The sequence below is a fragment of the Balaenoptera borealis genome, assembly GCF_965194805.1.
Source record: "Balaenoptera borealis genome assembly, chromosome: X".
NCBI classification, from domain to species: Eukaryota; Metazoa; Chordata; class Mammalia; order Artiodactyla; family Balaenopteridae; genus Balaenoptera; species Balaenoptera borealis.
The window spans coordinates 112572384-112680164 of NC_138881.1; the positions used below are offsets into that span (position 1 = coordinate 112572384).

At 43.9% G+C, this 107781-nt stretch overlaps 1 protein-coding gene and 1 long non-coding RNA gene across 10 annotated transcripts; one reads left to right on the forward strand and one right to left on the reverse strand.

Moving 5' to 3' along the window:
• Nucleotides 1-10297: 10297 nt before the first annotated feature.
• PLAC1 (placenta enriched 1) lies at nucleotides 10298-95039 on the reverse strand. Of its 7 annotated transcripts, XM_082377991.1 has the most exons (4): nucleotides 95029-95039; nucleotides 55567-55688; nucleotides 43572-43643; nucleotides 10298-14970 (listed from the first exon to the last, which is right to left on the reverse strand). In XM_082377991.1, exon 4 carries the CDS (start codon nucleotides 14910-14912, stop codon nucleotides 14274-14276), a length of 639 nt encoding a protein of 212 aa, XP_082234117.1. In that variant the 5' UTR covers nucleotides 14913-14970; nucleotides 43572-43643; nucleotides 55567-55688; nucleotides 95029-95039; the 3' UTR covers nucleotides 10298-14273. The 7 variants fall into 7 exon arrangements, with proteins under 7 accessions (XP_082234117.1, XP_082234118.1, XP_082234116.1 ...); XM_082377992.1 differs by lacking the exon at nucleotides 43572-43643; XM_082377990.1 differs by lacking the exon at nucleotides 95029-95039 and having other exon boundaries at nucleotides 55567-57808.
• On the forward strand, nucleotides 59296-63912 carry LOC309621056. Of its 3 annotated transcripts, none has more exons than XR_014239744.1 (3): nucleotides 59296-59965; nucleotides 60928-61858; nucleotides 62653-63912. It is a non-coding gene; the product is annotated as an uncharacterized lncRNA (long non-coding RNA). The 3 variants fall into 3 exon arrangements; XR_014239745.1 differs by having other exon boundaries at nucleotides 60928-61562; nucleotides 61702-63912; XR_014239743.1 differs by having other exon boundaries at nucleotides 60928-63912.
• Nucleotides 95040-107781: the final 12742 nt, after the last annotated feature.

The window sequence follows — 107781 nt, forward strand, 5'->3', positions numbered from 1 at the left end:
TCTATCCACTCGAAAATGGCGCCGAAATCGAAGAACTTCTTAAATTTCATTGTCAGCTTTTTGCAAAGGTTTCTGGGATTTTCCTGCGAAGCTGCTTCGCCGCGTCTGAGAGCTAGCGAACGAGCAAGCAAGCAAAAGACAGAGGGGGGAATGTGCGGGTGCGGAGGGGTGAGACAGACAGCGAGAGAGCGGGGCCCGGGCGGGGAGCAGAGCAAGGGCTTGGGGGACGGCGAGGGCGCGGGGCGTGAGGGGCCGGGCACCGAGCCACAGGGACTGAGAGCCGGGCGCGGAGAGCCGGGAGCCGGGAGCCGGGAGCCGGGAGCCGGGGATCGGGGTGGCGGCACGGAGGGCGCGCTCCCGCGCTGGCTGCAGCCGAAGCTCGGGGAGCGGCGTGGCGGAGGCGGAGCAGAGCCTGGGTCCGGAGCCGTGCGCACCCGGGGAGGCGAGCTGGGCGGCCGGCGGAGAGCCTCCTGCAGCTGCTCTAGAAAAAGCCGGCTCCGGGGGCGTGGCCACGTGGTGCCCACGCCCCCCCTTCCCCGCGCCGCTCCCGGCCCGGGGGCGGAAAGGGGGAGGGAAAGGGGGAGCGGGGGAGCGGGGAGCGGTGGGGGTTGAGGGGGTGCAGGCGCTCGACGCCACGACCTTGGCCCGCAGCCGGGAAGGGCCAAAAAGGGCACAGGGCGCCCAGTATAGCCGGTACAGAGCCGAAGAGCGGGGGTTCAGGGAGAAAAAAAGAGAAAATGGGAAATGGCAAAGCCACGGGCACAGGGTAGCGCAGAGCGCACCCAGACGCGTAGGACGGACGCCACCCCGCACCCACCGGTCCCCCCGCGGTGCCCTCTGAGCTGCCCGGAGGGAGCAAGGGGGCTGCGCAAAGCCCCTGGCGCGGTGCTTGCTGGGGGTGCCTGATTTGGTTGGGGGAGGAAAAGGGGGGCCTCGGACCGCAGGAGCTTAGCGCTCTTCCCACGCGTTTGAGGCCAGCCTCGTCGGGACTCCCCTGCCCTCTCCACCCTGCCAAGCCCTCAGGGAGAGAGGCCCCGGGGCAGGCCCCGTACGTGCAGGCCGTCCGCTGGGGGGACAGAGCGCGGAGGGAGGGAACAACTGTCTGCACACGTCCCAGTCCAAGAAGGGAAACTGATTTTAAGACTGACCGGGGCAACAGGAGGGAAACGAGCCCTTACTGGGAATGCTACAGGCTGTTAGGGACGGAGAGTTCATTTTCTTAGGTGTGAGAATGGTATTGAAGGTAAGTAGGAGGATGCCCTTATTCTCAGAAGATGCAGGCTGGAGTGGCGAGGTGAAATGTCACCGCGTCTGCAGTTTTCAAATGATACAGCTAACACAGGCACACACTGTGCCAGAGAGAGGAAGCAAGTGTTGCAGTGTTGCAGTGTGTTGTTACATCCAGGTGGGGGGTAAACGGACGTTCGTTGTGCTGTTCTTTCAACTTTCCTGTCTATTGGCAAAATTTCATAATAAAAATTTTGTGAGAACCCCCCCCCCCTTAAAAAAACAGCGCCTGAACGCTGTCTAAGAAAATGAGCGCGACTTCTTTCTCTCTCCCTGTCCCGGGTGGGACAAATCTGCGAGCACGCAGGGCTCAGACCGAACGGGTTCTGGACGGGAAGGGCAATGGGTAGTGCGGGCCGGCAGCGGCCAGAGCCCCGGGCACGGGACGCAGGCCCGAAGAGGCCCCGGGGGTCTCGGGGCAGGTGGGCTGCCAGGCGCACGGCGAGGCGGAGGAGCTGCCGAGCGCGCCGGCCGGGGCAGGGGGCTCCGCGGGCGGCTCTCAGCCACCCCGGGTCCGACTCCGAATAGCTCGGCTCAGCGCTGCAGGGCCGCCCGCGCCGCTGACGGGTGAGGAAACCAACGGGCCGCGGGAAGCGGAGCCGCGCGCCTGACGTTGCCGCCGCCGCCCGGGTTCCCCGAGCTCCCCGAGGGAGGCCGAGGCTGTCGCGGCCTGTCCCCTGCGCCCTGCGCGCGGGGTGGTGGGGAATCGCGCGCGGCACTGGAAAAAAAAAAAATCAGGTGCCGAAAGAAAATAGCAACACACACACGAAATCAGTATACAGAAAGAAAGCCGTGGATTCCGCCGTGCTCGGCGCTCGAGTTTCTTGAGCTACTTAACTCTCGCATGCATTTCACTGTGATGTTTCTGGAGCGCTGATGGAAACTCTTAATTTCTTTGCAAGGGCGATCTCGCAGACCCAAGGCGCTGCAAGTGCTGCGCGGCCTGTCGCTGGCCTCTGTGGCTGTTTTCTCTTTCTTTCTGTTCTTTCTTTCTTTTCTTTCTTTCCTTCTCTCTTTCTTTCTTCCTTTCTTTTTTCTTCTTTCTTTCTTTCTTTTTTTTAGAGGTGGGGGGAGGGAGAGTAGAGTCTTCCAGGGTCTGCAAAAATGTTTTAAAAAATTAACCAGAAAGATTTTACAGACCAAGATTTGATTTTCAGGAAAGGTTTTAAGGCTGCAGTGACTTGTACGGCTTCCGTGGGCGGTAAAAAGTTATTTCTAAATGACAATTTCCCTCTGAAAGTCTTCAAAACGCTTCGTGGACAGGGCTGAAAGTTTGTCAGGCTGTCAGACGTGACGGAACAAGCTTCTAAATCCTCAGATAGATCATTTATAAAGCTCCAGTGTCCTTGGGGTGAAAGACTTTTCTGGGCTTTTAAAGCTCGGCTTCGTGGGTAAATTTGCTTGGGTTGATCTAGCTGCGCGCAAGCGTGCATTTCCCTCCCTGGATTAGCAGAAGGGCAGAAGATTCCAGTACTATAAGATAAAAGTCGAGTCTGTGGCACGTCCTCTAAAGAAAAAAAAATGCAACAGCTTCCTTTATTAAACTCTTTTTGCTACATCAGCGAATTAGAGAGCCAGTTGAATATTGATGAATGCTTTGAGGGTGAGTAATATGGCTACAGGCCGCAGAAAGTGAGGGCGGGCAGGCTAAGTATTTACTCAAGTGAACAGTCTTCAAATATTTTTCAAATATGATGTCTCAAGGATTTCCTTAGGTTTTCTTAGGACTTCTGAAGCAAACCCTGATTCTGCAAATGGCTTCTCCTTTTAGTAGGCCCTTCCCAACCTGACAAAACAGCAATTGCCCTAAGAAGAGCTTAGAAACTCAGCCTGGCATTAGAACCGGGCCACAGCCCACCAGCCCTGGTGCCAGGGAGCTAACGTCTCCCTGGGCAACCGGGGAACCCCAAATGAAGTGGACACCATTCACTGTTTTTGTCATTTCTGAAGTTCTGTTTCAAAGCGGGTATTTTCAGGAAAATAGCACATATTTTTTTCCTCCATGAAACATTCAGAAATTACCTTGATAAGAAATAATTATAGTCAGACGTGGGAGGAGAGTGTAGCAAAAGCTTTGAAGGCTCTGAAGGCGCAGCTGAGAAAAATAAATTAGCCCTAGACTGGAGATATTCAGCAAGGAAGTTACCCATAACGAGGTACTGTATTTGGAATAATTTTTGGAAAGTGTTTTCTGAAAAGCAATTGTGAATAAATCTTTGGAACTAGATACTAGGAAAAGGAGTTGAATTGAAAATTCTTTTTTACATTGTAAACAAAATTTCTAGAACTTAGCATTTTCATTTTAACTAGAAACGTCTTTTATGATTATGTTTTTCACAAAGGCCTAGAGTTAGGGAAACAAGACTTTCCTTACGTTGTAAATATCCAGAAGTCTTCAGAGAGATAAAATCAGGATAGAGTTACAGATTTAACAGAAAGAAAACAACTGGAATTGTGTTATGCAGCTTCTACTGTGTTATTTGTAAAAGCTTTTTTTTTTTTTTCAGGGTTCAAGCAAAGGCTAGTAGTGAGCAGTAATAATAGACTAATACTTGCCCTACTGTCCGATTAAACAAAAAAGGTAGTGCCCTTTGGTAATTTTTATTTTACTTTATGAAATTAGTTACGATAAAAATAGTTCTTTGCAAAACTTAGAACTTTGGGAAAAAACGTCAAATCTTAACTTCTCCCACCCCCATGATCTCACCAGGAAAAAGTAGAATGAATTAGTAAATTTTTCCTTTCTGCCAAAGAGGAGCTTAGTAAGTCCTTGATGGCTGTTGCTTTTGATTTCCAAGTCTCCTTTCAAAGACACAGAATCACTGCCTTCAATGCTGTTGGGATTTCTTCTTTAAACACGGCATGTTTTTCTTGTTGGGTGTGCACTATTATTGTCTTAATTGTTCCTGGATTTTTGCCCATGAAATCAAAGAATCTCTCAGATGACAGAAATGATTGGATCGTTGCACATAGGAAGGCCACAATGAAGGGGCATAGGGTGACTTCAGTCTCTACACCGTGCTGGCCCTACACGGTTCTCATCCTATAAGTGAGCATGACTCTCCTTTGCACCAGTGTGAACTGACAGCACAGTGTAATGACAGGGGCATGGGGACGGAAAGCCCATCTCCTGTGTACGAGATTTGGTCACTTGCTTTCACCATAACCATTATGATCATCAATTTCTAACCTTACACTTCTAGCACTTTCCTTGAGCCTTATTACCTAATTATACAAAAGAAAGAAGAAATAAAAACAAAAACCCAGTATAGAATAATGTCAACACATCAAATGTAACTGTATTCAGGGAGGCTGAAGTGCATTTGGACAGTTGGTTGCTCCTTTTATATCAAAAAATTAAAAAAAAAAAAAAGCCCCAAAGTGGCCAGCACCAAGGAGGTGCTGTAAAAAGCACAGAACTCTGCCAGCTCAGAATGACATCACTTTTAGGATCTTGCTACGCAAAGGGAAAACGCTCCTGGGGGCAAATAATATCTTGCTGGGTAGAGACAGGAGGAGGGAACAGGAAACTGAAGGTTGCTAAGGGGTGCTATCTTTGTTTAAAACCAAGATGTGTTTTCCAAGCCATGAAGTGCTTTGTTGAAAAAGGAAAGGAGGGAAAGTCAATATGTATAATTGAAGCGTTAACATTAAAGCTGTTAACACCAAAATATCCATAACTCACTTGCTGCTCTCCTTCTTGTCTCCATAACATAACTGTTTGCATTTTAAAAAATAAGATTTAACAGGTAGAGTTTCTAGGACTCGTAGAAGATGTCGTTTCTTTTACCTCCTGTCTCTTAAAATAATTTTTGGGTTTGAAATCAGGTGGGATTCTGCAGTAGTTAATGACCAGGGTGACCCCCATCCTTTGGCAGGAAACGGAGCTGGAGATCTGGACCCAGTTTTCCATTTTAGCATTTGCCCAAAACCCAGGGCTCAGCAGCTTCCTTAGCTCGGTGTCCCCAGGGAATGCCTAGGCCTCAGGCAAGGAAACAGGAGGGAGACAGAGAGGGTGGGCAAGGACAAAAGAGAGGAAGAAAGAAGGTGAAAGAAGAAAAAGAAAACCAAGTCCTTCCCCCCATTCCTACTATCCATCTTCTAATTCAAACTCTTAATTTGCCACCACTAGGTCACCAAGGTAACCTTCTCAGGCTCCCCCTCATCTCCCAGCTGAGTTTGGCCCCTCTTGCTGTGGTCCCCTAAGTTCTGCTCTAAAAACACAGTTCTTATCATATTAATCCTTGGCACAAAAATCACACGATGAAAAGTGTAACATCACACAATGAAAAGTGTAACCCTCTCCAACCCGGCTCCGATCCGCTCCTCCAGCCACACCTTCTTCTTCATGCTTCCACGCAGGAGATGTTTGTTCTTCTCATTTCCTCACCCCTCAAGGCCCAGTCCAAATGCCGTCTCCTCCCTGAAGCCTTCTGAGATGACCTCAGGTTGGAGTTAACTGCCTCTGGCCTGCCCTGCCACAGCACATTAATAAAGCTGGCCATTCTGAGTCTCTTCCTAGCAGACAGTAAGCTCCTAGAGGGTAGGGACATGCCCGTCTATGGATATCTTCTCAGTGCTTCGCACAATTACTTGTAACAGTGGGTGTCCAATACATATTTGTCGAATAAATGCATACCTGAGAAGGGAAAGGAGGAAATGGAGGGAGTGAGGAGAATGTCAAGTTGTGTTGGTGGTGAAGCTTATGGCCAATATCCTCATCAGTTGGCTTAGGTGCCCTTTGGTGCCCTTGGTGCCCAGGGTTGTCTAACCCAAAGCCAACATGGTGGCTTAACAAGTTGGTCTGGGATTGACATTTGGAATGCATCCCCTTTAATGATATGGAATTAATTTACTTTTAAATTAGCTGCTCAGTACTAGAAACCCTCCTCTGAAAAACTACCACCATCATTTTATACTTTTAAGTTTCAAGCTGGTCCTTGAAGGGAAGGTGAAATTTGGATGGAATGGGGGAAGCAGTGTGTTCAGAGACCTGGAGATAGAGAAGAGTTAAAAGGAGATAGACTCAGCTAGACAGAGGCTGTCTATTGGGGAATTAGTTGGAGACTGAGCTGGACAAATAAGGTCCATCCACTCTAGGACAAATAGATTATGGGGGGCATGGAAGTAGGTAGAGGAGTCTTGATTTTAGTTACAGCACTGTGAGGAGTCTTTGAAGGGCCCTGAGGAGGGGTGTGATGTAATGAAAACAGTGTTTGCAACAGATTCACTTGGCTTACCTGGTAACTGCAAACTAAAACTATGATAAACCTACAATGATCTGAACCATTGGAATATCCTATTCTTACTAGGGAAGAGAACGGATGGAAAAATACTGCTTCATATATGCCTACTGTGTATCAGGCAATGTGCTAGACTTTTTTTCCCCAGCAGCTTTTCTCTTTCTCCCTCTCCCCACCAGTCTCTCCCCCTTTCCTTCCTCTCTCACACACCTACACAGGCCGCCACCAAAATATCCCCCTGACTCGGACTTGACTGGCCTTTAAGGATAATCAATTTCCTGTGACATTACTCATAACAAATATGTTTTAAAGTACCGGTAAATATCAGGCAAAAAGTTCATGGAAAGAATCCAGAAATTTAACATCATGCGCTGATTTGATGGAACAGAGGAATGGAAATACACATCTTCTGGACTGAGGGTAACCGTTTTGGGGTGGTGGCAGAGCTTCAAACTGGAGAATGTTATTTTTCATGGGCAGTTTAAAAAAATTGTCATTAAATATTTTCAAGAAGTTAAAACGACATTGAAAGCAACTTGGGCAACTTAAATATTCGCTGTAGTTGCTGTAACCCAAATATCCCAACATATTTAGAGCTTAGGTGCCTCTGAATATAGTCAGAAGAGTGTGATTTCTCTATGTACCTTAGTGGGGCAGAAATTAAGCAGATGAAATATGAAATGAACACGAGCATTAATTTGTAGTTTGGATCATAAAAGCCAGATTTTTGAAGAGATTATTTTAGTTTGATTGCAAACTATAAATTATTACAGGGAGTTGGTGTAGAATGACACTGAGGCTTACTTTTGGGTCAATATGTTCCAACTTGACCTACCCTTGGTAGTGGGGAGGACTGGGGTTTCTCTAACCCCAAAGAAACCAGTCTCACTACGGCTTTAGGACTTGTCTCTCCTCTCCTCACACTGGCGTTCTTTCAGTAAGTTGTCATGTAAATGCACTTTAGAAAACAGAATAAATATCCTATGGGCATCACTTGGAAAATAAACTTTTAAAGATGTGTGTGTATTTAAGTTGTAGACTTACAACTCAAAAGAATTCTTGATAGAAAGAAATAGGTATTTGGCTGAAAGTCAAAAATTTTGAAGTAACTTTAAAAGGTGAATAATTTACATTAGCATGGTGTTTATATAATAGGGTGTGTGTGACAAAGTTAAAATAACATTGAAAATAACTTGAGTCATTTAAATATTCCTCCTGGTAACTGTAGAATATAAGTGCCTTCAAAGGGGGGAATGGTAAGTTTCTAGACAGCTGGCAGGGATTTTTTTTTAATGTTCATTTACATTTGAAAACTGGTATTAGCATTCATTTCTCTGACCCAGAGCAATTCCCCCTCACCTGTCAGAGAACATCAACACATGAACGCTGACAGAGTCAGGCAGGGAAGGGCACGCCTGTCATTTCACTTCCGGAAACCTGTTTATGAAGCCTCCTGCAATCCACTACCTGCTCAGACCCTGTTAGCCCCCTCAGCTCCTGCTGTTTAATAATTCTGGGAGCTACTTTGATTTCATGCATTACCCTTCAGGTAAGTTACAGGAACTTCACCAATGGCCAAGCCAGATGGTTGTGGATTGCATAAGAACAAAGCAAAAAAAACGGAAGTAGTGAGTGATGGGAAGCATTGTGTTAGTATTAATATATATAAATCAATGAGCAAAGCCCCCTGCCCCTCGATTTTGAAGCTGGATAATAATGCCATATATATTATTTATATATATATAAATGTATATGCATATACACACATATGACACAGATTACCCCCCACCCTTACTCTGAGTTACATTAGGAGATGGTTGGTCCGATCTGAATTACAGTCCATTAGAGGATTGTTGAAAGAGTTTATATGATCACGAATACAGGTAACATTAGAACCTCTACCCAGTATCATCTTTTATATTATTTGATTTACCTTTTACACTTTCTCCCCTTGGCTTTAAATGTCTTCAGCAATGTCCTCTTAGAAAAAATAAATAGAAGCTTCCTCTGGAACACTTTTCACCAGTCAGTCAGTCCTGTAATTTGCAGCTGGTAGGACTTATTTTCCCCAGAGAAGGAAAATAGAGCAGACAGAGGCAAGGGTATGGCAGTGACATAGCATTCATTTTTCCAACCAGTCCGTGTCCTGCCACTGATTGTATTTACACAGATAAATTGAAGAATGTCGCATTTGTGGAGTTTGCCAGTATGATCAGATGGAAGGTCATCACTAGGATGGTCCCCAGTGATCCCACCTCCTGGCGCTCCCACCCTTGTGTAATCCCCTCTCCTCGCGTGGGAGCTCTACCTCCAGACTCGCTTCTCTAACAAATAGAACATGGCAGAAGTGGTGAGATGTCACTTCTGAGTTTGGGATACAAAAAGCCTGTGGCTTCTAACTTGGACTCTGTCCCTTCCTTCCTTCCCTTCCCCCCTCCCCTCTTCCTATCTTCATCGTCATCACCATCTTCCTTACCATGAGGACACTCAGGCAGCCTATGAAGAGGCCCACAGAGAGGAACTGAGGCCTCCTGCTGACAGCCCCTTGAGTGAGCCTAGAAGCGGGGTCTCCAACCCCAGCTGGGTCTTGAGACGACACCTTGATGGCACCTCCTCAGAGACCCCAAGCCAGAGGCACCCGGCAACATCGTGCCCAGGTTCCCGACCCACAGAAACCATCAGAGAATAACTGGTTGTTGTTTTCGGGTAATTTTTTTTTTTTTTTTTTGGCCATACCGCGTGACACGCGGGATCTTAGTTCCCTGACCAGGGATCAAACCCCCCGCAGTAGAAGCACAGAGTCTTAACCACTGGACCACCAAGGAAGTCCTGTTTGGGGGCTAATTTGTTGTTCAGCAATAGATAGCTAATACAGAAAGTCTTGTAATTGTATAACCAACGTAAATTTATAAGCTGAAATCTGACCAAATCATTTGTTTTCTTCTGAAAAAGTTGTAGAAAATCGCAAGACTGAAAGCCCTCCCCCTCTGTCTCTGTCTCTCTCCCTCTCTTTCTTTTATGGGAATAAACAACTATAATTACAATTTAAACAGGATATCATAGAGATCAATCATAGGGATTAATACTAATTAGATTTAAAGAAAAGAGAAAAAGAATTAAAGGATGTTACTGTGTAGGTTAGCCTTCCCTTTATAATAAACACTTGTTCCTTGATAATGTATTTCTTATAAACATAGTGTGTGTGCCTGTGTGTGTGTGAGAGAGAGAGAGAACACACTGTGTTTAGTTTAATGGTTGACCAGGCTTTCATTATTGGTGGAGGAATGGAGGGATGGGGGTACTTACATGTATCTCCAAAATGGGCTATTGGTGAAAACTAGGGATAAAAGGCTTTTTGCCCTTGACATTTATATATACTTTACACAGTTTTTTTAAACCTGGTTTGCTGTTTTCAGGGTATAGGAATAAAAATTTTAATGTTACTTTGAGTCTCCTTTTATCAGTGAAAAATCACATTATGGCTCTAATTTTTAAATATTTGACAAGCAGTTATCATAACAAATGGTTTCAGACATTTTTGGCTTTCCCAGAGATTGAAAGAAAGGTGAAAATGCTCGTTTCTTTTGAGGGCAATAAAGCATTTCTTATTATCACAAATATAATTGACACTACGTGGTAGATTTTTATAAACCACGTCACTTTAAAAATGGCATGAACATTACCACAATAAAGGGGGAAAATACTCTTTCAGAGTGGCATTCCAAAAGGTAAATAAATTAACCAACTCAAAATATAGTTTTCTCTTAATGCATTTTTATCTTCCCATCTTTTGAATGGTTCCTATGCTTATGAACTCCCAGGCCCTTTCTCAGTACCAATCAGTCGACTGGCTTGAGCACCTACGGAATACCTTCACCAAGTACTATATAAGAGAAAGGCAACACAAAGGAACAAACAAATAGGAGAGGGTCTCCCATGCTCAGGAAGCACACGATCAAGTGGAGAAGATCAAACATGGAAGTGAAATGGTTGAAGTACACTTTTACTGAGTAATGACACGTCCAAGTCAAGTGCGGATTACTCTGGAATTCTGAAAAAAATTTTTGCCTAACTATACTGAGACGTCTACCCAGGCAAAATAGGATTCTCGACCACAATATTGCTTTGCATCTTTGTTCTTGCTGATTCCTTTGCCTAGAATGCCCTTGCCCTTCATCTTCATCTGATGAAATTCTCTCTCTTATTTAAGGTCTAGTTCAAAGGCCCCCAATTCCATGATGCCTAGGCCTACTCCATCTTGACTTATCTGTTGCACTGGAAAATCTAGCCCACCCAGCTCTCCCCCCACTAGAATCCCACGAGTCATACTTCTTCCATCTCTTGATCGCTTCTCTTCTGTCTCCTTTGATGTCTCTTCTTTTTTTCATAAGCGTGCCTTGAAGATTGAATGTTAGGGAATTTTGATTCTCTGGTTCTAATTGCCTGGATTCATGTCATATTTCCAAGGCTTTATCTCCCAGTAATTGTCTCTTACACCCCTTACTTGAGCTCCAGCTCAAGGAAGTTCAATTTCTTAAGCTAATTCCTGGACATATTCACTTGGATGACACTATCAGCTCCAACTCAACATGTCCAACCTGGACTCATCTTCACCCCTATCCTCTACCCTCATTGCAGTTTCCTTACTTAAAGCCAGAACTGACCATGTGTTCTGAGCTTCTAGGGCTCTAAATGGTGACAACTTCTTTGATTCAATCTCTTCTTTTTCACCTATATCCCGTCAGACAGATCAGGACTTAGCTCCAGTCTCATGCCCTCCATGAAGCCTGTCCTCTCTGCTCTAGGGTCTGGAGTCTTTCACACTCCCAATTTGCTTGCACGACTCAGTTTATCTCTTGACCAGGAATGGGGTTTCTATAGACATTTAACAATTTTATAGGCTGAAATGAATGAAGTCTTGTTGTTCTTCACTTGAAATCATTCTCATTTTCATCTCTTCCTACACTTCTATGCCTTCCCCCATCTGCTCTTCTCATCTCCTCTCACCTAGCTTAGAGCACTAACCCCCTAGGTGTCCTCCCATCAACAGTGCACTTCCACGCCCTGTGCCAGTACTTACGCTCACAGAGGATGCCCTTCTTCCTCTTCTCTGCTTAGCCAGCTCCTCCTCATCTTCTAAGAGTGAGATCACTGCCCCCCTCTACCAGGAAATCTTCCTGGATCTTCCAACCCAAATGGAAGCTTCTCTTCTCTGGGAGGGAGTGTTGAATGTAGGGGAGGAAAGTGCATTTTGGAGCTAGTCCAACCTGGGTTTGAATCCCAGTGATGTTACGTATTAACTGTCTGGCCTCAATTTCTCTGAGCCTCAGGTTCCTCATCTATAAAACAGAGAAAATAATTTCTATCTTGCAGAGCTGTTGTGAGAATTAAATAAAGTCATGTATGTAATGTGTCTGGCACGTGGTAACAACTATCATTACCATGTAGGTTTTGAGTCTCCTTTAAGGCTGATACGTTGCACAACCCCAGGGTGGTGTCTCCATGAATACTGCCCCTTGCAGTTGTCAAGTGCACAACTTGCACGTGGTAGTCCAGGTCTATTATGTCTAGTATTGATTGTTTGCTAAGTTATTTATATGTGTTTTAGTGTTTAATAATCCATAAGCTTCTGAAGAGAAGATGGGGAAGGGCAGTGCTCGTTCTCTTGTACAGTCTTGTTTACTGCTACTTCTCTAGCCCCATCTCTCACCACTGTCAACTGCCCCCCACCCCAATTGTATTGGATTAAACTACTTGTGGTTTCTCTGATGGCCGCAGCCCCAGTCCTCAGGTCTCTGAACAGACCCATTCTCTGGGCTAGAATAGCCTCTAGCTCCCTAGGCTTGTTTACTTGTCTCTTCCTGATTAGACCATGTTAGTCTTGTTCACCATTGCATGCTCAGCATCTAACATAATGCCTGGAACATAGGATGAGTGCAATAAATGTTTGTTGAATGAATACATTGTTTTCAGGGATTATTACCTAGTTTTCCTCAAGAAGGGGCATGAGATTTTTAAATGAACAGCTGTGCTTCTTCAACTATCATGACTGCAATAGACTGGATGTTTGTGCCCCTCCCCCCAATTTCTATGTTGAAATCCTAACCGCCCAATGTGGTAGTATTAGGAGGTGTGGCCCTTGGGAGGTGATTAGGTCATGAAGGTGGAGCCCTCATGAATGGGATCAGTGCCCTTATAAAAGAGGCCCCAGAGACCTCTTTTGCTTTCTATCCATCATGTGAGGACACATGTAGTCTACAACTTGGAAGAGGGCTCTCACCATAACCTGACCATACTGGCTCCCTGATCTCGAATTTCTAGCTCCCAGAATCATGAGAAATAAATTTCTGTTGTTTATAAGCCACCTAGTCTCTGATACTTTGTTATAGCAGCCCAAACAGACTAACACAATGACTAAATTACTAATGTCTACTGTAATCCTTTGTGTATATTATCATGTACATTGTGCTAACATTGTCTGCTTCTTAATAAATGTGTGACCTTGGGCAAGTTTCTTAATCATTCTGTGACTCAGTTTCCTTATTTGTAAAATGGATATAGTAAGAGTATTTCTCTCAGGGCTGTAGTGAGGATTCAATGAGATGCGTCTACTATTTGGAATGGTCTCCCTCAGATCATCCCAGGGCTGGCTCCTTTTTCACATTCAAGATGCAGTTCAAATGGCAAATTCTCAGCAGCTTTCCCTGACCACTCTGACTCCTTCTCCAATTTCTCTCATATCGCTTTGTTTTAAGTTCGTCATGGCATTCATCGCTGTCTGATTTTCTCTTTGTGTACTTATTTATTTGTTTACTAGCTGTGTGACCTTGATTTCTCTGAGCCTCAGTTTCTATTCACTGCCATATCCTCAGTACCTAGAATATAGTAGCGCCCAGTGAATATTTGTTGAATGAACTGACTTACCTTCCCTTTCCGAGTCTTTGAGAACAGTAATGGATAGCTAGACTTGGGTGAAAATTTTCTGATCACATAAGTCGGGGGACAAAACTCTTTTCAGAGTGCTATCAGTCTGTGGCTAAGTATAAGATCTAGCCCCTGGCCTCAGGAGCTTACCATCTAGTTGGTGGGATGTGAGTTGAGTGATTCCTAGAACCACTGGTGGATTATAAATCACTAGTGCAAATTCTGCCTTCCGTGGACAAAAAGTGATACAGAAAAGTGATGGATCAAACTAAGAAGTTATGTGGCTAAGTGCTAAGTTGAGTGGTGTAGAGTCTCAGGGATATGGGTAGACAGATGGAGGGATTCAGCTGGGGGACCTTAAAGGAGAGAGAAGTCATCCTAAAGAAGGGACCAGACACTAATGTTTGTAAAGCACTTAGAAGAGTGTCTGGCCCATAGTAAAAGCTATGTGTGTGTTTATGAAATAAAAACGCCCAACTGATATTTTTATGCCATCAGGATTTTATTTTTTCTCTTAATAAAGATACAGGACTTCCCTGGCAGTCCAGTGGTTAAGACTTCGAGCTTCCACTGCAGGGGGCGCGGGTTCGATCCCTGGTCGGGGAACTAAGATCCCACATGCCGGGTGGCATGGCCAAAAATGGGGGAAAAAAAAAAGATACAAAAATAGAAAAAAACTTTGTTCATGAAATTACCACGGGCTGCTCTTTCTCAAAAGCACGCATAAGAGGGCCACAAGAGCACTTATTTGTCTGATATTAGTAAATATTATATACCAATTTTAGAAAGAGCATCAACTGGAGACCCCAAACCTAGGGATCACATGGACGCAATCTGATCATCCAGGCGAAGAGACCAGTTCTCAGAAGTATTAACAAAGGAAGAAAACTGCACGGGATGGGCCTCCTGAGCCTCTGCTTGGTGATATGGGCCCCGGGTCTGCCCTTCTTCGTTGAAGACACAAGGCGGACAGTCACAGTTGGGCCTTCGGCTGGACTGTGACGAGGTGAACACCTCATAGCACGTCTCACCATCCCGGGTTGTGATGGCTCCCTCGCTGGCTGCTTTCCTGGCGCAGGGCATCGTGGGCCACGGGGAACGTTGCGGGGCAGTGCAGGACACCGGGATCACGTACTTAGACGACCTATGCTTGGAAGCATAGTGCAGCTCGGTGTTGTAGAGAACCATGTCCTGAGAGACAGCCTTGGCCCTGATGCCACATTCCGTCACACGGTAGGTGAACTGGTAGGCATGGGGCTGAACATGGTTGGCAGGGCAACCCAGTCCCAAGTGCAACTCATGAAAGTGCACATATACGTCATTGTTCAACATGAAGGGGTGTACGGTGACTATGAACCAGTCTATGGAGCACAGAACAGTCATCGGATTTTGTCCGGAACAGGCCGAAAACACAGAGGTGAGGAAGACTAGCCCTCCTATCAACTTGAAAACTTTCATCCCGGTAGCGGATCAGGTAATGACTCTCAGGAAACAGGAAGCTGTCTGGTGAGGAGTTCTAGAGCACAAAGAAACACAAAAGGAAAATCGTCTTATTTCCTATTGAAAGTTCAAACACGATCATTTTCTAAAAACAAAAGACCATTCCTAAAGCATTAAAAAAAAAAAAAGAAGAAGCTAAGAGAGTAGAACTTAAATGTTCTCACTAAAAAGAAAAAAGGTAAACACGAGAAGTGAGGGATGTGTTAATTAACTTGATGGGGGAAATTTTTTCACAATGTAAACGTATGTCAAATCAGCACGTTGTATACTTTAAATCCCTTCCAATTTTACTTGTCAATTATACCTCAATAAAACTGAAGAAAAAAAAAGAATAAAAAGCAAAGGAAAAGATCCCTGTGAGAGAGAACTGAATTTTGATGTCATTGTTGGAATTCATGTGTTTCTAGATGACTACAATCGCTTCTTTAAGTGACTTTACCATATTGTTTTGGTATAAAACACAAATCCCTCACATACAGAATGAGAGTCTACGCCGATAGGAGTAGCATTCCTTTGTGTGCAACCCCAGCCAAAAAGAAAACAAAACAGTTTTCATGCCAAACATTAAATAAGGTGACAGGAGATAACAGTTTAATTCAAGCTGACAGCACTTTCCTCCTGAAGGCCCCAGTGTCCTCCCATAGACCATACTAATGAACTCTTCTCTATTGCCTTCTTTTTTTGGTTAGCAACAGATTTAATTAAATGAAAACCTAACAAGAAATTGTGGTTTATTCCCGACATCCAAATATTGAAATTTTGCCAACTGGCTCACTTAAAATGATCAAATGAATGCTTCATAAATGCCAGCGGTAGCATCATAAGCCATTATGACCAACAGCCATTACGACCTTGCAAAATAGCGAAATTGCAGAGTGACAGGCAGAGCAGTATGAGAAGAAAAGAGTCATGCTAAGAACAAGTGTCTAAAACAGTTTCAGAAGGGGTACGCACAAAGGAAGAAGGAACAGGGATATCATCAACTACTGTTCTCAGTTTTCATTTTAAAAGTGAAAATGAAATAAATCAAATAGAAAAGTGCCTAAAAATTCAAAGGAAATGTCTATGCAGGGTTTTACTCTTGTTCCCTGCTGAATTAAGTAATCCTTGCGTAAATGAATTCATTCTTTGACTAATACTTATTGAGCATCTACTATGTGCCCAGCACTGTGCTAAATAAAAAGCATCCCAAGACAGTTCTTTCCTCCCCTCTTCCTCAGTTGCAAAAATGTAGCTCTTTCTCTTCCTTTGATACTGATGAATTTGCTGCATTCTTTAATGGAAACCATGGTGGAGGAGCCCACTAGCCAGGTGCAGTGGCCTGGATGAAGTGCTTTGTTTTCACATCAGCCCTTGATCTGGTTGGTACCCCTGTCTCTCCCTCTCTCCTTACTGACTCCTCATTCTCTTGGGGATGGTGAGGTGTAAAGAGAAGCCTAAGAGGTCTACCCGGCTCCTTCCTTGCCTCTTTGTTCTGAAATGGCTCTCTTAGGACTGCTTTTTTGTTTTTCACGAAGCAAAAAAAAAACAAGAAACAAAAAAAAGTAACAGAAAAACAGCAGCAGCAGCAACAAACCGAAAAACCCAGCCCTCTTACCCCTCCAAAAAACCAAACAAACAAAATACGACGATGACGACAACAACAACAAAAACCGAGTTAATTCGGATGCCAGCTGGTCTTGGATAATGACTCAACAGTTAAATAAACAAACCACTTGCTCTGGAATGATGCATATTTGCTGAGGTTCCTTCTGGAAGCTGAGATCATCACTCCATCACTGCTGCACTACTGCCTTGGTCTCAGGAAGACCACCCTGCCCTGAGCTTGCTTTAGGAGTGCCTTTCTCTCCCTCTCTCTCCCTCTTTCCTCCTTCCTTCACATGACCTCACAGCCTGGACCTATTTGCCCTGAACAAAAACCTCCCCTTTAGGTAGTTCCTGGAATAGGTCAGGGAAACAATCCTTCCACTCCAATTTTGTTGTTCAAACCCCAGAACTGACACCAAGTTTAAGGGTGTGCTCCTGTGCAGGGAGTTAGCCATCTACTTCCTCTGTATCCCTCGGGCATCTTTCCTATTGTCCCTCCTCCTCCTTCTCATGGTTAATCCAAAGAGAATTATAAAAAGCCCAAATTCTCTGAGAAACATTACAGTTGTCACCCAACGAATCATTTTAGACTACCTCACTCCCACCCCCAAAGCCACTTTTTGAATTACACTGCACTGAATCAGTCTTGAAGGAAGGGCTTGAGTAACATCACTGAGTTTGGGGGTTTATTTAGCACAAATCTCCAAACTCAGACAGTACAGAATCGGTTTCCTCTGATTTTCTTGTAGTCAGGGAGAGATTGCCACAAGATTGGAGCAATAATTGTGTGTGACATCATACCTTTGAGCTCAGATAAAACTGAAAAATGAAGTCAGTGGGACCCATGTTTAAGACTGCATCTCTAAGGTGAGAGGGAGGAGTTGGGAGATCAGGGGAGAGCAGAATGCACTTGCTAATAAGCTTGCTAACTCCTAGCTCAACGCCACTCTTGGGGAGTTGCTCCCTTTTGCTGAGCACAGGTCGTCAGAACTGGGCAGCCTCCCTTCCCTGCTGCCTGGCAATTCCCAGGGAAAGGTAGAGGGTGTGTGTGGGTGTGTGTGTGTGGGTGTGTGTTGAGGGATGGTTATAAGTCATTCACAACACGGTGTAAATTCATCAAATCAGTTGGCTTTGCTAACATCCAGCTGAGATGTGTTGGCAGAATAGGACCTTGGACTTGGATGGGGAGGGAGAGGGTTGGCTCTGAGAAAGAGGGCTGAGGGGCTAGAGATGGGAAGGGGGCGCCAGAAGAGAGGGTTGTGCAGTTTGCGCCAAACGGGAGGTATTTTTAGCCATAGTTGGGGCTGAGCCCAGCATCCCGGGAGCTGAGGGAGTTGAGGACTGGGGAAGAAATAACTGCAGAGAAGGGAGCGCTCACCCTGGGACTACTGTCGGGCTCCCCAGAGGCAGCTGGGCTGTTAGAAAGCAGGTCCCAGGGTTTGCATTACCATAGCCCCATTTTGGCTTGATTGCAAATTATCCTTGCGAAGCTCATAACTTCGATGCCTTTGTATAGCCAAGCAGGGCTCAGCTCTTGGTACCTACAGTCCTGAACTGAGCTATAGGGAAGCCGGCGAAACCAGAGCTGCTAATGACACCTGGATGCAAAACGTTTGCTTTCCTTGCAGCTACAGAGTACAGTAGCTTTCTGTTTTTCTAAATGTGGTTTATGCATATACATTTTCCATTAGTTTTTTAAAAAGTTTTCCTCCTTCCCCTTAAAAAAAAAATTCCCTAATAAGCCTAATTCTTAATACATCCTTTACGTTTTAAAAAAAAAAAAACATGAAACGTTTCATTCTGGGAATATGAACTCTATTTCTTAATGTCTTACAAGAAAGAGATTGAATATTGGTCTAAACACAGAGCATTTTTAATCTCAGGAAAAAAAAAGATACTTTTTAAGAGAGAAGTAAATTAGTTTTGTGATGTTGGTGAGTGAATTGAGACGCGTAACACAAATCTCCTTGAAAGCAGACAGATTGTTGCCTCCTCATCCCCTCTGATGTCGTTAGAGACACATACGAACTCTTTGCGTGGGGAATGGGGAGGGGATTAGCTAAACATTTCCACATCTGGTTTGAGAACAGTTTGGAAAAAGAATTCACTCTATAGACTCCTGGAAGCTTTTGGGGTCGACAGTTATTTATTTTTAAAATTCAGTATACTCATGACAGCATAGCTATCATTTGTATATTGTTTTCCCAGAATCTTGTTGTCAAAACAAAAGGAAACAGAGGGGAAAAGGAAACTCCAAAGCAGTACGCAATTATCTCAGGGAAATATAACTGTCAGGGCATTGATTTGCAGCAAAGTTTGTTCACTCTCTTGCAGCTGATTTGAAGAAAAATGAATCTGAGTTGGAATAAAGATTCCTTTACAAAATAAGAACAGAAGAAAGAATCCTAACACTCTGTGGACCCTTTAGTTTAGAAATTCAAATAGTCACATGTTGACTTTGCCCAGCCAACTATCTCAAGGTTTGGGAGCCTTTTAAAATCGAGGCCCAGTTTTAAAGAATTAGTTGGTTCGCTGCTCTCAAAGAAAGTGAGGACTGTGATTATACTAATGATGTCGAAGGGACATTAAAGTGAGTTAGAAAATTAAATTACTGCTTTTGTAGAATTTACATTCATTCTAAAGAAATCTGGGCCGGGTTTCGTTTTCCAACATAGTGAAACACGGTGTTAAAGTAACCACACGTTATTCATCGTTTGGCGAGGAAGAAGAATTATGAACTGCTAATGCTTAACAAAGTCCATTCTCTCAACTGAGGAAAACACCTTGACTCAACCCTAGGAAAGATTTCATTCAAATTAAACTAAAAAGTAATCATTAAAAGTGTTTTTTTCTGTTTTTTTCCCTGCTTTTCAGTAGAAAAATTGTAGGAAAAAACTGTAGAAAAATTGGGAGATATAGAAAAGAAAAAAAGAAGAAAACATTCTTCAATCTCAGAATAATCACTATTAAATTTTTGGTTTATATACTTTTAGTTTTGCGGGGGAGGGGGAAAAGTCTATATACATATATATGATCCAAAGTCATTTCAGGAAAAAAAAAAAAAGGGTAAGGCTTTTTGAAAGCTGTTTTTAATTTTTGACATTGAATTTGAAAGCAATCAAAGCATTATTTTTGTTTGGGCCATCTGGTTTTGTTCTTATAATCTGTTAAGCTATCAAGCATAGTTTAAATGTCATGGTTCATCTCCTGCACAAATAAAGGTTGCGAAATAAATAAGAATCCAAGCTCCTTGTAAGAGAGAGAAGTTTTCGCTGGGTCATTAATTTGGTTACTAAAAGGTGAAGAGTCTGATGTGAAATCAAACCATAATCAGGCTACGCAACAAGGGTAAACCATACCCTGACTGAACATAAGTATTTCCAAATAAATACAGAAAGCTGTACTTTAGTGGAAATGGCAAATATCAGGTCATGGGAACTCCTTCCCTTTCATGCAGAGAAGCTGAATTAGTTTAATTTTTAAAGTTGAACGAAGGGATGTATTTCATAATTTCCATAAAATGTAAGGAAAATCCCCAATGTGTGCCCCTAATCCAGTTTATGTTTTAATTTAATAATTTATTTGAGTTTGATTTTTCAGAAAACGACACCCTTTGCCACAAAGCCCCAGAGTCCCTCCTCATTTTAAAAGACAAGGTAAGTTTGTGTCTGTGCAGAGCTCGCAAATCTGCAGCAGCGCAGCCGCCTTTTTAACCCATTAGTCGTCTCCAGAGGGCTGCCCAAACCAGAGAAAGGCCCCTTCGCCCGAGATGATTTCCGGGTGTTACCACCAGAAGGCAGAGGACTGAATCAGACACTCCTTCAAGGGCTTCACCACCTCTTTGACACACCTGTGTCAATAAATGAGGGCTCAAGACGGCTTTCGAAAATGGTCAGGCATATTCTTCTCTCCCTTTCAAAATTGGGATTTGGGGGTACAGGTTTTCTTAAAGTGAGGTGCATATATACAGCCCCAGCTGAAGGATGGCTTAAGTCCAAATCAAGCCACAGTTGACTTTACAGCCTGTTTGGCTGATTTTTACCTGACTTGACCAATCTGTGGCTCTCCCAAGCCCAAAGCTACCTTGTGTATGCCCCACCCAGAATGTGGCCACTTGGTGCGTGGGTGTACACCCTGAGTGAGGCCATTCACCATATCTTGGCTCCTGAGGGGGAGAAAAGGTTTAGAAAAGGTTCCTTTGATAGGAAGGCTGTTGGTCGTTGTTAGGGAACTTACAATTTGGGAGGCTTGCCTGCATATTGCAATAGGTAAAGAGGCATTGTTCTGAGGCCAGGACATTGTGGGAAGAGCAAATCGTTCTCTCTCTCTCTCTCTCTCTCACACACACACACACAGATGGACAGATGGACGAGTAGATAGACACACACACTAAGAAGAAAGGAAAGCCCAAATCTATTTCCTGCTGTTGCCCTGATCCTTACTATTTTTCCCCATCCCTTAATCCTTGGACTGTAAATTCCTCAGGGGGCTGAGTCTTGATCTACCATAGTGTCTGGTACATGGTAAGTACTCAGTAAATATTTATTGAATAAAAGGATGAAGGAACCACTAGAAATTGCCACCTTCCACTGTTCTTGTCCAGTCCCTAAGGGCCTGAGTCTAGTTACTGGCTAAATCTCTCCTCCACTCCTTCCCCAAACTCCCAGTTGAAGGCCTGCGGTAGCAGTGAAAATTTTCTTGGTAGAAAGTGTAGGGCCCCTGTCAAGAGTCCTGCCCACTTACCCACCTGCCTGCCTACTGACCTCACTGATGCCAAGGGCTGTATGTCGGCCCAGCCCAATGGTACCCACTGCCCTCTCAATTAGCTCCTAGCCAGTCACCCCAAATGGAGCCAGCCCTCCTTGCGCTAACTCCCCAACCCTGGTCACTATCCTCCTTCCTTCTATCAAGCAACCAAGCACAACCAGTGTCAGCACACCTGGATTTAGCGGTAGATTCACAGGCTACCCCAGCTCTGATGGTCTCAGGTAACTGAACGAAGTCAACCTCTAGACAGCAGACAAGGTGCCACTCTCCTCTGGTCTGGCTTTACATGGGAGGAGAGAAGAAATTCTTAAGCCCACGCGGCCCAAGCCCAGGCAACTGAGAGACACAGCATCATGAGAACCGGAAGTCTCAGGTCCACAAGGTACTGAAGAGTCATGGGTGCCTAGAAGGGGCTTGCTGGAATCACTGGCTTGACTGAGGCAAATGGATACAGCCCCCTGAAGTCGCCCTGGATTCCCTTAGCTACAAGGAGGAACCAGACCGCGGGCTGGATGTCTGTTCCTCCTCAGAGCACATCTACACGTCCACTACCAGTTCCAAGCACAGAGGCACAAATCAGAAAACGCCAGAGGTTCCTGGGAAATCGGAGGCAAGATGGGTTAAGTCTCCCCCAGTGCAAATTGACCCTTGGCTCACCCTGGGCCAGGCTTGCCCAATCCACTCTGCCAACTCCAGACTGAGAGAGATCCAGGCCAACTTCAGGTTTTGTTTCAGCATCCCCCAGCCTGAGTGCTCCCCAAAGTGCTTCTAAGTTGACCCCATCTCCACGTATGCTATTGTATTTCACTGGCAGATATCACTCTCCATTTCTGCCATCTGTACCTTTTATATAACAAAAGTTTGACTTTGGGTGTGATAGGTCCTTATCTTAGCAATATCAAAATACTTGGGGCAGAGCATTGGCTTGGTACCTTCTCCATGCAATTATTATTTTGTTAAAATAGATACATAATAGGTTGAACATGAGTTCATCATCTGCCTATTATAATGTATATATGTTTAAAAGTAAATATATAGCATATAAATAATGTTAAAAATAAATATAAAAGGCTGACCTATTATTATATCTGATAATATATACATATGTGATATATAATACTATTAAAATATATATTAACAACAAAAAGAGGAGGGCCTCTCCTCCCTGGCAATCTATCTTCCCCTTAACAAAGAATAAAGGACTCTTTTCTGAAATTGTATTCAAGGGTCGAGCCTCTAATCCAATATGACTGATGCCCTTACTAAAAGGAGAAATTTGGACACAGAGGGAAGACAATGTGAAGTCACAGGGAGAAGACAACCATGTGACTGGAGTGATGCATTTACAAGCCAAAGAACGCTAAGGATTTTCAGCAAACACCAGAAACTAGAAGAGGCAAAGAAGGATCCTCTCCTAGAGCCGTCAGAGAGAGAGCATGTCTCTGCTGACACTTTGATCTTGGACTTCTAGCTTCCAGAACTGTGAGAGAATACATTTCTGTTATTCTCAGAATAACCACCCAGTTTGTGGTCCTTTGTACAGCAGCCCTAGGAAACTAATAAATATGTTTTTCCAACAACTTGAACAGACACACATGCCTCCTTCCCGAGATAAGAGCTTGAAACGATGAATGTTCTGTCTTGCTACAACATTAAATCCATTTGGGATTAGGAAGATGATGACTAACCAGGAATGGAGACAGGAAGTTAGAAAGAAAGAAGCCTGTCTAAAGGGGTGCTGGTGCTGGTACTGGACGCCTGCAGGAGAATGGAGTTAGGGAGGGAGATTATAACATAACATTTGGAAGATTTTCCTAACTTTAAAAGTTGTCCAAAAATGAACGGAGAAGTCCGGTGTAGAACTAAGCGTCTTCGGTTCTCTGCAGGCCTTCCGGTAGCGTCTGGGTGGTCACTTGTCAGGATGGCTGGAGAGGGAATTCCTGTCCTATGTGGGAGGCTACATTAGAGAGTCTTGAAGGCTCTGATTATCAGTGAATGCTGTGTGTGTGTTCCCATGCATGTGTTCATAATATATTATCACAATTCATAATGTGGTCATAATTGTGTATCATAATGTGGTCATAATGAGCTCATATATTATGAACACAGGCAGGAGAGAACACACACACACACACACACACACACACACACACACACACACCCCATGCAGCTATGTATATAGGTCTTCCTGACATATACGAGACAACACAATACTGCCTCACAGGGACCTGAGCCCTAAGCCAGGTTTTTGTTGTGATTGGCGCTTACTGATATTCATGGCAATGACAAGGGCAAGGTGCCAGGGGAGAAGGGGGGGTGAGTCACCATATAGACATAAATACTCAGAATGGGGCTTACCGTCCAGCTGTAAGTGATGGGGGGCTGACATGGCCTTTCCAAGCAGCATGATCTCTGAAAGCCCCGCACTAGGGATCCTCTTTACAAACCTCCTGCACTGAATGCAAAGGCTGGGGCTCTGCTCCTGGGAACTAGCACCACAGCTATAGGGCAAGTGCTCAAAAGTGTAAATATTCTCTATTTAACCTAGAAAGGGCTGGTAGGAACAACTTTTCTTCTCTGTTTATGCTTCTTTGCCACGTTCTAAGCAATTGCAGAATCCCAGGATTTTTGAAAGTTTGTTTCAACATATATGAGTCACGTATGGCAATAAATCTCAAATTTTTTCTTTAATTTGGATATCTATTCTTTGTATAGAGACACCCCTCCCATAGAGTGTGTTCTCTCCTGTTATCTCCCTTGATCCTTTCAGCAATCCTGTAAGGTCCTCAAAGACAGACATCACATGTTAAAGCTGTGGAAATGGGGGCCCAGAAGGGTGGAGAGACTTTGGGCCTCAGGCCTTCCCAGCAGTCTGCCTGGCTTCTCTTCCCCCTTTACACCAGATACAAAATTGTAAGATATTATGGTGAGCAAATCATTGTGGAAAGGAAGGGAAAGCCCTGAAGTGGTTTGACCTATGGACTAGAGGGGGCAGAATTGATTCTCAAACTCAGCCAAGGGAGCTGAGCAAACCAAAAGTACAGGGGGGCTCTGGGAGCAGCTTCCCACAGCTGCAAAAAGCCGAGAGTAGCTCTAAGGTGGCAAATGGCAGTGAGGGGCAGGGACGGAACCTTCCAGAATAGCCCAAGATTTGAAAAAGACAAGAGGAAGGACGGAGTATTCACGGGCTGGAGAGGGCAGACCCAGTTAGACAGCAGCTGAGCGTGTCATTTGTGCTTCCCCTGTCACTTTTTAAAATTTTCTTTCTACTCCTAAGTTATGGGAACCAAGACAGAAACCGACTCCACCCATTAGACTAAGGCTGCGCATCAGAGGCAGCTGCCTGGTGTAGAAACTGAAATTCCTCTTAAGAAGGAAGGAAGGAAACAAACATTTATCGAGACGTTGGGCTAAGCGGCTTTACTTGCAGCATCTCACTGAATCCTCACAGCGACCCTGTGTGGGAGGTACTCGTAGTAATAGCCACGTTTTACAGAAGAAGAAATTGAGTATCAGATAGGTTAGGAAACTCACTGAAGACACAAAGCTAGTAAGCGGCAAAGATAGGATTGGAAGCATCTGCCGTGCTCATGGAGCTTCCATCGTTTTCTTTCTAGTATCTGCCAACGCTAGGAAAGTAACACAGGGAAGGTGTTTAACAAAGAGGACATTAAAAAAAGAGGCACAGATTGTTTATGGGGATCAGAGTCTAGGACGATGGGAAGGTAAGGAAATTAATAGCTTTTTAAGCAGGAAGAATGGAGAAAAAAAGGCAGTAAGTGAGAGACAGAAATTCAGATGCACTCAGAGAAGATAATTCCAGATCACTCATCACTCCTTGTACCTTAGACTTCTTAAGAGCAAGCAGTCAGTCCTGATTTCGACGGAATACGTTTCTTCCATGAGCTGCAGGCTGACCCAGAGCATAGAGCACCTCAGGACATGCTGTGTACTCAGGCCTTCCCCATCTGTTTTGACAAGGGAAGTGTGTATGGTTTCTGTACAAAGCCACCAAATATGGCAACCTCAGACTATGAAGAATGGCCCGCAAGCTCACCCATAAAATCTCTATGACTGGAAAAAAGGGACCACATATTCTCAAACTGTTACATTTGTTACAGAAGTGGAGAATCACATGTTCCTAATTCCACCCCAAGGACAGAGATTGTGTCTCTTTCTGATTTCATCATGTCTTTAAAAGGAATGCTGGGCTTCTTTTACCAGGCCTGGATGTTTGTGAAGCTCCACGCAGGGCTTGGATGGGAGGGGGGAGGGAGCAGACATCCGAAAAGGACTTCACATTAGTTCCATGTTCTAAACAACTATTGCTGGGCCGCCCCGGTGCCCTGACAAAGTTGGGTTTTCACAAACATTTCAGTACTCACTTTAAAAGAAGCCCACGTGGTGAGTATAAAGAAATCAGCGGGGCTGGGGTGCCCTTGGTTCCTGGTCGAAGCCACTAGCTCGGGATGCTGGAGAAAGGAACTGAGCTGGTTTCCCCCAATAATACCATCTGGCATGCCCTCAGACCCCTCATGAAGAATCTTATAGTGTTTGAGCCATGCACTGGCTCATAATAAGAGTTGAACAACTGTGGCCCTCACCTGTTAGAAATCAAGACTGGGTTATGAAATCCAGCAGGGCTGACCCATCAGAAGGGCCTGACCATTTTGTGTGGAAGGCGAACCTCTCCTAAACCCGGGGATTAGCGTGTTCACATTGGGACAGTCACTGAAGCAGGTGCTCATTCTCCGGGGGGTTCAGAGTCATTTTTTCTGACTGCCTAGAGGTAGAGGCTGAAATAGAACAAGTCCTCAAAGGGCATGACCTCGTACAGGGGACTGGGAGATAAGGGAGACAATCCTTGTTCTTTGCTTCCTTGGAAAATGGAAAGAGAAACTCTCGGCCCAAAATGGCAGCTGCCCTGGCGTTTGTGCTACAGAACGAGGGGGAAGGAGCTGATTAAAGAAATATGAAGGATTGTCCTTCTCAAGGGATATGGTCATTTGGGACACATCCCTCACTAGGAATGTATGTTTAAATTCTGAGTCTCTAATTAAGCAACACTTTCAAAAGGGCCACCTTATCACTGTTTATAAAATAAACTGATTTTCAGGAAGGAGGATTTTTCCCTTCCTTTGAGAGATCTTGCTGGTGGGAGATTGTCAACCTGGGAGGCATTTTTTTTTTCAAAAAAATCAAGTTTTAAGTAGCATTTGTTATCTCTAAATACAAGAATTTATGGTTTTACTTTGTCTTCTTAAGATTCCACAAGCCTATAAAGGTGACTAGAAATTTGGTGCCAGTAATCTTCTGGTTATGACTCCCCCGATATGGACACGTCCTTGGGATTTCTAGGCTAATTGGATATTGGGGATAATAAGTGGTCTTGGGGAGGAGATTACGGAGGAGACAGTGACTTAGCTCATCTTACAGGACAGAAATGGGTGAGGTTTATATGGAGACACTTATATGGACAGAAAAAGGGTGAGAAGAAAGTCTGAGGAAAGACTCTTCAAAATAAGACCATGGAGGGCTTAAGGCAGGATAGTCTAGTGGCTGAGTGGCTTTGATGTGTCAGAGAGACCTGGAATAAAACTGTACTCTGTTTTTACGTGCTGCGTAACCCTGGGCATGTCACTTTCTAAGCATTGCTTTCCTCATTTATAAAATAAGGAAAGTAACAACAACAACAATAATAATACTTCGTAGGGTTGTTGTGAGGATTAAATGAGACCATGAATGTAAAACTGTTTAGTATAGTTCCTGACATGTAAGTGCTCAGTAAATGGTAGCTATTATTAAAACCATTATTCTTTTTTTTTTTTTGGCCGCACCGTGCAGGGATCTTAGTTCCCTGAGCAGGGATCGAACTGGCACCCACAGCAGTGAAAGCCCTGGGTCTTAACCACTGGACCGCCAGGGAATTCCCTAACATCATGATTCTTGAACACAGCAACTCAAACTGTGCAGAAACTCAATTAAACAGGGCTCATAGCACCTTTTAGAAGCTCCTAATCTATGTTCATACTGATGTCTAAACCACATTCTGAGTTTTTTAAATGCCTGGGCATTGGAGATAGACCTAAACTTGAACTGGGGCTCTGTCGCTTCCTAGCTGGGTGACTCTGGGCAAGTCACTTCCCCCTCCTGGCCTCAGTTTCCTCATAAAAAAAAAAAACAGGGCCAGGTATAGTAACTACCTCTTGGGTTGGAGGGTTGAATGAGGTATGAGAAATGGCACATCCAGGGCACGGCACAGAGCAAGTGCCTGATAAATGGGACCTATAGGCTAGGCTTGGGCAGACAGCCTGGCTGCGGGCTCCTTTCCCCTCCCACCTCCCTCCATCCCCACCTCCCTCCACCCCCCTGTGAGTCCCAACTAGACTCCCATCAATCTGCCACTCTCCCCGGGGGGTTGCCGGAAATTCCTGGCGCGGATGTCTCCTACAGGGATGAATTTTGGATATTCCTCCATCCACCCTGTTACCACTGAATTATGGGGAGAGAGAGAAGGAGAGAAGACCCATTGAGAGGGAGAGGAGAAAACAAGCGTCTTCTGTATACTCCTGCCCTGGCTAGCCCAGGCTTATGCCTGAAATAGGTGTTCGGTAAATACTGGAGGAATGTATGTACAAATGAATGAAAAAAGAGAGGCGGCGGGCAGGCATCCGGGAAGGCAGAGACAGAAATGAGAGTCGTGGCAAGCTTTTTCTGACGATGCACCCGCAACAGTTCTCTATCACGGGGCCTCCCCAGGCCGGAGACCGTGGCCAGCCCCAATCCTCTCCTTCTTGGTGCACACGTTATGTGCAACACCTGTCACGCCCCCTCCAAGACACCCAGACAGAAGCTTGGGGGTGGATCGGGGCTCCCCACTTTGGGTTCAGAGCACCTGAATCTCTCAGCTGTGGGCAGAAAACAGCTTCATTCCAATGCTGGTCTCAGGAAGCTCCTCCAGGGATGTCCAGATAGAATCCCATCCATCATTCTGAGATTCCCTTCTTGTCCTGAGGCTGAGCAGGTGGGGGGCCAGAGGACAGATCCCCTAGCCACTTCCGATTCTCATTTCACACATGCAAGCAATATAACTACCAGGTTTTGCCGTGAGCGATGTGCAAATGAGTGAGGACACCTGTACACACAGGTGGATCAACGCGAGCGCGGAACATGAGTGCCGAACCGTGGAAGGCACTGAGGCGGAGGATTATGCTTTTTACAGGCAACGCCTTAAAACCTCCTGTGCCATGGTTTCTCAGTGCCTTTCATAAGCTCAACTTCTGTTCTGACATGTGTTTCAAATAAGGTTTCCCTCCATAAAAATACCACTTAAGGACACACATGCAGGAATGTGCATTTGGCTTTTCCTGGGTGTGAAATATTTTATTTGATGTGCTGATTTTCAAACTACATTGCTGGAAAATTAATATACACTTAATTGCCTGGGTGACAACCTCTCACCACAGAAGCAACAGTGGTTCAGATCCTGAATCCTTGATTCTTGACCTCTTGCTCCCTGTGAGTCCCAACCTCAATGTCACACCCAGTCTCCTATCGCCCACACATTCTGCCAATGACCCATAAAAACAGGCCCAACATCTCAAACAAAACAAAGAACAAAAAACAAAAAAACCCCGCCACCAACTGGAAAAAGAGTGTGAAGATTCTACCCTACATGATGTGATTGAAAATTAAAAAAATGTTTTAAAGAGAACCATTAAGCCAGGCCTTTCTAACCCATGAAACTTTTGATTGGTTCCACATTCACATCATCTCTGGCTCAGTTTGGTTCTTGGGGCCTGACTCAGCAAGCTTTTGTATTATCTCATTCCAAACATGCTGAGGGTGAGGGGTATCACTAAGTTACCCTTTTATCGTTAAAAAAAAAAATATTGGTGAAAACCAGAACTGACTTCCAATGTGGGCAATTCCAGCGAATGGGGCAGCATATGAGCCCCAGGGAGTGTGTGGAGGGGACCCCGAGGTGGAGGTAATTTTGGCCTGATGGCAGCTGGCCGGGCAGCTGGGAGAGAGCAGCTGCAGGGGGGGACTGCTTCCACGGAGGGTAGATTTCAAGTTGGACTTCTGTGCAGAACTGTTCAAGTTGACCTGACTCTGGGTCAAATTCTATCCCTCGGTGTATGTTACTGGCTTATGCTTTGACATGAGACGCACGGCAGTGGGGAAGTGAGCCAGGGCCGTAACAAGGACCCTTGCCTACTTCCGGAGTCGCAGCGTTATTGGGGAGATTTCAGGACCCAAAGGTGGCAATTCTTATGTGACCTCTTTCCCCTCAACGCGATGTTTGGATGGAACTTAGTGTTGAGAATGTACCGTCAACAGGGCTCTCATTTAAAGTTTAAAATGTCCTTTCATAACTGTTGGAAAGGAGGTTTGTATACATAGAGAGTATCTAGGATTTGCCCATTTCTGTAAAAAAAAAAAAATCCTTCCTGACTGTAAATCCTGCACTCTGTAAATAATTTTTGGGTCCAAGAAGACCAACGACTCACATTTTCATACCCCACTGCCCGCCCTGCTTCTGGAGCCCACAGGAGGCGGGGAGGCATCTGCCAGGGAGGGGATGACAAATGGATGCGAACAGACGTATTTATTTGGTAAACAACTCATTATCTTCTAAATTTTAAAATTCACCGTAAGCAAATATAAGCGCAGGCTCCCTTTGAAAAAATGTACAGCGTTTCCCTTAAAGCGATTCGGTAACTGCAGGAAGGCGAGAGCGACGTTCCACCCAGGTGTGCAGGACGGCAGACCTGAGTTTGGGAACAAAGTCTCAGCTGTTCAACCTGAGGGGCCACGAAGCAAGCTTTGAGTTGGGCTGGAAAGGCAGAGTGGCAGGGCAAGGAGAGAGACACCAGCTGCCAGGCCCCTTCTTTCCAGTAGAATCCAAGGTCATCTGACCACTGGCTCTGTCTCCGTTTCTCTCTCCTCCTCAGCACCCCTAACATTTACTCAGCGCTAACGATATGCCCGGCACCACACTTAGGGCTCTCTGAGCCTTCCCAAGTTTCCTTTCTCTCTCACTTCATTCATGTGCTACTTACGATGGCCTCTGCCTGGCATGCCAGCTTATTTAGGAGACCAGCTAGGTTTCAAGGTGGCAGGCGGGGTGGGGAAGGGGACAGACATTAGCATCAATGTGGTTGTCCTTCCCTTTCCCCTTCTTAACCTCCAGGCTAGAAAAAGAAGCAAGTTTCATGCAGAGTAAATCAACTGCCAACACATTTCTTGGTTTTATGAACTGGTACCGTTTTCCCCTGCTTAAAAAATGGGGTCAAGCCTAGAAAAAAGCCCAATGTATGAGGTTCTGGTACTTGTATCCTCAGAGAACTTTGAATAAGGTTCGTATACAAAAAGTATGCTCCTAGGAAAGTGTTGTAAAATGCACTTGAGCAGATTTTCATGGATTATGATTGGATTAGCCATTCCCAGTTTGAGCTGTTTTGCTGAAAACGACTCTCATTGGAAAACTCGGTAATATTTGTATCTTGCCTGTTTTTTTCTATAACTATCTCCCTCGTTCTGTGTGTACTGGAATTAGACCCTCTTTGCAGTGAAGACCGAGGTGATCTCAGGAGCCTGTGGGTGTTTGGTGATTGCCAGTTGCTGGTGGGTAAAGGACCACTCCTGAAACCAAACAAGAGCGGAGTGGACATGGGCCTGGGCCAGGTGTTGCGGGAGGCCATTGTGAGAAAATGGTCTGACTAGAGTATGATGGGCAAGGGGAGAATACTCAGGACGCAGAAAGCTCAGGTTGGAGAAAGGGAGGAGAAACTCGGGATGAATTCAATGAAGAGCAGTAGAAAGCAGAAGGGCACCTTGGGAAAAAGTTGACTTACTCGGGGGCCCAGGGAACCAAGATAATTCCAGCCCTGCAGGCGTGGGAACGAGGGAGGGTTGAGCAACCGCTCTGGTGTCAAGTGGCCATGAGGAGCGCAGTATTCATTGTAACTTGGGAATTGCATGTGGAACTCAGCCAGCAAGGACCTTGTTTCCCCTAAGGGGCTGGGGGTTGGGGGGAGCCTGGGTGGCCTGGGGCTGGATCATGGTATATTGAGAAGAAGAGGCAAGCTTATGTGTTAAAGGCTAAACAGGTTGGACTTGTCCCTGAAATGTACTGACATGGAACATCTGCACCCCCTTCCAATTCCTCCCACTGGAAAAATCTGGCTTCCTTGCTGACTGGTGGGGAGGGGGGTCCCATGTGAGTGACAGGGAATGGAAAACATGGAGAAGCATGGGAAACAGTATTTGGGCTCTAAGGTCAGAGTCTAAAGGAGACTCTTTTCTCAAATCTTTTGTGCTCGCTCAACTCAACTCAGTTATTCCTGTGGGGGAAATAAATAAAGGTAATAGAAGTCATAATTTTTGATCCCTGCCTGTCCTTATTTAGCCTGGGCAGGCACTCTAACCTAGCACATGGTTCCATCAACCCCTGGGCTCTACTGGGTGATTTGGAGGGATCCTTGGTGAGTGGAAAGAAACCCCCTAGAGATGGACACATTTTCATACATAGCACGTACAGGGCCTGGATTCCATGAAAAGAATGTACAATGGGCCCCCCAAACTCAATGGGTAGGAAGCCAGTGCTTTATTACCATTAGCCAATGGACTTGAACAAGTGCTCTTTATCCCAGAGTATCTCCATATCCATTCAGTCTTATCCAATGTGATAAGTGGGATAAGTAATGTTTTTCCTATTTTCATAATAGAGAAAATAAATATAAATCAAAATTTATTTTCCTCAATATGATTTTCAGTAACTATGTTTAATTCAGTCAGGATCTTGCTACCTTCCCCCTTCCATTTATCCAACAAATATCTACCGAGCACCTTCTTTGGACCAGCAGTGTGTTAGATGCTTGGCAATATACGAAAGTGAACTAAGACAGGGTTCCTACCTTCATAGAGTTTACAGTCCCAAGTGGGAGACATGTTAAATAGATAAACTCATGCATCATTATTTAACATTCAATAGTTAATCTCAAAAACGTGTAGTTAAAATTGTGATAAAAACGATACCAAGGTCAGATTCAAGTGCTGTGAGAGTGTATAACACAAGGATCTAACCTAGTCTTGGGGTCTGGCTTAAGGCCTCCGTGAAGAAGGTCCATTTCCACACCAGTTCTCAGACTCTGAACTGGGGCTGCAGATGGGGAGATAGTGAGCACGTGTCAACAGAATGGCCAAGACCAAAGCTACAGAACTGCAGCACAGGTCAGCACAAGCCTCTCCCTGCAACTCTTATCAGGTTTATCTTCCTCTCTTCCCTGCTACTCTTTCCCCTACGCTGCCACCAGCCATCACCTTCTCCCCTCATCTGAGTACAGCTCAGGTGGGTCTCTATCTTTCATCTTTGAAAATGAGTCAATAGAGGCCGGAATCCCATAGCATGAAAAGCCCGACATCTGGGATATGTGTGTGTGTGCTCAAGTGTGTGTGTCTTGTAGATGTGGGATAGTAATGATAATATTTAAGAAACATTGCTTTAGAGACTGCCACTCCTCATACACTGCCACAAAATTGAAATCACCTGTGGTGCTTTTTGTCAATTTGTCTTTCGAATCCTAGGGAACTGAACCTAGAATGTTTGCAATTAGGGGTGGTGGGGTAGGGGGACTGGGGAGCGAGGGGTGGAGATCTTGGTGCAAACAATTTTTGCCACTCAGGATAATACCCTTGAGGTCCATCCAAGCTGTTGTCCCTTCCTTTTCATCACACCCACAGTTTGTTTCACTATTCACCTATAGAGGGACGTTTTGGTTGTTTTCGATTTGGGGCTATTGCAAGTAAAGCTGCTATAAACATTCATGTACAAAATACATTCATGTACAAAGTACATTCATGTACTTTGTAGGGGACATTAGTTTTCATTTCTCTGGGATAAATACCCAGGAGTGATTGCTGGGTCCTATGGTAATTGCATGTTTAGTTTTATAAGAAACTGCCAAACTGTTTTCCAGAGTGGCCGCAGCATTTCATATTCCCACCCGCAATGTCTGCGAGTTCTGGTTTTTCCACATTCTCGCCAGCGTTTGGTATTGTCACTATTTTTTATTTCAACTGTTCTAATAGGTGTGTAGTAACATCTCATTGTGGTCTAAGTTTGCATTTCCCTAATGGTTAATGATGGTGAACATCCTTTTGTGTATTTACCATCTGTATTTCCTCCTTGGTGAAATGTATCTTTATGTCCTTTACCCATTTTCTGATTGGATTGTCTGTTTTCTTAACTGTTTTAAAAAAGTTCTTCATATATCCTAGATGTGAGTCGTTTGGCAGATGTGTGGTTTGCAAATATTTTCTCCCACTTTGTAGGTTGTCTTTTCATCCTCTTAACAGCGCCTTGCATAGAGCAAAAGTTTAACATTTTGATCAGGTTCAATTTATCGATTTTTCCTTTTCTGTATTGTGCTTTTGGTGTCAAGCCTAAGAACTTTTTCCCTAGTCCTAGGTCCTGAAGATTTTCTCCTATTTTTAAAATTTTTATAGTTTTAAGTCCATGATCCATTTTAAAAAAAATTTTTATTTATTTATTATTTATTTATTATGTTTATTTTCGGCTGTGTTGGGTCTTCGTTTCTGTGTGAGGGCTTTCTCCAGTTGCGGCGAGTGGGGGCCACTCTTCATCGCGGTGCACGGGCCTCTCACTATCGCGGCCTCTCTTGTTGCGGAGCACAGGCTCCAGACGCGCAGGCTCAGTAGTTGTGGCTCACGGGCCCAGTTGCTCCGCGGCATGTGGGATCTTCCCAGACCAGGGCTCGAACCCGTGTCCCTTGCATTGGCAGGCAGATTCTCAACCACTGCGCCACCAGGGAAGCCCCATGATCCATTCTGACTTAATTTTTGTATAAGTTATGAGACTTCAGATGAGGTTTGTGATGATTAATTTTATGTGTCAACTTGGCTAGGCCATGGTGCCCAGATATTTGATGAAACACAGCTGAATGTTGCTGTGAAGGTATTTTTTATTTTTAGAGAAGATTAACATTTAATTCAGTAGACTTTAAGGCAGATTACCCTCCATAATATAGGTGGGCCTCATGCAATCAGTTGAAGGCCTTAAGAGAAAGATTAACCTCCTCCAAGGAAGAGGGAGTTTTCTAGAAGACTACCTTCAGATTAGAGTTGCAATATCAACCCTTCCCTGGGTCTCCAGCCTGCTGGCCTGACTTGTAGATTTGGACTTGCCAGCATCCACAATCACATGAGCCAATTTCTTAAAATAAACATCTCTCTTTCTCTCTGTATATATTTAAAATACAAATGGAATTCAAAGAAGGAAAGGTGGATAGCCTTTTCAATAAATGGTGCTGGAGAAATTGGATATATGTATACACACACACACACACACACATATATACATATATATATACACACACATTCTTTCTATATACACACTGTCTCTCTACACACACACACTCTATTGGTTATGTTTCTTTGAAGAATTCTAATACAAGGTTCTTTTTTTGCCTATGGATGTCCAATTTCTCCGGCACCATTTGTTGAAAAGGCCATCTTTCCTTCATTGAATTGCATTTATACTTTAAAAAAATCAGTTGAGTATATTTATGTGAGTGTATTCTGGATTCTATTCAGTTCTATTGGTCTATCTGCCTATCCTTCTGCCAATACCACAGTCTTTTTTTTTTCTATTTTGGCCGCACTGCGTGGCATGCAGAACTTCCCTGACCAGGGATCAAACCCGTGCCCCCTGCACTGGAAGCGCAGAGTCTTAACCACTGGACCGCCAGGGAAGTCCTTTTATTTTTTTCTTTCTTTCTTTTTTTTTCTTTTCCCACAGTCTTGATTAGTGTAGATACATAGTAAGGCCAACTGATTCCTCCCACTTTATTATTTTTCAAAACTGTTTTAGCTATTCTAGTTCCTTTGACTTTGTGTATAAAGTTTAGATAAAATTCTACAAAAGTCTTGCTGGGACTTTGATTAGGAACTATCAACCTGTATAACAATTTAAAGAGTATTGACATCCTTACTATGTTGTGTCTTCATAACCAGGAACATGGTATGTCTTTCCATTTATTTAGATCTTCTTTGACTTTTTTTAAAAAAAAAAATTTTTTTTTGGCCATGCTGTGCAGCTTGTGGGATCTTAGTTCCCTGACTAGGGATCGAACCCGGGCCCTTGGCAGTGAAAGCATGGAGTCCTAACCACTGGACTGCCAGGGAATTCCCCTCTTCTTTGATTTCTTTCATTAGCATTTTGTAGTTTTCAGCATACAAGTTTTATGCATATTTTGTTAGATATACATCTAAGTCTTTTTTTTGAGCAATTATAAATGGTATTGTATTTTTGATTTTGGTGTCCATGTATTCATTGTTAGTATATAGAAATACAATAGATTTTTTATGCTTATTCTGTGACCTTGCTGAACTCACTTATTAGTTTTAAGAGTTTAAAAAATAGATTCCTAAAATATGACACAAAGGAACTTATCTACAAAACAGACTCACAGACATAGAGAACAGACTTGTGGTTGCCAAGGGGAAGGAGGGAGGGGGAGGGATGGATTGGGAGTTTGGGATTAGCAGATGCAAACTATTATATAGAGAATGAATAAACAACAAGGTCCTACGGTATAGCACAGGGAACTATATTCAGTATCCTGTGATAAGTGGAAAAGAATATGAAAAATAATGTATATATATGTATAACTGAATCACTTTGCTGTACAGCAGAAATTAACACAGCATTGTAAATCAACTATACTTGAATAAAATGAATTAAAAAAATAAACATAGATTCCTTGGGATTATCTATCTAGATCATCATGCCATCTGCAAATAGAAAAAGTGTCATTTCTTCCTTTCTAATCTATATGTTTTTTCTTTTCTGTCTTTATTCTACTGACTAGAACTTCTAGCACTATGATGAATAAGAATGGTGGAAATGGACATCCTTGCCTTCTACCTGATCTCAGGGTGAAAGCATTCAGTTTTTCACCCTTGAATATAATATTAGTTGTAGAGTTTTTTGGTAGATACCCTTTAGCAAGTTAAGGAAGTTTCCTTCTATTCCTTGCTTGCTGAGAGATTTTGTCATGAATGGATGTTGAATTTTGTCAAATACCTTTTCTGTATCAATTGATATGCTAATGTGATTTTTTTCCTTCAGCCTGTTAATATGGTGGGTTACATTGGTTGGTTTTTAATACTGAACCAGACTTGTATACTTGGAATGAACCCCACTTGGTCATGGTGTATAATTCTTTTATATTGCTGAATTCTACTTGCTAATATTTCATTAAGGACTTTTGCATCTATATTTATGAGGAATATTGGTCTGTAGTTTTCTTGTACTGTCTCTATCTGGCTTTGGTATCAGGGTAATACGAGCTTCATAAAATGAATGGGGAAATGTTCCTGCTACTTCCATTTTCTGGAAGGGATTATGTAGAATTGGTGCTACTTTTTCTTTAAGTATTTGGTAAAATTATCCAGTAAAACCATCTGGAACTAGAGATTTCTTTTTTGGGAGTTTTAAAATTATGGAGTTAATTTCCTTAATGGTTATAGGGCTGTGAACTCCATTTATATTGGGTGAGTTGTGGTAGTTTGTGTTTTTCAAGGAATTGGTCCATTTCATCTAAATTTTTAAATTTATGTGTTTCGAGTTGTTCATGGTATTCCCTTATTAGCCTTTTGATATCTGCAGGATCTGTAGTGATATCTCCTGTTTTGTTCCTGATATTGGTAATTTGCTTCCTCCCTTTTTCTTTTGTCTGTCTTGCTAGAGATCTGTCAAGTCTATGGATCTTTACAAAAGAACAGCTTTTGTTTCATTGATTTTCTTTATTGTTTTCCTCTTTTCAATTTCATTGATTTCTGCTCGTTATGATTTCCTTCCTTCTGCTTGCTTTGTGTTTATTCTGCTCTTCTTTTTCTAGGTTCTTTATGTGGGAGCTTAGATGACTGATTCAAGACATTTCCTCTTTTCTAATGTATGTAACTTAGTGTGATAAATTTCCCCCTCAGCATGGCTTTTGCTGTGTCTCACAAATTTTTAAATGTTGTATTTTAATTTTCAATTTAGCTCAATGTATTTTTTAATTTCTCTTGAGAGTTCCTCTTTGATGTATGGATTATTTAGAAGTATGTTGTTTAGTTTCCAAGTGTTTGGAAAATTTCCTGTTATCTTTCTGTTATGGATTTCTAATTTGATTCCATTATGGCTAGAGAACACACTGTGTATGGTTTTAATTCTTCTAACTTTGTTGAGGTTTGTTTTATGGCTCAGAATACGGTCTATCTTGGCATATGTGCCTTGGGTGCTTGAAAAGAATTTGTATTCTGCTGGTGTTGGGCGGAGTCTTCTGTAAATGTTGAATAGATCCTGTTGGTTGATGGTGATGTTGAGTTCTTCTATATCTTTGCTGGGTTCTATCAATTGTTGAAGGAAGGGTATTGAAATCTCCAACTATACTTGTGGATTTGTCTATTTCTCCCTTCAGTTCTATTAGTTTCTGCTTCACATGTTTTGCTTCAAAAACAGCTCAGTTGTTTGGCCCATACACATTTAGGATTGCTATGTCTTTTTGGTGGATTGACCCTTTTATCATTATGTTACTATCATATATCATAATGTCCCTCTCTGCCTCTGGTAATTTTCTTTGCTCTGAAGCTTATCTGATATTAATATAGACACTCATGCTTTCTTTTTATTAATGTTTGCATGATATATCTCTTTACATCCTTTTACTTTCAACCTCCCTATATCATTATATTTGAAGTGAGTGTCTTGTAGAATGCATATAATTGGGTCATATTTTTCTTATCCACTCCACCAATCTTTGTCTTCTAATTGATGTGCTTAGACCACTTACATTTAATGTAATTTTCAATAAATTAGGATCTAAGTCTGCCATTTTATTTTTTGCTTTCTGCTTTTCAGTCCTTAGCTTTCTTTTTCCTGCCTTCCTGTGGGTTACTTGAATATTTTTCAGAAGATCATTTTGATATATTTGTCATGGTTTTGAGTGTATATCTTTGTACAGATTTTAGTGGTTCCTTTAGGTATTATATTTATATATATACATAACTTATCATACTCAGTGATGGTGTTATTTTACCATTTCAGGTGAAGTAGAAACCTTGCCTCCATTTATGTCCATTTACCTTCCTCAGTTTATAATATTATTACAGTATCTTAAATATTTCCTTTACATACATACATCTAGAACCATATCAGATAGTGTTATAATTTTTGCTTCAGCCATCAAACATAATTTTGAAGAGTTAAGAGGGGAAGGAAAGTCTACTAGATTTATTAATGGTTTTGCTTATTGTGTTCTTTCTTCCTGATGTTCCAAGATTTCTTCTTTTATTATTTCCTTTCTGTCTGGAGAAATTCTTCTAGCTATTCTTTTAGGATAAGTGTGATGGTGACAAATTCTCTTACTTTTTCTTCATCTGAGAACTTCTTGATTTCCCTTTCGTTCCTGATGGATATTTTTGAGGGATACAGGATTCTGGTTTGGCAGTTCTTTTCTTTTAGCGCTTAAAAAATGTGCCAATTCCTTATTCAAAACATTGTTTCCCTGTAAGTAATATCTTCTCTCTTCTGTCTGCTTTCAAGATTTTTTTCTTTGTCTTTAGTTTTCAGAAGTTTGACTATGATGGGTCTTAGTGTGAATTTCTTTGGGTCTACCCTGTTTGGGTTCTTTCAGCTCTTTGAATATGTAGGTTTATATCTTTACCCAGATTTGGAAACTTTAAGCCATTATTTTTTCAAATGCTTTTCAGCCCCATTCTCTTTCTTCCCTTTTCCTGAGACTCCAGTGATATGAATGTTATATCTTTTGTTATAGTCCCACAGGTCCCTGAGACTCTTTTCATTCTTTGTATTTCTCTCTGTGTAATTTCTGTTGTTATATCTTCAAGTTCGTTAAGCCTTTCATTTGTCCCCTCTACTCTGTTGAGCTCATCCACTGAGATTTTCAGTTCTAAAATTTCCATTTAGTTCTTAGTTGTATATTCTTATTTGTTTGCTGAGCTGTTATTTTTCTTTGCTGAGACTTTCTATTCTTTTCCTTTGTTTGAAGCATGTTTGTAATTGCTCATTGAAGCATTTTTATGACAGCTACTTCAAAATCTTTGTCAGATAATTCTCACATCTCTGTTATCCTGGTTTGGGCATCTATTGATTCTTTTTTTCATTCAATTTAAGATTTTCCTGGGTTTTGGTATGATGAATGATTTTCAGTTGAATACTGTTCATTTTGGGTATCATGTAATGAGACTCTGGATCTTATTTAAACCTTCTGTTTTAGCTGTTTGTTTTTTTTTTTTTTTTCTGTCACTGCTCTGGCAGGGGAAAGAGGGTTGCTGCCTTGTTACTGCCAGATTGGGGTAGAAGGTCAGGCTCCCCATTCGTCATTTGTTGGCATGGGTGGGTGTGGGAGTCACAGTGTTTCCTGTGGTGTTTGGCTACAGTAGAACAGTACTAGTCTAAAAGTGTTCTACCTTGCTAGGCTGCCCCTTTCCTGGTCCTTTGGCTAGAGAGAGCAGGACTTTTTTTGTTTGTTTGCTCCCATTTGGTGTTTTCTGAACTGCTGGTGTTTCCAGCAGCTAGTCTGGAATCTATGAAGCAAAAAGAAAATCCAGGGAACTCACCACCATGTCATTCTTTGGTTGCTGAGGTCCTTAGCCACTCCACCCTTTTCTCTCCACCTTTCTTGGTCTTCTTATAACTGTTTTATATATAATGTCCAGGGTTTTTAACTGTACTTAGTGAGAGAAATAGGGAAGAGTACATCTACTCCAGCTTCCTGGAGGTGGAAAACACCATTTGACTTTTTGGACCCCACATCTCGTATTAGTTAAATCTCTTCACTTATCTCGGAAGGTATGGTGTTAAAAAGTCACAGTTTGATATGCTGTCTTCATTGAGTGAGTGGATCATACTCATGTAGCCTGTATGATAGTGAGGCAGAACTATAGATTAAAGCATCCCCAGAGTTCTCCAGCTGCTGAGCTGGTGACAGATTCCTTAAATCTGTTCTGCTCTTGAACAAACAAGTCTTCAGTATGTGCCCAGAGCTGCAATGGGTGTTTAAGAGCCTACGGCAAAGGCTGTAGCCTCCACTCTCAGGGTGTTTAATATCTAGGTGAGGAGACAAGACAAATGAATTCTCCATCTTAGGACCTGGCATATAGTAGACACTCAATACATATTTGTTGCCAGGATGAATGCTGCTGAACAAATGCTAATTGCCCCTGAATGACAGGCGCTAAACTAACTGTGTGCTGCACACTAGAATTGCTGTATGAAGTCAGAAGAGAGGCAGCAGTGTGGGCTGGAGTAGTCAAGAAGGGATTTCTTAAGGAGGTAGAGGTTGGTTTTGTCTTGTAGGTTGGGTAGGATCTGGAGGTATTTTTTATTGAGGTATAATTGACATATAACATTATATTAATTTCAGGTGTACAGCATAATGATTCGATATTCATATATATTGTGAAATGATCACCACAATAAGTCTAGTTAACTTCTGTCACCATACATAGTTACAAATGTTTCTTTCTTGTGATGAGAATTTTTAAGATCTACTTTTTAGCAACTTGCAAATATACAATACAGCATTATTAACTGTGGTGGCCATGCTGTAGATCACATCCCCATGACTTATTTATTTTATAACTGGAAGTTTGTACCTTTTTAAAGGTATTTTTAAAGGAAAAATTGACAGGACTTGTTAACAGATTGTTTATGTGGGGGAGGGGGTGTGAAAGAGAGCAAAAAGCCAGACTTTGGTTCAGATCCTGGGTCACTGGGAGCCAAGGGGAAGATTATGTGTTTGATTTTGGACTTGATTAGCTTGAACTGTTAGCAAAACATCCAAGCACAATTGCACGGTAAGTACTTGGACTCTCTGAAGCTGAGGGGCTAGGTAATATTAGAAAAACCCATCTTTTCACCTGAGAGTCTCCAGAAGATGTGGAGCCTAGCTCCAGCTCTGCAGTCAACAAACTATGTGATCTAAGGCAATTCATAATCCCTCCCTGGGCTTTGATTTCTTCATCTGTAAAATGGGGTGCATTGCTAGATGGTTTTTAATGAGGTAACACTGGATCAGCACCCGGCAGAGTATCTGGTATTTGGAAGGAATGCTATACTTGTTGGAATACTTCCGTTCCAGCTGTAAAGTTCTAGGATTCTGAGATTTCTTTGAAATGTGAATAGTCCTTACTGTAGCTGCCTTCTATGACTGAGTTTTTACTTAGTAGTTTTTTTCCCAGAAGAGCCCACCAGTTTATATTGTGTGAAGGTCAGAATGTAAGGAGGGAAGGTTATACATGTTGTGTCTCAATCATTTCAGACTTCCTAAGTTTTTCTGTGTTTTGCAGTTTTCACGCTTGAATCAGAAAAGCCTCCATTTTGGCTGACTCCAGCCCTCCACTCTGGGGAGTACAGTGGGCAGGTAGCCATTAGTACACAGGAAGGGAGGGCTTTGTGGTATCTTAAAGCCATTGGATTTTATTTATTTCCAGTTTACTCAACATTTTTTCCACAGATCTGGACAGTTTTAAAATGGGTGGGGATGGGGAGAGAGAAGGATGAAACCTAATGAGGCCTAGAGAAAAGGATGAACACATTTGCCTTGCAATATCAAACTGAGGCTCTTAACACTTAAACCTGAAAAAACTTGTAGCTTCATTTTGTCTTTCTGAAAACTAAACACTGCCGTGACTTTCCACGTGGCATCTGAAGAGCTGACTTTGGTTTGAGAAATCGTTCCACATTTTGTGACTAGGATAGTAGTTCTTTTTTTTTTTTAATTTTTTAAAAATTTATTTTTGGCTGCATTGGGTCTTTGTTGCTGTGCGCGGGCTTTCTCTAGTTGCGGCGAGAGGGGACTACTCTTTGTTGCGGTGCGCGGGCTTCTCATTGCGGCGGCTTCTCTTGTTGTGGAGCACGGGCTCTAGGCACGCGGGCTTCAGTAGTTGTGGCACACGGGCTCTAGAGTGCAGGCTCAGTAGTTGTGGCGCACAGGCTTAGTTGCTCCGCGGCATGTGGGAATCTTCCCGGACCAGGGCTCGAACCCGTGTCCCCTGCATTGGCAGGTGGATTCTTAACCACTGTGCCACCAAGGAAGTCCCTAGGATAGTATTTCTTTCTTTCAAATTAAAAAGATATTTTTCAAATTGTAAAGTAATACAAACTCATTGTAGAGAATTTGGAAATTACAAAAATTAGAATATAAAAATAACTCATAATTCTACCGTTAGAGAGAACCATTGTTATTATTTGTATGTATTTCCCTTCAGTCTTCTTTCTTTTGCACACACACACATGAGATCATACTGTATGTTCATTTGTATCCTCCCTTTCCCCACTTAATTTAGGTTGTGAGCATTTCCCCATGTTATTAAATACTCTCTTAAACATGATTTTAAATAAATACATAGCATTTCATAGTGTTAAATGTTACCGCATATGATTTTATAATATAGACTTTTAAGTTGATTTCACTTTTTCTCTATTTTAAATGATGCTACAATGAGCTTCCTAGTATTTATATCTTTTGTGCATTTCTATTATTTTTTAAGGATAAGTCCTTAGAGGATTACTGGGTGAAAGGACAAGAACATTGTTAAGGCTTTGGCACATTTTGCCAAATCTTCCTGTGGGAAAGTTGTACCAATTCGCATGCCCAGTAGTGTTTGAGAACGCCTGACTCACTGCATTAATACAGAATAGTTCACCATCATGTGTACATGACACTATTTTGGACCATTTCCATTCAAAAGGCATTTACTGAGCACCTACTATGTGTAGGGTACTATGCTAGGTATGAGTTATGCAGTGTAAGTGCTAGGTAGATAACACACATACAAAGATGGTTAAAAATGCAAGTAAATATAACCATATATAAATCTCTATGGCCAGAGCTGATATCATTCAGCCTTTAAATGGCTACTTTTTGAGGAAAGACACTGTGCCAGAAAATTTTCAAACATAATTTTGATCTCATAAATGCTTTAAAAAAAGAAATGCACTAATATGAATCTTGCACATGACAGGGGCTCAGTTGTAATCATTTACACTGTATTTCCTGATGTAAATTAGGGTCAGAATGGAGAGGAATATTACAAATCCACATCTTTTAAAAAAGCAAAAACCCATTTGGGTAAAAGGACAATTTCTGCTTTTGTCAGTTCCCTTTAGAAAGTTAACCTGTTAGTTATCAGAGAAGGGGGACACAGAACACACAGAAAGCTAACCTCCTTCTGGCAGCTGGGGATAATTTGTCAGTCTCCTTTGAAATGTGGCTTTGTGCTCACTGGTAAAGGCAGCTGGAACAGAAAAAGCATGACAGACAAAAGCTGAAATCCACATGAAGAAAGGTCTTTTTCCCCAAAATTACTGCCTGAGTTAGCAACGGTCAGAACAGAAAGTACATGTATATCTTCCCAGCAACAAGCACGTCTGGAGCTAGAGAAAGCCCCCATGCTACAGGAGCCATTTAGAATAGCAGTAGCCCTGAATGGGGCTGCTGGGTAACATTTAAACAAGCCCGCTCACCCCCATGAAAAATTACACCCTCAAACTCAATCCATTTAAAACGGAGACAAAATGAATGAAAGTATCATGTTTTGAAATCCAGTCAAAAGCATTTACTATTCTGAAAAGGAAGACCTAGTTAATATATAGTGGGTGCTATCTAGAGAAATAGAAATAGAGGTTTAAGTACATGGTTTCAAATTAAAAGGTAACCAGTGGAATTCACTGAAAATAATACTATCAAACTGGAAACAACCCAAATGTCTTTCAACTGGTGAATGGGTAAACTGGTACATCCAAGCAATGGAATACTACTCAGCAATAAAAAAAAAAAATGAACTACGGAGACATGAATCTCAAAATAATTATACTGAGTGAAAGAAGCAGTGTCAAAAGATCACATATTCTCTGGTTCCATTTCTATAACATTCTGGAAAAGGCAAAAGTATAGGAAAATAAAACAGATCAGTGGTTATTAGGGTTTGGGAGTGAAGGGCAGGGTTGATTACAAAGGGCAGCATAAGGAAGTTTTGGGGGGTGATGGAATTGTTCTATGTCTTGATTTTGATGGTGGTTATATGACTTTATGTATTCGTCTAAACTCATAGGACTGTATACCCAAAATAGTAAATTATACTATATGCTATTTTAAAAGGTGAATTTCAAAACCTCATAAAGATAATACTATCAAACATGGGGAGGCGGAGGAAAGAGAGGAGGTTGGGAGTAATGTTAAGTGAGCTAAATCCTCAGTTTTTATAGCAGGGAGTCAATAGATAAGGTCCAAAATGGATAAATCAAGGAATAGGAGTAGAGGCATATTTAGAGACCTTGAAGTAACCACCAGATATGAATTGAAAACAGAATCTGTTAAAAATGGTTGCTTCTGAGGAGTGGGACTAGGACTGGGGCAGAAAACTGCTCTTTTTTTTTAAATTACAAGTGCTCCTGTATTATTTGGTATTTTAAAACCATGCCCATGCATTACTTTGATTTAAAAATAAATCAAAGTAATAAATTTGTAGTGGGAAATATACTGCCCTGGGAATCACGAAACCTTATCTCTAACCTTCATTCTGTACAAACTGAGCAACTCCCTTCTCCTCTCTGGGTCTCGGTTTCTATATCTGTAAGATAAAGGGGTTGGACTAGATGAGCTTTAAGATCCCTTTCAGACCTAAAAGAATTTATCAAATCAGATGACTTGCATATCTACAACAATTCTTTGTTGAACCCAAAGCTAAGACACAGACATTAAAAAATTTTAAACCTGGAAGGGACTCAGTCATCAAATTAAGCAGTCTCTTTTTAACCACTGAAGAAAGCAAGACACAGATTGGTTAAAAGACTCACTTGGGGGCTTCCCTGGTGGCGCAGTGGTTGAGAATCTGCCTGCTAATGCAGGGGACACGGGTTCGAGCCCTGGTCTGGGAAGATCCCACATGCCGCGGAGCAACTAGGCCCGTGAGCCACAACTACTGAGCCTGCGCGTCTGGAGCCCGTGCTCCGCAACAAGAGAGGCCGCGATAGTGAGAGGCCCGCGCACCGCGATGAAGAGTGGCCCCCGCTTGCCGCAACTAGAGAAAGCCCTCGCACAGAACACAGCCAAAAATAAATAAATTAATTAATTAAAAAAAAAGACTCACTTGGAATGACAGTTAATTGGTAACAGAGCTAGGACTGGAGCTTAGGTCTCTGCCTGGCTCTTGCCATCACACCACCCAGCTTCTACCAGGTCTAATGGAATCATTTCCGGGCACCAAAGCTGACAAAAATTCCCAGAGATGACACCAGGCATGAAACTCATATGCACGCTTACATGGTTTCACTGGTCTGGGAAATGAGTCAGAATTTTGGATGATGCAGTACCACAGGCATCCCGAAGTTGGTCAAGCTAGGTTAGGGCCCAGTTTGGGGCCTCCATTTCCTAATAACCGGTGGATCAACTGCCTTTGACAGCTCCTGCCAGCCTACTGACTTTCCTTTTTGTGTGATAGGAATCCCACCACTCAGAAATACCGCCATTTTCATTCTGATTTAAAACAATTTTTTTCTCATCGGTCTTTTATCTCTACAGCCTCTAAGGTGCATGACATGTTTCACTGAAATCTGTCAAGTATGATAGATATGTCCACTTGGAAACTTTTATCAGCCATCATCAAATTAGAATGGTACCTTGGTATGATTTAGCAATCCTCCTAGAAAGAGAGTTGAAACAGACCCCTGACTTTGACCACACCGTCTTCCTAGGAAAGACCTTCCACGTTGGCTAGCAAGCAAGCTGAAAGCATGTGCATTTTGCCAAGTGTCCCTGCCCCCCTTGCCTGGGCCTGCAGGCTCACTTGCCCCTCATCGCACAAGGTCTGAGATTTAGAGAATAAGGACACCATTATGTGGGGCTATCATTCTTCCTCAGTGGAAACAACACTGCCCTTTGTAAGCTCCCAGCGAACTTCAAAGGGTGTGGCTATCTTTCTGTGCTCCCAGGGAAGCCTCCTCGGGAAACACTGCTCACACTGCCCTTCTAGTACTAGAATCTTCTCAGCTGATAGTGAGTTAAAGCAGGAATTTTTAGGCAGCTCTCCCCCGCCCCGACCCCTGCCTGTTGGTGCTTTGTCTACCTTAGAAACAAGATTGTAGTTTTTAATCCTCCCCCCTTGGAAAACACTTGTTTGCCAACTTTTGTGCCCCCCCCATCAGTGCTCCCACTCAAGCCTGGCTGTCTGCCCAGTTCTGAATCCTGCCTTACCTACTGCCTGGCGTTTACTTCACAACAGCTGGCCCAGGGATCTCAAGTACTTAGCCTCAGCTGCCAGCTTTGGGAAGGAGAGGCCCTGTAGTTGAGCCTGTGACAAAGACAGCATTTGTTCCCACACCAGCATTCTCAATGTCAACAGCAGTGACAGGCTCCAAAGGGGATCATGCCCAGTTACTGCCCTCTTGATGAGAGCTCCACAAGCCCAGGGATGTTCATACATCCAGCTCCCATATCTACCTTGACTTTCCCCACAATGCTGTGAGGTGACTAAAAACCAGTAATAAAATTCTCATTTTACAGTGCGGAAAGGCAAACATCTGGACACTAGGGGATTTGCCCAAGGGAATGATGATCATAGTGTTAAAATAAAAATCAGGGGGCTTCCCTGGTGGCACAGTGGTTTAGAATCTGCCTGCCAGTGCAGGGGACACGGGTTCGAGCCCTGATCTGGGAAGATCCCACATGCCGCAGAGCAACTAAGCCCGTGTGCCACAACTACTGAGCCTGCGCTCTAGGCCCGCGAGCCACAACTACTGAGCCCACGTGCCACAACTACTGAAGTCCGCGCACCTAGAGCCCGTGCTCCGCAACAAGACAAGCCACCGCAAAGAGAAGCCCGCGCACCACAACAAAGGGTAGCCCCTGCTCACCGCAACTAGAGAAAGCCCACGTGCAGCAAGGAAGACCCAATGCAGCCAAAAAATAAAATAAATTAATTAAAAAAAAATCAGGATACTTGGGTCTGACAAACACTGGCTTCTGTGATTTGCCGATTTGTTTATGTGAAAAGTGCTATAACCTGGCTTGCTCATCATTGAGTGACAGTGGTGGTGCCACCCAAAGTGATGGATGATGGAATGGAGGTTGACGTGAAGGTAGGGGTGGTTCATGCCCTGTGGGGGCATGGCAAAGAGAGACTCTACCCAAGACCATCTCCCCCAGGGGGCTGCATGGCATTCCTGTCTTCCTTCCACCAACAAATGTTGACTGTACCAGGCACTGGAGTGACAAAGGTGACTCAGATATGCCCTTGTCTTCAAGGTGTTCATAGTTGGATGAGGTTATCACTAGTCTTAGTGGTGACTGGGGGCTACAACAAGCAGTCCAGCTTCAGACTTGAGGAAGTTCACGCTCATCCTTGAGCTGGCCAGTAGAAAATGGCGTTTGTGTGGGTTTTCTAACCGTAGTGATGGGTGTGCACTGAATAACTTACTTTGATTCTCCTCCTGAGAAGGGGATCCATTTTGCCACTAATCTGGCCAGACTATTTATAATGTTTTAAAATATAGCTTCACTGCTGCATAGCACAGGGATATCAGCTCGATGCTTTGTGATGACCTAGAGGGGTGGGATAGGGAGGATGGGAGGGAGGCTCAAGAGGGAGGGGATATGGGGATATATGTATACTTATAGCTGATTTACTTTGCTGTACAACAGAAACTAACACAACATTGTAAAGCAATTATACTCCAATAAAGATATAAAAAAATAATATATAGTTTCAAATGATTGTATTTTGGTTGTTGGGTTTTTCTTTTCAATAATAAAAGTGGTGCCACTCTGTGATTCCTCAATAAGTTAAACACTGTATTGCAATATGACCCAGCAACTCTATTTCTTGGTATATACCCAAGAGAATGGAAAACAGGTGTTCAAACAAAAACTTGTATATGAATGTTCATAGTAACACTATTCACAATAGCCAAAAGGTAGAAACGACCCAAACGCCCATCACCTGATGAATGGGTAAGCAAAATATGGTATATCCATACAATGGGATATTATTCATCTATAAAAGGGAATGAAGTACTGATACATGCTACAATGTGGATGGGCCTCAAAAACATTATGCTAAGTGAAAGAAGCCAGACATAAAAGGACAAGTACTGGATGACCCCAGTTATATGAAATATCCAGAATATGCAAATCCACAGAGGCAGAAAGCAGATTAGTAGTTACATAGGGCTGAGGGGAAAGGAAAAATGGGGAGTAACTACTTAATGGGTAGAGGATTTCCTTTTGGGGTGATGAAAATATTCTGGGACTAGACAGCGGTGATGGCTGCACATTGTAAATGTGCTTTATGGCACCAAATTGTATAAAGTGGTCAAAATGGTAAATTTTGTTGTGTGTATTTTACCACAATAAAAAAGATATGGTGCCATTCTTCCTGCTGGCAGTGTTGTTGTCATCCCTTACCGTGCCTGTTGCAACATGTGCATGCACACACACACACGAAAATGCACGCATTTTGCCTGGATAACTCCTACTTATCGATTATTATGACTCATCTTCCTCAGGGAAGCCATCTTGCCATCTCTAGTCAGGTCATGATCACCTTATTTCCATTCACAGCCCCCTGTACTTCTCCTTCACTAGCACTACATAACAACTGGAGTTTAATCATGTATAAATGTATTTGTTCACTGCCTGACTGTAAGCTACATGAAGGCAGGGATCATGTCTGCCTTGGTCACTGTCTAAAAGTGTTCTTGGCACATAATAGACACTCAGTAATAATTTGTGGACTTTTCTTAAAAAGAATGAACACAATATATTTTCTAATGCTATTCTGAGAGCCTTCTGAGAAGCATAAGCCATTCTCCTCTAACACTTTCAAAATGTAGGCAATCAGTTGAAAGAAATGGTCAGTGGAGAGAGAGAGAGAGAGCAAGCTCTCTGGTGTCTCTACTTATAAGGGCACTAATCCCATCATGAGGACCTCACCCTCATGACCTCATGCAAAACTGATTATCTCCCCAAGGTCCCATCTCGAAATACCATCACATTGGCGGTTAGGGCTTCAACATATGGATTTGGAGGGGACACAATTCAGTCCATAGCAGCCAGTATGCATTAAGTAGACACTGTGCATTGATGGGAAGGGTCATATTGGTGGGCAAGATATTAATGTTGATGTTTTCACTATATCTCATCCCGCCTCGACCCGTCAATGGTGCCTGTTCACCTTTGGCTCCTGTACCTCCTAAAATCTCTTCTCTGCCATGGTTTTCTGTGGGTTCCAGTATCATCTCAAAGCTTCTAGGAAGCTTCTTTATTATTATAATAATAGCCAATAATCCTTGCCTCATGTAAACACAACTTATATGACATTATCCATGTTCAGATGTTTGACACATTTAAAGCACTCAGTAAATGTTAATTATTACTCTTTTATGATAAAAGTATTCCATGCATCCATTAATATCATGTTCTTGAATAATATTTAGGCATATAGGAAAGTTGTTACAAAATATTAAGTGAAAGAAGGAGATTGCAAAGAATATGTACAGTACCATCCCATTTTTATTAAAAAAGCTCATATATGTATAAGACAGATATTATTGTATAGTAATTTAGAGCTCAGTAACTGAAGGTAGGCCTATTTTTTAATCTGTGCACTGTTACTTATTAGCTGTGTGACCTAGAGAAAGTTACTTAACTTCTCTGAATCTCAGTTTCTTTAATCTGTAAAATGGAGACGATACATACATATATATATATATATATATATATATGTATCTTCTCTCTATTTTTTGTAATGATATGCTTGCATATCTAGAAAACCCAAGAAATGTGAATGAATTGCAATTTTACATCAGACTTTATGAGAGTTCAGTACAGTAGTTAAATGTACAGTGAACATGTAGAAATCAAAAAACTTTCTTATATGCCAGCAATAATCAGTTAGAAACTATGAAAAAAATACACCAGTCACAAGAGAGGTGTAGGTCAGTGCAAAGAGCTGGGCGTCCCCTCTGTCTAACTCTAGGACACCCGTGCCTAGAAGCAGTGCCATGGTGCCACAGTTTCCCAGGCCTATTAGCCCCTGGCCTTGGCTTTCTCCTTCTCGGGGCTCACGTCCAGTTCAGGGACTGGCTGTTGAGCTCCATGCGGTCCCGTCAACTTCTTCGTTCTCTCGTTCTCTCCCCAGTAGAGATAAAATTGCTCCCATAGCAGATTAGTCTGCACAAATTGTTTCCAGCCTCCCCTGTAGACAACTTTGTATGTTTTTCTTCACAAAGCCGTTTTTGCTTCTTGAACCACATTTTAATTCCCTTAAAGAGTATTTGCTTGAAATTTGCAGGGAGAAGAATGCCGAGCAGTTTTCCCAGGGAACGTTTGCATGGTCATTAAAATTATGGGTTCAAATCCCGGCTCTCCACTTACTAGCTGCCTTACCTTAGTGAAATCCTTTTGCCTCTCTTTCTATCACTTTCCTCCTCTGCAAAATCGGGGATAACAATGATCTTCACTTTTAGGGATGCTGTGAAGCTTATATAAGTTTATGTATGTAAAGGGTTTAGGACAGTGTCAGGCACATGGGAAGCTCTCAATATATAGGAGCTGCTGTCACCACTAAACAGGAATAGTTTGTCCTCAACAAATATCAAAGGTTTCACCCTTGTAAGCTACAAACTGCTTGCAGCAATTAAACAGGGTTTCCCCACCCCTAGCTTCCATTCAAGAAAGTTTCAAAAATATCAGTCTTAGTTTTAGCCTGGGTCCCTCAACTGCCTAGGACCCCTCAGGGTACACAAGCTCAGATAATAAACTAAGGACTTACCACCTAGATGGACAGACAGAAGTCACCACAGGAAACAACCAGTTTCAGTGAGAACCAGTGAAGAGTTCTCAGACACAAGCATATAAGGAAATATATCTATATAGGAACATACATAAGGAAATACGTGATCTCCACACAATCCTCCCTAAGCCCTGGAGCCACAGGGCTCTATTCATCCAGCGAAGGCAATTCAAACACAACAAAGTCATTTTTATACTCCTTTAAAGTTTGTAAAAACAAGATTCTCTTCTTCCCCTGAGCATGAGTGTGTGGTACCTTCGCTCTGCCCTACCCCGCGGAAGAGCTGAACCCGCGCTGAATCCAGCCGCTGTTGGCAGCCTTGATCAAGTGCATGGCCCCCGCCCCCTGGGGGTTTCTGGGGCCGAGCCAGGCTTGGCCTCTCAGGCACACGCGGCAGGTAGAAGCGGTGCTTCAGAGCTCCAGCCAACGTGATACTCAGAAGGGTCTCCCACTCACCACCCCTCACCGGGCGTCCAGAACAGGAGTGAAGAACCACTTCACAGCCCTGGGTTTTCTCCCCCAAGGAAAATGCTCGAATCTGAGAAAGAAATTCTCAGGGCAACCCAGGGAACTGAGTCCTGAGCGCTCTTTGCAGACCTCGCTTCTGTACCTTTCATGCTGAAATGTCAAAAAAACCGGTTCACCGCCGGACTAGGGTCTTGACCAATCTGCGCAGGCTGACAGAGGCGGTTTTCCATCGGAAAAGCTTCACAAGACCTGTTACATCAAGTAGAAGCCCGGGCAGAGGCTGAGGAGGGGGATTGTCCAGGTGTTTTGTCATCCCACCCTCCAAAGCCTCCCAGGACACAGGGCGCTACCCTGCACATAACTTAAGGGAGTTCCTTTCCTATCCCTTTTCTTTTCTTTTCTTCTTTCTTTCTTTCTTTCTTTCTTTCGATATTGTGCAATTTAGTTAACTTCTCTAAAAGCCTCATTTTCCTCATCTATGAAATGGGGGGAATAGTAAAAAATACCTCAGAAGACTGTTGTGAAGATTAAACAGGATAATTGTTTTAGTGATATGTCTTTCTTATTTTTTTTTAAAATTTTATTTATTTATTTATTCACTTTTGGCTGCGCTGGGTCTTCATTGCTGCGCGCAGGCTCTCTCCAGTTGCGGCGAGCTGGGGCCACCCCTCGTCGCGGTGCGCGGGCCTCTCACCGCGGTGGCCTCCCCTGCTGTGGAGCACGGGCTCCAGGCATGCGGGCTCAGCAGCCGTGGCCGGCAGGCTCCAGAGCGCAGGCTCAGTAGTTGTGGCGCACAGGCCCAGTTGCTCCGCGGCATGTGGGATCCCTCTGGACCAGGGCTCGAACCCGTGTCCCCTGCCCCGGCAGGCGGACCCCCAACCACTGCGCCACCAGGGAAGTCCCTGTCTTTTTTATTTTAAGTTGTTTAGTAATATGTCATACTTAGCAAGCCCTCAATACATGTTGACTATTATTATTATTACTGGTTATTCCTCATATATTTCATCTTACTAAATTACTATAGCTTTTAGTATTATTTTCAGAAGGTGTAAGTTTTATATGGTTCCCATGTATCACAAGGAAGGACAACTGGGAACATTTGGCTGTTTTTATTTTTCTCCCTCCTTTTTACTCTTTTAAGCTATTTAAACAAATCTTTTCGATATAATTTCTGACTCTGTTCATCCTCAATTCAAAAAAGCCTAAGTATTCTAATCTGAAAGCATTCTAAACTTCGGGGAGGGTCTAAGTCAAGGCACTCTCTGCACGTTCTTTGGGAAAGAATCATTTCTCAACATGAAGAATCACCTCTCGGTTTCTCTCCTTTGCAAGTGATTTTGCCTGGTTGTCTTTTTTTTTTTTTTTAACATCTTTATTGGAGTATAATTGCTTTACAATGTTGTGTTAGTTTCTGCTGTATAACAAAGTGAATCAGCTATAGGTATACATGTAACCCCATATCCCCTCCCTCTTGCCTCTCCCTCCCACCCTCCCTACCCCACCCCTCTAGGTGGTCACAAAGCACCGAGCTGATCCCCCTGTGCTATGCGGCTGCTTCCCACTAGCTATCTATTCTACACTTGGTAGTGTATATAAGACCATGCCACTCTCTCACTTCGTCCCAGCTTACCCTTCCCCCTCCCCATATCCTCAAGTCCATTCTCTACGTCTACGTCTTTATTCCTGTCCTGCCCCTAGGTTCATCAGTACCATTTTAAATTTTTTTTATACATCTTTATTGGAGTATAATTGCTTTACAATGGTGTGTCAGTTTCTGTTTTATAACAAAGTGAATCAGTTATACATACACATATATCCCCATATCTCTTCCCTTTTGCGTCTCCCTTCCTCCCACCCTCCCTATCCCACCCCTCTAGGTGGTCACAAAGCACCGAGCTGATCTCCCTGTGCTATGCGGCTGCTTCCCACTAGCTGTCTATTTTGCATTTGGTAGTGTATATATGTCCACGCTACTATCTTAAAGCTGGCCGGCCACGTGCTCCTGTATGAAGGAGGCATCACTCATGCTAGAGAAATGTAAAGACCCCAGATCAGTTTGCTCCATACAGAGAGGAAAGTCTCTGTGCTGCTCTAGGCAAAGGTTCCAGGGACCGGCACGCTCTCTTGCATCGTTCTCCTTTCTGGGTTTCCGTGGCCTCATCGCAGCCCAGACTCTGACCATTTAAGTCTGGATTCTCATTCCCGGCTCCCATTCTTAACCTTTTTGTGGGTGGAGCCCTTTGAGAATCTGAGAAAACTGTAGACCTTCTTCTCAGAAAAACGTATAAATGCAAATACACATTTTTGCAGATAGTTTTCAGAAAAATTCACCTAGTTTTCTGTATCTCATTCAAGAACTACAGACCCCAAGTTAAAAACTCCTGCTTTAAGCAAACATAATTTTATGTTTTAAAAAGTGATAAATTCAGAAACAATGATTCCTTTAAATCACAAACCAACCTAGGGCACATAAACCAGGATTTGCTTTGTGAAAATTTTGTTTTCATATAATGTTTTAGGAACATGTCTAATTGCCTGCATGAGGTGCATTTGCAATCAACATCTCTGTGTTCCCCTAGAAATGCAGTTAGAAATATCAGTGGCACAGATGGCCATCATCAGAACTGGCCAGAACTCAGAGCTAGAAACCACACATAGAGTGGTAGTAAGTTTTTTTGTCACTGGAAGGTGGGCAGCTACTCAGTAGACAGAAATGTCTTCATCAGATGGGGATTGGACTCTATGACCTGAACAGCCCCATTCAGCATATGAGTCAAAGGTTCTAAGACCCACGTAAACCTGGAGAAGTCTCAGACCACAAGTCCATCCCCGCTCAGCTGCTGATGGCTTTGTGAGAGGCCAGGTACCTGATGGGGACAGACTAAGTATATATTGGCTCGCTCACCTGAGGCCACAGTCAACCTCCCTACACTGGCCCATGTTGTTCCAAATAGCAACCGTTAGTTCCCTGCCAACCAGAGGCCCTATTGTTCTTTTACAAAAATATCAGATAATCCCAGCCCAAGTCATTCCAAGGCCATTTCCCCCTGGCTTCTTGTGTTTTGAGTAGACAAGGTCTTACTATAATCTTGAATATCATTGTTAGTCATGGACTGATATTTCTTCTTCTGCATCCACCTCCAGTGTTTGAACCCTCATACAAAGGGTGCTTAGTTGCAAGGCAAAGATCTGATGCATTGATCTGGTAGCACTTTCTCCTTTAAAAACCTTTTTCTTTGAAAATAAGGGGTTGTATGGTATGTTCGAAGGAGCACTGGATTGAGAGCCCTAGTTCCTTCATATCTTGCCTCCCTGCCTCTCTGAGCCTCACGTCCCTCTATCAGACACACAACAATTCTTACCCTGCTTCTCTCACAGACGTCTTGTAAGATTCAACTAAGATAGGGTGTATATAAATACTTCGTTAACTGTAAAGTGTTAGACAAGCAGAAGAATTCATAACCGTTATTTCATTTAAGTTTCAAACCAACTCCATGGGCTACACAGATCCTTATTGTTCTGTCATGCTCTCCTTCGCTCTCTTGCCCTCTCCCTCCTTCTCTTTCATTCACTAAACCTTTAGAGGCCGTATTATTACCAGGCACTATATGTAGCTTAAATAAGTGCTTACAGAATCAGAAACGGGCTTAGAAAAGTGAAATAACACTTCCAAGCTCACACTGCTAGGTGGCAAGGAACTGGGACGCCCTCTCTCTTCCCCCTCCCCCTCCCCTCCCCCTCCCTTCCCCCTCCCCTCCCCCTCCCTTCCCCCTCCCCTCCCCCTCCCCCCTCCCCCTCCCTTCCCCCTCCCCCCTCCCCCAAGACCAGATTCCTTCCGTTACTCCATATTGGCGGTCCCAGAACATCCCTCCCTCCATTGGAATAAGAAATTGTTACTCACTTCTGAAAAATAAATCCTCAACCTTCTTTGAGACCTGTAAGGCAGTTGGTCCTGTTTCCTCCTTGTGCCTGGGTGGGTGGGATGGGGAGGGGATGGGGAGAGGGTGAGGCAGGCCCCTTGGACTTGACTCCTCTATGTCGGAACTGTTGGCTTGGTATATGGCTTCCGGAAGATGGCTGAGTGCGTTCACGCTCCCTCTTTCCCCGCCCCCCTTTTCTAATTTGCAAGTTGTAAAAACGTGTCGCCCCCCCAAATGCACCAGGTGCCTCCAACTTTCTAATTGAGCAAGGCAGCCTCCTTCCCAGCCAAGAGCCTTGAAATATTTATCCACATTTTACTTTCGCTGAATTAATGCCTTAAGCTGGTGAGCAATCCAACTGGAGGTCAACGTTCGTTTCCTAAAGTTGTCCAGTGTCTGTGTGGTATTCAGACCTGAAAATGATGACTCGACTCCGGACTGCAAACTCCCCAGAGTGCGCCCTGGAGATGGAAGCCAGCCCGCACTGCTTTCTGATCAGTCAGCATAAATGATCCTCTCGTTCGAGTTCAAGGTGGGCTCAGAACTGAAGCTGCCTTGAGATAAAGCAGATCAGCCCCATTCACCCCTGGGGGAAGGCCTCTGAGCAGGGGAAAGGCCCCTCCGGTCAGGGGAGACATCCGCTCCCCTTGGCTTTGGGCTGTACCAGTTGGCAGATGAAGCTCTGTGCAAATGCTGGCCAGACCAAAATGGTGCCGAGACAGCCACGGTGCTGTTTAGCAGAAAAGAAAGGAAACATCTGCAAGCCCTGCCTTGGTGCTGAGCAGGGACAGCCTGCGGCTTTTTCTCATGGGCCCACGGTGGGCCAGCTCCTGAATGATCAGAATGGTTCCCTGAAACAAATGCATTTGAAAGATATTTTTCATCCCCCATGCCCCTCCACAGGAAATTCTTGTGTTTAGTCATCCTTACTACATGGGCTGAGTCAGCAAGCTCTGCTTTAACCACAGCTGCTTTCAAATGGTAAGCTAAGAAGACCAGTTAGTCAGCTGAGGAGGCTTGGCTGAAACACTTTGACAGCCGGAGCTCCAAAATCAGATGGATACATTGGAGGACTTGCAAGTTGGGCACTGCTCAATGCCTTTGAGTCCTTCTGGGTGGGCCTCAATTACTCTTTAGTATGTTGGTACTCCAGAGCATTCCAGAACTAGGAGGGACAATAGTTTGAGTGGCTTAAGAGAGCAGTATGGTGCAGTGGCCTAAGCTTTCGGCCTAGGATTTAAATCCTGGGTCTGCTAATAATTAGCTATCTGACTATAGGGCAATTGTCCCCTCTCTCTGGGTCTTAACATTCTCACCCTTAAAATCAAGGCTTGGATAAAATGACCTCTAAGGGCTCTTCCTGCTCGAATCGTCTATGAGACAATCTAGGACAGTTGGCCAGCCATTCTTTCCCCAATTTACCAGGGAAAGACACTACATAACCTGTTTTGGGAATCTGGCCCAGTATTTTATCCTTCTGTGGTAAAAATCTCTTCCCTGGGTCCAACCACCATCTGTTTTCTCTTGCTTGGGCCTCTGTAGGCATGGACTACCCCCAGGGAACATTCTTTTCTAAAGATCCTTTGTCAACTCCAAGGGCCTTCAAGTCAGAGTTCTGTTAAGTCCTCCGCAACCAGGGGAGACAACTGCTTTGGTTTAAATGACCACACTTTCCCTCTCATGGGATAGTTTCCCACCCTTTTGGTCATTATCACCGACTTGGGAACCTAGAGAGACTAAGACTGGGGTAGACTAACTATCCAGGAGGCAGTTAGCTCTGTTGAAGGAAGTCACCTCATCCAGACCAGACACCTCACACAAGTTGACCTAGACCACAGAGACACATGACACACGAGAAAGGATAGCTCTGTGTTATGTGACCCTCGCCACTCCTGGATCCATACCTGGACATGGACAGCCAGTGATGAAAATGGCTGACATTTACTGAACACTTAATATGTATGCGTTGGACATTGTTCTAAGCACTTTAACGTGTTTATCTGATCTCATTTAATCCTCACAACAGTATGATGATTAATCATATTTTACAGATTAGGAAACTGCGCCACATAGAGGTTAGTTAACTGAATCGAGGTTAAATAGCTAGTAAACGGGAGAGCTGCTATTCTAACCCAGGACGGCTGGCTCGGAGGTGGGACCAGCACAATCGGAGAACTGAGCTGGTACCCATGTTTCTGGCTCCCGTGAGGACAGCTTGCCCCGCCTGCCCTCGTTTCCATGGCATTCTGTGCCCCTTCTACAGAGAAAAAAGCTTTCTCAGGCACAGCTGCCAAATGTTGACTTTACGACACTGGAAATGGGTCGTGTTTTCCTCTTAAAAGAGTAACGTAGGGAAAGAACACTATATAAAATGGGTTTCCCCAAACTAAAGAAAGTGTTGGAAAATGGCCACGTTGCTCTGTGCTGATAAGTCCATGAGATTTGTCAAATGTCAGAGTTTGGGGAGAATTTACAGCTTGTCTAGTCGAAGTCCTTCATGTTACAGATGGGGAAGCTGAAGATGAGAAAGTGGGATTAGGTACATGGGGACTGAGGGTTAGAGGGAGCTTCGAAGGTTGGGAAAGGAACAGAAATGACAGAGTTGGCCTAATTTATAATTTCCCTTCCTTTCCCTACAAGGAAATCGGAAGGAGGGATTCACCCACACCAGAGCCTCTTCTTCCTGTGCACTGCCCCAGCTCCTGGCATAACAGGGGTGCCATGCGGTGGGCTTCACGTGCAGTGAGACACAAAGCCACTGCCACATTCAGATGGCCGTGGTCCATGGCTGAACAGCAATGGCCCTATTACCTGTCTTAACACCAGACCTGCTTACAAAATGGATCCCACAGTGACAATCACAAGCGGCTTTGGGGAAAACCACTTCTGCTGAAAAAGCAGCTGATCAAAAAGTTTGGACTGATGACTGTGATCCAAGGATACCTCTCAAAGCCTATTATAATGAGAGCTCAATGGAACCATCTTACTTTTCCATATTGAATGTGCAGACATTATTGAAATATTTTTCAAGCCAAAAGGCTTGTGAAGTATTATTTTAAAATAAATTTTATGACCGTATAAAATTTCACTGATCCTGACACAGGAGTCAATGTAGAAAAACAGAAAGGACCTGAGGCTTAGTCTTTGGTTAAAGCCGCCCAGGAATTGGCCCAAGGGAATGGTATCTTAATGGCTGTTTTCAAAGAAACAGTAGATCTTCTTCCATTCCCCAGTGTTAACCCACAAGGTACTTTCCAGTCTCTTCCTCCTAAACTCAAAAAAGAAAAAAGCACCAGAGTTTAAAAATAAAAGGTACAGAATTGGAGATTTGGCCTAATTTGCCTGCTACCGAGTTTTACATACAATAAAACCTTATGAAGTGTCCTGTCTCCTAGGTGCAGCTATAGCTAGGCTGGGGACAGACGGTTAAGAGACCCACATCATGTGTTGGGGTGTAGTCTATTACAGCCTACTGACTTTCCCACATGGTAAAGTTGGCCGCACACAACTTTACCTTATGAATAACCAAACGAACTCCCCTTCATTTTATAGGGTGGCTAAAGCCCGATTACCTTTCACCATCAGCCAACCTCTTAATTCCTCCCAGGTTGCAGCTGGGCTCCAGGAACATGGAGGAAGTTTGGTGTGGGAGGGAAGACAGAGGTTGGGAGAGGGACAGGGGCACATACGTATGCGTGCATGGTACACACAGTCACTTCTGAAGATTTCTAATAGGTAGTCAGTACTTCTAAGCTAGAAAAAAAAAAAAACCCAGCCTTTGTAGTGTTAGGGGATGACATTTCATTACAAAAATCAATGATTTGGTCATTACCACTTCATGGTTGCTGGCAGCCATCCTCCTCTGCTTTCTAACAATTTCCATTTTAGGCACTGACAGGCCCTTCAAAGTGATTCAGCCAAATATCCACCCAAAGTTGCGTATTTGGCAGTTTCATACTTGAGAAATCTGGGGCCTCTGGGCAAAAATGTCAGAAAGGGCTCCCTCCTTCTTTGTCAGTTGCGAAACAAACAGATCACCATAAACAGTCACCGGGGGCTCCTTGGGCAGCCGCGCCGAAGGGAGGGGGAGGAGCGGAAGTTGTTGGCAGGGGCTGCTTCCCCGGCTCTCGCTCCCCGTGGCTGCTCGCACTTTTCCTGAAGGCCAGAGCTGCCTCCGTCGTTAACCCCCAGCAAGGTGAGGCACAGCTCTCTGGCAAGCAGGCGTCCCCCGCTAATGGCAGGCAATGAGCAGAGACGGAACGTGATTCCGTCCCTGGGACGTGATTCTCTGAGGCTGGGAAGGCTAGGAATCCTTTGGAAGCTCACTGTCTGGACCTCCAAGCAGGCTGTCACCATGGATCCTCGCTGGGCGACTTCCAGGTTGGTCTTTGCAACCCACCTGGGCCCCGGAGCCACCACAAGGCTTAGAGCACTTCGGTTTGCCCAGTGGGGGGCATCTCCCAGGTAGCCTCCTGCCTGCCCAGCGGCTCTAAGAATCTGATTCCCCAAAGTCCTTTCACATGTCTCCCTCGGCCTTAAAGGCTGTCCCCCGGCTCTTTAAGTGACTGCCCACCCCCCCCCCCCACAACTCAGGACTCACTCTAAATGTTAGGCTACCTTGGCGAGGCCGTCCTGACTCCTCAGCCTGGGCCCCCACTGAATTTTCTCTTTCCCAGAACCTATTTTTCTCCTGCTCAAAGAACTCATTACCATTCATAACCATGTCTTTGTGTGTTGGCTTGCTTATTACTCATCTCTCCTCTGACACAGTAAGCTCCATGAAGGCAGGGGCCACCTTTATTTTGTTCAACAATGTACTCCCAAATGCCTATCATAGTGCCTGGCACATAGTAGATGCTCAATAAATATTTCTTGAGTGGATGAATAAAATGCTGGTATTCTGCTTACTAGTCCATTCTGTGGAAATTTAAAAAGCACTCCTATTGTCTCCATGCATAGGTCTCTCCCTAAAAGCTTCTTGCATTTGACTGTTGCAGCTTGTGTATCTGGGGGGAGAGAGCTAGCTAGCACCCAGCTACTTCCTTTCCCTGTCCACTTCCTCCTTCTTCATTGGGCCATGGTGCCCACGATCAGGCAGCTTTTTGGTTAGTGCTGGGGATTTGCCAAAAGGAACTGACTTTAATAGCAGTGTATCAAAATGTTACCTGGGGGGCCAGACTATGATGATACTTGATAATAATCCTCGAGTTCACCTTCCCTTCCCTTTGGGTGCTACTTTTAAGAAGTTATTTAGATTCCCTGTCTGAAAACAATGGCCAATATTCTCGAAGCTACAAATAAAGTCAAGTTGCTATGATGTCTGAAAACTTCTCTCCTTTCAGTTTGCCAGCCTTCCTTCTGGGAGCCTCTTGCAAGGCTGTCTGCTCTATTAAATAAATGGCCACAGCCATCCTGTTCCACACGCCGGCTTAGTTCCTCTTCCTTTGAAATTAAGTAATGAAGAGAGATGAGTTACCAGATCTCCAACATTTGAAAATGGTTCCCAAAGGGTTACCATGCCTTCTGTTCCCTTTCTTCCTGTCACTAGCTGCGACAACACGGGCGTTCATGTAGTTTAGAAAGGTATGGAAGGCCCTGTGCTCTTTGATTATACTATTGAATGGCAACCAATCCATTTATTTCTGCTATATCATTCCCTAACACTACCAAGGAAGGTTTTCCCTCATCCCTAGTTTAAAATATTAATCATCTCAACTCTGAAAATCTTTTCAAAAAAGTCTATCACCATTTCAAATGTGCTTTTTTTGGCCTGGAAATTCTATCGCTTGGAATTGATCCCGCATATGTACCAGGATGCAAAGATGTATGTACATCCAGAGTGTTCACCGAAACTGTTTGTAATAGTGGTGCTCCCACAAAATGGAACCCTGAGCAGTCACAAAAAGGGCACGACAGATCTACATGTATGGTCACAGAAAGATCTCCATGATGTCCTAAAGGAAACAAGCAAAGTTCGGTACAGTCGGATCCCATATGTCTTTAGAGTCTGTCCCTCCTCCTCCCAGTGATTTCACTGAGCCCTTCCTTGCTTTTCCTCCCCTTTCATTGGTTCAGCCTTCTAACTGGTTCCCTAATCCCAGGGTTTCTCTTTCCAGTTCATCTTTCCCACCAACTGGAATGAACATTCTAGAACATCATTTCTGTCAGATCTCTACTGCCAGAGGGAGAGTCCCAAGCAACCAAGCCATCGCAATGACAGAGGCAGGGTGGTGGAGTGTTTCCATGCTCTGGAATGGAGACCTGGATTTGAAGGTAGGTTCCACCACTGACTAGCTGTGTGACTTAGGGCAAATGAATTAACCTCTCTGAGTCTCAGCTTCCTCATCCGAAAAGTAGTCACAGGGTGGTTGTGAGGAAGAAATGAGAAAAGCATGTGAAGAGCTCAGCATGGTGCCTGGCACATAGTAAGCACTCAATAAATGGTAGTGTTATTATTATTATTAAACCAGGAATTGGTTTATTTGAAGTTCTTTGAGAAATGCTTTGTAACTTTATAACACCTTTTGGGTGAAGAAGGTTTGTACATTTCCTTCACTTTTACTGGGTATCTAGTACCCATTGTGTACAGTAAGGCTGCCTTTGTTTGTCTATTTTTCCTGGTATGCACTACGAAAGCTGCCTCTCTTGTACTCCAGAATCTGGAGGACGTGTCTAAGTCCCTTGGATCCATGGCCTTCTGGAGTTTCTCTATAAACTTTGATCATATGACATCCTGTCTATGCCTTCATCTTCCCCGACTATTTTGCTCTAATCTTTCCTGCCTGCCCATGTAGGGCAGCCTCCCAGTGACTTCGGCCTTTTCCTGGCTTCATTAAGTCTTTCTTTATGGCTGCCTGTTTTGTGTTTCTCTTCTTTGGGATCAGGTGACTATTTTACTCCACTAATTCTTTAAAACCAAAGGGGCTGTTAGCTGGTGCTGTGGAATGAAAGGGCATGTCAGTTCTGTTGTTGTTTTTTTTTTTTCTGGTAGAATCCTAATTTTATGCCATTATTGTGAAAAGGCAATCATGTTTTTATATTCCATTTTGAATTCCTTCTCTTTCAAGTGGGCTCCCAGAGCGGAGTCACGTCTCAGCTCTGCCTGGGGGCCAATTCACTGTGTGACCTTGGGCGCATCAAAGAGACTCCTGTACCTGTCTCCTTGCCAGCAAGATGAGGGTGTTGGGTCCGGGTTCCTAGCGTGTCTGCCAGCTCGGATGTTAAGTTCTTCTATGGTGTGGATGGGGTCCCGGAGGCAGTGACTACGGCTGAAGTTCTCTCATTATCCCCATGCCAGCGACTGGGACAGTTTCGTATATTTCTAAGCGCCCATCTTTCGAAAATTCTTCTATTGTATATGAAACGTCAAAAAAATTGGTTTTTCCTTTTCTCTGGGGCTCACCCCAGCAGCAAGCCGTAAGCCCCACTTACGCTGATAAGAACCGAACACGCTGACCTCTGGTCAGATCTGATGGCAAAGGACGTTTCTCTCATCACCACCTCTGTTCCCAGGATCGCCATCCTCCCACGCTTACATCCCTTGATACCTTCCAGGCAAATGCTGAATGGTTGATTATTTGCCCAGATGATTTTAGCATGCCCTCACTTGGATTTTGCCTCCAAAGTCTTTTTATTGAGAATTTTAATATTAAACATACACTAAGTCTCAAGCTTGATTTTAACTGATCCCACATGAAGGAATGATTTTCAACTCATAACACATGAGGAACATCTGTTCTGCTTATTTGAATTCAGGCAGTACCGTTATTATTATTATAGAAGCTGACTGTCAAGTATCAATATTTGTCTCTTTTAGTTCCATTGGACTTTCCGGAGTGCCACTCCCATTGGTGGAGCTTTGAAACATACATCCTGGAGTCTAGAAAACAGTGGGACAACGCCCATTTTCCTTTCCCTTTTCCCCAACTTTGGCTGCCAAACTTGGGTCAGGCCCTGGCTATCTCTTGCATACATGGTTGGGCGTGAGAGTCCCTGTCAGATGCAGCCAGAGTCATGTTCAAAAGTCCAGACATCAGGTGCACAGCCTTCAAGGCTGCCCCACGAAGGCCACCCCAGACCTTTGTTTGAAACAATCAGATCTTCAGTCCCCAGGGGGAATTTGGCTGAGCTGAGTTACACCTCTCTGGAGCCTCTAGATGGGCCATGAAGGAGAAAGTCTTCAGAAAAAAACCTTTGGAAAAGGTTCTCATCTTTGATGTTAGGACGCTCTGGTGTCTGACAATCAGTTAGTATTTGTTTCTAATAATCAAATACCAAAGCGTGTGTATGATTTACTTAAGAAAATAAACTCAAGCAGATTCAAGGGGTTCTTTATAAATAACTGTCAGTAATATTCCCATATGCTCTCATGAGTAGGAGGGAAAGGAGTGGGGTTATAGTCAGTGCTCTGGGAACTAAAGAAAACTCTGGGTATGCCCAAGGGCATGTGAACACTAAGGGCACTCATGCCAGGCTCCTATCCCTGGCAGCACGGGGGGTATTTTAACAAGGGCCTCATGAGATTATTCCCCTGCCTATGGGGTCTTAGAGGCAGGCAAGATGGGGCAGGCAGCACCTACCACAAAGGCAGTAGGTTGACTCTAACTAAGCAGATTGGCTCAAAGTCAGGCTAAATATGTGATAAATAAGGGGAGGGCTTAAGTTGGAATCTTAACTACTAGTGTGACCTTGCCTAAGTCACTCAATTTCTCCGAGCCCCAGACTACTCACCTTTAAAATGGGACATTACTATTACCTGCTCGAGAGAGTTGTGAGGATTAAACGGGACGGTGTAAATAAATCACCCAGCACGTGTCTTGGGTGAGCTAAGTACTGCATGCCAAAAACAGAGCAGCTGCTGCTACCTGGCGTGCATCTGAGGCCGAAGCCTCATGCCTATTACAACAACTAGCACGTGTAGGTACTAAAAAAAAGTGCTGGCTTGACCAAAAAAGGCCACGTATTGTCTGAGTCCACTTATATGAAATATCCAGATTACGTAAATCCCTAGAGACGGAAAGTAGATTAGCGGTTTCCAGGAACTGGTGATCGGGGGATGGGGAATGACTGCTTAATAGGTATGGGGTCTCCTTTGTGGGTAATGAAAATGTTCCAGAACTAGACAGAGGTGATGATTGCACAACGTCGTGAACGTACTCAATGCCACTGACTCGTGCACTTTAAAATGGTTAAAATGGTTAAGTTTTGTGTTATTTGTATTTTACCACAAAAAATTCGCTGGCTTGGATTTAGCACTTTCTTCTCTTTTGTGGGTCTCTAATTCGCAGACAGCCCTGAGACAGTGCACACATACGGAGGCTGATGATCGCTATCTGCTTCCACCCCAGGGCGGGCTGGAGGCACTGGCTATGAGGCATGCCCGCTCTAGGCCGACGCCCCGCAAAACACCTGGGCCCTCGCACTCATGTCATGCGAGCTGGTTGGTGGCTCTCTTGGCCTTGCCCCTGACCTGAGCCCGTGTAGGAGGAGTGAGAACAGTAGGAAGGGTGCCAGCAAGAACCAGGTGATTAGGCTGAGGCCCAGCAGAAATAGTGGTGTCCAGCTCCAAGCCTACTGTTTCTCAGTCCCGGTGGGAGCCACTGACAGCCCTGCTCTCGGGAAAGGCCACTGTCCACGCTGCTGCAGGGAGCCCAATGGGGCTCATGTGATTATTAAACCCGTGCTGTACCCTCCTTCCTTGAGCAATCACCCAACACTCCAAATGCCTAGATCCTTGAGCTACTACCAGGAATGTCCCTGGAGTGAATTCATTTTGGGGGCATTGAGGGACGGGTTCCAATCTGGGGTCTAGAGGGTGACCGGTTGCATTTGAGATTTGTTACCCAATAAAAATCTCTGCTAAGGCCCAGGACTGAAATAACTCAGCTGGGTTCTGGACTCAGCAGGGATCATTCATTAGCTAACACTTCTCATCTGTGATAGTTTCAGACAGGTTTTTTCATGCCCCCCGAAATGGGCTTCAATGTTGCAGCTGGCAGACAGCTGTGGCCTCACAGTGTTTACATTACCCAGACTAATGCAGTCTGTGCAGGAGACACAGAATGAATCTGATTTAGCTTTTGGAAAATGGGATTTCGAAAAGTTCCGTGGTTTTTCTCTCGCCCCTCCCTTCCCGAACTGCAGAAAGACTGAGGTGGAACGAAACAGGCACGGCTAGGAAAGGAGGACTCCTGTTTCTCAGGCTGATGCTTTTCTTTGTTTGGGACTTCTTTATTTGACACCTCCAGGTGGCGGGTGCTGAGCTGAGACCATGGGATTAAGATGACCAAACGTCAGGTCATCACTCTGCAGCCTGGTCTTACTGGGCCAGCACGAGCTCTAGATGTGAAAAGAACTGAAGGGCCAGGGTCCCCATACAGAGCTGGGTCCATGACCAATTGCCCACAAAATGGAAGCAGGGGCTGGTTAATCCTACTAGGGTCTGTAGGACCTACCACACCACTTCCTGAGGAACCTACTCAAGTTCAACAGTCATTTTGTTTTACTTCCTCAAGTCATTGTTAAATAAGTTTCCCAAATCGTGTGCATTCTTTCTTCAAAATGCATCTGACATCCTCCCTTCTCCTCAGTCACCATTGCTACTGCTTGGGGTCAGGGCCATATTTCCTCATATCTGTATGAGGGCAACATCTTTCTAAACTGATCTCCTCTCCCCGGGCTTCTCTTCCTGATGGCTCTTCCAAATATCTAACCTTGTATCCCATCACATACCATCCTGTCCCAACTCATCCCATCAAGAAACATTTCCTGAGTGCCGGCCACGGGTTAAACCCTTTGCTATGCATTAGAGATATACACATCAACCAGATATATAAACTCTTCCCACAAGAAAATCAGTTTGAAGGGGAGAACTCCAAGGGAGCAGAGAATTACAGGAAAGTGTGAAAAGTGTTATGACAGGGCCCAGGGGATTGTGGGAGCCCAGAGGAGCACACCGAACCCAGTGTTGAGGGGAGGGTGAAGAGAAGCTTCCCCTGACCTGGTTTTCATCTGGCTGCTCACCTCCTCAAAACCCTACATTGCTTTCATAATCTGTCTCCAACTTTCTTTTTTCAATCAAATATCCCATGACTCTCTTAAAAGAAATCTCTATTCCAGAAAGACTGGTCCTCTTGCCTGTTATTCAACATATATAAACTCCGCTACCTCTTCAACTTTGCCCTTGCCCTTGGCCATTATCTGTCTTATTTGGGGCTGGATGGCTCCTGTTGGACAGGCAACACGTCTTCCCCCTCTCCTCCAGCACCAGCACAGTGCCTGGCACACAGTGTCTGACGACTGATGACCTACTCAGCACGTTTTCTTTTCACTATGGTACTGATCTGACTCACACAAGCAGGATAAATGATTTCGCCTCTATAAAACAGGGCTATCAGAAAAATCTGCGAATGCAGATGAAGGGGTTTGGAAAACTACTGATAAGTTTAGGTCACACTGTCCCCAGCTTTGTCTTGACCTCCTGGAAAGAGGATGTTGTCGATAATCAAGTGGAGATTAGCAGTTTCAAGAGCTTCAGTAGGCGTAGAGTTGGATATATTTTCCAATTCCGATTTAAATATTTAGCCTGATTTGTTTTGGGCTTTATTTTGTTTTGTTTTGTTTTGTTTTGGTCCCGGGCCTGTTGGTTAGGGCTAATTTGTACAGCTGCTTTTTCGTTTGGTTTCTTCCAAGAAAGCGAGAGGAAATAAGGTTGCCAGAAAATTTGCAGTTACCAAGGTTTTCCTAAGATGAATATTATTTTTCTCTTCTAATACTGCCAAATACAGTATAAAGAGAAGCATGTGATTATTCCACAAATTTAGTTGCACCAGGGGTCAGATCCTGTGCTCTATCCACATCCTGATGTTGAGAGACCTATACTGCACATTTCCTGACTGGCTCTTTGGTCAACCGTATTTCCATAGTTGTACCATATTTCCAAACTTGTAAATTCACCCTGATTCTGAGCTCGGATTCTCAGACTTGACTCCTCTTGGATTTCAGCAGGAAGGGCCAAAGGGGCTGCTTTGGGTAGGGCAGGGGCAAGAGAGGCAATGGAGAAGCTGGGGCCATGGAGAAAGAACACTGGAGAGGGAGTGAGGAGTGTCGAGCTCTGGTTCCTGCTCTGCCACTGACTAAATGTGTGGGCTGGGAAGTCACTTCCCCTTTCTGAGCATCTCCACAGGGAGGGCTGGAGAGGATAAGCTCCAAGTCCTTTCCTGTCCAATAATTTTGGACCCTGTGACTTTGTGATAGATGGTTCTATAAAGGCTAATAAGAAAATGTCTAGGCCTTGTGGGTGTTAACAAGGCTTCTCCGCCTTGGTCTGCCCTTAGGAGACATTTGCCCAAGCTGGTGCTTGGGCAACCTGAGAAGACTGAGAAGAATGGCCTGGAAGAGGGCACCCATGTTCTTACTAAAGGAACACCAAGTCTGGCCTGGATAGCTGGTACTGAGTCCCACTTAGGCCTGGAGGCTACTTTTTAAAACAGCTTTATTGAGATATGATTCACATATCATACAATTTATCCATTTAAAATGTATAGTTCAGTGGTTTTTAGTATAGTCACAGAATTGTTCAACTGTAACTACAGTCACTTTTAGAACATTTTCAAAAGCCCCTGATGAAAGAAACCCTGTCCCTTTAGCTGTCACTCTCCATCCCAAACTCCCTACCCTTCCCAGTCCTAGGCAACCACTAATGTTTATGTTTCTATGGATTAGCCTGTTCTGGATATTTCATAGACATGGAAACATATGATGCAGTCTTTTGTGTCTGGCTTCTTTCACTTAGCAGAATGTCTTCAAGGTTCATCCGTGTTGTAGCATGTGTCAGTCCTTCATGAGTTTTATGGCTGAATAATATTCCATTGGAAGGATATACCACATTTTGTTTATCCATTCATCAGTTGATGGACATTTGAGTGCTTTCCACTTCTTCGTTATTATGCAAAGTGCTGCTATGAACCTTCATGCACACGTTTTTGTGTGGACATTTGTTTTCAACTCTCTTGGGTATGTACTTAGGAGTAGAACTCTTGGGTCATATGGTGACTCTGTGTTTAATTGCTTGAGAACTTCTGGACCATTTTGCAAAGTGGCTGCACCATTTTACTATCCCACCAGCAGTGTATGAGGGCTCCAATTTCTGGAGGCTACTTGTTAATCCTGTCCCATTGGTAGAGAATACTTTCCAAGATTGACAGCTTGGAGAAGCCATCTCCCTGGAATAGTTTGACCATGTAATGTTAAGCTTTCAAGGGGACAATTTTTATAAGCAAGTCACCTCCATTTTGTTATATGGCGGTTGGATCCTGGGAGAAGATGACTTGGGGAAAGCCACTGTTGGCCTTTGAAATCTACAGTAATTCAGTGGAAACATTTCCAAGATATCTGATAGAATGACTTGTAATAAGACGCCATGGGTTTGTAGTGGGCTTATATCAGTTTTAACCCTTTTAAGGTTACTTTCTGTCAGCATTTGATCATTTCTGGGGTAGAGGGAGTTGAGAGAGTTTTGGTATATCTGCCTACTCAGTTTCAGTGTCAACGTGTCCTGCCTGGGAATTGGGGCAGGAACAAAATAAGTCAGAAAGAAACCCAGTGCTTTAGGTGGGATGAAGGGATGAAGATATGTACTGGTGTGCTCAGGATGGTGCCAGTTTACACCTGCTATCCCAGTATTATTAATAACACTGTGCTTCACCCTCAAAAGTGTCCCAGTTTGGACAATATATATGTCACCTCAGTTTTAGACTGCAAACATGTAATGCCCAGAATCACACTCAGAGCTATAAAGGCTACAGAGTTTCACATCCTGATGAGCTTATATCTCACTGTGATAAAGAAAGGATGTCTCAAACTTGCTGAGACAGAGTGAGCAAAGACTGTACACAATGGAAAACAAATGCTGATGAGATTCAAAGTGTAGGAAAGTGCGTTTTGGAGGAGGGGTGGGATATAGTGTGGGGATGGAAGTTAACACAGCGGACGTTTCCATGAATGAGGTGAAGCTTAAGGAGAACCTTGAATGAGGTATAGGATTTGAGCACTCCAGGTTCCCTGACAGACCAAGGTCCTGAATAGCCTTCATCCTTGTTCTAATTAAAAGGCACCGTGCTCCCTTGCGCTTGGGCAGACAATTCACATGACCTCCCAGCTCATTTGGCAGCACTTGGGAGAAATCTGGCCTTGCAATCAGACTAAATGATGTGTTACCCTACACTTAATCTCCACCATCCATCAAAATCCAGAGGCCTTGGCCTCAGCCCTCGACAAGAGGCCCACAGTACCTGGGTAGGATTTCATCCAGGGAATGAATGCAAAGCCCCTAATTCTCCATCCATCTCAGCCCTCTGTAAACAGTTAAAGACTGCAGCCAACAGCAGAAGAACTGCCAACCCAAATGAAAGCAGTGAGTCAGCAAAATAAAGACAGATGGCAATGGATTAACTGTAGCATAGGCAGCAAGAAGCAGACCCCTCTTAGTTCTGCCTGGATAGCCTCCCCTCAATTTCGGGCGACCTAGTGCTCACACAGAGTCCCTCATGACTTATGCTGGGGGGTGAGAGAAAGCATTTGCTGCACACACGGTGCACGTAGCCGTAGCAGTCTAGGCGAATGCTGTTTCAATCCACCGTCTCCAGGTGGTCCAGGCATGGGGAGGGGGACAGAGAGGACGGGGCAGATGGGAAGAAGACATTGATTAGGCTCTCCCTCAAGCTCTTCCACCTCCCTTGTCACAGGGCCATTTCCTTAGCTGGCCTCATTTTCAAGTGTTCCACTCTGTTGCCCCTTAACCATACTTCCTGCACCACATATTCCAGTTTGTGGCAACACCATCATCATCACCATAACTGGCCCTGGTCTTGCCCATCAGCTTAGTCAAGCTCAAAGTTTGGAGATGATAAAAGGTTGAAATTATGTCTAAAAATAATGTTTGCGATTGTATGTGAATTTCTCTTGTCCATGTATATGACGATGAACCCCTAGCACTGTGCTTCCTAGAACACAGGAAGTGCTCAATAAATATTTGTCGAGTGAAAGAATGGACGAATGAAAGCTCTGACACAAAACGTAGCCTAAAGACCAAAAACAAGATAGGGCCTCCCTGAAGTGAGATCCCTTATGTAAATATCTTTATTTATTCAGTCAAGCAATCAGTCAATCAATAAGCATTTCCTAGCACACCCCTGCCCGGCTACCCAATACTTTGTGCTCACCCATCACCTTGGCTACAGCAACATTTTCTTAAGACTTTCTTCAAAAGGCCATCTTCTTAAACTGACCTATATCTTCATGCTGGCTTTTCGTATTCCTAAAACCTTTGATATTTGGGGTTCCTTGGAAGAGCTCCCAACAAATAACTGCCTTTCTATGAACAGTTCTTTGAGAAGTGGAATATGCTTAAGAATAATTCCAGACAATTCTTGGATATGGACAGGAATGGAAATAGGAATAAACACTTGACCTAGCTGAGTAGGAAAGGAACAAGAATAGGAGCGTGCTGGAGCGGGGGGTGGGAAAGGAAATAGTTCTCACTCTATACCCACCTCGTCTACCACTTCCCACCACTACCCTCTCTGCCTGGAATCAGAATTGTGACTTTTCTAGCCTGACTTTTCTTAATATTATTATTTAAAAAAAATAATTCCTTGAAGTGAAATTCACATAACATTAGCCATTTAAAACTGAACAGGGGGCTTCCCTGGTGGCGCAGTGGTTGAGAATCTGCCTGCTCATGCAGAGGACACGGGTTCGAGCCCTGGTCTGGGAAGATCCCACATGCCACGGAGCAACTAGGCCCGTGAGCCACAACTACTGAGCCTGTGCGTCTGGAGCCTGTGCTCCGCAACAAGAGAGGCCGTGATAGTGAGAGGCCCGCGCACCGCGATGAAAAGTGGCCCCCGCTTGCCGCAACTAGAGAAAGCCCTTGCACAGAAACGAAGACCCAACACAGCCAAAAATGAACAATATATATAAAAAAATAAATTAAACAAACAAACAAAAAAACCAAAAAACTGAACAGGGACTTCCCTGGTGGTCCAGTGGTTAAGACTCTGCATTTCCAATGCAGGGGGCACGGGTTCGATCCCTGGTAGGGGAACTAAGATCCTGGTGTGGGCAAAAGATTAAAAAAAAAAAAAAACCCTGAACATTTCAGTGGCATTTACTACATTCACGTGTTGTGCAACCTCACCTCTATAGAGTTCCCGAGCATTTCCGTCACTCCAGGGTAAAACCCCTTACCCATTAAGCAGATTCTCCCCATTTCCTCCCTCCATCTAGCCCCTGGCAACCACCAATCTGTGTCCTGTCTCTATGCATTTACCTATTCTGGACATTTCATATGAATGGGATCATATAATATGTGACTATTTTGTCCAGCTTCCTTCACTTAGCATAATGTTTTCAAGGTTCATCCAAGTTGTAGCTTGTATCAGTGCTTCATCCCTTTTTATGGCTGAATGACATTCTATTGTATGAATACACCACACTTTTAAAATTCATTCATCCATCGATGGGCTTTGGGCTTTTTCCACCTTTTGGCTATCATGAGTAAGGCTGCTATGAACATGTGTGTACAGGTACTAGTTTGAACCCCTGTTTCCAATTCTTTTCGTTGTACACCTAGGAGTGCAGTTGTGGGGTCATATGGTAACTTTGTTACTAAGAAGGTAATGTTTAACTTTTTGAGGAGCCACCAAACTGTTTTCCTACTCTATTATTTTAATACCTTCAAGGATGAGTAAACACAACAATAAAAGTGACCAATGCAAAGTCACCAGCATCTGTGAAGCTGACCTAGGTATCTCTGGGCTTTTGGCCCATGAGTCTGGGGGCTGCCTCAGGATTCTGAAGCACTGGCACTCGTGTTGACACCTAACCCTCTTTCCTTTCAGCTTTCCTTCTCCCCTTCTTTCCTTCCTTCACTCATTTAACAAATATTACTTGAGTGCCTTCCATCTTTTAAGTAGCGTGCTAGATATTGGGGGTACAGAGATGAATGACATGCAGTTCCTGTCTTTGAGGCCACTGAAAATTCTGAGGAGATGGGGCATGTTCAAGTCAAGGTGCCAGATAGCATAGCCAGGAGAGTTCCAAATGCAGACACAGTGTCCCACATAGACACCAGCCTAGAAGCTCCTCAAGGGCAGTAGCTGTGTCCTGTTCTTTGCTCTATCCCTAGAACCTAGCACAGTGCCTGGAACACATGTGCTGTCAGCAGAGGAACCTCAGAAAGGTCTGAAGTAGGCTGTCTGGCAACATCTGCCCATCGCCTCTTCCCAGCACCCCTGGGGCCCACGTCGTGCCCTAAGGGCCATCTCTCTTCCATGAGTTCTGTCGGAGGCAGGTGGCACAGAGTGGGTGTACTTTGGGTCCTGCTGTCTCTGACTTGCCTTCAATTTCAGAATGAGTTCTCTTTCAAAAGTGTTTTTATACTTTTAGTTTCATGATCCCTTCTTCAAAGAGGAACCCAGATTATGCGAGGAAGTGAGACCATCTTTCCCAGGGAGTAAATTCATGGTGAGCAGGCACACCCTCGGTCACCACTTTGATTTTTGTTTCTAGAAATTGTCTTCTATCGGACTGTAGCTTAGGGTGGCGGTGGGGACTGAGAGGTGGGCAGGAGCTGGCCCTCATGCTCATGGTGTTCCATGATTTTGGTATGCTTCTTTTTCAGTTCGGCCTATGTTCTGCTTTCCTTGGATCTGAGTGCTAACCACAGAAGTTTCCAGAAGAAAACCTAGGGCAGCAATGCATAGATGTTGCCAATTTCATAAACTATTACTTCAGTTCATATTCTTGAAACACCTCCTGGACACAAGTAATAATAAAAAAAAAAACCTGCAGGGTCAATGGTGAATAAAAGGAGGGAATCGAGGGGAAAGATGAAAATAGAGGGAAAGGTATTTCAGACTAGATTGGAAACAAGAGAAATGGAAGTGTGGGATGAGGTTCCCCCACCCTCACTGCAGAGAAGGAAAGGGCCCCCGTGCAGGAAAGCTGCTTTTAAATGGAAAAGCCCTGGGGCAGCCTGTAGACCTTTAACTGCAGTTAGCCTCAACTCCTTTAATGGCTAACTCTTGGCCTTGTCTCCTCTGGGGTTAAACCTTCTATATCCAGGCTAGAGTGCAGGGCTGAAAGGGGACGGGGGAAGGACTCCTTCCCAGGGGATGACCATTGGAATTACACATTTGAAGGGTTTTGATTCTTTTAAAAATCAAGAAAGGAAGTTCTACTATGGTTAATTGTTTTCCCTTTTGTTAAGACCTAAAGGGGTGGGTGAAATAGGTAAAGGGGATAAAAAGGTACAAACCTCTAGTTATAAAATAAATAAGCCATGGGGAGGTAATACATAGCATAAGGAATATGGTCAATAACGTTTTAATAATTTTGTATGGGGACAGATGGTTACTAGACTTATTGTGGTGATCATTTCATAATGTATGCAAATGTCAAATCACTATGCAGTACATCTGAAACTAACACAACATTGTACATCAACTATATTTCAATCAAAACAAACAAAAAGACCCCAAACCTCAGGCAACAGACTGATGGGAGCCCCTCTGTTAGATCTGCCTGCTGGCTCATGGGGTGATACCTCTAATAAAATTTCCATTTGAATTCCTACCGGGAAGGCCAAGTATTATGTTAGGCACTTGGAGGTACAATTATGAACAAGACACGGTCCCTGCCCTCAAGGAATTTACAGTCTAATAGGGGAGAGAGACAAGCAGACGGCTAATTATAACATAGAATGATGAGTGCTGGAAGTTTCTGGGGGAGGACAGAGGATGAGCATTTAAATCATGCTGGAGGGTCAGGGAAGGCTTCCTGAAAGACATGATGCATAAATTGAAGAATGAGTAGGAGTTAGCCAAGTGAAAGGGAAGGAGGAAAGGATATTCCAGACAGATGGGCTTTGCAGAAACAAGGCTTGCTAATAGAGATTAAAGCAAAAATTTATAAAATACACAATCACAAAAAATGGAAAGCTGATCTATACAAACAAAAGCTGGCTCGTTGGAAACACCATTAAAATAGGCATAGTTAGCAAGTTTGCTAAAAAAAAAAAATAATAATAAACCACTCAGGAGTAAAAAGAGGTAGAGGGAGAGGGAAAGAGAGAAAAAAGAGAACTACATTTAGAATGTATTAAAAAGTGTAGGAAAATTTAAATATTCTTAGTAATTGTGTAAGTCCTGGTATATGTATAAAGTTATAAATAATTGGTATTTTGTATTATTATTTATACCAATAAATTTGGAACCTAGATGAATGGACAGTTTTCTAGGGGAATATAAATGACCAAACTTGGCTTGAGAAGAAAGTGAAAATCTGACTACACCAATAAACTAGAGAAGAAATCGAAATAGAATAAAAAATGCATACACCTCAGCCCTCTTGACACACACACAAAGATTTTAAAGGTAAAACGTACAAAAACTTTAAGGGACATCCTTTTATCAAACAAAGTGCTTCAGAGCATTGAAAAAGAGGAAAAGCTTCCAAACTATCATTATACCAATATCAAATTTATGAAGACAGAAAAATAACACTATAAAAAAGCCCTAAATAAATTATTAGTAAATCAAATCCTGTACTTTCGGAAAAGAAGAATATAACAGAAGCAAGTAGGGTTTAATCCCAGAAATGCAAGGCTGGTTCACCAACAGAAACGAAATCAATGTAATTAATTATATTTGCATATTAAAGGAAAAAACCATATGATCATTTCAATAGATACAGCACAAGTATTTGACAAACTCAGCACCCATTGGCTCTTAGAAAGCTCTAGGAAAACTAGAAATAAAAGAAAACTTTAATTTGATGAAGAGTATCTTTCAGAAACCTACAGAAAACTCCATACTTAAAGAGGTAATGAACATAGCAGAGTTGTTCAAAACACAGTCTCTGAAGCTAGAGAGTGGAGGTTTGAATCTCTGTTCTGCTGCTTGCTGTGTGACCTGGGTTAAGTTACTTAACTTCTCTGTGCTTCAGTTTCCTCATCTGTAAAATGGAAATAATAATAATAATATCTATCTCATAACTTTGTAGGAGGATTAAATAATTTGTAAAGCGTTCATAATGTGTTTGGCACATAGAAGCACTCCATAAGTGTTTGCTAAGAAACTTTGAAACATTAGATGTTTTCTCTCACAGTCAGGAGCAAGACAGGAAAATCTAGTACTGTTGTTACTCTACTATTCAACATTTTACTGATGTCTAAGCCAGTGTAATAGAACAAGAAAATTAATTAATATAACCAAAAAGGAAGGAAAAAAACTCTCAATATTTGCAGATAATAATCTAACCAGGAATGAAGACTGCCTGTGTTCAGAGAGGAAGTGAAAGAAGAAAGGAAGTGGGAGAAGTGGGTGAAGGGGTCAAAAGGTAAAAAAATAATTATACCCTCTAAACATTTGGGTACCACTATTTTCTTCTGGACATTTCTACTTGGATGTCTCACCATCATCTCAAATTGAACATCGAATCCATTACCTTTCCTCTTGACTCCCATTTTTCTGTCAGTGACACCACCACTTTCCAAGTCATCTAGACTCAAAACTTTGGAACCCTTTTGGTCTCTTCCTTCTCTTTCATTTCCCATATTCAATTACCTACTCTATCCACTTAACCCCTTCCCAATGTTTTCAAATATTTTGTATTTTCACTCTCATGTCTCTAGTCCAAGCCAGTATCAACTCATACCTGAAATAGTAGATATCCCTTAGTCCCCCTCCAAGTCACTCTATCCACTATCCTCAAATCACTCTCTTGCTTCAAAGTCTCCGGTGGCTTCTCACTTCCTATCATATCCAGTCTACCTCCTCTGCTTGGTGGTCAAGGCTTTTCACCATCTAGCTGCACCCAACCTAACAAAGTTTATTTTTTCCCGCTCCTTTAATATGTACCCTCTGCTTTAGTAAGACCATTACCTTCAACATCCTCACACACCTCCTTTCCTTTTTAATTCAGTGACTTTGTTTAATTCTGTACCTTGTATTGCTCCCTCTCCACGAGTATCTCCCAATCACCCTTTCTTCAATGGTCAGTTTAAATAGTGCCTTAATGATGTCATTTGTTAAACACTTAACTATGTGCCAGGTACTGTGTTCATTTAATCTCAGCAACCTAATGTGATAGGTATTTATTAATTTCATCCCATTTTATGGATAGGGTATAGTGATTTATTCAAAGTTTCCATTGCTAGTAATGGTGGATCTGGAATGAAGCCGTGTTTATTGCCCAACCCCAGAGTTCGTGCTTTTAACCACCTTCCTCTTTTCTGACTCTGGGATGCATCAATCCTCCCTGACCTTCACTGTTCTGCCTGCTACGCACTGTTGTCTAGTGCGTACAAGTTTAGCTCCCAGCAAAACTGTAAGCTCCTGGAAGCCAGGGCCCACATCTCATACTTCTCTGTGCCCCTACAATCGGCATTTGATTAATTGGTAAAAGCTGATCAAATACAGCTAGCGTCCAGTCTTCAAGAAAGGTTTGAGTAGCTTGAGGATAACACAAGCCTGCCCCATTCAAAAGCCTGTGTTTTAACTCCGGAAAGGGAGGGGAGGCGTAGAATTACTAAATTTTTTGAGATTGCCCCCTGCTCCATCCTGCCGCCCCTGATGGTCAGGCCTCTCTCTGCATAGCGTAGGTCAATGTTGCAGGATGGATCTTCCCTTTACATAAGGATTAGACCAGGCCAGCTTTTGTTAGCACGGGAAAATGGAGCCAAGTCTGTCAAGTTACAATTGTGCAAAATCTGACTTCCGGGCATCTTCCAGAAGTGAGCCCGGGGAAAACTAAGAGTTGTCCTACCTACCTCACAGGGTCCTGGGGAGAATCAAGTGACATGATGGATATGAGCCCACTTTGGAAACTAGCAATGAAAGCAGCTTGCTTCTTCAGCCTGGAGAAGAGCAAGCAGACATCTTTGGTGATATTAAGGCCATGGCCAGGTGAAGGTTGGGGGCTCTTCAGAAATTCTTGGACTCACCATTTTCCAAAGGTCGCAAGCCTTGCTTTCCGGCAATTCTTGGGAAAATTCACTTTATCATGAGACTCCTTCAGTTACATGTAGAATTTATCCTTGACTTCCCTTTTCCTTTTTGTAATTACACTTACTCAGCTAGTCTGCAATACCCTGGGGGCTTCTGAAAGATAAGCTAACTTTCCCTCCTTTTGGTGCATTGAAGAGACAGCATTTTGCTGGTGGTTTACATTTAGCTTTCAAACCTCTCTCCAAGGTCAAGAGCAAGTGATGAGGAGAAAGCACACTCAGGTTGCTGTCTTCTGTGGATGATCTGTACATGATAGTAGCCATTGGATGTTACTAAATAAATAAGGAACACCTCTCTGCTTCCCCTGGAGAGACCAGATTCCCCCGGAATTCAAGTGTTGGAAGCCTTAAGAGAATTTAGGAGTCCAGGTTGGAATAAAGTGCGAGGTAAAAGAAGAGACTTTTGTAAGAGACAAAGTTTGGGTTCAAAAGATTCTGATTCTGAAAGTGAAGGACTCTGGGGGGAGCCAGGGGTGAGTGAGCTCAGCTTGGCCAGAGAAGAGGAGAAAGTGCCGACTGTGCAGGGACCGTAGCCAAAGGGCTCTGGACGCAGAATAGACCGGTCTTGCAGAGGTAGCCAAAGGTATTCTGACCAGGGAATTGAGCAAGATTTATCACCTAAGTTGGCCTAGACTGGACAGAGCTTGGCTTTGAGTCTGTTTTATGTGTTGGGCATGCATTCATCCTTCCCTTCAGCCTGAGCCTTCAGATAGAGAGCCATGACCCTCAAGGGAATGGGGACAAGGGGAGGTTGTCAGGAGTGGGGACAGAACCTGAGAAGCCAAGCTATGGAAGTACCCCTGAGCCTCTGAAGGCAGCCTCGTAGGCAGGAAATAGCAGCCCTCACGCCCCTCCCAAGCTCCTGGGCCACTGGCTATCCTCTCCGATTTGAACTGTGTGTGCCCAGGCGACTTGGCAGCTGCCAGGGAGGTCAGCACTGTTCCCCATTTCGTGGCCTCCTAGGTCCCAGCTTCCACGCACCATATGCCATTGCTCCCCCTTTGGTTCTAGAACACTAATCCCAATGAGCTGAGCTGCTGGGTTGAGCTGTGGGAACACTGTGGGCCTGTGTGTGTGTGTGCGTGCGTGCGTGCGCGTGTGTGCGTGTTGAGGGGTTCCCGAGTGGCCCCAGCCTCAGCCTCTCTGACTGCAGGCTTCAGAGGGTGCCTGTGCCCGTGAACTTTGCTCGACTGTGACTGCTGGACGGCGAGAGATGAGAGTAGGCTCCCGCTGATTCTGTCCCACACTCCCCGTTATGATAGGCAGTGAAGCAAATCATTTGGGCAATTGCCTGACCTTAATGGGATAGAAAGGGCTCCTCTCTTGCCTGCAAGGAACATCCAAGTATGTGCTTACTGTTTAGTTTTCCTGGAAAAATAATTTCTCTGGCAAGCTAAGGAGGGTGAATTTGCCTTTAGAAAAGAATTGTGTCACATCCGTAACCCCTGTGGCCCCTCATGCATTTCCACGGCTGAAAGACTTGCGTTCAGCGGAAGAGCAACCAAAACATCTGCTAAGAAAAGTTTTTAGTTTTTACTTAAAGAAAACTGTGTTGTATAAAGAAAAATTGAAATACACAGTCGGGTAGCAATTGGTAACCCAGCAGTCCACTGAAATGCAGAGCTTTTGGAAGGAGAATGCAAAATATAAAATAGGTCGATTTAAGGATACTCCTCCTTCTTGGAATTCTGCCCTTTATACATCCATCCCTTTGTATTTGAAAGACTTTTAGAAGCTTCTGGAGTCATGTGTTGAAGAGTAAAATATGCCCAGGAGGGATCTCACTTGAAACCAGATCAGGTGATAACAGCTCTCTCGGCAGTGGAGATGGGGAACCTTGGGATGGGACAGAAGGATATCTGGGAACAGCAGGAGGAGGAAGCCTGGGTGACAAGAAGGGACCAGGAGAGGAAAGAGGAGATGGGGCTTGGCTAACTCTGGATATCCTAGATGGAAAGAGCCTCGTAGACCATCTACACCAGTGTCTTTAAAGAAATTTTTTAAAAACATTGGAACCCTTTGTTCAAACACAGAACAAAAAATGAATACAAGCGGGGCTGCTCTGGTTAAAGTGGGGCTGAGGTCCCTGGGGCTCTGTTTACTTGGCTTCTCTTTCTATTGCTGAAGCTAAAAGAATAGGGAGGTAGCACCACACCCCGCTGGATAGCGAGAACCGATTGTTCAACAAAAATTTGGGGAGTTGGCTTGTTAAATATGGTCATTATTAAAAATTAAATTATATACATTGGCAATTAAGTTATATTCAAGATAAAGCTAACAAATACTCAATACTCATCACTTCCAAATGATTTTGCTACACTTCACTAGTTATCTATGCTCTTGATTTACATCTGTTGTGTCTGTGTGGTGGAAACACCCTACAGCAGTGCACTGATGGAACTTCTTCCTGACTCCTTTTTTAAAATTAAAACAATTTTTTAAATTTTTGGCTGCATTGTGGGGCATGCGGGATCTTAGTTCCCGGACCAAGGATCGAGCCCGTGCCCCCTGAAGTAGAAGTGTGGAGTCTTAAACATTGGACCCCCAGGGACGTCCCTCTTCCCAACTCCTTGTTCTGTGACATCATGTTGAGAGCTTGAAATTGGCCACGGTGGGAGTGTTTACACCATGGAAATCAGCAAACGCTATAAATCAGCATCCTTCTCTCCCACCAACCGAGAGGGCCCATTGTTAAACATTTACCAGCGGACCACAGACTACACTGTAAGCCCTCATTTCTCCAGAAGCTATCCTTCCAGCAACCTCAACCGTGACGAGTATGGCTTAGAACTCAGGAGGAGAAGAGGAAATGCAGCTGAGTGATGGTATCACAAAACACAGACCCTTCACTCTGTGGAAGAGACAAGCCACTACACGGTCCCAGCCCGTGCAAATATGTGTTACAAAATGTGGCAGGGCTTCCCTGGTGGCGCAGTGGTTGAGAGTCTGCCTGCCAATGCAGGGGACACGGGTTCGAGCCCTGGTCTGGGAGGATCCCACATGCCGCGGAGCAACTAAGCCCATGAGCCACAACTACTGAGCCTGCGCGTCTGGCGTCTGTGCTCCGCCAACAAGAGAGGCCGCGATAGTGAGAGGCCCACGCACCGCGATGAAGAGTGGCCCCCGCTCGCCGAAACTAGAGAAAGCCCTCGCACAGAAACGAAGACCCAACACAGCCATAAATAAATAAATAAATAAATAAAATTTAAAAAAAAATGTGGCAGATGAGAAGCAACCTGGTGACAACGGCATGGACTGACAACTGACACTGGGAGGGCCCAGTGTCACAATGTTGAGCCTTATAGTCTAAGAGCAAACACAACCCAACTTATTCCCAAGACGCTCGAAGACCTCACTGCCTCACAGCCCAGCAGAGTTCAGGAAGCGGTACTGTTGATCCTTATGAGCCCCTCAAAAGGAGCTAAATTACAGGCTGAACAAGGTCCATAAAGAAGCTCCAGGTCTGTGTTGCTTCCCAGTGTCCATGGCACCTAGTGTAGTATACCTGGAGCATAGCAGGCCCTTAATAATTATTTATTGAAAGAATGAACCAGTTTTTTCAAGCCAGCCCCTCGCCTGTTTCACCACGATTTCTTCCTTACTGCCCCTACTCCAGCACCTCTGTCGCTCCTCTTCTCTCTCTTCTTGGCCTGCCCCCTTCACTTCCAGTCTCTCGTCCCCGTCTCCTCTGACTCCCCCTCTTCCTCTGTCCTCCTCATACCCTCAGCCCCCAGTTGTCACCCACTTGCCCCTCCCCAAGCACCCAAACACCCACCCTGCAAAGCCCCACCCAAGGCCCCGCGGCCTGGAAACGGCTCCCCCCAGACCCAAAGCGTCTTTAGTAAAAAAGTCCCTTTGTCCACCATCTTTACAAAAGGAAACTCACTCATCCAGAGCCAAATACTTCCTTTTCCTCATTTCGCAATTTATACTGGCACGTGGGTGTGTGTCCCCCAAATGCCTCTGCCGTGCCCAAAACACCTCGTATGCCTGTATGTCCTCACAACCTAATTTGCCACATCTAGAGTTTATAGCATTGCTGGAGATGAGCTTGAGCGTATTTCCTGATTTTAATTAAGCCTTTTTGGGTTACAGTGACCCAGTTGCAATCATCTAGCCAGCTTAGGCAGACTCCAAAAGGAGACTAGGCTGGAACTGCTGGGTGAACCAAAGGCTTTTGTCAGAAAAGACCCAAATCGGCAAGTCATGTGGCCCCAATTGGATGGACGGTTGCTACGATGGCGCTCTTTCATTCTCCCGTGGTGGTCAGGTCAGGGGTCTTCAGGGGCATTTGGGGTCCTTCTGAAGGATTTGGAGGCTTGTGACCAGCCCTAGTGAGGCTTGTTATTTCCGTTCTCTGGTTCTGCAGGTGGTGGCCCCCAGGTGAGTGGTGAGGCTTGGTCCTGGTCAGGCCGACTTCTCAGCAGAGCTATACAGGCAGTCTCATTCTGCAGACAAAGCTCTCACCATAGGCATTGAATCGATCAGGAGAGACAATTTAGAAGTAAGTTCGAGTTAAGAAAAGTAATCTGATGGATTCTAGCAGGATAAGGGACTTCTCGAAGCTCCGCTATTGAATAGGTGAGCAGTGCTAGCCAAATTACTTGACCTCTCTGGGCCTCAGTTTCCACATCTGTAAAATGAGGGCAATGGGAGCACCCACCTCACGGGGTTGTGGCGAGGATTAATTAAATGATATACCTAATATGCTTACTTCAGCACTTGGCATGGAGTATGTACCTTAAAAAGTGTGTGTGGGGAGAATTAAAAGTAAAAGAAAAAAATTCAAAATTGTGGTGTTCTGAAGAGGCATAGCAGAGTTAGAATAAATTGTACTGCAAGGTCCTTGAGGCCTGATACCTCAGCCATGAGGCCCGTGGCTGCCCCCTGCCACTGCAGCCCGTCTGTGCCACCGAACCACGGGGCACGAGGAAGCGTCTCGGATTAGCAGGCTCACGGAAGATGTGGGAAGCACACACACTCGGCACCGTCACGGTAACCACAGAGCTAGGGAATCGGGGACTGTGTGATGGTTTCCCAGTGCCACAGTCACTAGGGCCAGTGTGTGCCTGTGTGGCCACGTAGGAGAGTCTTGGCCCAGGTCCCTCATGCACTTCCTGACTTTACCTCTCCCCGGGCTCCAGACCTCACCTCCCTCATTCCCAAAGGTTCTACCAGTAACTCCAGGGCCAGGTGGGCAGGGCCTGGGCCCTCTAGGCTACCTTTCCTCGCCCTATCGACTGTCCACCGTCCAGGCTCACACTCAAGACCAAATGCAGCTCTACCCTCCCTTCCCCATTTGTTTTTTCACTTTAAGTGAAAAGCTGATCTTCTTAAAAGTTTGAGGATCCTGTCTCTACCTCCAAGACACTTGGATTTAGAGAAGACAGGGTGACTTCAGTGCTTCACACTGAAATGTGAACCTTTCAGGCAGCGTGACAAGCCAGTGGCCCCTCTTGGCATTTTGGGTCCCTCACATGACGTAGCAGCCTAGCTGCCTACTCTACCTAGTCCCACTTCAGAGGGTGACTTAGATGCAGGGCTCCTGAAGGGACCTATTTGGGGTAGGGCCTGGCTTTATGGGTCTGTGGGCACTCAAGGCCCCACGGAGCTCAGGCTCTTGTCTCAGGATTATTCTGGAAACACTGTGACTGAGTCTCCTCAAACTGCTGTTAGTAGGGGTTCAATTCCACAGATCTTTAAAAAAAAGTCATTTCTTAGAAATTCTAGTCCATATCAGGAATGATAATGGGATGGCTGCCTCCCAAGGTTTGCAAGCTGTTCAGGATTTAGCTGCAAAAAAAGAAAAAATAAAGGAATCCAGTCCCTTTTTGTTAATTGTGCCAATGCTTTCATTTTTCAGGCAATTTCAGTTCAACCCCAGATCTGGTTTCTAGAGTCACATTTTTCCAATCAAATCCTTCCCATTTGCGGGGAAGAGCCTGATGTCGGAGTGTAGGATTTGAACTTGCCCAGGTGCTGGCAGTTAAGGAGGGTTTTCATATGTGAAGCTGCACATGCTTTGGAAATGTGACCCCCAGGATTGCAACAGGGGGCGGAAGATCTTATGGGCGTTTGTGGGCTCTGTCCTTGGACCTCCGCATTTCTCTGGTGTCTTGTCTTCTCTGTCTATTCTCCTGCCTTTAACTAACACCATTAGTGGAACGTCCATCCCTCAGAGCGGTCCTGTCACTGGAGCCCCAGCCCTGTTTCTCCAACTGCTTACGGTAGCATTGCCCAAGCGTGGGAGCTTGCTCGAAAAATACCCAAGTATTCTTCAGATCAGGTAAGTTTAGGAAGCCCAGGCAATTTCCACCCCAAGTACAATATGATTAAAACCATATTCATCCTAAAGGCAACTCATCCTCAAAACCGGCCCGAAAGAATGAGGCAGGTCTATACATTACCATATGGAACAATCTCCGAGAAGGCTGGGGAAGTTATAAAAAAGCAAGCTGCCAACACCGCAGTGGAAGCTTGCTTACATGGCCTCTGTGGTGCCAACTCTCAGCACAAAGGATGCTCTCCATTTCCTCCATAAAAACGCACCGACACTGGGTGCGCTGGTGCACCTCTCCCTGGTAGGTCCAGGCACTTCTGCTTTAACTGATTTTTAATTAACTGACCAACTACTCTCCCAGTTGCATAGATAAAAGAGAGTCTGTTGCAGCTAACAAAAAGATTTATAGCATGAATTCATCTATTTAAGAAAAGGATCTACAAACACAAATATAGGCTTGTAAATGCAGATAAAATTTCAAGAAATGTGAACAGTGGTTGCTTCTGGGAAGGAAGTACTTAGTGTCTGGGGTAGAAAGTTTCACTATGTACCCCTTTGTATGGGTTAACTTTTTAACTTTTAACTATATTCATGAATTATTTTTTCCTAATTCTTTTTTTTTGGCCATGCCACGCAGCATGTGGGATCTTAGTTCCCCAACCAGGGATCAAACCCGTGCCCCCCGCAGTGGAAGCGTGGAGTCTTAACCACTGGACTGCCAGGGAAGTCCCTATTTTTTCCCAAATCCTTATTTTGAAAATTTTCAAACATACATAGGGATCGAAAAAGAACTATAATGAACACGCATATACCCATCAAGATTCCACAATTAACGTTTCAGCATATTTGCTGTATATTTCTGTTTCTATCGATCAATCTATTTATACATATATGTATTTTTTTCTTTGTTGAGCCACTTGATCGTAAGTTACAGGCATCGTGACACACTACCCTGCATTCTTCAGAATGACTCTCCTAAGAATAAGGAAAGTCTCCTTCCTCACCACAAACCATTATCACACCTAAGAAAGTAAATAATCTAACATCATCTAATTTCCAACCCATACTCAAATTGTCCCAATATCCCACAAATGTCTTATAGAGTCCTTTTAAATCCAAAAAAAAAAAAAAATCCAAAATCAAGGTTTGTGCATTGCATTTACTCATGTCTTTTTAGTGTCATTGATTCTACAATGGTGCACGCCCTTAATTTGAGCATATGTGTGTGTGACATTGACTTTTTGAAGTGTTCAGGTCAATTGTGTTGTAGAATATCTCATATTCTGAACTTGTCAGTTTCCTTATAGTATACGTTCTTCTTTTTTTCAATAAAAAGATTTAATAGCAATAGTAATAAAGGAAATCAGGCCCTGTTTTATATAAACAGCAATCTTCAATTTAGCTCATTTTCCCAATATCTCCAGCAGCAGCATTATGAGTCTTCTGGTTCTCAGACCTGATACGTTAATCCCCTTCCCCTGCATTCTCCATATTCAGTCAGTTCCCAAGACTGTCAATTTGCCCTTTGACATGCCTCATGTTTTTATGCCTTCTCCAGTCCCACTATGCCCCTGCCCCCAGGTCAGGACTTTAATCCTCACCCCTAAACTACTCTCACTGCTTCCTAACTGACCTCTCTGGTGCTAGAATCTTCCCCTAAACATCTGTGCCCCAAGCATATCAAAGAAACTGCTTTCATCATGTCACTCCTCTCTGAAAAACTGTCAGTGGCTCCCTAGTTCCTACTTTCTAGCAAAAGCCCGTCTTTTTTTCTGTTGGAGTCAGCTTTGAACACAGCCTCCAGCATCAGAGACAGATCTCCACTTAAATTCCAATGACTTGCTGAGCGGCCTTGGACAAGTCACTAGGCTTCTCTGGCCTTCCATTTTCTTATCTGTAAAATGGAAATAATAATTGTGCCTGCCTCTCAAGTTTTTCCAGCACATGCCTGTAGAGCTCCCCCTTCTCCTAAGGGTCTCTCCAAATCTCACCCTTTCTTTGAGTCCCAGCTGAAGCCCTGCATCTTCCAGGAAGACTTCCTCTCCACAGCAGCGCCGCCCCACCACCCTGGGAATTTCCATAGCACTTGTGGTCTACAGGGAATAATTTAGCAGATGCTAGTTGCTATGGACTGAGTGTTTGTGTCCCTTCAGAATTCGTATGTTGAAACGTAATCCCCAATGTTTACGTTTTCCTCTTATCTGCCAGTTTGGATGGCTGGGGCCCCTTGAGGGCACGAGATCTGTCTGTTGTTTGTCCTAGAGTTTAGAGAGCTAGTGCTGTGCTGATCGTCAGCAGCTCTGAGCTTATCACACGACTGGATGTGAGAAGATGTTTGTGGATCTTTACGGGACTCCATTTAACCCTGAGAAAGTATGACTCTGAGAATCTCTGCCTCAGGTGAGACAAGAAGGACCAAGGGCTGCAACCATCATTCAAATAATCATAGTATCTTTTACTATTTATAGAGTGACTATTATGTGTCCAGCACTTTGAATATATACTCTATTTGATTCCAACTTTATAGATTAAGAAACAGAGGCTCAGAGGGGAAGTAACTTGCCCAAAGTCACCCAGCTACTAACAGCTGAGGTTGGATTTTGAAGCCAAGTCTAAGTACAGAGTTCGTATTCTTTCCCTGCTGCCTCTGGAGTAACAGTGAACAAACAGTGTGTTGATGGAAGGAAGGATGAGTTACTAGAGATGCTATGATTAGGACCAAATTTATTCCAGTGCTCTCCTTTATAAATGAGAATGCCCACCACCCCAAAGGTAGTGTCGTATAACCAGTGATGGGGCAGTTTCCATGAGGACGATGTCTCCCTTCAGAATTGAGACCAGAGACAGGCTTCTCTGTGGCCATGGGAGAGAATGAAGCAAGGCAGCTCACACTGGAGAAGGATTTAGTATCCCCGTATCTGTCTTAAAGGGCCCCAAACTGACTATCTGGGTTCATGGGAACTCCAAGAGGGTTAAAAGCAACGATAAGGAAATAAGTAGGTCAGCGAAGGAAGAGAGAATAATGAGACAAGTAAACAGGGGACAGCATAGGAGATGAGCTTAGGAAATATGTGTTCAGGGGAGTCCGACAGGAAATCCAAAAGAACACCCTCTGTAGTTGGGGGGTGGTGCGTTTGTGTGTGTGTGTGTGTGTGTGTGTGTGTGTGTGTGTGTGTATGATATTGATTTTGTATGTATGCGTGCATATGTGTGTGTACATTAGTTCAATCTTCGGATTTAAATAAAGAACAGACCAAATTCAGAGTCAAACTGCCTCCTTCTCAGCAGCCACTTCATCACCCTGGCGTCACATTTCCCAGCTGGAGGGCAGTAATTGCATGGCCAGATCTGGACCCATCTGGGAAACACCAGGGTCTTCCTGAGTCATCATCTACCACGCTGGCCGCCAAAGGCGTAAGGTGACCTAAGTGAAGCCTTCACACAGGCCATATGCACACAGTCATAAAACCCCAAGGGAATGTGGCAACAGAGGCAGAACCGGCATGCCTGCCAAATTTCCAAGGAGAAGAAGGAACTTGCTGCGTCCGTATTTGCCCCCAGGATTGGAAAAATGTATCTCAGTCACTGGAACTGAAGGGGGTGGCCTTTACCTTCATAGGAGAGTCACTGTTTGTACAAATACTGCTGATGGCCTGATATATGTGTGTGTCTTTATGTAAAGAGAGCTATATACTCACTTTGCCAGATTGCATCAGCTACCTGTTTAACGTTTTACTTTGGTGCTTTATGAAAACAGTCTGAAAATCAGAATAATCTGCGGCCTCTGCAGTGTTTCCACTTTGCTATTTTGCTTTGGGAGTAAAAGAAACCCAGATCTGGTGCTTGCCCTTGAGCTAGTCACTGACTGAATGCATTGTACTTCCTTTCATTTGTTAGAAACCATATCGCTTTGACAGAGCGCATTCACAGGAACGAGGAGCATGGGGGGCCGCACCATGGCAGTGGTGGTAGTAACTCTTAGAGAAACCAAGCAGTGAGCTGGCTGCTTGTAGCACTTGGTGTTGCCAATGTGGTGTTCATTTCTTAATTCAGTAAGCGTATGTCAAATGTACCAGGCCCTGTGCTAGGGTTAGGGGGATACAAAAGCAAATAAAACATGTCCCTTCATGTCCTGGGTTCTCTCAAGGATCCCATGGCCAAATGAGAGGTAAGCCTCTTTAAAAAGAACATGCAGGGATTTCTGGTCATTTTGGTTGCCTGAGCTGTGGCAGGAAGCTCCTTCTGCACTCCAAACGCATTGTTTTTAGAAAATTTAAAACATGCAGCAGAGATCAAAAGCAAAAACAAACAACAAATTCTAGTACCGGAAATGAAGAGGTAGCTCAGAGCCACAGCAGTGAGCAGGAATTGCAACTCCACAGTCTACAGAAGAATCCAAAGTGGACATGCATCCCGGGTGCAGGGTTTTAATGGCAGGGTGGGGGTGGGAGTGGGATCTGAGCTCCTCGAGAAAGCCAGCAGCTGGAAGGGCTGGCCCATAAATGGGGACAGGGGTAGAAAAAAAAATAAACAATTCAGAAGTGTCCTGGCCACTTTGAGCTGAGAGTGGGGAGACAGTCACATTAACCCGAGTTATGCAAGCAGGCCTCCCAGGTAAAACAATTCCTGACAAGTAACAGTAATAATGCTGACCAAGTGCTTAATTATGTGCTGGACACTGTACTAAGTGCTTTACTTATATTAACACATTCTTAGAACAGCCCTATTTTAAAGATATTGAACCTAAAGGACAAAGAGATTAAGTAACTTGCCTAAGGTCACACAGCTACTATGTGGCAGAGCCAGAATTCAAATCCAGGTAGTATAGCACATGAGTCTGTGTCTGTCACTATGATTCTGAAGATGAACTCATAGCCAAAACTTGCTAAGTTCCTGAGGATATAAACCACTGTGAGACTGGCATGACAAATGGGAGAATTCACACATTAAGAATTATAGCAAATGGAGAAATATGAAAGGGACTTTAAAATAAGTATGCTTGAATGTTCAAAAATATTTTTAAAAAAGGAATAGGAATTATAAGGGAAGAATAGAATAGTTTGAAAAATACAGGGGGACTTGAAAAAGAACAGAAATATGAACACTGAAATGGGAAAAAGAACACTTAATAGATTAAACAGCAAACCAGATGCAGTTGAAAGGAGGATTAGTGAACTAGAAGCTACATATGAGGAAATCATCCAGGATGCAGAACAGAGGAACAAAGAGATGGAAAGTATGAAAGAGATGTTATACTACATGGAGGATAGAATGACAATTTCTAATGAGTGTCCAGTAAGAGAGAATAGAGTGAATGGTGAAGAGGCAGTATTTGACAGATACTAGAGGAAAATTTCCAGAGTTGTTGAAGACCAGGAGTTCTCTAACTTCCTGTCTTAATATCACGCTCAGGAACCTGCAGGTAGGTCATCAGTCCTTATGGGAAGAGGCCAGCATCTGCTACTATAATAGCTCAAAAGTGCCACTTTCTTTATGTAGACCAATATTTCTCAACTTTTTTTTTCTTTTTCATTATCACCTCCCTCCTCCCAGGAGCATTTTTAGATACTTTTTCCTAATCATTTCCCCCCCCACAAAATTTTAATGCCAAAGATATACTATATATCTGTTTGTGTACTGTATGTATATCTGTGCTTTATACAAGCATGATATAGGCCGTTCCCATACTCGAGACGAAGGCTATTCTGCTTTCCTCTCCCTCTTCCTTTGCCTGGCTTTCTACTCATTCGTCAGGTATCAGGTTAAATGTCACATCCTCAACCCCCCAGAATAGGTCAGACCGCTATGTTATATGATCCCCTTTAAGGCACTTATGAAAAGTATAAGTGAATAATGATCTGTGTAATTATTGGTTCAGCAGGGTTCATGTCTCTCTTGTGTTCTGCTGTGTCTCTAGGGCTCAGCACGGTGGCTGCCACGTGGTAGATGCTCAAACAGCTGAATAGATGAATGAGTACCATAAGTGGCATTACCTGAGCAGATGAAAGGAAAATCACAGCCTTGGGAGGGACCTTGGAAAGCTATTTTAACCTTTCCCCAGTTTATGAGCAGAACTGTTGTGTAACTACTTCTGAAAGAGCAGAGTATGTGCTTTTCTTAAAACCACACTACAGTAGTTCCTTTTCCCTTTAAATAGTTCTCATTATTTGGAAGCAAAATGTAGTCAGGAAGCTGTTGAGAATAGAGACAGATCTCTTTTTGAAAATATGTAAAAATAACATCTAAAATCATTTCCTATTTTAGAAGAGCCAAGGAAACTACCAGCTTCAAAGAAACTCTGTAGTAAATCCTTTTGTTACAGGGAATAACAGACCAAATTGAGTGAAGATTCTCTCTTTATCCAACAGAACCAAAACAAACAGGTTGAAATTTGGTGTGGTCACAGTGGTTGTTCATATTGGCTTGCGAGAGCCAATTATTACATTTTCAGAAATGTTGAGAGGAGCTTCCTTGGTGGTGCAGTGGTTAGGAATCCGCCTGCCAGTGCAGGGGACACGGGTTCGAGCCCTGGTCTGGGAAGATCCCACATGCCTCGGAGCAACTAAGCCCGTGCGCCACAATTACTAAGCCTGTGCTCTACAGCCCGCGAGCCACGACTACTGAGCCTGAGTGCCACAACTACTGAAGCCCGCACACCTAGAGCCGGTGCTCCACAAGAGAAGCCACTGCAATGAGAAGCCCGTGCACCACAACGAAGAGTAGCCCCCGCTCGCCGCACTGGAGAAAGCCCGCACGCAGCAACAAAGACCCAACGCAGCCAAAAATAAATAAATAAATAAATTTATTTAAAAAAAAAAGAAATGTTGAGAACTGGTTGTTAAATACAGCCATTATTAAAAATTAAATTATAGAAACTTACGATTAAATAAATTAGATTAAAAACAAAGGTAATAAATACTCAAAACTCATCACTTCCTAATTATTTTCCTGTGCTTCACTATTATCTATGCTGTTGAGGTGATTTATGTCTTTTGTATCTGTGTAGTGGAAATACCATATAATGTTTCGCATCTGCTCATCTCTTTGCAACTCCGCGTTCAGTGAAGTCAAGTTGGTAGTTTGAAATCAGCCATGGTAGGAGTATTTACATCATGGAAATTAGCAACTGCTACAAATCAGTGCTTAATCTATTGTTCTGTTGATTGTCTTGACCAGGGGTCAGCGAACTTCCACCCACGGCCTGTTTTTGTACAGCTCACAAGCTAAGAATGGTTTTTACGTTTTTAAAGGGTTGTAAAAAAATGAAAAAGAATATGCAACAGAGAGACCCTAGGTAGCCACAAAACCTGAAATATTTATTATCTGGCTCTTTACCGAAAATTTTTGACGACCCCTGGTCTAGACTAAAGAAAGTGATGGAGAAATGTTAATAGTGCAGATTAAATTTAAAATTGTGTCACCTCTGTAACTGTTGCATTTCAAATAGCACGAAAAATTGAGGAAATATTCTTCCAGTATTCAAAAACTATTATCTGGTTTAGTAAAGTAGTCGCTTATGTCACTGATGTACACTAGTGAAATTTCGACATACATTCTGTTGTTTCAGTTTTGTCTTATTCATGTAATCAATATATCAACCAATAATCCTGTTGGAAACACACTTAATTATTAATTGCCACCTTAGGTTGGCTATGGACACAAGAGTTAGGAAAACATTGACTAAAGCATTCTGTGAGAGTTATTTGGCTTTATGAAATTTATAATAAAGAATGTATATATTTTATCATTATTTATAAATTGTGTGCTGCACATTTATGATCAAGATATATAGGGTTTTTTTTCTCAAAGTGAAGGTTATTAAGCATTTAACAGCATACCACTGGTCACACCTTTGGGTTTTTCTTCAGATCTCTAGTTTATTTTATAGTTAACATATTTAGTTAATTTTTTAATTGAAATAAGAGCATTTAACACAAGATCTATCTTCCTAACAAAGTTTTAGGTGTATAATACAGTATTGTTAATCGTAGGCATGATGCTGTACAGTAGATTTCTAGAACTTATTCATCTTGCACAACTGAAATTTTATGCCTACGGATTAGCAACTCCTCATTTCCCCCTCCCCCTAGCCCCTGGCAACCACCATTCTATTCTCTGCTTCTTTGAGTTTGACTATTTTAGATATCTCACATAAGTGGAATCATATAGTATTTGTACTTCTGTGTCGGGATTATTTCACTTAGCATAATGTCCTCCAGGTCATCCATGATGGAAATGGCAGGATATCCTTCTTTTTAAGGCTGAAAAATATTCCATTGTATGTATGTACCGCATTTTTGTTATCTAGTCATCTGTCAATAGATATTTAGGGTGTTTCCACATCTTGCCTATTGTGAATAATGCTGCAATGAACATGGGAGTGCAGATATCTCTTTGAGATCCTGATTTCAATTCTTTTGGATAAATATCCAGAAGTGGGATTGCTGGATCATATGGCAATTCTAGTTTTAATTTTTTGAGGAACTTCCATACCGTTTTCTACAGTGGCTAAACCATTTCACCTTCGAACAATGTACAAGGGTTCTAATTTCTCCACATTCTTGCCAACACTTGTTATCTTTTGATTTTTTGATAATAGACATTCTGACAGGTGTGAGATGATATCTCGTTGTGGTTTTTGTTTGCATTTCCCTGATTATTAGTACTGTCGAATGTCTTTTCATGTGCCTGTTGGCAATCTGTATGTTTTCCTTGGATAAACGTCTACTCAGGTCCTTTGCCCATTTTTTACATTGGCTTATCTGTTTTGTTTTGGTTTTTTTGCTATTGAACTGTGGGGGTTCCTTATACATTTTAGATATTATCCCCTATCAGATAAATGATTTGCAAGTATTTTCTCCCATTCTGTAGGTTGCTTTCGCATTCTGTTGATTGTTTCCTTCGCTGTACAGAAGTTTTTAGTTCGACGTAGTCCCACGTGTCTATTGTTGCTTTTGTTGCCCGTGCCGTTGGTATTCTTATCCAAGAGACCATTGCACTGGTCATACCTTAAGGAGGCCAAGGTCTGTGGGGATTATTTGAGGCTTTGAATAGGTTCATGGTCTCCTTTCTTCAGCTGTGTCTGAGCAAAGCTACTAACCTGAAAACAAACTTACATCTGAGCTGTCTTAAAGCATTTGAGTTATGGCTGTAAGCTCTAACCCTCTGCATCTGATCAGGGGGAGGGAGGAGGCTGTCTAGTCCTTGAGGCCTTGAGATGCCTGGGAAAATCCTCAGGAAAAGATAACATTTCACTTTGGTGACAAATTTGTTGATTTTACAGATAACATCCACATTTTGCCTTCGAGAAGGAGCACTCAACAAGGACATTGGTTTTTATGTTTTTCTCTAAACAGTCATTAGTACAAATTAATAAATCTTTGTGTTGGGGGAACACTGGGCTATATTTCATCCTTGTTCAACTAACAGAGAAAAAAGGAATGCACTTCCTTGGGTTTAGGATATAAAGAACAAGAAACTTTGAAGTTATATGGACCTGGCACGTGCCCCTAAGTCATGCTAAGGACACAGTGCACTGCTTATGAGCATGAACAGAGCACGTGTGAGCACATTTTTGCTTTCTCTGGCAGTGGAATTTAGAAAGCTCTAGAACAGAGGTTCTTAAACTTGAGAGTGCATCAGAATCACCTGGAGGGCTTGTTGAAACACAGATGACCCTCAAAGTTTCTGAATTACCAGGTCTATGGTGGGCCCCCACACATTTGCATATATAACGAGTTCCCAGGTGATGGTGATGCCGACATTGCTAGTCTGCCTGGTTCTGACTGTAATCTACCTTGAGATGTTCCCTACAGGGTCACCTCGACAGTTTGTGTTCATCTAAGCAAGCTGGAAAATGCCTTTCTCCCACAGTTCACACAAAAAATAGGCAAAAAGCTTGGCTGCTCTGAGGTAGAAACATTTCAGCCTTGGACAAAGTCAGGTTCATTCCCATCAGAAAGCCCTGTGGGGCCTGAGTTAGTGTTTCAACTCCTGTGAAGGCAAAAGACCCGGTGAACCCGGGCCCCTGATCTGTGCTGTTCCAGAAAGACATCCAGAGGCCCAGAGGCTCCCAGCTTCAGTGAGGGGTGATGTGCAGGTTAGGATATTGAAATTTTAGCACTATTTAGCTTCACCTTCTGTCTGAGGGAAGGCGTGAAAGAGGGGCTAGAAAGCGAACCTGGAAACGATCCTCCCAGCACTACTCCCAAGAAAGTGGAAGTGATGGTGAAACTTCCTTTCTCCAAGAGCCAAAGCGGCAGCATAGAGAGGCAGAGTGATAAGAGAGGTGGGGAGTGTAATGCAATATCTCAAATGTCTCCAGTGGTTATCTTTGGGGGGTGGGTCCAGAGGTGATTTTTTCCTTTCTACATCTCTGCATTTTATAAATTAAAAAAACTTAACACATATGCATATATTCATTCTTTTTCAGATGCATATGTGTAACTGAATCACTTGCTGTGCAACTGAAATGAACACAACATTGTAAATCAACTATACTCCAATAAAATTTAAATTTCAAAATAAAAAAAAAAAACAAAAAAAAAACAAAAAAAAACCTTAACATGTACATATGCTAACTAATAATTTAAAACTCCTCACTGTTTTTCCCTTTAAAAAAATTGAGGCATAACATACATAGTTAAATACGTAAATTCCACGGACCTTAAGTGTAAGCTTCATGATTGTGGGAGTGTGTGTACCCATGTCACCAGAATGTAGATCAAGGTAGAAAACGTTTCCAACTTCCCAGAAGGCTCCTTCATGCTTTCAGTCTTGAACTTCAAAGAAATGGGGGCAGGATTGGGCAAGGGGTCCGTCAGGCTATGGTGCCCACCTGTCAAAGTCTACCAGCCCAAAGGGGAGCTTTGGAGCAAAGGCTGCCTTCTAGAGGGGTCTTCCATGTGCTGGAAATGGGCCTTGGATCACGTCCTTGATCAGTCATTGGCTGGGGACCACCCCAAGAATAGCATGACCCTGGCTCCAAAGCTGAGGCAGACCCTGAGGGAGATAACAGCTGGAGGCCGTCAGCTAACCACACTTCTCACAGCTGGCCGGTGGGTTCTCTCTCCACAGGGGTTCTGAGCAGTGCACCTCTATGTCGGCCACGGCAAGTACATGCAGGATCAGGGATTCATACACGGGTTATCTGAACCCAAAGTCTGTCCCCCTTTCCCCTCTGGCACACTGCTTCCCCATGGTCAAGGAACTCTTCTGGTCAAGAGGTAAAGAATCTCTGCAAGACATGAGCCAGGGTCACCAGGTGCTAGGCAGGGCCAAAGCTAGGGGGAGGTCAGTTTCCCTTTCTGCCCTCGGCGGTCGGCTTCAACTGTCAGGTGCTCATTGTCAACTGGAGTCCCGTCAGCAAAAGTGGGAAGTTCACGTCCAGAATTAACCCGTTGCCACTTGCCGTGGTGCTGCCCAGAGTGTGAGGGAAAAAATGAAGCCAAGCTCCTCTGCTTTCTGCAAGTCTGGGCTCTAACCACAGCTTGAGCTCAGAGCGGGCAGTCTTAAAAGGGTTAACCCCGGACGAAGTGCCCAGCTAAGGGGGAAAGGGCCTCAGTCAGAAGGAAAGACTTTTCTTAAACTCAGGGCAGCATGCTCAGAGAGAGAAATAGGGTCTACACTGAAGGGTAACTTTCCGGAGAAAGGAAGGTTGGCTGTGGAAACACGTGTAACTTTCCAACATGATTTGCTTCCAGGTTGAGTCATTAGATGTAAGTTTGGTGACTATTTCCCTGGGCTGTGCCCTTTCTCTGCAGAGTGGAGGGATAAGAGGCCTCTGGGTGTGCTAGGCTAAAACACTGGGACTATTGTGAGTTCTCCGTATCGGACCATTCTTTTCTGTCCGCTAAAAATGCTGTGGACCAGAAACAAACCCTCACATTTATGGTCAATTTACTTTCAACAAGGGTGACAAGACAATTCAATGGGGAAGGAATAGTCTTTTCAATAAATGGTGCTGTGACAAGTGGATATCCACATGCAAAAGAATGGAGTTGGACTCATACCTTATACCGTATACAAAAATTAAATCAAAATAGATCAAAGGTCTAAATAGAAGAGCTAAAACCATAAAACTCTTAGAAACAAACATAGGTGTAAATCTTTCTGACCCTGAATTAGGCAATGGTTTCTTAGCTATGACACCAAAAGCAAGCAAAGGAAAAAAATAGATAAATAGGACTACATCAAAATTAAGAGCTTTTGTGCTTCAAAGCGCACAATCAAGAAAGTGAAGAGACCACCCACAGAATGGGAGAAAAATTTTGTGAATTATATATCTGATAAAAGGCTTGTCTCTAGAATATATACAGAGCACTTACAACTCCATCATAAACACACAAATAACTCAAAAACGATCAAAGGATCTGAATAGACAGGCCTCCAAACAAGATATACAAATGGCCAATAAGCACATGAAAAGATGCCCAACATCACTAGTTATTAGGGAAACGCAAATCAAAACCACAATGAGATACCATTTCATACCCACCAGGATGGCTATAATAAAAGATGAAATGGGAAATAACAAGGGTTAGTGAGGATATGGAGAAATCAGAACCCTCAGACATTGTTGGTGGGATTATAACATCGTGCAGTCACTTTGAAAAAGTAGTTTGGCAGTTCCTCAAAAAGTTAAACATAGGGTTAGTTGCCCTATGACCCAGCAGTTCCACTCCTAGGTATATACCCAAGAGAACTGAAAACATACGTGTACACAAAAGTTTGTACTTGGATGTTCATAGCGGCATTATTCACAGTAGCCCAAAATTGGAAACTCAAATGTCCATCTCAAATGTGATATAGCCATACAATGGAATGTTATTCTGCTTATAAAAAGGAATGAGGTACTGACACATTCTACGACATGATGAACCTTAAAAACATTATGCTAAGTGAAAGAAGCCAGTTACAAAGGACCACATATTGTATGATTCCATTTATATGAGATATCCAGAATATATAAATCCATAGAGACAGGAAGTACAATAAAAAGAAAGGGGTTTCCAGGAGCTGAAAGGGAGGAAAGAACCAGAGTGACTACTAAGGGCTACGGGCCCTTTTGGAGTGATGACAATATTCTAGAATAGTGATGATGGTTGCACAGCTCTGTGAATATACAATGGTCGGTGAATTATAGCTCCATAAAGCTGCTATAAAAAATGCTGTGGATCTCTAATCACCTGGCACTCATACCCTTGGATTCCTCTGAGCTGTCCTGGATGGGTGGTCAGTTTTATTCAGTTCTAAATTCCTGGGCCTGCACAAACAGCCAAAAGTTAGGAATTAAGGTTGGAGCTGCTTTTGTCTTTTGCTCCCAAGTAACATTTTTCTAAATGATGTTAGCACAGTGCAGCCTTTCTTCTGAAGCAGCCACTGTCAGAAGGCCAAAATGTCCCTTGGATATTTTTTACCCTGAATGTACTGCCTACTTCAGAGGCTGTGCTAGGGATGGCTTCCTTCTTGAAGATCCACGTGTGGCTAGTCAAAGCCAAACTGTAATGATACTCATTTGTTACCATGTATCAGCAATATAGATAAAGCTGTAGTCAGGAACACACACACTAAAATGGGTAAGATAAAATGACTGACAATACTTAGTGTTGGCAAGGATTTATAGCAAATGGAACTCTCATACATTGTCGATCGAACTGTAGATTAGTGAAACCACTTTTGTAACGGTTTGGCAATACCTACTAAAGCTAAATAGGTGTATGCCCTGTGACCCATCAGTTCCTCTCCTGTGTATACGCCCAACAGAAATGCATATGTATGTTCACCGAAAGAGAAGTGCAGGAATGGATACACTATCCCTATTCATAATAACCTCAAACTAGAAACAACTCAAACGTCCATCATCTGGATGAAGGATAAATTGTGATATATCCATGCAATGGAATACTGCTCAGCACTTAAAAAATAAAACCTACTGCTACACATAATAATACAGATGCATCTCAGAAATATTGAGTAAAAGAAGCCAGACACCAAGCATGGTTCTATGGTTCCATTTATATAAAGTACAAGAGAAAGCAGAACTAATCTATGGTGATGAACGTCAGAGTACTGGTTACCTTTGGGGGAGGGTTGACTGGAAGGGACATGAGGAAACCTGTGATTTGCTGAAATCCTTCCAGATCTTGATCTGAGTGGTGTAGACAGAGGCATACACAGGCAGACATGGATATAACAATTCATGGAGCCGTACCATGAGGTTTGGACACTTCACTGAGTGTAAATTGCTTCTCAATTAAAGAAAAAGAAAATATAAACTAAGGTAGAAAAATATGTTGTTATAGAAAGTGAGAGCTGGAAGGGGCCCTAGGGATTAGGTCCAGCTCCTTCTTTTATAGATGAGGGAACTGAAAAAACTGAAGATTTGTCCAAGGCCACGAGCTAATTGGTGTAAGAACCAAGACTGATAATAAGATTGCCATCTTTGAACACTTGTTACGTGCCAGGAGCTGTTTTCAGTAAAGTGATTTAATGCTGGCAATAACCCTATGAGGTGAGTGGGTGTTGTTATTATGCCCATTTTACAGATGAGGCACCTAGGGCCACATAGCTATCAGGTGGTAGGGCCAAGATGCCAGTCCAGGCAGCCCTACTCCAGCACCCACAGCCATAGCCGCTCTGCCCGGACTCATAACCCAGTGCTCTGGATCCTGGGCATCCTGCTGTATTTAAAAAAAAATTTTTTTACAGGGATATCTGTTTCTTTCCTCAAAAGGGCCTCTGAGAGTCCTGGAAAGGACTGGTGGTAGGTCTAAACCCAGTCATAATGGCCAGCTTGCACTTGTCTATGGGAATTCCACACAGGTGAAGTTTTTACACAAAGCCTTCAAGGCTGATGATAGAAAGTTCTAGAACTCGGAAAGATTTCCTCCTGGCTGCTCCAAATCTCCCTGGGATCGGGGCAGGGTGGGCTAAGTGTGAATCCTCCAAGCAAAGCCCTCTCCCACTCCATCCACTCTCCCAGTGAGCAAGTACATTGCTGTCTTTAACCAAAACCACATGAGAAGTCATGGTTACGCTGGTGGCAACGAGGCGGGCAGGCCCAGTGGAAATGGATCTGGCTTTGGGAAATGGTCTCCCAGAGACTATCTCCCAAGGTTCTGGCCTTTGTACTCTGGGCTGGGAGGAAGGGTCTGCTAGGCTTGGACATTTGTGCACAGGGGCAGGCGGGAGACGTGTGTCTCGAGGGCCCGTCTCTTCTTCTGGTCCTTCCCATCTTTCCAAGATCTTCTCCATAGGCGTAATGGTCAGATGTGGTTCAATTGAGTTCATCCAAAATCTCTGGAGGGTCTACTCTGAGAACTCAGATATGATTTGACTCATCTGTCCTCAAAGAGCTCACTTTCCAGTGGGGCAGATTCCAGAGCCAGACAGCCTGGGTTCAGATCGCGGCCTCACCACTCCCTACCTGCGTGACACCGGGCAACTTCATTAACCTCTCGGTTTCCCGGTTTCCTCATCCGTAGAGTGAGGACACCAATAGCGCTGTAGAGTCGTGAGGATTAAAGGTTAACACACGTGAAGGATGTAGAACGGTGACTTGCTCAGCCCAAGTCTGAGGTAAGCGTGAGCTACTGTCATCACCCAGGGCGAGAAGCGCCGTGATTAGGCGAGATCGGGCACGTTCAGGGTGCTATGGCCGCTGACAAGTGCTGTGATTAGAGAATGCACAGTGTTCTGTGGAAGCACAGAGGGAATCGGGGAAGGCTTTCCAGAGGAGGTGACGGTGGAAGTGAGTCTGGAGAGTCGAGGAGGAGTTAGGACAGAGAAGCAGCGGGGTGGAACGTGGTGGACAGACGGGAGAGTGCGAACGGCAGCAGAGAGGCTGGAGACTCCCTGGCACGAGCAGGGGGCTAGGGGTACAGCCCGGAGCTACTAGAGCCGCGGTAGTTGAGGCCGAAGAGGTTGCTGGAGGTGGGCTCCCATGGCGGAGGGCCTCGGAAGCCTGACTAGTCTCCCTGAAGTCTCCTTTTCCTCCCTCTGAGCCAGGCCAGCCTGCTCTTGGCCATGGGACTTGCCCTGGATCTCGAAAGAACCTTGGCTGGGGTTCACAGGAGGCTGCAACCATCTCCAGGAAATGCCGAGGTGATGAGGATGGCCCTGCATACGGCTAATGTAACTGTCACTCCAGTCTCCCCCCTCCTCGGCCCCTCCCCCCCGAAACATTTTTGTCTCTGTCTCTGGAAAACATGTGTGCAAGCAGAGTTTGGCTGGGTGGCAGATGAGACTTTTTTTTGACAACGGAAAGGCATCGACGGTGCAGCTACATAAGAGCTCCCAGCCCCGCCTCACACTTTCACCTGAAACACAAGTCTGAAAAGCCCCACGCCCCTGGGTGGTCCCGTCCCACCTTGGGGACTGTCCTCAATGCATCTGTTTCCTGCTGACCTTACAGTAGAGATCCAGCAGGCAGAGGGACCGTACTGCCTCATGCTTGAGGAATGCCTCCCGGGCTCCTTCCCACCGCCAGCCTCCTGGCTTCCAGAGCTCAACAGCTCGCCTCTTGTGGGCCAATGTTTGCAGAAAATGTTTGCAGACTTCATAGCATGCCACTTCCAGGAATAATTAGCAGTCAGGCTGCCAGTCTTCGAAAACCTCAAGAATGTGGAGCTGGGGGCAGGGGAGGGTGGCGGAGGTTAGGGGTGTTTGCCTAAATGGGGCCTGCCAGCCTGCCGAGCTGGCAGAGTGTGCGAGCCCCTGGATCCCAGTCTCTGAGCACACACCTATCCATGCGAGCACACCACGCAAAGAACCTGCTCTGCCTCGCCGCCACAGAGCACGGGGTCATTGGCTAGCCTTGCTGTTGACCCACAGAACACCAAGTCAGTGCGGCCTCCAGCCCTTCCATGCAAGCAAGACAAGGAGATGCCCCCTCTCATGCAGCTCATACCCAGAGCTAGCGTTCACGGGCGCGTTCTCCAAGAATGTCCCATCACCTTGAAGATCTGGCATCTGAAAATCCCCCTTCCCCATTGTCACCAAACAAAGACACTGTTGGATTTGGGGTTCACAGACCCAGTTGGGTATCAACCACATAGTAAGCAGTTGGGGATCTTTCTGAGAAGACTGTGATCTAGGCTATGCTTTGGGGTTTCCTGCACTATTTTACGGAACCAAAGCAGAGTGTGATTGCTTTGCTTCTGGGTTTTAAAAAAAAGTTTAACCCCGTGGGTGAAACTCCTGCGACACATTGGTATTGGTTTTTGTCAAGCCTCCAACTTTTGGTTAAGACCCAGTTTCTCCCTGTGATAATCCAGTATTATAAGCTACATATACAGGGCCCTGAGTAAATTTTGCAAAGGACTTCCTATCCTGCTGAATCCCCAATTAGCCCAATAGACAGGAATGACAGGATATTTTAGGAAAAGAAAATTTAACAGAAACCAATGAAAAGTCCAGTAATGTGGTCCCCCCCCAAATCAATTTCACAAATATAGGATAGGAGAAAACTGGCTTAATGGAGTAATATGATTTTTTAAAAAAAGGGAGGAGGCTTATGGGTTTCTGGTGACAGTCAGCCCACTGTGAGTCAATGTGTGATGTGGCCAGTAAACCAAAAAGAAAAGGTGACTTTACATTGTATTCATAAAAGTCTAGTCTTCGGAACAAAGGAGCTCTGCTCTGGCCCCATTGATTAAGCCAACTCTTCCTGAGTCCTTGGGTTACATTTTGGCCACCACAAACCTGGGGGTGTCAGGGGATGGAGAGTGACAAGCCGGGTGGGGGGACTTCTTTTATTATCTGTCTCCCTACTAGACTGTAAACTCCATGAGGGCAGGGCTCACACTTGTTTCAGCCACTGCTCTATCCCCAGTATGTCGAGCAGGGCCTGTCACATAGAACTTTTCGTGCTCAGTAAATAGAACTGAGAGACTGAGTAGATGAAAGGAAAATCTTTTGCAGTCAGTACTGTTCAAGAGTACCAACCCCCTCCCCGACCCAGGTGAGATCCCTGCCACTGGAGGAGTTCAGGGAGAGGCTGGAGCGCCGTGTGGTGTGGACACTGTAGAGGGGGCTCAGGGATCATTGGCTGACCTGGAAGCACCCCTCCCCACAAGGCTTAGAATAACATCCATGGTGGGAAATGCAGAGGCTGACACGGTGTCTCTGGGTGGTCCCAATACCCTAGGCTGGCTGTGTGCTCAGAGGCACGTGAAACATGAGTTCCCTCGTGTACTTCCTTACTCTTTCTTGCTCTCCCTTCCCTTCTATATTTTTTATTGAGGTATAATTGACATATAACATTATATTCGTTTCGGATATACAACATAATGATTCGATATTTGTATATATTGTGACATGATCACCGTAATAAGTCTAGTTAACACCCACCAACACACATAGTTACGAATTTTTTTTCTTGTGATGAGAACTTTACGATCTACTCCCCTAGCAAGTTTCAAACATGCAATACAGTATTGTTAACTATAGTCGCCATGCTGTACATTATGCCCGCAGGACTTAATTATTTCATAACTGGAAGTTTGTACCTTTTGACCCCCTTTACCCATGTCTCCCACCCCATCTCATCTCCCACCTCGGGCAACCACCAATCTCTTCTCTATATCTATGAGCCTGTTTCTTTTTCCTTTAGATTGCACATACAAGAGAGATCATTGGTATTTGCCTTTCTCTGTCTGACTGATTTCACTCAGCATAATGCCTTCGAGGTCCATCCATGTTGTCAAAAATGACATGATTTCACTCTTTTTATGACTGAATAATATTCCGTTGTATATATGTACCATATCTTCTTTATCCATTCATCCATCGATGAACACTTAGGTTGTTTCCATATCTTGGCTATTGTAAATAATGCTGCAATGAACATGGGGGTGCAGATATCTTTTTGAATTAGTGGTTTTTTTCGGATAAATACCGAGAAATGGAATTGCTGGATCACACGGTAGTTCTATTTATAATTTTCTGAGGAGCCTTCATACTGTTTTCCATAGTGGCTACACCAATTTACACTCCCACCAGCTCTTCCCTTCTATTTTGATGTTAAAGGTTGTCTTGGGAGTATCTTGCAGTAACTGTACTAAAATCAGGCAATACTCGCTTATCTTCCTCAGTGACTGGGAATGTTGGTGCTGCTAATCTAGGCAGCTGCTTGGAGGCACACCCCCACTCTGTGAGGAAAATATCTTTAATAAATATTAACCTTAATAAAAACTCATGGTTCTGACGAAACAGAGTAAGAAACTCTTTCAGAAGTCATGAGTGCTACCCCAAAGGGGACCTTCAGTTGAAGAAACCCCAGTTCACGATATACAAGCGAACAATGAGGGAGTCATTACTTACCGTGCAGAAGTTGTTGCACTAACAATGCCCTTTAATAGGTGACTGGCTGGTGGGTGAGGAGAGAGGTCAGGCTCGGGATTTCAGAGACTGGATCTGGTGAGCTTTTCCTCTTTATTGAACGCGCTGCAAGACATGCCCATAAATCTTGTCATTTCAGAGGCTCCTTTGGCCATACTATTAAAGGCAAACTCGTGACTTACTGGGGGCTGTGGGGAGGCTCAAACTCCCTGTGTAAGTCATGAGAAGATGGATTTTTCCCCTCTGTGTATGTTTAAGCTGAAAAGAGAATCAAGTCAGTGCTGACAGGGGGAAAGGTGAGAGAGAGAGAGAGAAACATCCCAGGCTTGTGAAGTTGCTGAAATTACACTGGGTGAGCATCTGCAGGTTTGTTTTTTAAAAAAGAAAGGAAAAAGGAAAGAAAGAACAAGAGAAAGAGGGAAAGAGAAAGGGAGGGAGGAAGGAAGGAAGGGAGGGAGGGAGGGAGGGAGGGAGAGGAAGGAAGAAAAGTTGAGTGGATTTGTGACAGGCTGTGAGACAGGGAACGGCACATTATTCCGTGGCCATTTTCTTTCAGCCTAGAAACTCTATCATGTGACAACCTCATCATAGTCCTGAAAATTAAATTCTATAAACAGAGAGATTTAGTGTACCAAATGATCCCAAATGAGAGATGGTATAGGATGCAGAGCCCACCCTGGTCCCCAAGCCTTCTGGCTGAAGGAGGCTGTTCCAGATCGCCACCTTGCTAGCAGAGAGATGGTGTTTATTGATAGTGAGTGTCAAACGCTGGAGAGATTTGTGGATGGTGAGGCTGATACTGCCTTTTGATCTCCATCTGTAGAGGGAAGAATGAGGCTTGCCTTCTTCTCTTACATAACTTAATTCCAGAATGAGGGCCCAAAGAGCTTCGAACAATGTGACCTAGGTACTGCTGGCTGATCCCCAAATGTTCCTCATTTGTCTTTACTCTTCTGTTAATGAGAAAAAATGTGCCTGTAATCTAGTGCAGGGCCAGGCAGCTCTGTTCACACAGTCTCTATCTATTCTGGAGATGAAAGGGAAAATGTTCAACAGATGGATATTTCTAAAGGCTACCATCCTTTGCTTTTTTTTGAAGCTACACATCTGTTAGATATGATTACAACAATCCCTACGGGGCTGAAACACAAGACGCTTGCCTTGGACACCAAAATCTCGGCTCAACAGCCCACTTGGGAGCCATTTAGGATACGGCCTTTTTGTGATATTTCACAAGTTTAATGGATATGGGAAAACACCAAGGTTGTTCAAAGGACCTGATATCATGAATCTTTCCCAGAAATTTTAGCTTCAGGATGACATGTGGAAAAATATTCTAAGCACTAAATCCTAAAACTCATGTTCTCAGCCTCACGCCTTGAAGTTTCTTGGGAAGCGATGGAGACACCTTCAGTCTTCGCAAACCAAGAGAGCCTCCATCCCAAAGGCCATTCAGGAAAGAAATGGGAGGGCTGGGGTAGAAGGCAGGGGAGATTCTGTGTCTTCAGTAGATCCAAACAAGGGAAGCTCAAGCATCCAATAAAAGAAGGCCAAAGTGAGAAAAGACCCAAGATAAAATAAACTTGGTTCCTACAGCATTCTTTCCACAACCTCAGTTGCACATACTGTGACCCCCAAGTTTCTGTGGTGCACTGAAACGGGTAATTTGGAGCTGTAAAAAACAAGCATCAACAGCCTCTCAAACAGGGTCTAACTGGGTTCTTCACTTTCCTACCAGCTATGTTGGTTTCACATACACATGGCCCAAGATAGACCCTGCTAAATGCTGTGTGACTTCCAGGTTGTGGAAGAAAGTATTCTGGCACATTCGAGGAAATCTTGAAAGTGGGTTCCCTCATTTGTTTCTCATTCTTTCCTTTTCCCGTCTCTATAGTTGGCAATATAGACTAGACCCAATCTTTCAGCAGATGGAGAAAAGAGAACTTGGGAAAAGCTCTGCTCCCGGAAAAAGATCCACAGGATAGGAGTTGGGGGGGGGGCGGTGTTTGGTAAGAGAAAAAAAATGATCAAGGAAACACCTACTGTTTACTCTCCTCAATTCTTAGCAGAGGGTCTTTGGACAAATCATGTAACCACTTGGATCTCAGTTGCCTGATTCATAGCTTGTAGAGAACAATAACATTGATTCGTCCAAGGTAGGGGAGTTGAACTGGTCATCACTTGCGATCACATCCAACTCTGCGACCTAGGATCAGCAGGGTTTGTTCTGGGCCCATAGACAGCCATTGTCTCTGAACTCTGTTAATGGCTGAACTGGTTTATGATCCAGAAGAAAAAGTAAGCTATCACCTCTCGGCACAGCCCACAGCTGCTGTCTGGCCCCTTTCTCTTTACTATGCTGGAATCTGAGAAAAGGCAAGTCCAGGATAAGAGTTGGGAAGGTTTGCTTGTCTCTCCATAAGCCTCCCCAAACTTTTCCTCTAACTGCGGCCTGGTTAGAAAGAAAAGTGGCCTTTTTCCTCCTGCTGCCTCTGTCCCGAGAGGATGCGGCACAGTTGGAACTCAGTGTGGACAACCAGTACAGGAAATCTGAGCTCACAAGATTCCTTCTGGGGCGGAGATAGAGAGCCTGAATTCCCAGATGGACAGGGTCACCACATCATCGCTCAACCCTCTGCTGCTCTGAGCAAGGTAGCCTAGCGTCTTTCCATCTCTCCCAAAGGTAGAACGCTCACTAGCAGAGGCAGGAGCGAAAGGGGACCCGGGGACAAAGGAGGCTTTCTTCGGCAGAGTGACCTTCCGTAAGTCACTTAACCCTTCCATGCCCCTTGCCGCCATGTGACTCAAGTCATAATTTATTGGTTACAAACGTTTCAGTTGCTCAATGAAAAGTAATGGAAAAAGGGTGAACTTGTATAGTTACTCTACTAAGGAAACTTTGTCCATTCAAAGTCAGGTTACAGAGTGGCCTTTATTTTAATTAAAAAGCATCTGGAAATTGAAAAGCCTGTTTGGCCCAGGGCCTCCTTGGAGAGTAATTGATGCATGTCATCTGGCCGGGCCATCCCGTGGTTCCCTCCGTGAGGGCCGCGGGGGTGGGGGAGTGGAGGCTGCCTAGGCCTGGTGCACTTTCTGTGACTGGAGCAGATAAGCTCTAGCGCACACGCTCCCTCCGCAGACGTGATGGGGGCTGTTCCCGCATACCGTCCTCAACTAGCGCCCGCCCCTCCGACCCAGGCTTCCATGCCTCTGGCTTTGTTAACGTCATTCGGAGGGAAAAGGATCTCTGACTTTAAGCTTGTATTTCCGGAGAGATGGTTAGAGAACCCAATGCCAGGGAGTGTTCCTGCATTCCCTGACAGCCAGCACTGATAGCACAAACATTTCTAGATAACCTCTTGCGACTGGCTTTTTATGTGGGCAACGTGATCCCGGGCCCCGCTCCTCACAGAACACAGAATGACTGGACCGAATGGAACGCTCACTAGATGGGGAGAGAGAAAATCTGTCTCATGTCTGACCGGCTTTCAAGAGGTCCCTTCTCTTGTACGGGCTTCACGATCCTCCTCGGGGAAAATTGATCAGTGGGTCCCAAACGACAGATTCATCACAGCCTCTACTGTGCAGCATAGAAGAGTGGTTAAGAGTATGAACTGCCTGTAATGTACATGATAAATATAATGAACGCGACTGCACATTATACACAAAAGCAGTTAAGCGAGTAAATGCTAAGGGTTCTCATCACAAGGAAAAACACTGTTTTTCTATTTCTTTAATGTTGTATCTATATGAGATGATGTCATCATTTCATGACGTATGTAAGTCACATCATTATGCTGCACACCTTAAACTTAGTGCTGCATGCCAATTAGATCTCAATAAAACTGGAAGGGGAAAAAAAAGAGTGTGGACTGCCTGGGTTTGAATTCTAACCCTACTACATCCTACTTGAATGACTTTGGGCAAATTACCAAACCTCCCCGCGCCTCAGCTTCCTCACTGAGGAATGGGAATATTAAAATTATCACTATGAGGATTAAATGAGTCAATATTTATAAAGAACTTAGAACCGTAGAAGTAAGGGCGATATAGTAAGTCTTTGTCACATAAGTAAACCTGTTCCAAATGCAGACTTCTGGACCCTGCCCTGGGAGATTTTGACTTAGTGAGTCTGGAATGGGCCTTGGCAATATGGATTTTTAAAAAGCCCTCTGGGTGATTCTGATGCCCAGGCACTAGACGGTCCTTAAGCTCCCATCTAGCTGTGCACCGTGAGAGAGGTGCATTCACTCGACAAATATTCACTGAGGGGCTACTGTGTGCTAGACACTGTGCCTGGTACTGGGGATACAGCAGTGAACAAGTCAGGCATGAACTCTGCCTCAAGAAGCTTACCTTCTAGTGGAGAGAGACAAATATTAAAGAAGGAACTAGATAAAGACGTAGTAAACTAAACAAATGCCTGATATAAAATAATTTCAGAGAGTAATAAGTGCTCTGAAGGAAACAAAAGAAAACAGGGTGACTGTCAGGGTCCTACTTTCA

What these genes read in the sequence shown, in the direction of transcription:
- PLAC1 (XM_082377992.1), bottom strand. Translation starts at nt 14,912, where the DNA reads ATGAAAGTTTTCAAGTTGATAGGAGGGCTAGTCTTCCTCACCTCTGTG.